At 42.8% G+C, this 131941-nt stretch overlaps 2 protein-coding genes across 10 annotated transcripts; both read left to right on the forward strand.

The window, feature by feature from the left end:
- The first annotated feature begins 11911 nt into the window (after positions 1 to 11911).
- On the forward strand, positions 11912 to 19611 carry BAC2 (Mitochondrial substrate carrier family protein). Of its 7 annotated transcripts, XM_087399317.1 has the most exons (5): positions 12694 to 12930; positions 15167 to 15306; positions 15412 to 15494; positions 16227 to 16588; positions 18774 to 19611. In XM_087399317.1, exons 4-5 carry the CDS (start codon positions 16337 to 16339, stop codon positions 19458 to 19460), a joined length of 939 nt encoding a protein of 312 aa, XP_087255443.1. In that variant the 5' UTR covers positions 12694 to 12930; positions 15167 to 15306; positions 15412 to 15494; positions 16227 to 16336; the 3' UTR covers positions 19461 to 19611. The 7 variants fall into 7 exon arrangements, with proteins under 7 accessions (XP_087255474.1, XP_087255443.1, XP_087255483.1 ...); XM_087399309.1 differs by lacking the exon at positions 12694 to 12930 and having other exon boundaries at positions 12955 to 15306; XM_087399341.1 differs by lacking the exon at positions 12694 to 12930 and having other exon boundaries at positions 12955 to 15306; positions 15412 to 15490.
- Positions 19612 to 62700: 43089 nt separating this feature from the next.
- LOC147903494 (DNAJ heat shock N-terminal domain-containing protein) lies at positions 62701 to 110647 on the forward strand. 3 transcript variants are annotated; one of them, XM_087399369.1, is made up of 12 exons: positions 62701 to 62949; positions 63041 to 63624; positions 63833 to 64185; positions 66080 to 66157; positions 66249 to 66351; positions 66465 to 66553; positions 67385 to 67496; positions 67878 to 67931; positions 87270 to 87318; positions 90887 to 90978; positions 109689 to 109804; positions 110070 to 110647. In XM_087399369.1, exons 2-12 carry the CDS (start codon positions 63133 to 63135, stop codon positions 110419 to 110421), a joined length of 1890 nt encoding a protein of 629 aa, XP_087255495.1. In that variant the 5' UTR covers positions 62701 to 62949; positions 63041 to 63132; the 3' UTR covers positions 110422 to 110647. The 3 variants fall into 3 exon arrangements, with proteins under 3 accessions (XP_087255495.1, XP_087255510.1, XP_087255504.1); XM_087399384.1 differs by having other exon boundaries at positions 62710 to 62828; positions 63063 to 63624; XM_087399378.1 differs by lacking the exon at positions 62701 to 62949 and having other exon boundaries at positions 62958 to 63624.
- Positions 110648 to 131941: the final 21294 nt, after the last annotated feature.

Here is a 131941-nt window from a genome sequence, read left to right on the forward strand (position 1 = left end):
AGGTCAAATAGTACTCCAAGTCCATTAGCGTCATGTACCCTCTTTCATTTCAAAAGCACCTTGTCAACCATTACACCAATTAAAGCTCAAATAATCTTTTTAATTATTGTAGGAGACAAGGTCATTAGAGTGAAGCCTGCTCATGAGAAGGCTACATGAGGTTGTCACGATGGAGCCAAGTGCCCTTAACCCTACTCCACCACAACTGGTCCACTTGATGTAGAAAGGCAAGGAGAAAGCCAACAATACTCCCTCAACTCAAATTTAGCCATGATATAGTTTATGGCCTATGAACTCATAGCACTTGATCAAGAGTTGAAGTATATGTCCTAACCTACTCTCAAGTTAAAAGAGGAAGGGTAATTAGGTTTCATTTTATTCTACACCTACCATTATACCTAGTCAAGATGTAGAGTCCTTGATGAAAAATAAGCAGCTTGAATAAGGGCTCCCCTCCAAAGTCAACCAGTTGATCTAGCAATAGAGCCTTGAAGCCTTGGACCTAGTACTGGAACCAAGATCTAGACACTACCCTTTCAAGGTCTGGATTTGGTATTTATGCTTTGAATCTTGGACCCACATACAACTCTCCTAGCCTTGATTTCAAGAATGAAACTTCAAAGTGAATAGATAAAAAAGACAACCTTCTGGGCCCTATGCTCAAAGACATAAGCTGAAATGTTAAACTCAATAAGGGCTTCTCAAGTTTTGAATACAAGAAAATAGTAATCAAGGGTAGGCTCCCTTTATCTCAAAACCAAAATCTACTTATAAGGCACACTCAAGTATAGGTATGAGAGGAAAAATCTCCTAGATTTTCAACCATACAATGTTGTCAGACACTTGGCCCAAGTCCTAAGGTCCATGACTATGCTATAGGGCCACAATGTTGTCCTTGGACGCTAGTCAAGCTATGCAAAGCATATTTCAAGGCATGAAACAAAAGATTGGGACCCCTGTTCCTCCTCACCTTACCACTATTGCTTTCATGACAATTAAGCGAAATAGCCCATTGCTAGTGCAGACCATTACTGTGGGCTGAAACAATATGGTCCAATAGATATGTAGCTCAATGGAGACGTCTCCCAACATGAACAAATCTTGATTAAATCAAGACTAACTAGTCCCAAACTAGAAAACCTTGTGAACCTCTGTCATGGTGGATTAATTATAGTGTGCAACCCTTATTTTCATTATTCCTCGTCCTAGTTTTCATTTTATGTAACTTGACTTGTTTCATTTACAATTTTGGATGCATGAGTAAAGTGGGCTTGCATGAAGGATATGGCTATAATACAAAGTTCCCATTCAATATTGGCTTCATGATAAATAACACAAGGCCATCCCAATGTTCAGTGATCCTTCTTGAGGATCTCAGAAGAAAGGTTTGATAGGCAAAATTTTATCACAAAGAAGGGGAATATCATAGTTGTTCCCTGCCACTACTTAGGCCCATATTGCACTGACAATATCATAAAATGGAAGGCACTCATAGCTAAACTCTATCTCTAGCACTCAAGCCATGAGTTCAAGATTGAAAATACTAGGAGATTCCATGGTCTTCTGGTAGGTCTAAAATTAATATAAAAAATCAAAATAGATCATGAGGTATTACCACTTTCGACTTTAAATCTCAGTGTCAAGTATTGTTGTGTAGAGGTGGTGCAGATAAAAAAGTATAGTAGGATGGCATGCGCTATCATCTTGCATATAAGCATATCTAAGCCCCATTTTCAAAGGTGTTCAACTAGAAATCTTATATAATTTTAAAAGGCACAATGCAAGGCCTAGAGGAACAATATTTCTTTAGGTTAAGCATATGCGTGCTTCAACCAAAAAATCCAAATGCAAAACATAATCCAAAGTGCAAGAACAAAGGAATTATTTGAGGTCATCATGTCTATATAATTATTTCCTCACCAAATAACTATGGCTCTATAAATCATACATTATTATCCATGTTTTGTAGAAGAGAGATACATGTTGGGATATCTCAAGGTGTATGCCTCAGGCACACCTTATGTTTCTATGTGTGAGTGCTAGAGGCACAGTTAGGTGCCCACAAGCACAGTTAGGTGGTGGAGAGCCACATAGGATGATTGAGAGAATCTAGGAGCAGATTGAGGAGATGATTGTGGAACTCTGAGGTCATCAGTGATGTCAGTGACCTTGTATGAGGTGCCTACTTAAGGACCTCTTTCTTCTTCATTCTATAAGCAAGTATTCTGAGTTTGTGTCCACTCTACTCTTTCTTTTCAGTATTCCAACATGGTATCAGAGCCCTTTGATCCCCCTTGAGCCCATTTCTGCCACATCATCATCTTCTTCTTCATCTTCTTCTTCTCCATTTTCCTCTTTCTTCCCAAAATCTTTGAGAGCTTGGTTCTCCATCTACAAACAGCCATTGCCCAAACCCTCTGAGCTGGAAACTCCTCTAGTATGGGCGAACTTCCACCTGCAAGCAATTGAAGAAAAAACGTCTGTGGTGGCTGCCATTCTCTAAACAGCGAATTTCTTCTGTTGCTCAATACTCCCTGCATACTCCGCCATTGCCTGAGCCCTCTTAGGAGTAGATGGGCGACCTCAAGACGAAGATTTTGAGCCATTTTTCAGGTCATTTGGTTCAGTAACGAGGGAGAAATCGTCAAAACTCAGTTTCAGGCTGTAGCAACTCTCCCGGGCAAAAGTGCGCACCATTTCGTCCAACCTCTGTGCTGGACCTTCTCTGGTATATGAGCTTTCTTTTGCTTCAGAAAGCCCTCTTTTCCTTGCTTTGAAGAGTGAGCTACAAGCCCTCCAAGTTCAGCTTTTCAGTTTTGACAGTTTTGGACAAGTTTTTGAAGATGATGCTACATAAAATGCTACTCTAGCATTTCTGGTTTTTTGAAGCTTTCAATAACTTCAGTACAAGTGTGGATTAAGTTTTGTTTTGAATTACTAGACCTGGTTTTTGATTGGAAAGTTCTCATTTTAAGCCACCTCTGTGAAGCATGTAAGAAGAAGCATCATTGTTTGAAATTTGGTCACAAGACTTTGCTACATTAAATGCTTATATTTTGAAGCATTTCAGTTGTTATTCTAAGCCCTGTAAGAGAGAAGACACTCGCCAATACCTGGGTTAGAGCCTCTCATGGCTTGCTTATGCAAAATATGTGAAAAGCCAAAACATAAAGCAATGTCTTGTTATGCTACAAAGGATGAAAATGCCAACCTGACTTCCTTGTTGAAGATTGCCAAAACAATGGTTGCCAAAAAGGAAGCAACTACAGAGATCTACCCTCTCATGGTACCTAAGAAAAAGATGAAGGTCAGACACCTAAGATATGCTTCTCTACACAACTATGGAGATGACAAGATAATTGTTCTCATGAAGGATATGACTTTCAGATCCACTTGTTCTATCATAGTACCATCTTATAAGGCACTAGACACTGCCCATGTGGTAAGACCTTGCCTTGACATGGATATTTTGCCTCCACAAGATGAGGCATCCCATGAAGATTATGCATTTTAAACTCATCTCTATGTATGCTCCAGATCACTCTTTTTATGTCAAGGTACTCAGCCTGGATAGTCCTCCAAAATGAATGAAAATAAACTATTGTGTGGTGTGTGTTTTGTAAACACCTCTGGTCACCTTATGATGTAGGCCATGTGTATGGTTTGTTCCATGGTACCTCCTACAGACATTGTGTGCATGTACATGTAGGAGAGATAACCATTGGAAGGTCTGTTTGTATCCCTTTCTGTTTACCTTACACCCAAGGGAACCTTTGCTAGCATGAGAACCTAGCCATAGATTTATCCTTGACCACCATGAGATGGCATGAGAAACTATGAGACTAGATGTATCCTTGACATAGCCTGAGGCATTCCCTTGAGGGGGGGTTTGTTGGGATATCTCAAGGTGTATGCCTCAGGCACACCTTATGTTTCTATGTGTGAGTGCTAGAGGCACAGTTAGGTGCCCACAAGCACAGTTAGGTGGTGGAGAGCCACATAGGATGATTGAGAGAATCTAGGAGCAGATTGAGGAGATGATTGTGGAACTCTGAGGTCATCAGTGATGTCAGTGACCTTGTATGAGGTGCCTACTTAAGGACCTCTTTCTTCTTCATTCTATAAGCAAGTATTCTGAGTTTGTGTCCACTCTACTCTTTCTTTTCAGTATTCCAACAATACACCCACTATCCAATTGCAGACTCAATACTTCCATCTGAGTCACAATTCTCCTTTCACCGCACGAGACAGGTTGCACAATGAAGACAAATCTAGAACAGAGGATGCATATCACCAAAGGAACCACATTGTGTAGTTGCATCATAGCCCATTGAGGACATGTGGTAGTTTGTGATTTGGTTTACACGTGGTCACTTGATTACGTCACCACTAAGCACCATATACTAGCATGAGCATTCCTTTGAATGCTCTTTCTTGATATGATAGTCATGTCATGCCTTTCTCCTCCTTTGGATTATTATTTGTAAATAGGCTACCCTCAGGTATAGTTTGTCAATCTTGAACAATCTGTCCAATATTTCCTTAGGTCTTCTTCTTGGATTATATGCTAAATGGTGACCCTTAGACTAGCCATAAGAAATTCTATTGGTACCACTGATAGAATGCCAGCTGGGATGGAGTGTGCCTTATTCATGGCCGTGAAAGTTGTTTGATCTAACCAAATTGCCACACAGAGATTTTGGTCCCAATCATTTCTCTGTTTGTTCACAATTTTATGAAGAATCATTTTCAACATCTTATCCATGGCTTTGGTTGACCATTCACCATTGGGTGGTAAGTTGATGATTTTTTACACGAGATCAAGAAATCCATCATCATGATTATAATCATTGAATCAATGGAGTGAATTCTTTAGTACAACATGATCTCAATGGGGCCATCAAACCTAGAGATGATATTTTTATTGAGATAGCTTGCGACTCTTCTTGCTCTGTTGACCTCCAAGCCCTTTGTTTTACTCCATTTGGTGACATAATCAGCCACCACTACTATGTAGTTGTTGCCCCCTATATGTGTTGACACAAGCACCTAATGAAACCGATCCCCATTTTTGGAAAGGCTTTTGCCTTACTCCATTTGGGAACATAATTGGCCCCCACTACTATGCACTTGTTGACCTTGGATGTGTTGACATAATCACCTAATGAAATCCAATCCCCATTTTTGGAAAGGCTCACATGGAAATAGGCTTAAGTGGTACCTAGTCCTAACTCTTGAGCCTCCTTACCCATGGGATGCATCACACTTTTTGCAAGGCCTTGCAAGCTACATATATGCCCCATGTATGGTACTCCAACACAATTGTGTACTCAAAATTTTTCTTACTATGATGTTGATCTAAAAGTGACCCCTTGTCACTTTTTCATGGGCTTTGTCCATGAGGATTGCTTTCTCATATCAAATTATATATCTTTGGAGTATCATATCCCTCCTTTCCTATATCAGTGTCTAGCTATCTGTGTGTGTTTCTTGGATTTGAGCACAATTCTTTGTTGTTCATTTGTGGATACATCTCCGAGGAATATTGCTATTGAGAGGTACTACATGTCTTTTTTATGCTTGTCCTCGTACATCAACAAAGCAAACACTCCTACATCTGGGAGACTATAATGTACCCTTATGTGGATTTCTTATCTTTGGTGCAAGACAAGTAATCATCATTACAGTGAGATACAAGTTTGTGAATGAACCAAGATTTGAGCACAATTTTTTGGTTTTCATAAGTGGACATATCTTCCGGAATTGTTGCTATTGAGAGTTACTACGTGATTTATTTGTGCTTACCCTCATACATAAACAAAGCAAACCTCCCTGCATAGGAGAACCATCTCTATCCTTCTGTGGATTTCTTGTTTTTAGTGTAAGACAAGTAATTGGTGCTACAATAAGATGAACTATGGTTGTGAAATGATTTTGAAATTGACTTCTTGCAACCAATGCATCCCTTTGATCAACTTAGCTTCATAATTGTCTTAATAATGGCACAGAGTGAACATACTCCCGGATCCATTTTATTGCCCATCCTTCGGTTATGGCTTACTGTGATCACTGAGTTGGGATGCCATGCATGTAACCAAATGGATGTGGAACTTGTGGCATGCCAGTCGACCTTTCTATAATGCCTTTGCACCAAAAAATTTCTGCTTTGTTTCCACGAAGCCTGTATCCACCATTTGTTTGAGAAGAGATATGTGGTGTGCTTCTAAGAAGACGACTCTTTGATAGAGTCTGCTTGTAGTCTGAACATCGATCCATCCATTGGGATTGAAGCTAAGTGTAGGCACATGGCGGTCAATGTGGATGGGGACCTCCACAATGTATTCCAAGGTTTTGCAAAAGATGGTACTTTGGCGAAGGATGCGGTCAATGTTGCCGCATATTACTTTCTCATGCTATTGAAGTGCTACGATCAGTGTGCCTTGGATGTTCCATTCTACACCAAAGTATAGCTCAATCATTGGCCAATTAATGGTGGATCCGCACTCAAAGTTTGTATGTTGGCCTCCCATCTGTGCTGTTGTGGAACTGCATAGAACTTGGGATGGGTTCTGAGGCATGGAGGTATTCTTTCAAGAAGATTACATCAAAGAGCTTGGGGCGGCGCCAATCAGGTTGGGGATCCAACTTGATCCAAGCTTCACTAATTTGGTGCTGACAAAGGCTGGTAGGGAAGTTGTCCATGGTCCATCCACCTCGAGTTTTCATATTAGGATATTTGTTCCAAAAATTCTTGATGGGCTTACTGGGAAGTGGTATTACATCAAAATCATACCCATCATTGGAATTTGGCATGGGAGTGTGAATTGGATTATTTGGATCTTGATATTCAAAATCAAATATTGGGTCCATTTTTGTTGATTGCAACACAAATAGTGTCAGAGGTGATATGGAAGAGTGTTAGTTGTGGGAGGGGAATCGGAGGGGAGGGAGGGAAGAACTGGGAAAATGGTTTGAGAATCTTGTTAGTCCTCGAGGACCTAGGATTAGTAAGAGAAGGGAAGAAGTTAGGTGTGAGGGGCTGGTAAGTTTACGACTGTTGGGCTAGTTGCAAGTGGTGAGAGGCATGAGCAAAGAGACAAGGGAGTAGATATTTGGCTGGAGCTCATGGAAGGTTAAGAGGGTGGTAGCCAGCAAGGTTATGAGATTCACATAGAGAGTGGTTAGATATGATACGTTAGATCTGAGATAGGCCATGTCATCCTCCAACACTTCTTTTTGTTGGTGCGATGGGATCATCAGCGGCTACAAGGGTGGGATGTTGGTTATGTCATGCCATGTAGATAATAGTGATGGATTTTGTAGCAATGGCAACAAACCACCAATGACCCTCAGGAAGGACTATCCATGAGGCATATATATGCGATGAAATCATTTGTCTTGAGTGCAATAAAGCCAGCATGTGTAGATAGGCAAAAGATATTTTTTTCATCTTTGAACAATTCTTGGCAATTTTGCGGAGTTTTTGCCCCTATGAAACATTCCCATTTGATGTTTGGATGAGTGTATATGATCTTGAGTTGGAGTTGTTTCCATTGGATAAGGACCCGTGCCTTTAGGTGGCCTTCTGCTTGTAGAGCAGCCACAAGCTCTTGGTACACACCGTCATGCATTGTAGTGGGAATTCATTTGTGGTGGCTTCCATTGCCTCATTGGTTTGCACTAGGAATTGGAGTTCAAGCTTTGAGATGGCTATCTTTTGGGATTGCATCTCATCCATTTTTTCCTTATGGTAGATGGATGTATATGCATCCTTAAGCTTTTTCATTTGCAAGGTGACCTATGCTTGGTGAGAAATGACTTCACTGGTATTGGACCATGGGTCCAAGACTTGTGCTTGAGCAGTGCTTGCCTCTGTAGCGATGGCAAGTTGGTCCTTTAATATTTGGCATTCCCTTGTAAGCTCCTTAATGCTGAAAGCACGTGTTTCCAAAGATTGTTGCATGTCTTCAAGCTTTTCCTGGCAATCTTGGAGCTCTTCTTCTTTTTAAATTAGAGTGAGTCAATCTTGTGCAAGTTCCTCCACCTATTGAGCATGTGCTGAGGTCAAGTGGTCATAGGAGGTTTGTAGGATTGCCGTAGCTTATAGTGTTGCTGTCAGCTATATTTGACTCTGGTGGAGGTTGGAAGTCACATCCCGCACTGCCTTCTCTTGAGCTTGGAGAGGTTGGTTCATGTGCACTTATTCAACCTCTTTCTCATCTATTTGTGCTCAAAGTGCCGTGACCTCTGTGACGATTCCATGGAATTGGTCTTTGATGTCTGCTACAGTCTGTCTTTCCAATTCTCGGGCATGCTCCTCCTTAGCTAGTGAATAGTTCTGACATTTGAAGTATTTGGTTGGCTTGATGATGGAGGATGATAGATGGTGATGAGGATTGGCAAAACTGTTGATACAATTGGTGCCCATGTAGCCATCCGAATGATTCTATAGTACTTGATGGGGGTTGTTCCAATGGTAAGTCAGCCACTTGGGTACAGTAGTCATATTGTTGATTTGACACTAAATCTCCTTGTGGCTCATTGGCTGGCATGATGTTGACGGGCGGTGCTGGTGCTGGTGCTGATGTAGCCTCGGGCTCTGGCTGCTGGTGGTTGTTGATGGAGATATATTGGTTGCAACCGTGCATCGAGCTGTAGCATCTCGTGGGTCAATTCCTCATTTTCTACCTCCATAATAGGCATTTCTTTCAAGGTATCTGCATTTTCCAATGTGATAGTATGAGAAGGTGGTGATGGCTTCCATGCTGGTGATAAGGGAATATCCAGTTCCTCAATAGGTATTGGCGATTGGGGAAGGGTCGTTTCTTTTTCTTGTATCACCTTACTGATGATTACGGTCAATAAGTGAGGAATCTTGCATTTTTTGCCAGATGAACCATCAAGTTTCTTTGTGAAGAAGATGACCAAATGTTGGATCCAGTCTTGTTTTAGCTGCCTACTGAGCAAAACAAATGTGCAGAGTGGGAGGGATCGATTCTTGCCACGCTTGACCCCTAGATGCAAATGTATGAAGAAATTGGTGCTAATTCACATCCCTTCACAACCAACTAGCTAGCATACAATTAGTTAGAATACAAGAGATAAGCCCAATCCCTATTTAACCCCCCTTCTCTCAAATTATTGGAGGGGGATTACTCTATAGGACCTCAAACCCTACTCTCCTCTATCTTATACTTCCTTCTAAGCTTGAAGCCATGGCAAACCCTTTACCCCAATCACTACATCACTTTACACTTCATAATGGTAATAAGTAGAAGTGGTTACAACGCTTGCACACTCTTTGCCTACCCTTTCCAAGGATCACAAAACCTCAGACACTACAAAGACAACCACCAAAAGTATGGGGTTTAGACTTCACTGAACTAAACTTCAAAAAAGATCAAAGAATGTACAAAAGACGTAGTAACAAACAAGCTATAGATGGAAACAATTGCAGCCTTCTCAAGTGATTGCTTATGTTGCCTATTTATGTGGACCACTTTTGCATTTGCAACACATACTTGACATCGAGAGAGTAGTACTGAACTATTACATAGCAGTCAAATCTATGTAATGCAAACTTGCCAAAAGAATTTACATGTAATTTGAAAAATTTGTCACCTCCCAGTAGCATATAGCATTCATAAATAGTTTTCACCTTTCTAAACCACACTTCTCAGCATTAATATGGACAATGTTATCAATTTCATCATTCTTAGAGTTAAATTTCATAATGTTGGTCTACTAATGTGTGACTCTAGGACCTTTGAAGAAAGTTGAAGGTTATGGAAGATAGTCACATGTACATTGAAGAATTTCGACTATCATGGAGAATGGATATGGAACTTCACATTGTTAAATGCACATATAAGTTCAGTAACAATAGGGAAAACAATCAAAAAATGATGAGCTCTACTTTCTATATTTTAAGTCCTAATTTAAAGCTCTAAAATTTAAAACTTAGTAAAACTTTTGGAACCTTGTAGGTATTTTCATGAACCTAGAACAACGACGACTAAGTTTGTACCATGTCAAATAGGAATCACGTTGGTCAATTTGAAGTTTTTTTGGTAATTTTGCCAGTCAAAGGTGTTGTGTTAATAGTCTCACACCCAATTTCTTTTATGGAAGTATGGAAACGTGCTTTGCCAACATGAGGGCTAAGTTTGTGCCACGTCAAATGGGCATGGCTTTGGTTAATTTGAAGTTATGTTTGAAATTTTGCCACTCTGAGTTGTTATGTCCCATTAAGAGTCTCACACCCAATTTCTTTTATGGAATCATGGACATGTGCTTTGCCCTTTTGAAAATCAAAGATGACTCATATAATGGATAGCTAGGAGAGAAATTACATTTCACAAAGCATGATAATACAATGGCTATCCATTGCTAGTAGTCAAGCAATCACAAGCTAATTTCCAAGGTGTAGGTATTTGCTCATGGCTATGCTCCTCTTGGATGACCTGGAGTAAAATGGGTCCATGTGGTCTGACATGATACAAATATGGAATCAAGGGAGAGGCTAATTAGTTGATTAGAGAAAACATTCATAGTTCATGCATTTTTCAACTATTGTAGTTTTTAGCTTATTTTAAAGTGATGTTTAATAAATATGGAAGTCTTCAACTTAAAGTTGTCTTCAATTTAAAGTTGTCTTCAACTTAAAGTTGTCTTCAACTTAAAGTTGTAACGAATCTTTATAAATTGACATTCAATTTAGGCCATATGGAGAATTCTTGAGAGGATAATATCCTTGTTGCCCGATGCACGGAAGGCACTTGCCTTTTGGCGTGCTTATATCACATCATGACATTGATGGACCACTTGAGTGAAGATCATGCAACCGAAGATGCGGAGATACCTCATCAAAGCCATGGGAGAGAGGGAGTGAGCCACATATAAGGTAGATTCAGATCCCCTTCTAAGATTCAAATACCTCATCAACATGGGAGAAGGGGAGCGAGCCACATGTAAGGTAGATAGTTTGAATTGGAAGATACACTTACCCTTCCAAAATCCTCTCTATGAATACCTATGGCAAAGTGGGATAAAAAGTGAGGGCCCCAAGAGGCTAAGAGGTAGGTACTTGAGTATTTCTTTGTTTATTTATAAAGTTGGTGGTGCAAAGCAAAGGTAGAAGAAAGCACCTAGGCGTGGTGGGTTGAGCACTTTTTGGATTGTAGTGTGTGACACAGATGTTGTGTGAATGTTTGTGTCACCCACTCTTAAAGCATAGAGTACGTTCCCATGCATAACGTTTTTGTTGCTCTAGCTCCTCATAGCTTGCTCTCTCTTGCATGCTCAAGAATTTCATCCATGAAATCTTACCCGTATTTTGATCATTAGCATCTTAGTTTTGCGCAATGCTAGCCTCGAAACATGAGCATTGGATTGTTTGCAGTTTTTTTAAAAGTTTTTAATGCGCTCCCATCCTATTTGGGGTAGTTGATGCACAAATTAGTGTGAGATACGATTGTGTACAAAAAACAACAACAAGAGAGTTTGGATTTCCTTGCCATTGTAGTGGCACGCATGCCTTGGTACACTTGGGAATGCACTACAATACAATGACACTGACATGTAGTCTAGCTATAGAGACTAGCATCTATCAAGGTTGGGTTGACACCATCTAATGGAAGTGCAAGGGAAGGGCCGGGCCAGAGGGAGTTCTTTCCGAGGAGGAAGTCGGGAGGGTGTTCGATGAATCGGCGGGGAGCCGGGATTCGACCGGATGTCGGCGGGGAAAGAGTGGAGTTTTTTAAGGCGTGGAGGAGTGAAGGGCTGTGGTTGCGGAAAAAACAAAAAAACAAAAGAGGGCCGACATTCCTTCTTCTTCCCGATTGTCAAGGTCTCTTCTGCTGCTGCTTCATTTTAATTTTAATTATATTCCCGACGGTGCACTCAAAAACAAAACAAAAAATATGAACCTTTGCAAAATTCCATACCTCCATCCATTGCCTTCTCCAAGCTCCTCTTCCCTTCCTCTTCATCACCATTCCCCAACCGCCTTTCCTTCCCTCGCTTGCCTCTCCTTCGCCTTGCGTAATTTGGCCACCTCGCCATCGCCCTTCCTCTTTCAATCCCCGACATCCTTCACCCTCCTCTCACAAGCTCCCCCCTCCTTGCTCCCGCCGCACACCAGCTCCTTCTGCGAATTGGATCGACTTTATACGGAGCATCTTCCATTCCCCCATACGGGAAATGTTGTCCAGCTTTTGCACTTAGCCATTCGTCATTCGTATTAGTTTCGAGGACGCACCTTGCTCTCCTGCTCGCCGTCTTGGACTTCTGCAAATCACCCTTTCCCCAGCACATGCTATGTATGCTTTGGACTCGGTTTAAGGCTGTCCCGGAATCGAACCCGTCCCTTGGTTCAGACGCTTCATTTGCGGAACGGAGAGGTGAGTCGTCTTTGGTAGGTGGGAGAAACCGCGGCTGTTCGCCCGTTAAAGCGGTACGTGAGATGCTTGGCTTTGAGGACTTCAAATAAGTTCCGCTTCTACGGAAGGGATTTCTGGCTGTCATAGGCTCGTTGTCTTTCATTTCAACGTGAAGGGAATAAAATCTAGACGCGTTGGCACATTCGCTTCGGTGAACCTCCTATCATTTGGAATCGAAACATGCGGGAGATTTTAAAGAGTTATTGGATACTTAAGCTGATATGTTTTGTCCCAAGTCGCGGCAACAATCATCGATTTACTCTTTCAAAATGTCAGCAAGCCTCGCTTCGCAGCAGGAGGCCATAAAACACAAGGCTCCTTTCTGCCTATAAGCGTAGGCGAAATGCGACGGAACTTGGTAGCGAATTCTTCCGCGCACGAAAGCGCTCAACTTCTTTTGGCAAGAGGGTCCGTGTTTTGTAATTCTCAGAACGGGCAGCAAGGGAAGTGGGGATGAGACCGATGGCGCTGTTTTCAGTGGAAGAAATCGGTAAACTTGTTTTCTAGGACTGGGGCATGAAATGGCTCTAATACTTACTTCAAACGTGTTCTGGAGTCCACGCTTGTTAGTCACAGGAGTCGTGTCACAGGAGTCGTGCTCTCTCTCTGTAGTCTACGCTTTTACTTATAGGAGTCCTCTTTCGACACAAATAATCTGGATGTTTGTAGGTCGTTCCTCTGGCTATGGTTCTTTAGTCACCTAAAAGGAAGGTTAAGCGTGTTTTTGCACACCTTTCACAGTTAATATCTTTGACTTTAACTCTAAAATCAAAATTTACGAAGACACTCACCAATCTGATAATCTTAAAATTGCCAGCACAGTATTCAATTTTAGTGGAAACTGATTATGCGATGTGTTGAGGACAGCTAACAACCATGAGGGGAGCTAAGTCCATTTCTTGTTTGACTGAGTTTCCAGATTGCGCCAATCAGTGTGCATCTCATGTTGAGAACCCATCCTGAGAAAAATTTGTAAGAAAGTAGTAAAACTTCATCTAGCTTGCTAAGCCAACGACAGTACTTCGCATTTTTTCTGGGCTTGCTGATCACAGCAAGCGAGAGAGAACCAAATGGCATAAAAGTGTGCGAAAAAACATTTAGTTGCTTGTGATGCCTGCTCAGCTAAAAGACCAAGCAGAATCACTTTGAGTGCACCTGATCTTCTCCGATAGCAAGACAAAATCTCACACATTGAGCATAATACTGCAGTGATAATCTCCTCCAATAACAATACTACATACATACAAAAAAGGGTAATAGTTGCGATTGCCTCTTGGGAGCATATCTTGTAAGGGAATCAAAATATTCCAACCGTTCTGAAAGACATTTCAAGTTGGTTCTCTATGATGTTCTATGTGGGAGCTTTTGCCTCATAATATTTGGTCCCTAAAAGGTGACCTCCCGAGGTGTATTCAAAAAACACTCGATGCAAATTCCTATTCAAATAATTTTCACCATACAAAGTTAGTGATCTTGCTTCTAACTATCATCCCCTTGGTTTGGTCTTGAATAGGTTGGGGACCACCATGGTACTTGTCCGCGTCAGAAAGGGTTGGCCCAGCTAGCATGTTGTGGTGATTTCTTGGCTGGGAGAGGTCACATGAACCTCCATCTGCCATTTTCTTAAGCCACCCACTGAATATGAAGTTAATAACCCAACCCAACCAAATCTCAAGATCATCTTTGATGAGGTTGTGAAATAAGACTGTCTGGTTATCCTGTGTCTTGGCAATATGAGGTCAGTGATTCCAACTGAATCTGAAACTAGTGTTGGATTAAGTGGCAAAATGGGACTGCTGATCATCCATGTCATCCTGTGTCTATGCATTAATGAGCGTTTATCCATATTGTGCCCTAAGCTTATAGCCTTGTTCTACTCTAAGACAAACTTCAAAATGTTTATCACAAGCATAGGTGTGATCCCCCAATCTTCTTTTGGTCTGAGAGTAGGCGGATGACTGTAGAACATTTATCTTGTATGGTCTCTACAATCTGCTGGTTGCGTTTTGAGCAGAAATTTCCTAACATGTTAGAATTTTTGTCACCATCTTTTTGTAAATGCCAGATGGAGACGATTTTGATTGCTCCTGGCTTCTTCTGGAGTGTCGTGTACAGAACAGGTTCCATTTTCCGCCATTAGAGAAGTAGGATAATGCTATCGATTCCTTTGCTTATATTGTTTGACTTCCTTCTTCGTATCTATATCTGCCTACCATTTGCTGTAACAAGCTTGGTGTGTAATGTCTTTTGGAGACTAGGCGTAGCCGAATTGCAGCTCGTTTTGTCACCGCATTTTAATAGTTTTGTGGAGGTACATCTTAAGTTCATGCATTCCCAGGATTTTAAGGGAAGCGTCCTGTGTCTACCAAAGATGTGTGTTGTGGCATCTCAGCCCCAAAATTCTTGAGAGACTTTTGTGAAAAATTCTTGAGGTAGAAGAAACTGAAACTTACTCATCCAGCTCTATTAAATTAGCGTTGATGCTGCTGATTTGCTAATAGGCTTGCCAATGTGAGACTTTTTGCTCAAGAAATTCCATTCTGGTTGTAATCATCATTTTTTCCCTTCAAGTTTCTTGATATTGTCATGGTTCCTTGATTTGTGTAGCCTATCATCTTGATCAAATGCTATATTTTGTTGGTTGTCTTCGAGACCAGTAAGTTCATGACAAAAACATCTTATCTAAATGAAAATTCATGTTTCTTTTACCGTGAAACATTTGAGAGATCTATGATAAATGACAACAACCTAAGTTTGCTATGTTGATTATCATATGACTGCCTCACGTTAACTCAAGCATCTACGACATGGCTAGGTATGGGAGTGATTACTTCCCAATTCTATAGGCTCTCTCGTCTTTGCACAAGTAAGAGTTATCTCTCAATTTAGTAATTTAATCATGTTACTTCTCTGAAAGGGCTATAATACAAGATTAATAATGAAGAAACTGTGCTTTGTTCTATGTTATCAGCTTTGGGTATGTTTAGGATACTTGACTGCAGAATCAAAATCAAAATCCAAAGTGGAGAGCTTCAAAGCCCATTTGTTAGGTTGGTAGTATTTTCAGAGGTCATCTGATCTTAGGTATTGTTTTTGTTTGTTATATATCCTCCCTCCTCTCTGATTTTTATAAAAAGTAATTTAAAATAAAAGTAAAAAACCTTGTTTCCTTGTGTTTGGATTGGTGTCATGTTTCATTTTTTGTATTTGTGATGGTTTGTCGTTTATATCGTTGCGTTAGCATTGATGTGTCTTTTGTTTTTAATATATAACTTAACGTGACTCTCTCTTTCTCCTTTCACATTCCTTCTTCATCTTTTCTTCTTTTTTCTCTTCCTTAGTATTGTCATAGTTTTTGTTGTGTGGGTTGGGATTTTATAGCTCAGTAAGCACTAGGCAAGAGATTCCAGGAGCTTTTGAAATCCAGATGGCAGCTTATGCTTGGGTCTCGATGCTAACATTAGTTTAGCTTTGCTTACTAAGTTTTTGAAAATTTTCTCTTTTGCTCTTAGTTTTGTTTAATGTTTCTTATAAACTCTCTTATTCCCTTGTCCCTTTTCTTCTCTTTTCTTTGTTTTTTCACTCGTTTTCCAAATAGACAGTAGTTGTAATATTTTATACATTTGAGTATGCTAAGGTTTATGAAACACTTGTGAAATTGGCTCATGCTCATGCTTTTGTTGATCTGATGGTTGCATCACACCATAGCAATAGACTGGCTTAACTTGTTCAACTTGTATCTAGCACATGCTTAGAAAATGTTACTGAGTGTTTATATCTTTGCAGGTCATTATTTGCATATTTTTCCCTATCATGTAGTCCGGGTTTCAAACATCTTTTAAATGTGGGATATCAGATCGGCGCATTAAAGGAACTCAATCAAAGTTTATATTCAGATGGAGTTTTGGCCAGAGTTTCTTGCTAGCAGTTGGGGCCGGGAGTTCCTTGCTGGTGGTGTGGGTGGAATGGCAGGTGTCATAGCTGGGCATCCGCTTGATACTCTTAGGATACACTTGCAGCAACCACGTCTGGGATCAAGTGGGGTTCCTAACTCTGCTTTCAGTCTCATACGGCGGATCAATTCTACAGGGGGACCACTGGCCTTTTTCAAAGGCATGGGACCACCTCTTGCAACTGTATCAGTTCAGGTAGAGCCATACTTATACTTTGTGGAGAATTTCAATTGGTTCAACAAATTTCAAGATGCTGTTGGATTTGGGATCTGAAAGTTGGCCTTCTGGTCTTTGTCACCTTTTTCCATGCAGATTTTACACACTCTTAAATTTTTATATGTAAATCATATTACCTGTCCATTTCCCTTCACCCTTGAGTGTGGTTTAAGGACCGATCATGATTTCCACCCTGGTATCAAAGTACCAGATTGACCTTGATCTATGAAATTTGGGTTGAGCTCCACTCCTTTAGTAATCTCCCATATTCCCCTTGCCACCAGATGTCTCCGAAACTTTGTCTTTGACATCAAATAGTTGGTTCTAACCAACATTCTTGCCTCACCGACATTTTGATTAAGCATCTGGGACACCATAATACTAGTCACCTTCCTTTCTTTAGGCACGGACTGTGTCCTTCAAATGTCGGGGTAGATCCTTCTTGTAATTCCTCTGGGCTTTGATATCACGCCAGAATAGTAGAGCCTACCTTGCTACAACCAACTGTTATGGCAAAAGAATTAACCCAAGGATCACACTACGCTTAGATCAAACCTACACGTTTTTTCACACCGGTAATCTCACGGAGACACACACAGGCTTGGAGAATTACACAGCAGATAGACAGCAGAATGAAGTATATAAAAAGCTCCACAAGCATTAACTTTGAAGTACACAAGTGCCCTGCATGGTATTTCAGACCTGCAGCAATCTGTTGCTCCAGGACAAATACCCAAAAAGGGTCATCTATTACTTCTACATCTGTGAAGTAACCTCCTCCTGTGTGCCTCTTCCGGGGCTCCAGTTGCCTTGGAAGGCCTTGACTGACCTCTTGCTGAACTGCCAAACTAAGGGCTCTTGCTAGCCTAGTTGATGTTGAGCTAGCCGATTGCCAGCAGCCAGCCAACTTGCCTGTCCTAGCCGACTGGCCCTGGCTCCACCTCCAACTAGTTCTGTTGGCCCACCTGCCCCCCTCTCCCCGACTGATTGCTGGTCTATCTTCATCAAGAGTTATGCAGTAAAGAAAGGTTTGGTTTTTCCCACTGACCGATCGGTCAATAATCGTGGAAAAAAAAAAGAGAGTTATGCAGCAAGGACAGGTTTGGCTTTTCCCACCTAAGGCTATGGACCGCTCGGTCAACAATCGTGGAAAAACCTAAGTACTGTTTCTGCTAGGTCAATTTTGGCAGAGGTATAAGTCTTCTGTATATAATTACTTGCATAATCTCATAAACAAAGATGGAGGTTGCAGATCCGGTTCGATTACTGTGATTGCCATGAGTATGGAGTCTACATGCGACAGGAGAGTTGCTAACATATTGAAAGAGAGCACCAAACCTTGAAAGAGACGACACATGATTGCATTGCAACTGCTCCACCCCCTCTTTTGGAGGGTCCTCTTTCCCTTCCAGTCCCAGCCCAATGCAGTAGCCAACTCAGTCATCACCGCCGTGAGGTGGGACCCTAGCTCCCATGGTGCGCTTGGTCTCTCCAAAGGCTGCTATGGCTGCTGAATATGCTGCCGAAGGCTTCCTTTATCTGCATGCTTTTTTGGATGCCTTCTTGCTGCCTTGTGTTGTGCACCTCTGATGCCTGTCGCATTCTGCTTGTATGACATTTTAATGGCTGGCTTGTGCTGCTGCCTCTCCTATTTTTACAATGACATTGCTCCATGTTTGCTCCTAGTTTTTAATATTTGATTACTTAGCACTCTCATTGCTAGCATGGCATACTGAAGAGGGCTTTGTAGTGTCCAGAGTAATGTTACATGTGAGTTCAACAGAGAATGCAACTATGCTATTGTAAAAACCCCATGTTTTTTAGAAGCTTGCCGCAAACATGGTAAATTTATTAAACGATCCATTTTGGTCAGATAGCCAGATTTCTGAAATCTACTGTCTAAGAGGATGTTTCTTTTCACTTTCTTTTTCTTCATCAAGAAAGAATGTTTGTTATTTTACAGTCTCTCAGAATACCATTCATAAGATATATCATAGCAGCTTCTAATCTCTTGATTCTCCTTTTGTAGCATAATGAAAGCAGTAATAAGATAATATCAAAAAGCTTCTAACTTTTGATTCTGTTTTGTGATTATAATGAATACAGATATTGGAAGTGAAGGAAACTGCAAATAATTATCTTAACTCTATTTTGCTGTGGCCAGAATGCCGTGACTTTCCAAGCATATGCACTGTTCTCTAGGGCTCTGTCTGCTGGTTTTGAAGATGAGCCACCTCCTTATCAGAGTGTTGCTCTGGCTGGGTTAGGTGCTGGATTCATTCAAACAGCTATCCTTACACCAGTGGATCTCATCAAAATTCAGTTGCAGTTGGAATCAACAAAAACAGCAGCAAAGGGATTGAAGCATGGACCCCTCTCTGTCGCTCAGTCGATCATAGCAAAGGAGGGTGTCCGAGGACTCTATCGTGGGCTCACAATTACTATACTACGAGATGCTCCAGCTCATGCACTCTATTTTGGAACCTATGAGTACACTCGAGAGTGGTTGCATCCTGGGTGTCGTAAATCTGGTCAAGAGAGTCTTTTTACGATGCTTACTGCAGGTGGTATTGCAGGTGTAGCAAGCTGGATCTGTTGCTACCCGTTGGATGTTGTTAAGTCAAGGTTGCAAGCACAGGGAGTAGGAACCGCAAAATATGCAGGGGTACTTGACTGTTTAAAAAGAAGTGTTCAGGAGGAAGGATTCTCTGTTCTATGGAGGGGTCTGGGAACTGCGATTACGAGGGCTTACCTTGTGAATGGGGCTATTTTCACTGCATACGAACTAACTTTGCGATTAATGCCTAGTGAGAAACCTCCTGCTAACTTTCTTGGGGCCACAACACAATAGTTGTTCATCCCCAAAAGAAAATCGATTTGGTGTGTAACTTTGATTAAATTTGTTTGCTCCTCCCAGCATTTGTGGAGTAGAGAATTACTGAGCAGTGAAGCTATTCTTTCATTTGTGATGTAAGTACAGGTTTCGCTTGGGCCTTTTACAATACTTTCTTGCTATATCGATATTGTTATGAATTCAAACAGTAGTCTAAGTACTAGAATATGTTATGTCCTCTCTCTCTCTCTCTCTCTCTCTCTCTCTCTCTCTCTTCCTTTGTGCAAGGTTACTCTTGTATAGAGGTGAGTCGATACTTCACGCTTTGTATGCTCTCTTTAGTAAGTAGGAGAAGCATGTAAGATCACCCTCTGGTATCTCGTGCGTGCCTTGTAACACTCTGTGTGTTGGTCATCTAGGTCTTATGAAGACACGTGTGTGTGGGGGTGTTTTTTTCCTTTTGGGGTGTTCAAAGGGGGGGGGCAGGGGCATTATTTAAGACACACAATTTTGTTAAGACTTTCTAGATACTTGTAAATAGAAATGATTGTGGGTTTGCCTCAGGAGACCTTTGACTATGGAATCTATATAAGAGCATGCTATATGCTCTGAATGACTTTAATGTTAGCACGAGCAATATGCAGATAGAGATCTTGGGTTTTCACAAGAGTTCTCGCATCTAATCGTTTGGGGTGGGGGAGGGCACTTTATCTTTGTGTCCGGAGAGGGTGATCCCTCCTATATGCCGTTTGGCTAGTGATCATCGCCCTAATATATATTGCCAAGGTCACTTTATAAAAGGAAATAAATTCAAATAACTCTCTTACACGTTTATGATGTTTGTATCATCTCATTAATAGTCTTTCAAATTTTCATTCATGCATGGTTGTTCATACTTTGATTCATGTGCTCTTGTAGCTTATATCATCTCAGTCCTATAGTATTATGTCATTGTATCATCCACTATGTTTTAAAAAAATTTATGGTCTAAGAGGTCATAGCTTTTAATGTGTATGTTTTGTACGATTTTATGAGCATGCATGATCATTTTGAAGTGTCAGGCCTCTTGCTTCTATTGAAAAATATATAAAATACAAATGGTACGCCTTTAAAACTTAAGGCATTCAAGGCTCATACTATACCATGCCTAATAATTGGTATAACTATGTTCATAAGGATGACATATTGAAGTTGCACAGCATGAGAGGATTGTATAAAATGGTTTGTAGATATGGTAAATTTGTGAAATCAATGTTTGTTAGGTGCCGATCATTCATGTGCTATTTCAACTCCACTACTCCCACAATTGGCCTCTCGTCGTATTATCACCACAATTTCAACCACTTACTCTAGATCATACTATGCACCTCTTGGAGGACATACACAACCAATTGACCCTATATGCTAGAGCCCAACTCCTCACACAAGCCTAAGGTATCTAAGATTGCATGAGTCATTGTGTATGCATCACTAGCTCACTATTTAGGTGCTATTGGGTTTTCTATTTATGGGATCGTTTGCTCTCTTCCACCTCTATCTCTTGCATGAGTGGCCATCCTTGTTTCTTGAGACTGGGCTGTATCTCTTATGTACAATACAAAGTTTTGATGAAGCCAAGTAATTTTGAGTTTTCTCAAGTATCAACATCCCCAACTTTCTTATTAATGCACCAAATTTCATTGCAAATTTTTTCATAATCGTATACTCCTGAGCTAGTATACATGTATATTCACATGTATTTGCAATAGGGAGAGGTTTTGGTATTTGGTGGCTTTAATGCCATGATAAGGAACATGTAAACATAGATATTGGACTTTCAAGGGGATGTCATCTTGCTCACAAATGACGACTTGTGAGAGGTGAATGAAAACACGATATGTTATCGAGCTTGAAATCAAAGACTCTAAGTGAGACATACAAACTAAGTTTGGCTAAGCTCTAGGTAAAGAACACAAAAGATGACATATTAGGTAGCTTGGTGCATATCGAGTTAGGTATCTTGAACGATTGAAAATAATAACCCACGACCATGATCAATGCGACAAGTATAAAGGATATGGAAACAACCACCTAGTGGCTTAACTCACAAAGAAGGCAATTTTTTAAAAGATATGCTATTGGATAGGAATGGGTGAAATTAGCTCAACCAACTCACGTAGTTGAACCATCCATATGTCTTGAACCTAGTTGCAAGAGGAGATGGTTGGCATGTGAAACTATAGCTTGATAGCTGATCTGTGTGTTCATGGCTACTCAATGTGGAGCGGACAAGGTAAAATTAGCGAGTGGGTTGAAAATTGCTGCCCAAGCTTTTGCAGCCATGGTCTAATCTCACCAACAAGGTTCTAGCATCGAGACCACACATGCCCACCAGTGTTTGTCATGGTGAATAGTTCCATGATTGACCATATTCGAGTGTGTTTTGACCGTCTATCTTCTCTTCTCCATGTTTTGGCTTACAACTCTAGCCTCTATTTTGCATCTTTCACCTACATCCTTCACCTTTCCACATTTACCTTTATTTTGCAAACTCTAGCCTCTATTTTGCAACATTCACCTCACATCAAGTCCATCTTCTAGACATCTTGTAGCTCCATCCTTTGTCCTCTTTCCTATATTTAAGAGTCTCCATCTTTATCTTTCTCGATACATATTTTGACCCAAATCACGATCTTTTATATTTTTTGTATTCTTTATTGCTTGCCACCGACCTATTATACAACACAGAATAGCCAGCCTTTTTAATCAACCATTGGAAAAATTGATCTAGAATGAGTAAAATACTTTTATCCCTAGTCTTTCTTATCCCACCCAATTTGGTAATTCAAGAGCCTATAGATCCAATCCAGTAGCATTCACATCCAAGAAAGACTAGGGCTAGGGAATTAAGAAGATCAATGAGAAAATTCATGGCAAACAAAGCCTCCTTGGGAGTGCTATTCTAGCCAAGTTTACATTCAAACTCTTATTGATACTACTTCTAGTGGCACAGATGTTCGTAGATGATGTCGGTGAGACCTAATTGTGTGATACTACTTGAGTAGAAACAATGTAACATGAAGGCTCAATATTTGTGCAATCAATTTGCACATTGATGAAAGCATAAAATGTATATAATAATAGGCACACTCGTTTTTAGCCTCCTAGGACTTCTGCAACATGTGATTATAATAAGATATCCTCGCAAGTTAACCATCGTGCTACTTTTGGTTGTTTGGATAACAATCTTGCCTAGTTCATAATTTACACCTTAATACATTCAAATGAGCTTGAACTCAACCACGATATACTCCCATATGAGCTATGCTTAGCCACAAGTGATGCCTAGCTTTTTTTATGGCATGTTATTCATTAAATGCACCAAAAACACCCACCAAGCTCGACTAGTTTGCTGGTCTATATGTGGGTTGAATTCCCACCGAGCCATTCCTCAATTAGAGCTTCCACGAAGGAGTTGTTACTGCTTCAATATTTCAGACTACTTGTATTTTGACCTTTTGCTCTCTTCATTGGCTGATCATTTGGACCTTTAAACTTGAATCAAAGGCTACTTTAACAACCAAGAGCGCCCACTTTAATGAATTTGGAGAGACCTATCACCGTTTGAGAAAACCCACATGCTCGTTGCTCACTCTACATGATTGCAACCACTCACAAGTGAAGCTTCCTTTCTTCCACTCTTCTTCTACACAACAACTTGCACACATTTACTGAAGAGAAACACCCTCTCCATCATGAGTCCCTCTCTCTCTCTCTCTCTCTCTCTCTCTCTCTCTCTCTCTCTCTCTCTCTCTCTCTCTCTCTCACACATATATACCACATCGCTCAACATAGGAAAAGAGGAAGGAGAAGGACCTTCTTCTCAAGTATGCGCAATGATCACTCCATAACAAATATTTTAGAATGAGGAGCATGAATGAGATAAAGTTGGTGATGGGATTCTCTAGGTTTCCTTTGGAGTAGAATTCGACTATATCCACTTTCTGCTCAAGTCTGTACAATGATCTCTCCATAACAATCTTTTAAAATGAGGAGGATGGACAAAGGCGGGTAAAGGGGCCAATAAAGAGCCCAGTGCCTTTAAATTCTTAGCAGCCCCCCAAATAGGGGAGGCACCTAAGTAATACTCCTCATAGAAAAAGATGATGTGTTGGGATCTCCTTTCACCATTTTTTGGACGAATAGTGCCTTAGTATTGGCCCAAATGGCTCCTAAAAATAAAATCAATTCATTAGCTACTCTCCCATGCTCACGTCGAGAATTAGCATAGGTTAATTGCAAAAATTAACCTCCCACTCCATGCATCTCACCTCCCACTCCATGCCCTAGCATCTCACCTCTCACTTCTCGCCTCTTTGGTCCCTTTCCTCTCACTTGTAGCTCACAAGGATTGCATATTCACATAATCACGTGAATTTTCTTGTGATTACTTGTCGTGATGATGTATTTCACACATTCACAGATACAATCATGCCTTTATGCTATTAGGTGGACTTGACCTAGAAACTAGATACATATCGGCAATAGCAGGAACACTATCGGTAGTATCCTAGTACCGGCGGTAGTTCTCATACTATCGCCGATAGTTTTACACAATAATATGGGCGGTAGTATTAACCATACCGTCGGTATTTTTACTACCACTAGTAGAGTTAAAGGATTAGTGCTGGTAGTAGTAGTACTACCGATGGTATTGTGCTACTTATAGCCGCTGGTAGTAGTACTACTACTGGTGGTAATCCTTTAACTATCGGCGGTAGTACTACCGACCCAAAATATATGCCAACCGCCAATTTCATTTTCACTAACAGTGGATTGAGAAGAGGTAAAAATCCTCCACTCTCCAAGCCTTGGCCGAGGGGCCTGGTCCAGGAAGTGGTTCCTAGTACGGCGTCTTGAATAGGACGGGGGGCTAGTTGGAACCATGACCTAGAACTAGGTTTCCTTGGCCCTCCACATAAAGGGGGGGGTTGATCAAAAAATTTAAGAAATTACCTTGCATTTGTTGCATGCATGCATTGAAAGAAGCATGCGTGCAGTGAAATAATAATTTGTTGCATGCGTGCATTGAAAGAATGATTTGTTGCATGCGTGCATTGAAAGAATCATTTGTTGCATGCATGCATTGAAAAAATCCTTTGTTGCATTGAAAGTTATTAATCTTTAAACTTTTACATTAATGCAGGCAGCATGATAACTTGTTGGCATTTCATGTAATTAAAAAAAAAAAAGAATGCATAGGGTGGGAGTGATTGTCAGATGCCTGCCTACTCACTATTGTGTGGCAATTGGAGCTATTTGCTAGTGGTAAGCGAGAAAACTTTCCGCACACACACACAACAAGATCTAACCACAAGCATGGCCTCAACCGCTGGAACTAAGCGAAAAGTAGGGGAAGAGCTAAGTAAGGGCGAGCGCAAGAGAGTGATGAGAAGCATGCTCGCAAGAGAGTGATGAGAAGCATTCGGGATGCCTTTTTTACTAGGGTGTGCAACATAGAGGAGAGTGAGATGGAATCAACCCTATCTAGTTTAGAGGGAGTTAGCACTATGAAGAGGAGGATTCTTGATGATGCTAAGACTAGTTCGCAATCTGAAGGTCATGATGACCTTGCGAGCCGGGTGCAATGGGAGACAGATACCATGCTTTGGGTTGATAGCTTTATTGGGAATGCAGAGACCCGCTTCAACAAAGCATGCAATGTAGACCCTACTCTTGCACAAGAGTTTGATGTCTTCAAATTAACACAATGGACGGGTGTATGGGCCAAGCACAAGAGTAAGTCATAGTGGCTAAGAGCTGGGAAAAGAAGGCTACAGCAGCTTATGGGTGAGCTATGTCCTTGGCTATAGGTGAAGAGCAGCCAGCCTCTATACCCTCTCAACCATTGAGAGGTGATGAGGTTCAAAGGGCACAACACGTGGCTAGTAACATAGACAGAGTGTTAATCTTGGCCTATGTCATAGAGAGGGAGATCCAAGTTGGCGAGAAAATTGGCTCAAGATCCTATGGCACAGTTTTTAAAGTGTGGTTGGTAGGAGTTGTAGGGTTGCCATATCACGTGTAATATGCTAGAAAGAAGTACAAGGGAAATATTGGACGCGCACACGAGAAGCAAGGAGAGAACAACTCATGCGAATTTTACACCTAATCCTTGCACATGTGATCGCAACAACTTGAGAAGAGCCAGTGTGGACCATCATGCCATACTTTAATGGCGGTAGCTTGTTGCAGTTCCTTCAAATTATGCCAATGGACCAGGGCAAGTTCACACGCTACTTCCACCATGTTCTAAGACGAGGAGCAGATCTGACGGCCACAGTAAGCAGGGAAGTCCAAGCTACATTGGAGAAGGAAGATAATGCTCGAATCAATGTCTTTTGTGAGAATCTCTTCCATATCATCCATGCACTTGTGGATCGTTTGGGAAGGCTACACGTAGGAAGGTGGATGCACATGGACCTGCACCCAGGCAACATCTTATTGGATTTTGTTGTAAAGTCTAGATGCTGAGTAGGCATCATAGACAAGGGGATGGCCATGGACCTCTCAGAGAGTCAAAAGGCATTCAGCATCTATAGAAGCAGTCTTTGGAGGCAGATGCCGACTTTGCTAAGAGAGTTCGCAAGAAAGAGGAAGAGCATGGGTGAAAAAAGTGGCTTGCACTCGAGCTACAAGAAGTAGCCTTAAGAGGCAATTATACATGCCATGTAGATACCTATGCATTGGGATGGATCATTGTTGAGATGATTCAATTTTTTGAAGATGCTTGGGGTTATATTGAGAATGATCAAAAAATGCCTCCCTCTCATGTTATTAATGCCATTAAGTGTCATGCACATGAACAAATGATGCATCGCTTTGCCGATAAGAGAAAGCCACCTGCAGAGAATATATATCTTAAAGAGAGTAGAATGTGAGAGAGGATAATGGAAGAGATGACTCTTGCCCTTAGGCTTGCAACATAAGCCACATTTTTTCCCTTGTAATATTTTTGGGATGCCATGTGTCTGTCAAACTATCGTGATAAACTTCTTGTTCAAAAACAAAATTATTGGGCTTGAAAGCATTTATAATTCAAAAAGATGCCATTTATGTTGTGGATGTATGGCCATTTATATTATGGAAAGATTGCAACATTTGAAAGCATTTATTCAAGATTGCAGCATGTATATTTTGCATAGCATATGTAACATCTTCATCTTTCATCGAGCATATTGCATGTGACATTTGCATCTTGTGTCCTATCTCACACAAGATGAACTCACAAATGTTGAATTTGATGCATGCAGACTTTGCATAGTGTTGCACTCTGAGCATTTATATGTACTACACTATTCGACCTACACTATCCAAAAATGTCACAACAAGGAGAGGATACTCCTCCTCTGCACAGGGAAGAGGAAGTCTCCAGAAGAGCAGGCAAGCATCCATTGATGCAAGAGGAGGCTGAAGAGGAGGCTCGACGTGTTGAGCATCAACGATTACAGTTTGAGCGGCTATGTGTGCCAGAGACGGTTGCACATACATCCATGTATGCTCAGCTTGGAGCTCTGTATGTTTAATTATTCAATTTTTTTCTAAAGATATTGTCAATAAGTATAGATGACGAACTAGCAATCACAACACCATGGGCATCGGTTTTGCAGGCATGCAATGGAAAGAAGTAAACAAGTTGGTCTCCAAAAAAGAGCTCTTGGCAATCTAACACTTAGAGGCCAATGAAGAGGCAGCCTTAGGCAGCTAGGCGAGGAGACATAGAAGAACAGAGGGAGATGGAAGCACCCCAACCCAAGCTTTGGACCAGCATGGGAGGTGGAAGATAGCCAATTGCCGAGACAAACGGATTTGGAAAAATGCCAGGCAAATCTACATTGAGGTATATGGAAAGGCCCCACACCATAATGAAGTGGCGATGTACTTTGCCAAATTCTTGTACGCGCACTTCATTAAGGTTATACAGGTGGACTTCTCCTCTTACAAGGACAAGCGTATGCGTGGTCATACAGAAGTGACGATCACCCAGTCACACATGTCCAGGGCATTGGAGGGTGCACATGGCCCATTGGAGCAACAAGTTGTGCAACTCCGTAAAGAAAACATGATCTGGTTCGAGCAGGTCCAACGCCTAGAAATTGAAAGACTGTGAACCGAGCCAGAGCTGCAGAACAAGATTATTGCTCTGCGTGCCCAATTGAGCGTGGAGGACCTTAACACATGGTTGTGACAAGAGGCCCATGAAGCACGTGCAGCACGAATCAGAGATGCAAGCGTGGAGGCGTAGTTAGCTATTTGTCAGCATCCATCCTCACAACCATATGCCGTGCAACCCCTTCCCTCTGGAAGCCTAGAAAATTATTTGTACCTAATATGCCAGTGTTTGTTTGATAATTGTATTGGCTATTATTCTCTGCCTTGCAGCCATAAATTTCATCTTTATTATCTGGTAGATTACTTGCCAGCGAGATCAATTTGTCCACTTTGTAAAGCCCAACTATTAATGGCATTGTACATGGTGTTGGGTTTAGGATAGTTGTATCCATGACCATGACATTGAATGAAGTTATACATTCTCTTTATGATGGAAATATATGTATACATTCTCTATAATGGAAATACATGACTTTGTTTTAAGTTCATTAAAGTTCTATGATGGTGTACTATATGATCTAGTGGAATTCATTTATACATATGCTTAGAAGGATTAGGATGGATGCAAATGAATATGGCCATTGGATTATATTTGTTTAACTTGTTAAGTGCTAATTGACCATAGCCTTCCTTAAATTCTTTATTATGAAATAATCTATTGACACTATTCCTTAGTTAAACAAGCAACTGTTTCAATAGGGGAAGAACTAATTGATCATAAATTTCTCCAAATGGACCATTATGAAATATTATATTCACACATTAACAATGCAAAATGATTATGAACATTGGATGCTTAAATGATTAGACATTGGTAACATTATTTTTTAATTACTTTAGGATTTGATGTGATGGATTTAGGGATTGCATAGTGTTTTAAAATTCCAATTGATGCATGGGTTTAGGTTTTAAGTATTAGGGTGAATGCATGGGATTAGGTTTTGAGTATTAGGATAGATGCATGGGTTTAGGTTTTAAGTATTAGGATGGATGCATGGGTTTAGGTTTTAAGTATTAGGATGCATGCAAATGAATGTAGCCATTGGATTATATTTATTGAACATGTTAAGTGTTAATTGACCATAGCCTTTCTTAAATTCTTTATTATGAAATAATCTATTGACACTATTCCTTAGTTAAACAAGCAACTGTTTCAATCGAGGAAGAATTAATTGATCATAACTTTCCCCAAAGGACCATTATGAAATATTATATTCATACATTCAAAATGCAAATTGATTATGAACATTGGATGCTTAAATAATTAGACATTGGTAACATTCTTTTTTAAGACAGTTAGGATTTAATGTGATGGATGCATGTGACTTTAGGTTTGCATGTGATAGATTTAGGGATTGCATAGTGCAAAATGATTATGAACATTGGATGCTTAAATCATTTGATTCCATACAATGATTATGGCCTATGGTGCCAACAATCCAAGAATTCCACTAGATCATATAGTTGAAGTTTCTTTTTTCTTTGAAAAATAAAATTTAAGTTTCATGAGCAAGAACACAAAGTACAGAATTGCTAGGATAGCCATCCAATAGGAGAGAAAGAGATCCACTTAGAAATCAAGCATGAAAAAACAGAGAGGATCGAGCATCGACTAGTTAGCTGCTGTTGCAAATGCCCTCGCAAGAACAAAGAGCAAGTAATTGGCAGAAGGCACGATTTTATAAGTAGTGACAGCAGCTGTACTTAATATTTTTGAGGAATTTGTATTGTGAAGCACTTTGCCTTTTATCTAAGCAATAAGGGACTTCTACAAAGTTTCAGCACATATGTTGGAGATGGGTTCACATGTATAAGTTGTGCTAGAATGATACGCTTGACCATGGACGTTAAACACAGAGATGCCAACGTCTAGCCTAGAATGAGAATAACCAAAAGAAGCAAGAGTTGAAGATCGAACCAAATCACTTCATTTTCATTAGGCTGGTGGCAAGCCTATTTGGATTTCTCTCTACATCGTAGAGTCTCCAGCATCTCAAGATGGGGGCGTGCAAGGTACTGCGAGTGCATGTATCTTCTGCCAAGGTGAATTTCAGAGATGATGGATCAAGTGAGATATCTCGTGAAGGAAACTTGGAAGTTCCATTTTGATGGATTGTCATCCACCACGATTGGTGCTTTTAGAGAGGTTTGTAAGCTTTTTAGGCATGGCTTCTCTAGGTTTTGACCTTTGGGTGCTTCTTGCTGCCTTTTGTCCCAGCAGGTTTGCCGATTGGGGGTGGGATTAATTAGAGCACTTTAGATTTGTAATTTTGACCTTTGGGTGCTTCTTGCTTCCTTTTGTCCCAGCGGGTTTGCCGATTGGGGGTGGGATTAATTAGAGCACTTCAGATTTGTAAGCTTGTGCATTTGTGGATCGCTCCTTGGCAACGATTTTCTCTACAAACACTCGCACCTGTAGATGGGAAACCCACACCCAGTTTCCTTGACAGTGTTCTAGACGAAAAAGCAGATGTCAAAAAAGCTCCAATTCGTTCTCACAATACCAATTCCCTATGTGTTTTTAGTGGCTATTGGAGCAATCATCAAGCTCAAACTATGGGAATTTGGAAGAGCGTAAAAGCTGACGAGGGGAGAGGATACTTGGGAGCAGCCCTGAAATTTGAAGCCTTCAACGGGCTTCAAAACCCTATAGACATTCGGCCAACGAAAAAATTCATGTTGCAAATGAAGGCCAACAATTGAACAAGGTTTCAGATTTTTGCATATAAATATATGTATTTACGCCTATTTTCTTACTTTTGAAGGCCTGGGCACCCATGGGCAATTAAAAGCGAAGCGTTACAAGTTTCTTTTCTTCTCAGTGGGAGGTTAACTAGAGTGCTTGTCCAGCTGGGCTCTTGATGAATACTTCTCTCTTTTGCTATCTTGTTGAGGTTCACATGAGTCACGTTGTCAGAAATGATGCAGAAGATTGATGTTCAATTGCATGCAACCTTTTTTAGAGATGTTGTTCATGTCGACAGTAAAACGTAGTTTTTCTTTTCGGAGAAAGACAAATTCCTATTCTTTGCATTGTAAGCAAATCTATTGTCATTCCACTTCGAGCGAACGACGAGGAGATGTATTTCAGAAATGTATAAATAATAAATCTAAACGAAATTGAGCCAGAAGCATGCAAGTGTGACAGGAAAAATCCAAACCCAAAGCTGCATTGCATGTACGACAAAAGTTCCAAGACCATTTGCAACTTCATTGGTTCCCTTTTTTCGAAGGCACAAATGTTTATTTTTTGGGTCAAATTATGTTCCTACGCTTTAGGAAATAGTACTTCCGCGCTCTGGCCGGATGGCCCTCGAGCGTGTTGTAACCTAATGGACCTACTGTGTTGTGGCTCCTTATGTAGTACTGCTCTAAAGTTCGTGCTTTGTCTACGGTGTCTGTTGTTTCCAAAACTTTGATTTCGAAATTTTCTTCAAAGGGCTTGTAACGTTGCAAGTCCTCTTTCATTTTCGCCGGTGGTTTTTTATTGTGCTGTTTGATCCTCTGCGGCAGGTCCGTCGTGCTCCCTATGTACTTTCTGTTGTTGGGCTTGCACGTGATGCAGTAGACGATGAGGCTCGCGCGATTCCCTTGCGCGGGCGCTTCAGTGGAGGCTCCTCCTTCATCTCGAGGCTCGCGTCTTTCAATGTCGTACCTGCGTAAACATTGACAATTACGTTAGTCATCGAGGTTTTCGGTCTTTTTTTTTCATTTGACGTCCATGATAGAATGCATTTATTTACTTGCCCTGGTTTTTCTCTGTTGCCGTGAAAGGATCGTTTCCAATACCGAAACGCTCCTCGTATAAGTCCCTGTCGAAAATATACGTTAGCTTCTCCATTGTCGTCACCGGGTGCGTCGCGTCGTGCGTCCCTCCAAATTGTTCCATGAATTGTTCGAGTATAGCCGTTGCTTGATCGCGCGTCGTGTCCCTCAGCAACTCCAAGGATACGTTGTACCCGTAATGCAGCAGCTCGCATGTATACGCTGTGATCCCTTTCGTCTTCGTGTCTAGTAGCTTCTGCCCCTCCAAACTTTCCATCATCCTATCGGTCTCATCGAACTCAATGTCAAGCTCGACAAGGATCTCTTTGAGGAGTCCTGCAGGAGAAGTGCAATCGATGATGAGTTTTGTTGTTCTTGCAACTCGTTAATTCTTTTTCTCAATTGTTGTGTTTTTTTTAAATTTTCGGAAGCATTACGCACCATTTGCGAATCTCAAGCCTCCCGGCTCTCTTTTAGCTGGCAAACGCCTATTGCAGTTGTCAATGAAGTCGCGTAGTTCTGCATACGTGTTGAAGCCGTTGATGTAAGCTCCCGGACGTTCTCCTGCATTGTTTGCTAGCCGGAATTGCTTTGTGGTTAGGAAGAACCTCCTCTTTGCTGGTGGAGGTTTTGTTGCCTTCGCGTTGCTTTTGTATAGCGCAAATAGCTGCTTGCAGGCATGACTTATTACACCGTCTTTTCAAACGAGCCGTCTTTTTAAATCTTCAAGAAAAAAAGATTCTTTCACGCTGGTGGAATTTACCTTGTCTGCGTCCATGTCTTATGCTGCAATGTCCCGAGCTTTATGATTCTCTGCACCTGTTCTTGACAACAGACAAGATATTAAAACCATTTTCCTTGCACGCATGTTTGACGCAACATATTCATGACTTGCCTCTGCCTTTTTCAATCTCTGGTAGTGAATACCTTTATGCGCGTGGTTGTGTTGTCGGCTGTGAGAACTCTCGTGGAATTGGTCTAAATATGTCTGGATGTGGGCAATGTAGTATGTGCAGCCTCGTTCTCTCAGTCACTCTGGACAACATCACGTATGCCAGGCCAGGGGCAAACACTCCTCGGAATATGAGCAGCGCTTTGTTGGATATGGTTGCGCCTTGGGATTTGTGTCCCGTGATAGCGTATGCTAGGGTCAGTGGAAATGTGGACTTGTGGAACCATTTTCCATTTATTGCCTTTCGCTGATGCTTCGAGCGTCGTAATGTGAGCACGGCCGCTGTTGTGTCCACGACGACAGTGATACCGTTGATTTCCCCCCTGCTAGTTGCATTGATGCTCTTGATTTTGCACATTGCTCCATTTGCGGCACCTATTGCGAGGTCGATGTTTTCCGTTATCATTGCCTTCGCCCCCACGCAAATTTTTCCTATCTCGTTGAAGCTTTTGTCCTCCAACCATTCTTTGAGAGCTGGTTCGCTCGCGGCGTTACTGTGTATTTGAACATGCACAATCGTCTCGGGAGTGTTGAATTTCTCCACAAGCTCATCGTTGAAGGTAGCGACATCGACTCTGTGTGTGCAAATGATGGTTGTTTCGGCATCGATGAAGTGGCATGCACCTTCCTTGTCGACAATGCACTGTCCCAAACAGTCGGAAATCTCGTCAGTTGTGGGCATCCTGAGTCTTATGGTATGCAAGAATGCCAAGAACGGCATGTCTCGTGCATGTCGCACCGAGAATTGCATGTGGTACATTTTCGCTGCAGGCCAGTGCGCGGAGGACGTGATGTGGCACGGCTCGCAGAGATCCTCGCGGTGTTTGCAGACTGGCGGTAATTGTGCCAGGTCTCCAAAAATTATCAGCATTTTGTGTCTGAATGGCTCATGCAATGTGCCATTCGTGACATTGACGATTTGTCTTACCACGAGATCGAAAGTCATCCTTGTTAGCATGGACATCTCGTCAATGATGATCGCGTTGGCTTCCTTGATTGCGAGGTGTCGTTCATCCGTCTCATGGATGTTCAGTGGGTATTGACTGCTGCGCACAGGGATCTTGAATTGGTAGTGTACAGTGGTTGCAATCCCGCTCAGCCGCGTCGCAGCCGCCCCTGTTGATGCACAGAGTATTGCCGTTTTGTTTTGCGCTACCAGATGCGAAACATAGTATCGTATCAAGAAGCTTTTGCCGCTACCTGGTGTTCCACAGACAACGTGTAGCCCCAAGCTTGTTGAAGCCAAGCTTTCGAAGACTCTTTGTTGTTCTACTGTCAATGCGGCATTGGCGACGGTGCGAAACTCGGCCATTTTTTGCAACATCCTCGTGCGTGTTGGCCCTTCGACGGTTTGCTGGTCGATGTTAGGCGCTTCCATCGGGCAGTCTCGGATGATCGCAACCTTTTGCAATATCATATTGATCAACTGGTCCGTGTGGTCAGTCGCTAGCAAGTTCCTTTGCGTGTATTCGGTCACATACATCTCGAGGTCCTCGTTGCTCAATATGAGGCCGCGCATTTGGCATTCGACAAAGTAGGATCCAGCTGTGTTGGCAGGTGATATGAGCTCCGTTTCATTCCTGAAGCTGAGTTTTCGCAAGAGCACGTTGTAAAAGTACCCCTCTGGTTGATGTCCAGGGTGGTAGTCAGTGAATCTGACTACTCGCTCACATTTTGCGATCCTGTTGCCGAAGAGGTCAAGACCGACCGTTCCACGTTGCGTTTCCTTGGGCTTTCGTATCACATATTGCCTATGGTAATCGTAGAACGTGCTCTCCTCGATGACGCTCGGTCTCCCGCAGTATATGTCGATCGGGTGCAGGGTGACGTTGTTGTTTCGCGAGACGATGCGTTGTCTTAGAGATGGTGGCGAGGAGTCGACATAGTGAACGGTCTCGCTCCTTGTGATTATTGGTATCTGCATGCAGTTTAGCGCGGCCTCTATTGGAGAGGTTGGTTTTGATAGGAGGCTCGCGGCGATGAGTTTCAGCTTTACTTCGTCGAGATGTTGCAATCCCAAACGTGAGACGTCTTCTGAACGGATGTTCAGTTTGCCCATTGGTTCAGATTTCATCGCGTACTTGAGGAGGTAGTGAGAGATTGAAGAGTTTGTCACCCGCTGTATGTTCATGTGCGCACCCCACAACAGTAACACGGAAGGGTGGTAGGGGACGACGTTTCGGTGCGCATGTCCCGGCCGGTAATACAACCAACGTTGTGTCAGAGGGTCGAGGATGGGTTCATATTCTGGCTGTGTTGCGAAAGGGAAGCCGTGCTTGCAACTGTGACATGGGCGTGTAGGGAGCCCCTGTTTTGTATCTCATAACGAACGACATGGTGTTGTATTCGGCCAAGCAGACCGTCGGATGAAAGCAAATGCTTGCGCATGAACATGTGGAAGCGTGCGTGGAAAAGTGCCACGCATTCAACAGGACAGTCCTTCCAAGTGAATTGCGCATTATAATGCGTTGCGATGCTCTCGATCACATTAATTTCTTGCCACCGTGTATCGGTGACCTCGTCTGCAGTGAATGTCAGAAAGAAATCTGGGAGGCCCCAAGCATCGACCATCGTTATGAGGTCCTTCAGTTGCCGTCGATGCCACGATGGGGACCCCGGCATTGTTGATGGCATGCTGTAGCGAAGCACGTGTCTCATTGCGTCTTCATCGGTCGTGGCAGGGTTGGCTTTCCTATATTGGTCGATGTCTCGTTGCAAGCATGTAGAGTTGCTTGAATTGGCAATCATCACTGCCTGTTTTAACTGGAACATGATCAACAGGTACGGCTTGTAGAGCGTGTAGATAGAGAATAAGGTGCATATTCTCATTTTCACATAGTTGCTGAACTGTATGCAGCCATCATAGTAGCCCCGTCCGAAAGGGAACAGGAATGGGAACACTGCTGACTCCATGGTTATGTCAACGCACGCACTGCCAGCTGCTGGTACTCCGTCGACGTGGAATAAAGCGACCCTCTCTGAAAGCATTTCTGTACCCCGTAGCTGTATGGAGGCAAACTCATGCTTGTCCCTTGCATCAAAGGCGCGACGGTTCGCGGGGTCCACCATGTTTTGCAAAAGCAGGAGCTCAGGCTGAGATTCCGCTATTGACATTAACTCGAAGGGAGGTGTCTCATCGTGTAGTTCCAAGATACCTGCAATGGTTTGAGGACTCAAGATGCACATACCCATCTTGATGTCCGCACGCTCTGCTAAAGAATTGTACTTGCGCAATATTGGATTGTTCTCGATGTTGTATGCGAGCACACCTGACAGCTCGTTCGTCACGATTTCTTGAGCCGAGCTTAGTGGGACGTTTCGCCAAGATATCAGAGGATTGTCTAGAAGTGACCTTCGATCGAGTGTGCCACGAGCAATCGCATTTGCAGTCGTGGTAACTGAAATGGATACATCTATGATGCTTAGCAGTTGCGTGTGGAGGTGGTTTGTTTTAAGCAACTGCCGAGAGTACTGTGGCATCAACCGCACAATGTATCTGCTCCGCTGGGCATCTCGTGTGCAGCTTTGGCATTTCCAGTAAGTCACTTGCATGCCCATATTCTCGCAGGCATCCAAAAGTATCATGTTTCCGAGTGCGGCGGTGTGGCTTGAGATCCCTATGCCTTGCGAAGAAACGATCCTTTGGTTTGCAGACACTAGCGTGGTTATGCCACAGACACCGCAGATTTGAAGGCTAGAGAAAATAGCTGCGCAATTACTAACCCATTGCTTGTATCTATCTGCGATGGTCAACCACGATGACGTAGCTGGCCTCAAGGACATCTTTCTTGATGTTATATCAACTTGAATAGCTCGATCTCTGGCTGCTCTGAGCGTTGACGAATGGTCATGTTCGAAGGAGTTTCCGGTGGTCATTTCTACATCATGACATGAATCGATGTCTTATGTTCGGGTTTAAACACCTACATGGATTAATAATAAAAACCATCCGAAACTTTGCTACAATTTCACTCACGTGGTTTTGTCTAAACGCAACAGGAAAAACAAAATGGACTGAACCTCTATCTTTAGAATGTGAAAGAATTGATAAAATAAATTGAATCAAGCATGCTACAATTTTACTCACGTGGTTTTGTCTAAACGCAACAGGAAAAACAAAATGGACTGAACCTCTATCTTTAGAAGGTGAAAGAATTGATAAAATAAATTGAATCAAGCAAATACATTTTGTTGTGCGTACCTTTAGGAGAAGACACTCGTTTGGAGGCTGCAAACATCTCGAAAACAGAAGTGTTGCAGACATGATTAGTATGTTGGTCGAACCAAGCAAATGTAATGTTCCCTTGCGGAAACAGAATGTGCGAAGAAGTTTGCGTGCTCAAGATGAGGAGTTAAAAAAAAAAAAACCATACGTAATGTATGGTGGAGAGCCGGCACATGTCTCTCCAAAAATTATATATCATAGGGGAACGTGCCATCCCCCCGTTTCGAATAGTCACCTCCAGTGTTGGAGGTGTAGCGCATTAATGCGGACCAGAGCAGCAGACGGTGCAGAAACATTTCAGAATTGAAATGACCGTACATTGTACTTACGTGGAGTATCCTTTCTGACGTCCACAGCTCGACGACAAGTGGCCTATTTCTTTGCTGGAGTGTTGGAATCTGAAAAACAATCATGATTAGTCAATATGCATTCCTCGTGTTCAGCATGTCTGGATATGTTTGTTAGCATATGTGCAATTGGTCATTCAAATCCTACCACGAAAAACATTCTAGGTGAGCTTTTGCAGATTTCTATCTCGCCTAGAAAGCCAGGCGACTGTCTGGTTGTGGAGTCCCTAACATGCAATCCGTCGTCTTGCAGGTATATACGGGTTGGATACAAAAGGATTGGATTTAACACGATACATGAACGACATTTCATTGCAAGCTTTGACGTGTGGAGGTTTCAAGGAGGCTCCTTGCAAAGAGCTTTCGTACAAACTCCCGTATAGTTTCCACATTTGCTTCATACAATTGCAAGCCTCGCCTTACGTCCCACAGCCACTACTCTCAACCCTGTCTCTTCTCTTCTCTTCTTAGTTCGCAACACTCCCTTATCTCGTAAGAGCAGCAACAATCTTCGCTTAGCCCCTAGCATTCATTCAGATTCAAACACCGTCACCACAGGGATATTGAACCTCTGCTGCATTCACATTCAAACTCGATCACTCAGGAATATTGAGATTGTCTATCTAACAATTCTATGCTTTTCGTGATGACTCTGGCTTTGAATTTGAGCTGTAATTCATGATATTGAAGCTTTTCGTAATGACTCTGGCTTTGAATTTGAGCTGTAATTCATCCAATCAAATACTCCATCAGCTTGGATGAGCTTGTTAAGGAAAGGCCAGATTACGCAACTGTTATGAAGAAGAACTACGTACAAATACCCATCATCTTGCTCAACACTCGGGCAAGTCTTCGTGTTCACAATTCGGCACAAGGAAAATCTAGTCGCCTATCTTCCTGGAGGGATTTTGATTGGATCTTACTGCCCAAGAGATGCTTTTTAGCCCATGCTTCTTGCTACAGTAGGAGCAACACTCGGGCAAGTCTTCGTGTTCACAATTCGGCACAAGGAAAATCTAGTCACCTATCTTCCTGGAGGGATTTTGATTGGATCTTGCTGCCCAGGAGATGCTTTTCAGCCCATGCTTCTTGCTACAGCAGGAGCGCTCATGGCCGCTCAGCCTTGGTGCCTGCTTTGGAGCTGTAGGCGCAAGTTGCCCAGTCTTTGGAGGAATCGCCTTGCTGTCTACAATACTTTCCTCTCAACCGCTTAGCTGCCTATTGCCTACAGGAATACGTTTATGCTATATATCCTCTGCTCGGGTCTGCCATAGTAGCTGCCTACCTTGTGGGTGCCTCAATTAAGCAAAATGCCTCTTGCTTCTTGCTACAGTAGGAGCGCTCAATTTTTATGCATCGTTCGCTGCCCAGAAGGTCCAAGAAGTGGCTGCTCAGCCTTGGTGCCTGCTTTGGAGCTGTAGGCGCAAGTTGCCCAGCCTTTGGAGGAATCGCCTTGCTGTCTACAATACTTTCCTCTCAACCGCTTAGCTACCTATTGCCTACAGGAGTACGTTTATGCTATATATCCTCTGCTCGAGTCTGCCATACAGCTGCCTACCTTGTGGGTGCCTCAATTAAGCAAAATGCCTCTTACTCCTTCGAATCCAAGTGCACAAGTAAGGGTAGAGAGCTGAAGGCAGTCGGCCGAAATGCGCAGAGGCAAGTTATATACTGAAATTCAAACGTGCTCCAGATGAAGGGGATACGCGTAGGTTCAGACAAACAATGACTTAGGGGAGGACGCATGATGTTCATCGTAAAAGATTGAGACAGTACCCAGTAACAGTTACTTGTAACCATCGTAACAATCCGATGGATGACGCTATCATTCAAGTAGCAGCAAGAATCCGAGAGCTGGCTATCAGTCCAGGGAGAGCAAGGGTGGAGGTTGGCAACAGTGAGCGACAATAAGCAAAAAAGCCAAGAGTGTTGCCAGAGATAAGTGGACGCTATTCGCTATTTCCATGCTTGACGGGAGGGAGATGAGCATTAGAGTACTGCAGCACAAAATCATGCTTAAGTCTCGCATAAGCTGCCAGAGTACGCCGAAGAAAGGCATGCACAGTCGAGATGATCGTATCAAGTGGGGGGAGAGGGTGTAGAGAGCTATGCCTTTGTGTGGTTGGCTTCCATGAGACCGAGATGGAGAAAGATAGTGAGTGCCGACGTGAGAGCTCCCTAGAGGAAGAAGCAGGGAGAGACAGAGCGGCTAAGGCGCAGAATCAATCATGCAGTGCCCGAAATCCATGGCTGCCCAAAATCGGAACAGATTTGAGGTCGTCACCTTGCTCGAGATTGAATCGAGACTGGCCATGCTCTAAGGTTCATTCTCAACGTCTCTACTTTGTTCTTCTTTTCTGCTACACTATTCATCGTCTTCAATACTTGAACTGCACCTACCATTTTCGCGTTCCTTCTTATCAGCAGCTATCTCACAATCTTCTCCTTATCCCTTCCTTCCTGCTTTCCAATCTCCTCCTATAACCATTTCTTGCCTTATTCTTCATTGCCAGCAAATTCTTGATGCGTTATTCTTCTGGGAGCTTGCCGTGCTCATTAGCCTTTTTAGCGGGAGCAATCGTGAGCATGTAAACTAACTAATGAACGCTTGTTAAACTAACTACCTAAAGACCACAGATCCCTCTCCATCGCGTAACTCCTCTCCATCCCTATAGTGCTACGAACTAACTATTGCTAAAACTTCTGCTGCTACTCAATGCGTCTCCCACATGTTGCAAATTCCCACTGTTTATTAGTTGTGAACCCTATCTCTCCAGCATATCATTCCCTGCTCATAGGAAAATCTCGTCAAAAGTGTTCCGAATCTCAGGGGGGTCACATAATATAGTGCATCGTCGTGGCAATTTTGGGATACATAAGTCTCGCAGACTTATGTGCACCGAATCTGCGACACCGAGAATCGGGTGTCGCACCATCAGAATCGAAAGCTCATATTCGGAGTTGTTGCGGCAGCGATCGTGACCTTGGGCGGAATGCTCTTGTTTGGCATGCGGATTTGAAGCTTCCTCTTGAGCGTCTACTCACGCCTGCACATCGATATATTCGTAGCTCCGCAAACTCATTTCGTAGCGGCGGTCGTTGTGAGCACTCACTCCTTTCCCACTCACTGGAAGGTTTAGCCATGGCGGACAATTTCTTTGGGAACTTTGGAGCGGTCACGTTCAGGTAACAAAGAGGGAAGGTGGAAAAAAACTGCAAAATCAGAAATTTCTATAGCAAGATTCCCAATTCGCTGCGGAATGGTTGTCTACCAAACAGCAAGTAAGGAAGTAGAAGCAAACCTGATGGTGATGATGAATGATGAAGAAACAGCAACACACTTGAAATTACAATGTTTCGCCTATATTTAAAGGTTTTGCCATGGCTTTTTATGCAGCTTTTCAAAAGCTTTCAAAGCAAAGCTTTTGGGCTTTCAGCAAAAAAGCTTTTGGGCTTTTGGGCTTTCAGAATTAGAAAAATCTAAGGGTGTATATTGTGCCATGTGGAAGCACAGGATTTCAGAATTTGAAAAAACGTCCTAGTGCTGGCCAAGTAAAGAAAATTCTGATAAACGGACCGGGCGAGTCGTGCACCTCGAACCTCCCCAGAGCTTCTCCCCCCCAGAAGGCCCTGGAGTTCCCATGCAGTCTGTGATACGGTGCTGGCATCGCCCTCACCTTTCAACGATGGGTCTTTGTAGCTGTCGCAACTCTCACCCCGTCCTCCATCTGCTTCTTTGTTGTTCCACTGCGACTCCACCAGCCAATTCGCTCCTCGCGAGATCTCCCCCTCATGGATTTTGAGGAAGCTGCCAAGGACGTACTGCGGGAGCTTGCGAGGAAGGGAGTGGAGCCCAGCCCGAAGCAAGCGCTTGATGCACAACCTAGTAGATGCCACATCTTCTCTTTTAACCCGGTCCAGCAGCTTGCTCAGTCACCTACATCATTTGGAGCATAAACACAGAGGATATTAAAGGTGAAATCCTCCAATTATAACCTTGACACTATAAACCATCCTTCATCATGCCGGAACAATTCTCTAGCCACAACCTTCGGGCTAATCGGTATTGCACATCCACCCTTACCCCTTCTTGGACAGTTGATGAGGAGTTCAAATCCAAGGTTCTTAAGAGCGAACCAGAATTGATCTGATGGGCCACACTTCAACTCCTGGAGGAGACAAACATCCAAGTTGGCTTTCCTGATTGTTACCAAGATGCATGCCTTCCTTTTTGTCGGACTGTAGACTCCACGTACATTCCATGAAAAAATGGAAATAGGTCACGCCCGATCGCTCCCTCTTCCCAAACGGGCCAAGCTAGTTTGCCAAAGCTTTGTAGGGATCACGGAGGAAGTGGAATCTGTTCTCTTTGCCCTCGCTGGACGCCCTCACTACATCTTTGATTTTTTTCGACAGTGAGCGAGGTGTAAAGAGGTTGTCTCGCTTCTATGGCTGCTTCGCTTCCGTCTCATCCAGAGTTTGCTTCTTGTGGTAGACATCAGGAATGTCTTCTTCTGTCTACATCGGAATGCCCAAATTCTTAGTCTGTCTTACTGCTGAAAGCTCCTAAAGGGATGGACGGTTACCACCCTGATCCTTTGCATACATCGTAGCTTGGTTCCTAGAGTTATCTTTATGCTCGGGGGCTAGGTTAGGGGGGTTTGGTTGGGGGGAGAGCTCGCCGAGTTGGGAGCTTTTAGCTTTGCCTTTGCGGTCGACCACTATGACATGAAGTTGGAGAGGTAATAAACTTCACTCACCTCTTCACTTCCCAGACTATCAAACACAGAGAATCATAACTTTTTGCTATAGTATTTGATTCAAGGTCTAATCACATAGAGAAATGCGCCTTGAAGAGATCTTTGTGCTGATATAAATTTCATCAAAATCGGACTATTGAGCGAAAAGTTACGAGCAAAATACTAACAGGGGGTCAAACTGTCATAAAAACTGCCCTCCACCCATGCTAATTTTGCCTGAGCAAGATGCTCCCTCAAGACTCCACCTCCATCAACGATCCACCACTCATAAATTTCACCTAGAAGAGGGTAAGTAACTCCCTTAATGGCTTGGGAAATGGATGGACCATGTGTGTGCAATGAGCGGCCGAATAGAAACAACTTTTAAGGCTTTGAAAGAAAGAAAAGGGAAGAGAGACTCAAGAGAGGGAATATGAAGTGATCTTCATTGTCAATAGAGTGAGACTCCACTCCAATGCAACTCAAAATACTATAAACACAAGGGAGAAGAAGAGGTTTCATACGTACAAGAGGGAGCGAAAGCTCCAAGACTACTCATAGAGAGAGAAAGAACTAGAGAGAGATGGACTCAAGAGTCTACATAAGAGAATATCTACAAGAAGGAGAGAAGGCTCATGGAAGAGGCTTGAGGAGACTAGAGCTACATCAACATGATGCCTAATGGTGGAAGAGATGTTGAACAAGGGAGAGGAGGGCTCCTTTTACAGAGATTTTATCACCCTCCTTCACCCATTTACAATTGCTGCCTGTAGATTCTTTTCCCCCTCAATCACATAAGCCCGTATGTCACCGTCCATGTCCTTTTTGGCTACTCTTGGCATGTGTCCCATCAAAAGATGCTCAAGACTCTTAAAATATTGAGAAAGTCAAGAGTCTCCCCACATGGAGCCCATAGGGACCCTCTCTTTTCCATATCTTCACATCCTTCTTATTCCACATAGGAATTCTAGAAGGATTTCTCTTGACTCCACACTCCTCCACATGCCTTCCACACGCTTGGCATGTGGCCTCTCTTATATCATTGGAACACATGGACATGAGCCCACCTCTTTATATGACTCACTCTTTCTTTTTTCTAAAAGCCCCATAATATCCCATACACAAATAACTCTCACCCCATACCAAGGTATTTATCATTCATACACATGGTATTTACAATGATCCATTCCACTCATCCTCTCAATCCCATAAATATCTTAGAAAATAGAAATAAGTGAGAGCCGCTAGGCTATCACTTGATACTCAAACTCTTATCAAACATAGACAAAAATAATACCAATGCCAAATTAAAAAATATCAATTTTTGGCATCACATATTTCCCCCCCCAGCAGATCCTCTCTAGTGTGACAGAGAGGGTCTGCTGGCCCTCAAGGTGGCCGAGCATAGAAGAATTTAAGGCGATACTCATTGGTGCATCCGGGTATTACCATGATGTCAACATCCTCAAGCTGATTGGTTCCATTGGTGAACTTCTTCTTGACTCGATATGGTCCCTCCCATCGATCGATAAACTTTTTTTCTAGCCGCTTGTCCAGACGGCTATCAAAACTCATGACCAAATCTCCTTCAGCAATATCTTTCTTCTTGTGTAATTTGGTGTCAAAATGGGCCTTGCGCCTTTTTTGAGAAGCTTCCAAGTTTTGTGAGGCTTGTAATCTGCATTCATCCAAGGCTTCTAGCTATACCAAGCATTGAGCATAGGCATCCTCCTATCCTTCTATTCTTGCAAATTGCAGTGTGAAGACTATGTATCTCCAATTCAATGGGCAAAATGGCTTGTGTTCCATACACTAGTTGGAATGGTGTAAACCCAATAGCTAGCTTGTGTGTGGTTCTGTAAGCCCATAAAACTTCTACCAAGTGCCTATCCTAATGCCTTTTCTTGGTGTCTACAAGCTTTCCCATTGAATTGCATAATAATCCATTTGTTTTCTCAGCCAAGCCATTACATTGGGGATAGTATGGCGTGGACATGCTATGATTTATCTTTAGCTTATGCACCACATCTTCAATTAGTTCATTTCTAAAAGAGGTTCCACCATTAGTGAGAATTTCCAAAGGACAACTAAAGTGTGAACAAATTTGATCAAAGAGAAATCTTGTAACTGTGCTTACCTTGCTATTGACTGTGGCCTTGGCCTCTGCCCACCGAGTCGTGGAGCTAACCCTCGAGAAAATATGCCTTCTTCCACATATTGCTGAACATCTTGCAGTTTTGGCCATCCAGTGTCTACCAAAGAAACCACCCCCCGGTCTTGTACTACAATGGCTTGAGTAGCTAACTCATCTGCCCTTTGATTTTCTTTTTTGTTTATATGAACAAACTTGCAAAAATCAAACTGACTACATAGTGCCATAGCCTTTTGATTAAGCTCCTTCAAATGAGGACTTCTTGTCTTGTAATGCCCTTGTATTTGCTTTATAATAAGCTGAGAATCTCCTCTTACTTCCAATTCTTTAACTTGACTTTGAAGACAACCCTCCAAACCAAGAATCAAAGCATTATACTCAGCTACATTGTTAGTTGTGATACCTCGAAGCTCTTGTCCTCTAGCCCATACTTCTTGACCTTCAAAATTCATCAAGACCATCCCCCTAATTCCTTGTTGGCGTGAAGGACTAAAAGCCCCATCAAAATACAAGACAAAAGCTGTTGGTGGTGTCTCCCTTTCATCATTAATGTCCTCCTTATATTTCTTTTCTTCTTCTCTTAGATCCTGCTGTCCTGTGAGCAAATCTGCCATAGTGGACCTAGTGGTATTTTCAGTGATAAAAGAGAGAGAGAGAACTATTAAAGCTTTGACAACCATTTTGCAAATCTCCTTCCAGGATTAGGCTTGTGAACTAGATATGCTAATATAGACTGAGAGGTAAGGAAGAAAAATGGTCGAGGTAATAAATAGGAGCGAAACTTTCTGACTGAAAACACCAAAGAGAGGGTTTGCTGCTCCATTTCTTCATACCTTATTTCCACCTCTGTAAGCTATCGGCTGGCATAATAGATGGGTTGCATTCTACCTGCCTCTCCTTTTTGTAGCAATACATTACCAATTGATTGCAAAGATACACTTGGATTTACATAAAAGTCTTGAGACCAATCAGGGGGCTTCAATATTGGGCCCTTACTCATGGCCTCCTTAAGTTGCTGAAAAGACTCTTGTTGCTCCACACCCCATTGGAAAGGAACTCCTTTTCTTGTCAACAAGTTCATGGGATGCACTATCTCTGAGAAATCATCACAAAAGCGTTGATAATACTTGCTCTTTCCTAGAATTCTATGAACACTAGTGACACTCTCAGGACTTGGCAATGCCATGATTGCTTGAACCTTGTTAGGATCCATTTGCAAGCCTCCTTCAGACACAATATGCCCCAACAAGAGTACTTTTGTTTGAGCCAAATGACACTTGCTAGGATTTAGACACCCTTTTGCTTCATCAATCCTAGCTAAGGCCATCTTTAACTTCTCCATGTGATCTATGTGTCGAGAATAAATGCAAAAATCATCCAAAAACACCCTTATGAACTTTCCTAAGTAAGGATCGAGCACTTGACTCATGAACCTTTGAAATGTAGTTGGTGCATTGGTCAACCCAAAAGGCATCACTCTGTAAGCAGAAACTCCCCAAGGTGTGACAAATGATGTTTTCTTTTGATCTTCCTCCCGAATACGAATTCGAAAGTACCCACCAGAATACCCATCACATACAGAATACATCTCATGCCTTGCTACTTGGTCTAGTATTTCATCTTGGAATGGCAAAGGAAAATGATCCCTCAGTGTGCATGCATTCAAAGGACGAAAGTCCACACAAACCCACCACTTATTTCCTTTCTTTGGTGTGACAACTATAGGAGATATCCATTCTGAATCATCAACAGGAAAGATGAATCCCACCTCAAGTAGTTGTGTTACCTCTTTCTTTAGTGCCTCAGCTTGGATCACCCCCAATTGCCTTAGTGTTGCACAACTGGCTTGCTTTCTAGCTTCAACTCAATCTTGTGCTCCACAAGAGAGACTGGTCAAACCTGTGAATAGCTTGTTGCAAAGAGATATGGAAAATCATCTAACATATCCAAGTACTGGAGCTTCTTACTACCTGATAGAGAATCACCAAGAAGCTCTTCATTGCGTTAGCGTCGTTTAGTGTGCTCCACATTCTCCCCATGAAGTGTCTCTATAGGATTCTCTTGTACCACCACCTTGTTCCCTCTTGACTCATCCCGATCAGCACCAAGACAAAGACCAAAGGCCACTCCTTCCACCTTACCCTCTGAGCTGGTCTCCTCAAAGCTACACCCTGTCTCTTCTTCTTCATCGGTTAAGTCAGAGCTTGAACTCTTTGATGTTGAAGACTCCTCCTTGACAACTTCCTTTTTGTGACTTATAATGTTCTAGCACACCTTCTTATCATTTCCCTACAAAATCAATTCTCCAATATCCCACTTTTGAACAGCCTTCACCTTGTGTAGCCAGGGCCTTCCCAAAATTAATGGATAGGCCCGTGCATCTGGCTTGGTAGGGATCACCCAAAAAGTAGTCGGCATAGAAATTCCACATACATCCACTTCTATATTCTTCACAACTTCCAAGATCTTTAACCTAGTGTTGTCAGCAGCCAATTTGATGCGATAAGGAGAGGTAGTACTAGAGTATTTTAAATCAGCATCTATCATGGTCTTCTCACTCATGACATTAATCGATGCACCTCCATCAATGTACACATTAGAAATCACTTGACCATCAATGATCACATCAACCACAGGTACGTATCACCAACATCTATATCTACATTTTGAACAACAAGAATGGCACTTTTCTTCTTTTTCTTCTTTGATACTCTTGTGCTTGCTAGCTTTCCCCATTCCTTCCATAGTTTTGGAGACAAAGCAAGTAATTGACCAAAGATCATATGAGCTTCCTTTTCTTTAAGGTCAGACAACAAGTCATAGCTTCCAATGCCTCGTCCTAAAGGAAATTCTGACTAGCTAATTCTCCTTCTAGATGCCTTCTTTTTCTTACTACGCCATTTCTCTTCATGATGTTTCTCATCTACTTCTTCCTTACTTTCTTCTTATTTTGCTTTACCACGCCCCCATTTAGCCATCATTACCTCTCTTTCCTCATCCCCTGAGGAAAACAGTGCTCCCCCAGAGAGCTCGATTCACACAAAGTCAAGTATCTCTTGGCTCCTATCACCTTGAGGCTAATAGAATATCTCTAGTGACTAACTCTCACCGATTAGATTTTTTCCTTTAAAATTTTGATAAAATCCTAGGATTCAAGTTCAATTTTGAGTTAGTAGTTATGTGTGCGATGAAATGGAAAGGCTACCTGCCACCACTGCAACCTAGTTTGGAGCATTTAATCTAAATTTTGGTAGCCATAGAAAAAGTGATGGAAGAGGAAAACGTTTTTGGAGAAGATGGATAGGTGATTGAATAGTGGAGGATAAGGCACCAATAAGGAATGTTTTTGTTTTGTAGATCACAAGAAAAGGATTTTGGTCTTTCCACCATCCTCATCATGACCTAGTTGTAAGTTCAAGTTTTGGGATTCAAGGCCTTCTCTAGTGGTTCGACTGCAACCTCAAGAACAAGGACCTAGTAGAGGGAGATTTGGCACTCCTATACAGCATTCATAATACCAAACGCAAGCTAAAGTACCAAGGTATGGGTCCCTACCGCATGGTTGAGATCACTTCCCAAGGGTCATGCCAAATAGCCACCCTTGATGGGACAGAAATGGATGGCTACCTTAATGGGATCAAATTAAAAAGATACTATGGCCCACTCACTCTCTCCACCCTTCAAGCCATGCATAGAGGAAAAGAACTCAAGGCCGAGGTGGCCAAAATGAAACGCCAGGCCATCGAGGAAGCCAGAACCCATAACGCTAAGCTCCGATAGGGTAAGCAAATGACACTACTGAAGGTAACAACTAAACAGATGCAACTAACGGATGAGCTAATAGTAGAGCCAGCTAGGTTGCTTGTTCAACTGTAGGTTCCGCACATGCGCATCAAAGCACTCGTAGATCTAGGAGCGAGCCACAACAACATCTCTCGTGAGGCTTGGGAAAAGCTACAGGTACCCCTAACCCTCATCGTCGCTTCAGTAAGAGCTATAAACGGCCAACTCCTACAAACCTTGGGTTTTGTGAATTTAAGTCTAATGGTTGTTTGCCAAGTAGTGGATATATGCTTTTATGTTCTCCCCATAGAAGCAACCGACGAACAGATTATATTGGGAAGAACCTAGTGCTACACCGTGAACTGTCAAATCGACTGGTGTGCTCGGACTGCATCACTCATAGATAGTGGACGGCAGTAGTCCCACAGTGTGGCTGCTCCTTTAGTTCCACCCTTGTCGGCCCACAACAACAAAGCTATACAAGAGGGCGGACCAAAAGCCCCACTCACCTCCAACACCCCAACAAAAGTCCCACCCCGAAGGGAGAAGAAAGCCAGCTGCAGTGGTAAATCGGTGCCATTGCTCGCTCCACCGCCACTAACGTCCCCCACTTAGAAAATGCATGAACATCAAGTACAAGAGGCTATCCTTTATGCCCAATGTCACTTCAATCGGACCCGATGCCTAGAGGAAGTCCAAACAGCACAGAAGACCCTAGTCGCCTCAAGGACATCTCTTCCAAAACCATTTGTTACAAGAAGAAGACCACACCGTCAGCTGGCACTTCGAGCCTCAAGCTCTACTCCACCTCCTCCACTGCCACATTCCCCCAATAGCTCTGTTAGCACCAATCTACAAGCCAGTTGCTTGCACAATATGAGGACCGCCAAATGTAAGAATTCATGAGCCGACAACTATGACTCCAGCAGGCAGATTCTTAGAACAAGGGCAAACGGGTTCAGGAGGAGCCCATCCTCATCGAAGACCTCCATGGTGACGAAACAATCACCATTGGCCTCCATCTAGGAGCCAAAGCCATGCCAACCACTCCCGTTGTGCCCTATGTCTTGGTCTCCACAACCCCCAGGAGACCACATCCTTCGCCATTGGCACCTCTTCCTCTTCATGGGCAAACCTAGCAAAGGCCTTACAGTTTTGCAGTGCGCCCCAATATAGGCACCAGGTGGCTATAGCCACATATCAGCCGAGCAATTATCGAGTGTGGACGTGATGGAACGATGCTTATTTGAAGCCATGGCACAGCTCCCACAGGTCACACGCACAATTTTGCATAGGAGGTAGGAACAAGCCTCACAGCTCTCAGCTAGTCTCCTTCAGGCATAGCTCTCTGCGCACGACAACCAATCTGTAATGGTTGCCGCCCAAGCCACGGGTCAAGTAGCTGTACAGAGAGCAGAGGAGTACCATGAGAAAGCTAAAGAGCTTGAGCTAGCCCTTACAAAGCTCAAAAATGACCTTGCCACAAGCAAATCCTTGGTCCAAACTCTCATGGACTAGGTTGACAAGGCAGAATCTAGCCTGCAAACCACATCAGGAATGAAAATCCAAATTCTGCAGGATCTCCTAGCATAAGAACGGGAACTTACAGTGTCCCTCCAAGCAGAGAACAAATGACAGCGTGCCCCCGACCAATCAAAGGAGTCAGGTTTGGAAGACCGGGAGCAATAGGAGTTCTGGATGTATAGGGAGGTCTCTGCACAGTTCACCACATACACACTTGCACCACACACCATCCCCCAAACCCTCGAAATGCACTCCGACACACTCCGTACACAAAACCTCATCTTCCACTTAGACCTCACAGCTCCACTTCCTCCTAACGCCCTCCAAACCATCCTCTGTCGCCATAACCCCGACCATTGTTGCCCCATCCTAGCCATGTCATACTTCTCCTTAGATCTCCAACCCACTTCTCTCTCTCTCTCCTCCGCCCCTCCGACCTCCAGACTCTAGCCGCCCATCCCATCCTCCTCAATTTTCACGCATGGTGCCGCATCATCATGGAGTCCCTTAATTATCTTATGGACAATGAAGTGATGCAAATCGCAAAGCCCGAGGAACTCACGTCGTGGGTTTGCACCCCCAAAAATATGCAAGCATACATTAATTGGATGTAGACCTATGGCCGAGCCTCTGCAATCCAATCTCAAGGGCACCTTGCGACATTCCAGTCCACCACCTACAACCCCCTCGGCATAATAATCCTCTTCAATAGGGTGCTACAAGCTCTCCAAGACTCACTTGAGTCCTTGGTGAGCAAGTTTGAAATAATTCATGTAGCATAACCCAAGGAAGTCACTGAGGAAGATGGCCAAGAAGCCATCACCCTCTTTAATGCTATTGTTCCTTCTGCCAAAATTCCACCACCACCTCCTCTGGATTCCGCCCAACCCACCCAACAAGCCACCCAACCTCCCCTCCCTTGGACAACATTGCCTGAGATAAGGGTAGCTTTTTCATCATATGATTACAAGCCTTGATCATGTAGTGTTTGATACTACAAAAGACTTCAAACAATTATATTCAAAAGGCTTCAAGGGCTCCTATTGAATGGTTTTGGAGAGCTAATTCAAGTCGAGGTGAAGCTGTGTTAGGGCCAAGCACTTTTCCCCAGTGCTCATTAGTTCAAAAGTGACACATACTTTTCATTTGTTATAAGCACTATTTTATTAGCTAATATTGTGCACACAAACAAAGACACAAAGCCCTAGGGTAGGGGAACAAGAGCGATACAAACACCCAAATGCAAATATGCACATACAACCGCACACAATACAAATGCACATACTCCCTCGGGGAAGAGATAAATGTTTTATAGCTCAAGGGTGTAGGGGGGGATCTAGGAGAGAGGGAAGCACAAGGTTGGGAAGAGAATGGGGAAAGGGAGGTGCGCACGTGCACGCACATGCGCACGCACACACACATACTGATCCAACTTTAAAATTCCTTTAGAAGCATTTAGATATTGAGATTTATAAACAAAATCATAATTTTTTTAATAGCAGGTAGCCTAGAGAGAAGTTTCCCTTTTGTAAGCCCCCATAAAGCCATGTGTACAATTGTAAGCCCTTGATCTGAGACCTAGAAGATTAAGCACTCACTTTTCTCATTAGTTGTAAAGCAATCCTTCCAAATTTAAAAGAAAAGCATACTAGATTGAGTTCCTGAAGCTCGATTCTTTGATAATTCCAAACGTTGTTTCTATATATGAGCAACTCCATCCCACTCAGATAATCTTGAAATAAACATTGGCTCTTCTTGATTCAACAAAATAGCTTAGAGGAAGAGAAAGGGATGGCAGGCCAAAGCAGTAGTGTTTGTGGGATTGAAAGTAGTTGTGATGAGGTGATCATAGCATTGGTTTGCATTGTCTATAGTTGTGATGAGACGATCATAGCATTACTATCTACAGTGATAGGACCTTAGCACTTTGCTTTGAGTTGTAGAGGGGAAGCCTACCTAGGCTCTACCATCAAAATTGTTGTAATTACCATGCCTGCCTACTTCAACAGTTATCAATGGCAAAAAACTAAGGATGTTGGAGCTATTTCAAGCCTTAATGTGATCAGAATCATCAAGCTGACTGCAACTACTATTGCCTACAACTTGCACAAGAAGTCTACTCACACTGGTGAACAAAATATCCTTATCTCCAATTGGGAGGTGGAAGTCAAGGCCACGGCCAGAGATACACCGCAACGGCGGTGAAGACTTTGACAATAGGATGGTATTGAGGCCAACCTCCCTAGACTTCCCATTTCTTCGTCAACAGCTAAATTTGAAGAGGTAATCCCCAATAGTTTCTGGAATTCAAAATTGAAGGCAGAATAGAGCTTGTGTTCTATCTTTGAGCATTGATCAGAGACACTGTCTACGCGATTGTCAGCTAAAATCAGCATAGCCTCTAATGGATTGACAGTGTATAATCATCTAGCTTGAATTTCTTCTTTGTTTTGATAAAAGAATGTAGGCTGGTCAATTGTCATCGAGTCTACGATATGTCATTGCTAGTTTTCTCATATAAGAATAAATCCCGTTGATGATAGAACGTACAAGAGTTGAAGCAATTGTTGATGTGCACAATGATGAAGCTAGAATCTACCTGAGCTACTACTAGAGCTCAAGCAAAGGTCTATAAAGGGAAGATGCACCATTTGGAGGAGATATTGAGATGCACTCGATAGGAGATAGATGCAGTGTGCGAGGAATGCGTGAAGGTGCGGGAAATGTTCTTGCAATCCGGATCTGCAAGTCTGCTTTCCAATGTTGTAGAAGGTTTCTCTACACACAAAAAGGATAGTCCAATGAGTGGCTCTCCCAAGACGAGAAGGACTACCTTACAACTACATGCAATCATCCATGGCATCTTCATCTTCACGCTACCTGCAAGTGGATCATGTCTCAAGCTCTATGGCGCTCAAATCATCACGCACCCATCTGTCTAAGCTTCATTGGAATCTACATGACGCCCAAGCTGAAACCCATGGAGGAAAACATTGCAGATATCCAGAGCAAGAACCATAATAATTGAGCATTATATGCCGCGGATCATCCAACACAGCCAGCTTGGGAGCATCAGTCACGTACCCATCTATTTGAATCACTTCGTCCAAGAGTTTAAGAGAAAATACAAGAAGGATATAGGTGGGAATGCTAGAGTCCTTAGTCGGCTGAGGACTTCTTGCAAGAGAGCTAAGAGGACTCTCTCTTCTACAGCATACAACCCTTGAGATAGGCTCCCTCTATAAAGGTATTGATTTCTACTCCACAATCATGGCGAGCTAGGTTTAAAGTAATGAACATGAATTTGTTCAGAAAGTGCATGGAACCTGTTCAGAAATGTTTGCGAGATGCCAAGATCGATAAAGACTAGATTCACAAAGCCATTCTAGTGGTAGGATCAACTTAAATTCCCAAAGTGCAACAACTATTGTAGAATTTCTTCAATGGCAAGGAGCTCTCCAAGAGTATCAATCCAAAAGAGGTGGTAGCTTATGGTGCCACAGTACAAGCAGAGAAGGTGATGAGAACGTGAAGAGCTCGCTACTTCTAGACATGACACCACTTAACTTGGGGCTGGAGTTTGCCAATGGAGTTATGATCGTGCTTATTCCCAGAACATTCCTACTAGAAAAGAGCAAATCTTTTACAGCAGGTAGCTTAGGGGAAAGTTTGAGTTTTTTGAGCTCTCCTTGAGCCACTTGTCACAATTGTGGGCATTGATTTCAAGAAAATCTAATGGTGTGAAAAGTAAGGTGCAAAAGCATAGTTAAGCTTTTTATCAAAAGGATGGGAGAAAAGCATAGAAGTGCTTTTGCCATAAATCTATATAATTCGTACATGATTGTCAGCATTATTTTTGTGTCTTCAAACAACACAGGAGAGGCCTAGTTGCTTATGTGTCTTCAACCAAGATTCTGAGGTAAGATTCTCTCCCAGCCGATGTGCATTCGGTATTTTTTGTTTATAGATTTGAGGTTGCAAGACAACTGAATGATTAGAGCTCTATGGGAATGATGCTGATCAATCTATATATCTATCTATCACTCCGCAGTTCACATTAGCTACAATGGAGACACTGCGGTGAGGTTGTTGGAAGCCCACCACCAGCAGCCTCCAAGATTTGGTGTTAAGCAGCTGCTAGCATATAAGCGTAGCAAGGGCCTTGAAGAGATGAAGGCACTTGTGGCATAGCCTTGGCAGGTGAAGCTTTGGAGAGCCTTGCGACGACCTTATGCTCTACTCTCACAAGCCTAAAAGCTCGACTTACTCCCATTTTCCTGAGGTTGGAGAGGCACGTAACATTGGATAAGTGGAGAGTGAGAATGTTACGTGGTCTACTTTGTACTTCCTCTAATCATAGCTATCTTTTTGTGCTGTCCAAAGTCTACTAAACGATCTAAGAATGTTGGAATCATCCCGCTCAAGGAACACGTAGATCCTCTTAGACTCACATTGGCAAGTTTTTGGGATATTGTCTCTAAGATCAAAGAAATCGCCAAAAGATGATGAGAATTTGAATTTTTCCTATCATGCAGCTCATAGTGATTTTTATTTTTATTTTTGAGAAAAGAAGTTTATAATATAAGCAGTTCAGAAGATATACATTCATGATCACAAAATTACAGCTATATCAATGGTTCTGCACAACCCGAAGTATCCAACTTATTATCATTAACAAGATAGTCTCATAGTATATGGATCCCTTGAAATGGCATTCTTGGTTGAAGGACTTGAGGTGCTCTTGTTCATGACACTTGATCTCTACGAAGAAAAGTTCGAGGTCACTATCATAGATCTGGGATGCCTGCTAACCATCCAAAAAACAAAAATTATGTGTCTGTAACATTCGGATTGAATTGAAATTCATTTTTGGAAACCCAAACAAACCACAATGCATGTGCCCGTATGAGTGCCCATCATGTGTGCTTGACTTTTGATGCATCCCCAAGAAGTATTGCTTTCCAATTGACTAGCTCTCCTAACTGTAACTGCACTCTTTTCCAGACTTCCTTAGCTGAAGGGCATGCCACAAATAAGTGAAAAACATCTTTTTGAGATCCCGGACAACGTTGACACTTGCCATCACCTTTTCCTATCCTCACCCCCCTTGCATTTGTCCAAACCGCCTTATGCATGACGAGCAAGGTTGACATCTTCTCCGGAATGGCTTTTGACCAAATATAGTGGAATCTCCGCTTCTAACATTGCGCAGAGTCAGAGGAGTTCCAACAAGAATTTAGAATGGGGATCATGTCTTCAATATAATCGTAGGGGTAGGCACAAGAAGCAAGTGGGGGGAGAGTATCTAGCTAAACTCTAAGGCGTAGTTAAGCACTGAGCCCCCCTTCCATTGTATGTCTCCTTCCCAAAGTGCTAGTCTAGTCGAGACAAAGAGTGTATCCTGATTGATAAGTCTGAATTCCCTCCTGATTTCAAGCATAGTTTTTCATCTGAATTGGTCCCTTTGCCACAATTAACCCCAAGATTGGAGGCCCTTGTTGAAAAGGAAGTAGGTTTTGAGAAAATCATTGTTGCTTAGTAAAGCATTTCTATGTATTACGGAAGCCTAGATGGAGTCCAGCCTCATAAAGGAGCCTTTTCCGGAGAAACACAATTGGGCTTTGGTTGATTCAAGTGCCTTCCAAAGAGATTTCCATAAGTCACTTCCCTTTGTTGAGCAAGGTTCATGACAAAAAAAAGCAGACAAGATTGGGTATTTTTTCCACCTCTTAGCAATGACAAGTTGAATATGCTTGGAATTCTATGCTAGCAGTGTAGCCCAATCAAGCTCAGGGCTTAGGAGGACTTTGAGAATCCATGTAGCAGCCAACTTTGCAGCCACCTGTTTGATGTCTACTACCCCCAGTCCTCCTTCACTCTTGGGTCGAGTGCAAAAGTTTCATCTAACTTAGGCGATCCTGTTAGATCCTACCCACAGAAAAGATTTGCATTTGGAGAAAAACTTGTCCAGACCCGCCTGACTTGGATGCCAACAAGACAAGTAGAAAATGGTAATGGGGTAAAGTAAATGGTTGAGAACCATTCGTCTTCACACCAGATTGGCTTGAAATCCTCTCCACTTTTCCAACTTAGCACTGAATCTGTTTAGCACCTAGTCGCAACCCATGGGTATGTCGAACAGTCTGAAACAGAGTGCCTTTCTGGATCAGTTGGACAGCCCATGCAATTTAGCTCAACTTGAGGCTTTCCACTATGGGTGAAATATCTCGTTTTGTTGTGGTTGATGAGTGAGCCTGAGGCTAAACAATAGCTTTCCAGGCATTCCATAACCTCACTCATGTCACGAGGTGCACAAGATTAGTGTTTGTGAATTGTTGCATAACCAGCTGCTTTCCAGAAGGAAATTCAATGCCTTTGACTATTCCCTCAGAAGTTTTATCAATGAGCAACCAGCCTAAAGCGTTAGCTGCTATGGCATAAAGGAGAGGGGCAATGGGGCAACCTTGTCTGATGGATCTTCTCAACGGGAAAGGTGAGGACATCTCACCATTAGTGCACACCTTGGCTGAGATATTTGAGAGCAAAAGTTTGACTGCAGAGATGAAATTCGGCCCAAGTCCCATGTCTTTCATGGATTGCGTTAGGAATTCCCAACCAAGCTTGTCATAAGCTTTATCAAAATCTATTTTGATGAAGCAAATATCTTGACTCAACTCCCTAGCATGTTCACAGCCTTTCCAAATATCTACAATAGCCTCTAGGAGGTGCCTCCCTTTTATGAAACCCTTATGTTCCTGTAAAATCCATCTGTCCATCTTGTGTTGAATTCTTAGGGCTAAAGCTTTGGCAAAATTTTTGTAACTACAATTAAGCATAGTCAGCGGTCTCCAGTTTTTAATCAAATCCTTTCTTCCTTCTTTAGGAATCAGCTTGATTATTCCTCTGTTCAGGTGTTCAGGAAGACAAGAAGTAGAAATGCTTTCCTGCCACACCTCCAGGAGTCTAGGGCCTATCCAATCCTAGAAGACCTTGTAAAACTCAATAGGTAGACTGTCCTCTCTCGGGGTTTTGTCGTCTTTCATGACTAGCATTGCTTCCTTGAGTTCTCCTAGCGTAAGAGGGGCCTCCAAACTTTGATGATCCAGACCTGTGATGACTACTCCTTGTCGTGCTATAGACTGGCATCTATTTCTTGCATGAACTACTCCATCATCTAATTGGATAGTATTTGAAAGCAGGTTCTTAAAATGTTCACATATGAAGTCTCTGTTTTTAGTGTCGGAATGTGCCCAACTGTTTGTACTGACTTCGAGGAAAGGAATTTCCTCTAAAGTTATCTTCTTGTAAATGAGCTTGAACGTTTCTTTGGTGGGTTTGTGAAGTTTTCCTGCCCACCATCTTCTGGTGTATAATCTAGCTGAAGAATATCTTATGGTTTCAAGTCTGGATAGTTCACTTTTAGCAAGGCGAAGGTCAATCTGCACTTGAGTATCTCCATTGTGCGCCTGAGCTTCAAGAGTATCGAGTCTCTTTTGGACAGCATCCAATCTCTTACAGTGGGCTTTGCCCTTGAGCTTTTTGGCTTTCTTTAGTATTTCTTGTGTTTTAAGGACGTTTCGTAGCCAAAAGTCGTTGTTGATACATCTTTGCATCTAGGGGCAGTCAGCCCATAGCTCCTTCACTTTGGATCGTTTAGTACCTACCTGGAAAAGGCTTGGGTCCAGCCTTAAACCAAGATGAGGCTCTAGTTCGTACCAAGTCGCATTGAATTAAAAGTGGTTTGTTATCAAAGAGTGAAAACATGGAATAGAAAGTACTTTTGTAGCTAGAGGTGGTTTGGAGGAGAGTTTGAGAAAGATAGGCTTTGTCAAGACTTGCTTCTCTCCTTGACTCCCCTATTTGCCTATTGGACCAAGTGAAGTCCCCTGCACAGATCATGTCAACCAACTGAAGATAATCTTTAAGGTCGCTTCATGAATGAAGCTTGGAACCTCTTAATGTGGTGCCTTTACCCAACCATCTATCAGAGCTTCTTTCAACCATGTCAAAGTCTCCCATCAACACAACCTCATCCCCTAGATTTAATAAGGACTGCCAAGTAGTACATCTCTCACGACAGCTTGTAGGTGCATACACTGCCACCAATGAGAACTTGATTCCTTTGAGAAGGCATTTCAACAAAATCCATCTGTTGTCTGTGTCAACAACAACATCTAGGATGCTTTGGGAATAGTGTGACGAAATTCCAAAAGCACACCCTCCTCTACCTTATTCATGAGAGGTGGCAAACCAAGTCCTCCTCTTATCAATACACTTGAGTCGAGCGTCTAGAATTTCTCCTGTAGTTTTAACCTCTTGTAGAGCAAAAAGGTTGAAGAAAGAGAATTATCTTTCTGCCAAGTGGCCAAGATACCTGCCCTGTTGGGGTCAATGAGACCACGAACGTTCAGGGAAAGGAAAGAAATTGGTTTACTTACCATGCTTTTTCTGCCCCTTTTTGGCCGTGGGGTTTGGGCTACTTGTATGCACAATAGGACCTTTGGTTGTAGAAAGTCTCCTCTTGCTGTGAATCGTGGCTGTAGGTTTACCTTTGACCACTATATCTTTATTCGGTTGAGGGGGTAGAGGAAGATCTTCCTCCGATTCACAAGATCCTATGTCAGCATATCATCACTCTTAATGACTTCATCTTCAAAGTCCTTGGCCAACTCTTCTCCCTGTTCAAGCTTGGGAATGAGCTAGAGGTTGGGTTCAGGGACCATCTTTGATAATGCCTCGAAAGTGTTCTTCATTGGGATGTCATGAGTAAGCCTGGGTTCAGGTAGCTGAGTGCCGTTCTTTTTTGGTTTAACCAGGCTCATTGGTCGAATAGGAGCTTTCGACTGTTTGGGAGCTTCAAGCTATTTGGGAGTCCATTTTTCCTTAGGAACCTGAGGAGGATCAGTGTTCCCTTTGGTCTTGGATAGCTTCAAGGGACAGCTTTTAACTGTGTGGTCAGACAGACCACACAAAAACCATGAATAAGCAAGTTCTTATACATAACTTTTTGTTCTTTGATCACTCCACCCCTACGATTGGGGATGACAATGGTTTCATGTAACTCTTCGGCTAAATCTAAATGTACGCAGACCTGAGGATTGTCCTTGGGATTAACGAACTACTCTCTTCCAACACTAACTACCTCTCCTAGGCTGCTGCAAATTGAAGCAGCTTGATTACCAGTGAGAAAGGCAAGTCAAGAAGTTCTACCTAGAGTGGGAGAATAGTGGAACGTGGGTTATCTGGGTTGAAGAACGGAGACCACTTATCTAGATACAGAGGCTGGTTGCGCACGGCTGAGAGACCATGAAGAAGTACTCTCAAAGCATGCTCGGCTTTTTCAAAGAGAAAAATGAAGTATCCTCGTCTTAGGAAGCGAACATTGGTGACTAAGTTGCCTCTCCTACTCCAGTTGGTTCTAAACCAGTTCTCAAGAAATGTAGCTGGGGGACGTGGACCATGCAGATACCCGACGAGTGCATGCGATTCAAGCCATTCGACAGATTCTTCAAGTAGATCTTCATCAACCTGTGCAAAGACAACTTTACCTAGTTTAGTAGATGTCGTCTCTCTTCGAAGGCCTGAGCTTGACTTTTGAAAGTCTTGTGGACCTTCAGGTGCTCGGTTTCCTGACTCTATGCCATCATCGGAGGGGGCGTCATCTTTGTCTCTGTGGAAGTTCTTGGAGGACGACGGACCATCTTCTTGAGACGGTTTCGTAGCCGTGGTCTGGGTCCCATGCCTCGCTTCTTGTACTCTCGCTTGTCCGGGGGCTCCCAAAAGATTTTGTCTTTCTCTGAAGGGAGCTAAGAAGAAGCCCCTTCTACTTTGCGAGAGAGCCCTCGCGTGTACGAGGAGCTGGGTGTTGTAGCTTGTCTAGTGAGTGCCTCAAGATCTATGGAGCTTTCTAAGGTGGATGGAACTTGTGTGGAAACATGATGAAGAGAGTGCTCATGACATGTACCTCAAGTCAATTAGGTTCCAAGATGGATTAGCTTGGACTCATAAACAAAATCTTGAGTGAATGTGCATTTCTCTTTTTCTACTCAACAATACATGATAGGCCTCTTATATAGAGAGTGCCCTTAGAATAGTCAACAATTGTGGGATCCTTTGATCCACATCTCTCCTTGTGGATATCCTTGATCCACATCTTCACATCATGTAGTCCACATCTTAGGGTGGCTACTTTAATTCTTTCCTATACCATACCTTAGCCTTTAATCTATGTGCTCATGGCACCATATCCCAACACCTCCCCTTGGTGCCATGAACCATTGGCTATCGCAAGGTGGTCAGATGTGAGTTTACATTCCATCACCTCTCCTTAGTGTATAGCTTGCTACATAAGGTGGTCAAGTGTGGCTTTTACATGTCAATACCTCCTCTGAGTGCTTACATGGCTACTTGCACGTGGTCAGGCTTGATTTACAAACATGTGGGCTAAAGGTGGCAAGGTTTTTACTTCTCAATGCTTGATGTCGATGGCGTTCGCTTCTTTGCTTGATGCATGGTGCTTTGTTCTTCCATGTGCCTCAATGCTTTATGTGTGGATGCCATGTTCTGTGCTATGGTCATCTCATGCACTTGTGCTTTTGGCATGCGTTGTGCATTCATGCATTGATTTGTCATTTGTTGCAAAGGTCTTACCAATTGAATTCTTTCAATATTGGTAGTGTCTAATTGCTAACAATGATTTTGATCCAATAGGCATGTAGAGCTCAAAAAGACGATCACTTTTCCTTTTTGGAGCATGTGCAAATTCCTCCTGGATTGCAAGTTACGCCTTGTCGAAGTTTTTGTGAAGAAAGAGTGGGCATGATGGGGTGGCATAGAGAGTCACATGCTGCTTACAAACCAGTGCTTAGCAAGGTACTATGTGCTTAGATGACACTGTGGTGACCTTTTAACCCAGCTTAGTTAACCAAAGGTAGTAAATTTAACCATGGTAATCTTTGATCTAACCATAGAGCTAACCCAAGGTCAATCTTGACCTAAGCTTAAGTGGCTTGTTTGCCACGTGGCCTAAGGTTGGTACCTTAGAGTTGTTTGGCTATGGTGAAAAGGAAGATCAGCGCGCTCCATGGCAGGTTGTTGATGAAGATCCTTAGGCTGCGTGATGGAGCTTAGAGGAGCATGCGCCTCAGAGCCTTAGAGCTCTGCTATTGGCTGGAGAGGTGTAGCCAAGGCTATTGGAAGAGCTGTAGCATTGCGCGCCGTTGGAGAAGCTTTATTGCAGAGGCCACAGTTTGGCGCAGGCATTCGTGTGCAGCAGGTAGAGTCGCAGTTGGTTGAGGCATTGGTGTCTTGTGTTAATGGAGCCTTATATGCTATGTGTGGCTGTAGATAGATAGGCGTCGCTGTGACGTGCCAGCAGTAGAGGTCACTGGAGTTGTGACTTAGAGCCTTAAAGCCGCTTTGGCATCTAGATATTAGACGTCTGTTGTGGAGGATCTCGTTGCCTGCATTGAGGCTATTGGTTGGAGCTTGGAAGGCCTTGCAGTATGGCAGAGCCTTCAATGGAGCCACCGGGAGCTGTTGTTTCACAACAGAAGTCACGTAGGTGCCTTAAAAGATAAGGTTGCTGGGCGTGGAGGCATTAAAGTTTTGGAGCTCAATGGAGTAGTTGGATATTGCCAGCTGGAGAGGTTATGTCTTGTGTATGTGCTTGTAGGTAGAGCTTCGGGCTCTCTCCCTCTCAAAAGCTTTTCTGTCAAAACCAGTAGAGCTTCAGGGTCTCTCTCTCAAACAATAGAGCAAACTCAAGGATATCTCAACAAATCTCAACGAGGCTTCTCTCACAATCTCTCACAAAGGGAAACTCACTCTCTCTCTCTCATGAAGAAACTCTCAAGAAGGACGAATGGAAATCCTCACAAAGAACTCAAGCAATGAACGGAAATATGGACGGGAATTCCTCTCACATGAATGGAACTTTCCTTCTCTTAACGGAAGTGAACTTGAATGAAGAACACTCAAGAGAACCTCAATCTCTCAATCAATCACACTCTCTCATACGGATCGCAATGCCTCAGCGGAAGGCAAGGGAGCTTTGATACCATGAGAAAACATGTGTGCCTCAGGATCTATGGAGCATTCTAAGGTGGATGGAACCTGTGTGGAAAGAGTGCCCTTAGAATAGTCAACACTTATGGGACCCTTTGATCCACATCTCTCCTTGTGGATATCCTTGATCCACATCTCCACATCATGTAGTCCACATCCTAGGGTGGCTACTTTAATTCTTTCCTATACCATACCTTAGCCTTTAATCTATGTGCTCATGGCACCATATCTCAACATCGAGAGTGGCCAGGAGCCAGTGCTTTGGAGTTGAAAGCACCACGACTTGCTGACTTTCCCAGCCTGCTTCCTCCTTGACCTAAGAAGGTAACAGTTTTCCCTCATTCAACGGTTTCTCTTTGGGTTCCTTCTTGGGAATCAGCATGAGAAGCCCAGATTTCTTTGCTTCCGTTTCCAATATTCTGCTGAGGTGGAGCATGAAAGTTGTCGACTAGTGGAGGGAAGGATGTGAGATCAGTGAAGTCACGACCGAAGTATTCCCTTCCAAAAGAAGGTCGAAGAGGTGCAACCCACTGTCACATCATGCATGAGGAACGAGGGGTTCTCGATGAGTGTCGCATGTGGCGAAGTGAGCATTGAGTGAGACAAAAAGGTTGAAGGAAGCGATCCGTACTCAGGTCTGAGAAGAAGGAGAGGGAGCCTAGATTGCGAAGGACACAAGTCACCATCGCCGTCTCCATCACCGTCCTCCATTGCTCGAGATCGGCTAAGGGATTTTTAGCTCGTAGTGATTTTATTGGCATTTGACCACGATTACGACTATTGACGTATAGGTAATATGCCAGTTTCGTATCCATTCGCGAGACTTATCCTCTAATATTCTCGACGTTATCTCGACACCCAGGGAAGGGCTAGTTCCCTCGGATTATAACCCTTTGGGGAAGGAAATGTGCCGCCTCCCCATCCACACACTGTGTGGTTATAATAATTATGTATTATATATTATCATATAAATGTTTTCAACTACTCGTCCATTCAAAATTTCTTGTTTTCAATCTGAATTCTTACAACATTTCTCTCATTTATTGCATGTAATCGATGCGAGGAAGCAAGGAAATCCAGGATGGATGTAAGATTGAAGGATGACTACACCTTCATTCATATGGTTGTAGTCCATGTGACAATATTGTATAAACTGCAACGAGGATTAGTTATTATATCACCTTAGTCATGCATTTGTTGGACTTTAACTTCCAAAATATGGACATCACAAAATCAATAATAAATCACCACCCGACATTTGTAGGGAGGATCGGGTTCTAACGGATCTTATGTCGTGTCTAATGTCCACTATTTTACTCATTCCCTTTTTTTCTTAAAAATTTGGTTAAAATACTAATTTTAAGTTACTAGTTTCTTGAAATGATAAGGGAACCTAACCTTGAGACCCGAGGGATCGGGTCTCTAACCCATGGTAGAGGGGTTGTGCTACCTTTCCACGAGGTCGAATAAAGATTGATGGTTCTCAAGAGTTAAGAATCATAAATCCAGCTTCAAATGCACAGCTTCAAACAACAAAGAACAATGACGAAGAACTCAAAAAACAGCAGAAAAAAGCCATATTTTCTGTGAGTATCCCCTCGATTTGGCGTAGTTGAACAGGAAGGGGGGCTACATAATTCACTTTGACAGTCAAAGCGAACCATCCGCGCTTCGCTCACAAGGTTATTTTATAAAGTTTGTACAAGCTGAGAGCTTTATAAAGTTTAATTTGTGGTAGAAGGTGAGAAATTGAGGTGGGCGAGCTTTATAAAGTTTAATTTGTGGTAGAAGGTGAGAAATTGGCGATCTTATGTTGGATTAGTGGTGGGCTGCCTTATTAGGATACTGACACGGATGTTTCTGCTAGCCTTACTTTTTATTGCATAATGACAAATCTATCGGGAAGAATTTATCAGGATCAATAGAAAGGACAGAGTGAAACTGCCGGTATCGAGGATGATGTGGGAAAACTAGGGTGAGGAGAAAATGCCAAAAATCAAAAGAGAAGACGGTGGGGAAAGCTCTGATGAGGATCTTAGAAGTTTTGATAGTAGAGGCAAGAAGAGAAGGCGAGGTGGCAGGAAATCATCCAAGGCTACAGAACAGTCCAATTCTGAAGAGGAGTCTTCTTTAGATAGCGGATCTTCCAGCGAATATGAACGACGCCACAAAAAACATAGAAGGGATATGCGAAAAGATAACAAAAAGGAGAAACATGGCAGAAAAGGAGAAAAGAGGGAGAGAAAGAAGAAAGACAAATTCGAGAGGGAGAAAAAGAAGAAAGATAAACTGGACAGGCGACATGGCAGGCATAAAAAAGAAAGTTTCCACAGGGAATCACATGCGACCAGGCACAAGGGTTCAACTCCTTTGTCCAATTCCGATACAGAATCATCTGAAAATATTTTGCCTAGCTCAGCCGACGTTGTGTCTGGCATCTTAAAGAAATTTCCAGAAGTTGCTAATGATTTGGAAAAGGTACGACGCTGGATATATTTACTAATGATCAGTCTAAGCTTACTTGAGCACCGCACAAACGATATTCATAATGTTAGCTATAGTTTTGGTTTTAATGCCCTTGTTCAGCGTAGATCATTTTTTCTCAGAGTCTTGAAAATGTTCTGTGCAATCGAATAAAAGGTCCTGCGGTTATTGCAGAATTTCTGACTTAGTAGTTTTTTTGCAGTTGTTGCAGATGATTGATGATGGCCAGGCCGTGGACATAAGTGGGCTCACCAACAAGCACTTGGCAGCTTTTTTAAAGGAATTGTTTAGATCTCTTCATCTACATCAGACTTCGAATGGACTATTTTTACTTCCGAAGGGTGCCTCCAAGAAAACAATGGATATTCTTGGCAAAACTCTTCTTGATCATTCCATTGCTGCAGTAAATGAACCTTTTGCTGACAATGTGAAGAAAGAAGAGGCGGCAAGTGAGTCTGACGGTTCCAAACAAGGTGCTGTTTCTCAGAATTTTGGAGGAGAAAGAGAAAATCATATTAATCAGGAAACCTATGGCCCAAGTGAGCCAAGGCGGAGGTAAATGTTTTGTGCTTTTTGCATACGCATGCTTGCCTGTGCCTCAGATGACTCGATTGATTGATTATCCTCTGTGGACAGTAACACAGTTTATGAGACCCAAGAACTTGAGTACAAACCTGAGTGAGAGGAGCCTTCCGGTGAAATTAAAAGTATGGAGAGAGAGAGAGAGAGAGAGAGAGAGAGAGAGAGAGAGAGAGAGAGTGCAAAAAGGCCAAAGGAGTCTATGATATGAAGAAGTGATACACCATGTGATCAAACTCCCCTGTATTGGAACTAGAGTTTTCTAGTACACCTTTAAGAAAGTAATAAAAACTGGAACTAAAACAGAAGCTGAAAATACAAGGTGCCTGGATGTGTTGGCTAATATTCGGTCAAGTTCGAAAAGCGCAATGAGCACTGTGTGGGCAGTACTGAGTATCCTGATGTCTCTGAAATATGTCGGAAGTCTGTTGCTGGCATGCTCTACTCTGCTTGACAAGTCCTGGTGTCTTGATGCCGCTATGACGGATGGAACAAGAGCTACACATCCTATGTCCAGCCGCTTGTGAGTCTAGCATCTTTGAAGAATGGCCTCCTCCTGTCAGGCCCTACGATGTCCACTATAATCATACTTTTGAGCTTAGTTGAGGTAGGTGACAATCTGAAAAGAGGGGTTTCATTGCAATCCCTGTGACTATGATGCTGTGTCGAGTGCATGGATTAGCTTGGATGAGGTGTGAGCACATGATGACCTTAGCAACATTGGTCATGAGCAAGATTACAAAGAGAGAAAGAGAGAGAGAGATGATATTATTGACATCGTAGAGACCCAACAAGATCTTTAGGATATGATATGATATGCTATGATATTATTGACGTCGTCCTAGAGGCTCAACAAGATCTTTAGGACAAGACACAAAATTCAGCAATATTTATTACATGTTGCTGCTCTATATATAAATGGTGTCCATGAGTTAACACTTGAATTGTCCTTAGTGTACAAAAGGTACCACATCCGCTTGGTATACTCAGTCCTGGGTTAGCAATAATAATAGATCAGAGAACCTGTGGAGGGTGGGGTCCCAGTTGGAATCCGGATGCTGTCCTCTCAGTAGCTCCTCCTCTATGAAGATGAAGTCTGTGATCCATTGCTGTCTATGCTCCTAGCTAGGTGCTTATGAGCATACACCTGAGGCATGAGACCTCGAAAAATAGTCGCACAACTTTGGTCTGGGTCTGCTTATATTCTGAAATTCCTGCTCAAAGAGACAGTAATATCTCCCCTGGATTTGTGTGTGTGTGTGAGAGAGAGAGAGAGAGAGAGAGAGAGAGAGATGATACGATTGTATTAGAGTCTGCTTGAGATCTTTCAGGATCTATGGGACTAATAGTGGTTCTTTTACATCCGAAAATCGAAAAGAAATTTTTACAAAACTTGCTGTGTTGTGATTGTTTGCTTAGCTACCTTCTGAAAATAAAAAATAAATCTTTACAAAACTTGCGGTGTTTTGATTGTTTGCTTAGCTACCTTGTGTGCTAGCCCGAGGACTTTGCTGTAGTGTTCCAAGATGTCCATTAGGTAGGCCCCCAGATTTTTGCCTGGCTGTTCCAAAAGGGTTTTTAGGCTGTCAGTGCTGTCGCTATTTTCCCCCCTGATGTGTGCATAGGCTCGACACTGTACGAGTACGTTTTGCCCATTTTCTATCTCCTCTATAGTTTCTTGGGATCCTGGGTCTTGCCCACCTGGCCCTTTCCACCTGAGAGAGAGAGAGAGAGAGAGAGAGAACGATCAATGCTTATGAAAGATGCAAAAGAAAAGTGATTTTGTTTTGCTGGATTTGGAGATTTTAAATGTAAAATGATTGGGCCCCCAGAGCTTTTGTTGTGTTTGATTTGCCACTTTTAAATGTAGAGTGATTGGTCCCCAGATGCCATCTTCAGAGATGCTAGCTGCTGCAGCCAGGCTTACAGAGGCAGGTTCAGCCTTGAGGTGGGTGAATAGTATCACTGTTACAGTTGCTTGTATTTGTAGGCGCATGTTGATTGATTCAAAAGCTGTGTCTTTGCTTTGTGATTCCTAGAGAAGCTGAAGTGGAGCTTGAACTCACTCCATTGGTTGGCCCCCCACCTCCAGCTGTTGTTGCAGAGGCAGAGTCTGCTAATGAGGCCGAGCGTTTTGAAGAAGTGAGCCTGTTCCACTTATGAATGGAGTCTTTTTACTGCAGGCTTTTATCTTACAGCTCATGAACATTTTTGACAAACTTTTTGACCTGAACATTTCTATCTACTGTCCGTAGGTGACAAGGATACTGGCACCAGATGTTGGAAATGCTTATGATTTGCTTGGTCTGAGGGGCGGTGCCACACCTGAAATGATTAAGAAACGGTTTGCCTTTCTTCTGTATAGTTCCAATAATTGCCAAAGTTGTATCTGCTGTACAAAATGGTTGGTTTAGTTTTTGGTAGTTTTGATAGTTAAAAACTGTTATTTACTTTTGTTATGTTTTATTTGGCACCATATATACCTTTGCTAAACAGACATCTTTTGGCTCACAATAAAAAGCAACAGCCATGACTTTAATTAATTCATTCCTCTCATAAAGCATGGAAGAAATCAAGAACAGATGATTATGGGCATATTTAGCAGGAAATGCTGTTTACTATCCTGGGTCAACCCAAGCAAGTCCTAGACTCTAGCTCCATTCCCAGAACTCTCCCACTGGGTTTGATCCCACTTTCTCCAGCTCCGACCAGGTAGCTGTTGCCAATTTGAGCAACCAGAGGTAGGTGAGTGCTTCAAAAATCAAGTGCTTGAAATAATCGCCACCAGAAGCGTCTTCTTTCTAAGGCAATAATGATGTCAAGTAGGCTACCTTTTTCCAGCTCTACAGGCTTTGCAAGGATAATAATCCACCAGCTCTGTTTTCGGCCTTTTCTTAGCCAAGTAAATATTTTCTCCTACGAGTTTGGTTTGTGTTGATGGAAATGTCCATTTTATGTGGAGCCTCAATTGTATGCAACAATCTCCATCGTATGGATACAATTGTAGGAACCAGCCTCCATCGTAAATGGAATTTTTTTTGTATGCAACAAGGTTGGTCCTATTACTAATGCCACTCTTGAAAAACCATGCAGCTTTATTGAAATCTTTTGAGCAATTAGTTTTTTGCTGCATTTGAATTGTCAAGGTAAACTTGTGTTAGTGGTGGCCATGCAGGTATTGGAAGTTATCATTGCTGGTGCATCCGGACAAGTGTGCACATCCTCAGGCACACCAAGCATTTACAGCACTGAATCAAGCTTTCAAAGACCTCCAAGACCCCACAAAAGTGAGAAATTGTAATGGTGTTTGTAGCAATGACTGGGGGGAAAACGCAGCTCCAAAGGAATAACCAAACCAGTAAATTACATTTAAAATGCAACTCCAAAGGAATAACCAAATGAATAAACCATTTTAATTCTAACCATGTAAAATGGAAGTCCAAGCGCTGGATGTACCAAAATTAGGTATTGAAATGTGTAGTTTCTCAGCGGCAATTCTTCATCTTGCATTGCCCTTCACATATGAACCAATCTTTGTTTCCTCTGTTTGGTGGCAATAAGAATCTTGCAATAAGTCTCTTATGGGATTGTAAAATTTTTCCTTTATTGATTGAAATTTTGCAAGGCTGTAATCAGTGCATGGTTATAAAATCTTCTTCTTGATGCAGCGAGCTATAATTGACCGTAAGATCGAGGAAAAAGAAGCAAGGGAGGAATTTGAGGTACAAGTAACAGTTTGAACATATAATCTTTAGAGCAACAAAATTCTGAATTCGTACGATTGGTATATTTTTCTATCACCTTAGCGAACATGCAAATTCTTTGAATTTTCGTCTAAGTGGTGATCAGCTGTTCAACTCTCTGGAAATATCTTATGCGGGTGCATAAGCAATAGTGTGTGTGTGTTTTGACTTTAGAACAACGAAAATCTGAATTTGTACGATTGGATTTATTCTAGTCTTACAAAGGTATATTTTTCTATCACCTTAGTGGACATGCAAATTCTTTGAATTTTCGTCCAAATGGTGATCAGCTGTTCAACTTCATCAAAATGTCTTACGCGGGTGTGGAAGCCCCAACAGCTAAAAATTCTCAATAGTGTGTGTGTTTTGAACTTAGAACAACAAAAATCTGAATTTGTATGATTGGATTTATTCTAGTATTACAGAAGTATATATACATGTTACAGTTTGAACATATAATCTTTTCAAAAGGGTTTTATCTGTTATACCTGATACGGGCCAGTTAAACTTTTTCTCCAAAACTGCATTGTTTTTTGCTTTTGTGCGGTCAGATTATAAGCTGAGAAAGATGCATGGTCCCAGCCAGATTTATGAAAATTTAAAGAGTACCAAAGGGTATTAGGTAGTACCAGCATATCATTGCATCCAAATGGTGCTGGGGATGGGTACCGGTTTCTTCTGAACTATGATAAGACACCTGTGGTATTCGATCAGAGGGTTGCAAGATGATTTGCTTGGTCTCTTTGCAGAATTCTAGTTGGTTGAGGGGAATCTAAACATAAATGGTTCCTTAAAGACCAATCCAAATGGTGGACATGTTGGGATATCTCAAGGTGTATGCCTCAGGCACACCTTATGTTTCTATGTGTGAGTGCTAGAGGCACAGTTAGGTGCCCACAAGCACAGTTAGGTGGTGGAAAGCCACATAGGATGATTGAGAGAATCTAGGAGCAAATTGAGGAGATGATTGTGGAGCTCTGAAGTCATCAGTGATGTCAGTGAGCATGTATGAGGTGCCTACTTAAGGACCTCACTCTTCTTCATTCTACAACCAAGTAATGCAAGTATTTTGAGTTTGTGTCCACTCTTTGCTTTCCTTTCAGTTTTCCAACATGGTATCAGAGCCCTTTGATCCCCCTTGAGCCCATTTCTACCACATCATCATCTTCTTCCTCTTCTTCTTCTTCACCATCTCTCCCTCTTCTTCCCAAAATTTGCTTAAGCCTGTTCTCCTCCGGTTCTCAGCCATTTCCCACGCCCTTCCAGCTGGAGATCCATCTTGTTGGGGCGAATTTCTGGCTGCAAGGAATTGACGTATTTCCACCTCTGCTGGTCGCCATTGTACGATTTTCGTCGTTTTTTCTTACTGCGTTTTCTCTGCGCCTGCTCCTTCTTTCTCTAATTCCTTTCAGGGCAAGCTTCTCCATACCTTGGGCTACCTTGTGCTGAAATCTGAGCAGCAATGGCTGCACATTGAAGGAGAAAACAGAGAAAAACCAGTCGACTTTGTTGAAGGAAGAGAAGGCGACCTGACGCGTTTTTTCGCCTCTTCTTCCCAGAGGATCTACTGTGGTATACCAGCTTTCTTTTGCCTCAGAAAGCCCCCTTTCTTTTGCTTTGAAGAGTTAGCTATAAGCCCTCCAAGTTCAGCTCTCTAGTTTTGACAGTTTTGACAAGCTTTTGAAAATGATGCTACATAAAATGCTACTCTAGCATTTCTGGTCTTTTGAAGTTTTCAATAACTTCAGTACAAGTGTTGCTTCAGTTTTGTTTTGAATTGCTAGACCTGGTTTTGATTGGAAAGTATTCATTTTAGCCACTTCTATGAAGCATGTAAGTGAAAGCATCATTGTTTGAAATTTGGTCACAAGACTTTGCTACATTAAATGCTTATATTTTGAAGCATTTCAGTTGTTATTCTAAGCCCTGTAAGAGAGAAGACACTACCCAATACTTGGGTTAGAGCCTCTCATGGCTTGCTTATGCAAAATATGTGAAAAGCCAAAACATAAAGCAATGTCTTGTTATGCTACAAAGGATGAAAATGCCAACCTGACTTCCTTGTTGAAGATTGCCAAAACAATGGTTGCCAAAAAGGAAGCAACTACAGAGATCTACCCTCTCATGGCACTTTTATTTGACTCCAAGTACAAGAAAAAGATGAAGGTCAGATACCTAAGATATGCTTCTCTACACAACTATGGAGATGACAAAATAATTGTTCTCTTGAAGGATATGACTTTCAGATCCACTTGTTCTATCATAGTACCATCTTATAAGGCACTAGACACTGCCCATGTGGTAAGACCTTGCCTTGACATGGATATTTTGCCTCCACAAGATGAGGCATCCCATGAAGATTATGCATTTTAAACACATCTCTATGTATGCTCCAGATCTCTCTTTTTATGTCAAGGTACTCAGCCTGGATAGTCCTCCAAAATGAATGAAATAAACTATTGTGTTTTGTAAACACCTCTGGTCACCTTATGATGTAGGCCATGTGTATGTTTTGTTCCATGGTACCTCGTGCAGACATTGTGTGCATGTACATGCAGGGGAGATAACCATTGGAAGGTCTTTCTGTATCCCTTTTTTTGTTTACCTTACACCCAAGGGAACCCTTGCTAGCATGAGAACCTAGCCATAGATTTATCCTTGACCACCATGAGATGGCATGAGAAACTATGAGACTAGATGTATCCTTGACATAGCCTGAGGCATTCCCTTGAGGGGGGTTTGTTGGGATATCTCAAGGTGTATGCCTCAGGCACACCTTATGTTTCTATGTGTGAGTGCTAGAGGGGATATCTCAAGGTGTATGCCTCAGGCACACCTTATGTTTCTATGTGTGAGTTAGGTGCCCACAAGCACAGTTAGGTGCCCACAAGCACAGTTAGGTGGTGGAAAGCCACATAGGATGATTGAGAGAATCTAGGAGCAGATTGAGGAGATGATTGTGGAGCTCTGAAGTCATCAGTGATGTTAGTGAGCATGTATGAGGTGCCTACTTAAGGACCTCACTCTTCTTCATTCTACAACCAAGTAATGCAAGTATTCTGAGTTTGTGTCCACTCTTTGCTTTCCTTTCAGTTTTCCAATAGGACAAGCTATTCACATATATGAATAACACTTCAGTCTGGTGCATGACCTAGCTACATGACCAATCTGAAGCTACATGATTCCTCGCATTTGATGGAACCTCAGTTTAAGCTGGTAGGTATATTTCCGACAACCTCTTCCCTGATTTCAACCTTGGCCACCTCTATGGACAGGCACCTTATAGGTGACTATCAGTTTGTGCCCTCTGGAGACCAAATTCAACTTCTTTTTTGCTGACTTTGGAGCGTTGTACCTGTTTCTTCAATAGTCGACTACTATAGCCTCATTTTGGGCCTGTTTCAAAGTAGTTTTGAGCTGTTGGAACAGCATTTGTTGCTGTTTTGGCACTGGTTCACCAGCCACTATCGGTGCAGATTTAAAACAATCAATTCCAGGCCTGTTAGAAGCTGTCGCAGGACCTACTGCTGATTTTTTGGCTCTTTACCAACTAGCTGCAGCAAAAATCGTCATTTTTGGAGGAATATTGATCCTGTTTCTGCCCCTACAGAGGTTGGAAAATCTCATTTTTTGTTCCGGCTGAGAAGACCATTGTCTGGAATGCTACTATTCGGTCACATTTGTGGAGCATTTGTTGTTTTTCATTGGAGGACTGATCAAACGGTCGACTTTTGCTGTCCAAATTGGTAAGCATTTTGTTTGCTTTGAACCTGTATTTAATGCAATTTCAGCTTATCGTGATTTGGGGCTTTTGGAGTAAGACCCCATTTGGGTTTTGATAGTTTGGGACGAATTTTTGAGGTGCATCCTCAAGCCAAGCATTGGCTTTTATGGGGCAAATTTGTTTTTTTCTGGAACTGTTCAAAAAGCCCATTTGCAGGATACATTTGGTTAGCCAAGTATTGGCTCGTGGGACAGTGTTCTATTGTGGTTGCAGTATAATTCACAGCATGTGAATGTTTGAGCCTGTTTGTATTCATCTTTGAAGCTGTCACAGAATCAGAAGCAGAATCCTAGAGATGTTTTTGGAGTTTTGGCCTAGGAGGACAAATTGGATGGCACCAAGGATCATTTGGATAGCCAGGGTGCATTATGCTCGACCTACTTTTGGCTTTCAGCCTTTCAGGCCGTTTCACTTTGAGCAGTCTGTTCCGAATATGGGGGTTATCTTGGCATTGAGGACACATTCTCTGCACCTTCTCTGCACCTTGGAGCACCTTCTTGTCAGACTTGAGGCCACTTCTCTGCACCCTTGCAAATGGAGCCATCTGTTTTGGGCTGACCCATGGGTGTACATCTGATGAGTGCTCCCACAAACACCCTTGGTCCTTTAAAATTCATTTACCATACCAACAAGTATATAGGAATTGCTTTGGATTCGCATAGCAGGCCACACCATTGGGATAGAGGTCAATCCTCTTCTCAGTGTTTTGGTATATGACACCCGCTTCAACATGCATTTGAGTTCATGCTCCTATTTTTCCACTGGTGAGCTCATATAGCCTTACATAGCGTGTGCATCAGACAAGAGGCTCCACATTTTAGTACGGTGTTGATTATGGACAGCAGCCTGTTATTGACAGTACGCTGTCCAAGGCTTTGCACTCATACGGTGCCTTTAAATATCCATGATAAGATGCCATTCCATCATTATGTGAACCTTAAGCTTGACGATGCATGCCCATTGGGGGTTGTCCAAGTGAAGGGTGTACAAATGGTTAGAGGAACACCCGGGGCATTTTTGCCATGACACCCGGAGGTCATGGGATAAGTGGCTTGCACTTGCTGGATTTTGCCACAACAATACTAAAAGCATCTCTCTACCGGAATGAGCTCCTTTAAGGCTGCAAAGTGGGAATGCCTTCCTCAGTTGCAAACATGGCTGTGAGAAATTTGCAAGCAGAAGATGACTTGGAGAGGATGGAGGCTCCTCTACAGTTGGCAAAAAAGAATATGCAAGATGCCCAAGCCAAGCAGAAGAAGTATGCGGATGAGCATAGAAGATACTTGGTTTTCAAGGAAGGGGGTTATGTGCACAAAAATCCTTATGCCTTATTGAAGGGTAATACCAACACCAAGCATGCTCATCGGTGTTATGACCCTTAAAGGATCATCTGCAAGGCTGGGGAAGTAGCATATAAAGGAGCTATTGCCATCTTTAAGCTCCACGATGTGTTTCATATGTCTTCATGTGGGCCAGCATGTGCACATTCTCCCAAAGTTGCCACCTGTAGATGAGGAGGGCCATATCCTCTCTGTCCCAAAGCACATTGTGGGGTTCAGAGATAGATTACTTCACAATAAGTTATACATTGAGTACCTTACCAGATGGAAGGGACTACAAGAGGAAGAACAATCATGGCAGCTAGATAGTGTTGTCCAAGAGTATCCCCATATTTTACCAAGCTGATCAGCATCACTCCGCAGTCTCAACACCCTTGTGTGGTGATAGCCACAACATGTAATTTTGAGGGGAAAACTCTATGGAAAGGGATGGCCGTAATGAAGGCGAGAAAAAGGGACTAATGCAGTAGTACCCTAGTGAGACCTAGAGGTGATTGTGGAGGGTACTATACCAACCCACCCACTTTTTGGATGTGACATCTTATCTTATTTCTTTCCTGTTCTTTCTCCTCCCATGCTCGTACACTTCTTCTACCCATCTCCATCTCCATCTCCATCTCCATCTTAATCTCCATCTCCGTCTTCCTTGCTCCCGTGTGCTTAGACGCTTCACACGTGACTGAGGGTCAATGTGTTGGAATGGTCACCTCCCCATCTGTAAGCCCCCATATGAGGAGAGCGTGGGGGAGGGAGACCTAGGGCAGAATAAGTCCAGAGAAGAGAGAGAGGGGGGGCTGCCACATGGCAGCACATAGGCTGTCATGTGGGCAGCCAGCTAAGGGAACACACCTGTAGTCAAGGTGGCTGCAACAGATGGCGCCAACAACAGGAGCAGATGGCGAGGCATTCAGCATCAGGATCTGGCCTGGAAGAGGTGAATCTGGAACAGCAGACATGGCGGGGTGTCCCGGGTAAAAGGCACGATGACATCAGCAATCGTACGGACGTGTACGGGAAGGACAAGGCGCCGGCAAAGGGCTGCAGCAAGGCGCAGTATAGTGGGGGTCTATGGGCAGGTCTATGGCTTGCAAGCAGGGCTGGCAGGTGGCAGGACAGCAGCAAAGGAGCTGGACCCTGCATGGAACAAAGGGCCAGCAAAGGGCCCTTATATAGGGCTGGTTGGGCTGAGCCAACCAGGTCGGTTGGGCCAGCCAACCTAGTCTGTCCAGTCGGCCCAGTCAGGGCAGACTGGTCGGTTTTCTACAGCAGGCCTCAGGGCCTATAAAAGGAGAGGCTCAGGCCTCATTTCATCATCCAGCCTAGCAGCACTTCAGGGAGCAGGAAGGAGCAGCAGAGCAGCAGCAGTTGGGCCTATGACCAGGAGGTGAACTGTGCTGAGGTGCTGCAGACTTAGCTCAGGGAGAGGCTGAACCTAGACTGTCTTCTAGGGCAGAAGGTTGCTGAGATCATCACTTGCAGCAGCAGATCCAGAGCAGAAAGAAGCAGCAGGTAGCCACCCTCTGGACCTACATTCAGGAGGATAGAGAGGTGCTAGCAGGGCTGCAGACTTAGCTTGCAGGAAGCTGCCCACCTAGGCTGGTTTCCAGACAGCAAGGTGGAGAGGATCATTCTAGACGGAAAGTCTACTCACGCTCGAGGTGGAGCACGCGGACTCTAGTCTAGAGATAGCCAGCAGATAGGAGGAGGACTTTTGTGGTAAGATCAGAGGACCACACCATTGGTGGGACTCTGGATCTGTCTCTTTTGTATTGTGTCCATAGTTGTGGACGGAAATATATTATTTGGTGGTTTCTCTATCTGATTGGTTCATTGTCTATTAATGAGTTTGCACACCTATTGAATGCACATAAGTAAAGAAGTCTGTGATTCCACACCCACACCGCACACTGTGTGAGCTCCTGGGCATTACTATAAGTCTTCCGCTACGTGTACCCTCTGTTGGGTATTTTTCTAACACAATGTGCACTGCTGGGGGCCTGGACATAGGATAGGTGCGAGGGTAGAGCTCGCCCTCTTCCAAGGACAGCGGGTATGGTCGTTCTGACCCTCTTGGTTTCCATTTGCTATTTTTGAAGCCCATTGTTGCTCTTTTGTTGTTGGAACTCCCTCTTGGCCATTCAGGCTGTGGACAGACACCCAGCTACAAAGGGTGTGCCTAGATTGAAGCTAGAGGGGCAGTGTTGTAGATTTCTTCCTGTTTTGAGATCTGTGCTATTATAATGTCGCCCTGAGAGGATGGACATTGGCTTGTGGGACTGCCAAACCCTTTGCAGCAAGCTGGATGCCTTGTGGAATGCCTGGGCAGCTTTGCAGTGGACACAAACAATGGAAAATGCCTTAGCCTGGCCTTGGCAGATGGGTTCTAGTGTGTGTTGGGATCAGATGCAGTTTGAAGCCAGGAATTGGCTTGGATAGTGGATTTTCTAGTGAAGTAGAGTGTAAGGGAGTGAGCCCTTGTTGCAAAAGCATTTTCCATTGTCAGAAGAATTAAATAAATACTGGAAAGGGGCACCATAGCATTTGGGGCGAATCTGCGTCTCTTGCATTTAGTTCTTGAGCAGGGGCACTCTAGCTTCCCTTTCAGTGTGTTTTAAAGTTGTTTTCTCAGTGATATTTAACTATTAGAAGTGGCTGGAAATGATGCATTGTGGCTGTGAGTAGTGTGGTTGTCAAGTTAGTTACGATTTACTACCCTTTAGCACGTTTCAGTGGTTCCGATTGTCACCACAATGTAAATATCCTAAGTCAAAGTACAGTTGACCATTTATCTAATCATAATTAAAGAGTTTTCATTTGTGTTAATTAGAGTTCTTTTAATGGTCTCAAAGATACTTGACTCTAGTCAAGCCAGCCTGATTTCAGTTGGGGAGACTTGGTTTATTACCAAGAGGGTTAATTGCGGTTAACCAGAGAACCACAGAGCTGACTACAGTCAGAGAGTGTTGACTTCGGTCAATGAGACTTGGCATGTTCCAAGAGGGTTAACTACAGTTAACCAAGTTGTGCCCACTTCGGTTGGAGAGATGTGCTAGCTTCGGTTGGAGAGACTTGGCCATAATTAAGGCGCCACGACCATTGGTCAAAGCCCCTTAATTACGATCAAGAGGGTTGACTTAAGTCGACTAAGAATTGTGTTCTATGTTTTGTTCACATGTTTGTTTAGTGGGGACGCCCACTTGTGACTAGGATTCGTCCACAGTTTATTATTTTCATGCAAAGCGCTAACAATTAAGGGGTGCCATGGGGTGCGCTTTAATTAATTGTTGCAAGTACTATGAGGGGCTAAAGACCCAAGCAATTTGGAGCATAGCAAGTATTTCAGAGGCCACCCGTGTGACCAAGTGCTATGAAGACCCCATAAATTGCCCTTAGAGGCATGTAATAGGATTTAGTCTAGTTTTTTGACAAGTGGCAGGTTGCCATTTTGGAATGAGCTTGAAGCTCTTGTAAAATGGATTCACGTTTGAAATTTTTAACAGACAGCTCTACGATGAACTATGTACTCAAATTCTCTCTTCTTGAAGAAAAACCTTCGGGGGAGTCCAGCCCGACGATTGTCTTGGGTCCTAGTGTATTTGGAGAAAGAAAGAAAGAAAGAAAGTTTATTAAAGTCTTCGGGAGACCGTGAAGGTCTATGAGACTAAAGATAACTGATACAATGAGCGTAACGGTGGCGGTCTCAAAACGGGCCAGCCAACCGTTTTTACAAAAAAGAGGTTATGAAGGACGGTGTGTCTAGTCCTGATACAAAAAATATGTGTCTACCTGTAGATGATACAAAAAAGAAGGGGGGGGGGCACCAAAAATGGGGCAGAGGGGGGAGATACAATATATATGTGCAAGTGGTGATCGTCAGAGACCAATCATAGAGAGAGAGAGAGAGAGAGAGAGCAGAGGAGAGAATGTTTGCATAATGTTTTTGTGATGAAGATTGCATTGGTATTAGAGCTTGGCTCGCCTTCTTTTTGAAGGGGGTGACGATCTAAAGCTATGAAGGCCGTAAGAACCGCATGTTGGTAAAACTTAGGCCTGAATTACAAGAGTGGGCGTGAGCGTAGCGTGTAGCACATGCGGCACTTCTCCTTCTCGGACGATTCGCCTACTTGCAGACCTTGCACCAAGCGATGACGAAGATTGAAGGCATCAACGCTTTTGTTCGTGGGCTGAATGTCTTCCGATGAGCGTTCGTCTAATCCCTGCTAGAGGAGTCACAGTCTCCATGGGTGTTTGTATGGTGAAATCTACACGTAGGGTAGTCCGTGAGGCAACGCACCCGTTGTCATACGAATTGCGTATGCTTGGCGCCATCGTGGAAATTGCTTCTGCAAGTCTCGTGAAACAACGCACATATGACGGAATAAAATAAGCGTTATATATTTCGGAAGGGGCTAGCAGAAAGAATTACAGGAAGAAGGTCACCGTCCACTTCGCCATTTCCTCCTCCCACGAAGTGTGCACACGGAAGTTGACGACGCGCCTCACGTGCAGATTCAGCAGCTGCTGATGTGGCCAGGGTACCAGCTAGGAGTACACGTGGCTTGCATAGGTATTGACGTAGTGACACGTGGCCACACGTGTGTGATGACGTGTCACATGTGGCAGATGAGCCGCATGAAAGTGACGTGGCAATAGACGTGTGAAGTCTGATGTGGCACACGGGTGACGTGTGGCAGGCTGACATGGCACAAGCATGTGCAGAGCTGACGTGGCAACCAGTTGGCAAACTCGTGGTTAGTATAACTGTGGTTAGTTGACCCTGTTAAGAGGTCAGCTAGTTGGTCTAACCAAACCAAACTGGTTAGATAGACCAGGTCTGACCAACTAACCCTGGTTCTAGCTAACCAGACCATAGCTGGTTAACTAGACTACAGTGGGTTGAGTTCAGTTGGGAGCCAACCAAACCATACCAGAACTAGTCTCGTTAGTATAACCAGCCAGTTACCCATCCAGTTACTTTTCAAAAAAAAAAAAGTTGCAGAGACACTTCTGGCCATCAATTTTGACTTATCTGTTAGACTTTTTCCTGTCAGAAAAAAAAGCAGAAAAGCAGAGAAATCAGAGATTTGCACAAGTAAAGAAATGCATGCCTTTGAGTAGTGAAAAAGGGGAAAAACAGATGCTTTTTGAATGTCATTTGCAATAGCCAGAAAAGGGGCACATAGCTTTGAGTTTATGCCTTGAGTTGACAGCCCGGCACTGGCACAAGTTGTGAATGCAAGACACCTCTTGTTGAGGTATTTTTCTATTTGAAAAGCAAAGGCTAATTGCATCAGTTGCATACACAGTGTCTGTGAGAGTTGCAGATCTCATACAAGTTGCAAAGATGGCTTTACAGCAGCATGCCCAATCATCCCATGAGGGAATGGCAGAGTCTAACCAGGTCTAGCAGGCTGAGGCTATACAGATAAATAAAGAGAATGCCTACAGAGAGTTGATTACTTAGTTGGGAGAGGCAACAAGTGATCCCTTGTTTCGCAGGATGGTACAACCTCTTTTTTAGGGAAAGCGAGAGAAGCCTCCCTCTGGAGCAGATCAGGAAGAAGTGGCGGGCAAAAAGAGGAAAAGAGCAGGTCCTCTTCCCAAGAAGAAAAAGGCGAAGCATCATCAGAGTTCATCCAGTTCGTCTTCATCTTCTAGCTCTACCTCTTCATCCTCAACATCATGTCCTTCTTTTGGATCTTCAGAGCCAAAGAAGAAAAAGAAGAAGAAGAAGAAGTTCAGCAGGAAGGCAGAGACTAAGGAATTCAAGGACGGTGGGAAGTCAATAAGATTTGCCACTTACAATGGCCAGTATGGCCAAGCTGAAAAGGCTATGCAGTTCATAAGGCAGTTTGATGTTGCTTTGAGCTTGGAAAATTTCAGTGAGTCCTCAAAGCTTTGTATGGTTGGTTTACACTTTGACTGGTACAGCTAGTGCATGGTGGATAGCTAAAACAACCAACTATGTAGCCCCCAGGAAATGGAAGGACTTCAAGAAAGCTTTCTATAAACAGTTTATTCCCAAACAATTTCGGGATCATGTCCTTCTTGGTTGGGAGAGCATTCATATGGAAGCACAAGATACAATGGAGTCTTACAATCAGAAATTTTGGGATGCATACTTGCAAGTTTTGCCTTTCAAGAATATTTTTGACAAGACTCAACTCAGGAAGTACCGGGCCGGACTCACTCCAAAGATATAGGCCCAAGTGAACACTAAAGATATTAAAGAAATATCAGATCTTATGCATTCAGCGAATGTGGCTGGTCTCATGTGCATGCAGGATCCTACCAGTGTGCCTTTACTAAAGGCAGGGTTTACCCGGGGATAAAAAACCAGCGACCCCCAAGTTTGAAACAAGAGAGTTTCCCAAGGCTCAGAAGAGGGGATTTCAGCCTCAGAAGCTGAGGGGAAACCAGGTACAAAAGCCCTATAAGGGAAGACCACAGTTTACCCTTGAACGGATTGAAACTTTCAGGAAAGAGGGTAAATTATTCAGATGTAGCAAAGAGGGCCATGTGGCTGCCCAGTGCCCAGAAAAGCCTTCGACTTCGAAGGGAAAAGAGGCAGAGAAGCCACGGGGACCGTACAAGCCAGTGGCAGGAGGAATTCCTAACATACTGGGTCATGCTTCAAACCCAAAGGAACAAGAATTGCTGCTATCATGGGGCAAAGTCAGAGACCAGCAAGCGCTGATTTTATTTGATCCAGGGGCTACTGATAACTTTATATCAGAGGATCTAGCCTTGAGGCTGGGAGTAAAGACGAAGGAGGACCTGCCAGTTTTGCGGGAACCTTGTGCTAGTCACTCCCTTGATAGGAAAGCTTCGTCTTCATGTACAGCGTTATGTGGATCATGAAGACTTCTTCATTTCTCCACTGAAACATCATGATGTAGTCTTGGGTATGCCTTGGTTTTATTGCAAGGCAGTGAAGTTGACTCTTCCTGAGAGAGTGCTCGAGTTTGTACATAGGGGCAAAGTACATTATGTGGTTGCTAGGAATAGAGGGGAAACTATTCCCATTGTATCAAATAGTTTTGTTGGAAAAGAAATAAAGTCTGCAGTTTCAGCTTACATGGTTTTTGTAAAAGAAAGAGATATGGAAATGCATGCTGAAATAAGTGAGGCAGATTAGATAAATTTCAGTCCCTTGAAAATTTTAAAGATTGTTTTTCTGACGCTTTGCCAGGGGAATTACCCCCTGAGAGACCTGAGGATCATGGCATAGAACTTATTCTTGGCAGTGAGCCACCCAATAGGCCCCCATACTGCAACAGGACTGCTTCTAACTAACAATAAACACTACTAAGTTTAGTATTGCAGGAAAGTTAAAGTAGTGAAGTACCTTATGTTTTAGGAAAAAGGTAGGAGTGGAAGGTCATGGGCTGGACCTACAACAGAGACTTGTGAGGGGCTGCACAAGGACAGGAGGAAGTCAATCCTTAGAATTCAGCTGAGTATTGAACTCTTCCTGTAATTTCTATTTCAGTAATGAAGTACAAGTCATGAATGAATTGCCAAGTACAACTAGAGCCCTTATATAGGTATGGCCCAGGGCAGTACAAAGCAGTATTGCTTATGGGATTACCTCCTAGGATGCCGCGTGGCAACTTATGGTATCCCCTAAAAAAAGAAAAAAACACTCACAAGCCAATAAAGGCCTTTCTACTAACTTCTAGCCTAAGTTTAGCCTAAGTAAAAAGTAACCCTCTGTTACAATCCTCCCTCCTCAAATAGAAATTTGTCCTCAAATTTGAAAAGGCTGTAACCTGGACATACAATGCTCCTTGTAAACCTGAACAGCTCAATTCTGGTCATATCAGCTGAACAATGAAGTTTCTCAGTCAAATACCTCCTTGTAGGCATGTTGATCTGTAAATGGATCATATAATATTCCCAAGAAATCAAGCAATCGGGTGGAAGAGCTATGCTGTCCAATATAACAGATCTGATCATATAATCCAGTGAGAGACATGCTGATCTGAGAAAGGATAGTGAATGCTGGCTGCAGCATGTCCATATATGCCATATAGCAAGAGAAAATCAAGTCTGCTCATAAAGACTCAATTTTGGCCATAGAATTCAGCTAAGCAATTGAGGGTACTGCTTCATTATTGTAGATGGCTGCCAAGAAGACTCCTCATCAGGTAGACCTCTCCATTTGATAAGATATTCCATGTAGGACTTGTTCCTCAACACATGATCTCTAAATCCAAGGATCTTCTCAGGTATATACTCAATTTGGCCCTCTTCATCCATAGGAGGTAGCTCTTCCATAACTTGCTCGTTGGGCCCCAAATACTTCTTGAGCAGTGATACATGGAATACTTTGTGTATTCTAGAGGATGGTGGAAGCTCCAATTCATAAGCCACTTCCCCAACTTTCCTCAAAACCTTGTAATGTCCATAATACCTATGAGCAAGTTTAACATTGGTATTACCTTTCAAAGAAGCATGCCTAGACTTACGTAATGTGAGCAATACATAATCCCCTTCTTCAAAATGAAGATCTCTCCTATGCTCATCAGCATAATCCTTCATCCTTGCTTGGGCCCTTACCATATTATCTTTACATTGCTGTAATAGAGCAGTCATGTGAGCCAAATCATCCTTGGCTTGCTGGCTTGTCAATGCTTGATCAATAATGGTTGATGGGACATGAGCTTTACAGCCAAACATGGCTTCAAAAGGGCTCATACCAATTGAAGTATGCTTGGTGGTATTATAACAAAATTCAGCTAGATGCAACCATTGATCGGGTCTCAAAGCAAAAATGCCTTAGATACTCTTCCAACCAGCGGTTAACCCTCTCTGTTTGCCTATCAGTTTGAGGGTGATCTGCTGTACTTGGGGTAAGAAGTGTTCCCATAGAACTGAAAAGCTCTTGCCAAAAATGCCCCATGACCTTAGCATCACGATCACTCACAATCTCCTGAGGAAGTCCATGTAATTTAAACACATTCTCCATGAATTGCTTAGCCACCTTGGAAGCTGTAAATTGGGTCTTAGTAGGAATGAAGTGGGCAGCTTTAGTAAGTCTATCAAAAACCACAAAGATACTGTTCCAACCCTTAGAGGTCACTGGTAGACCTATAATAAAGTCCATGCTGATATGTGTCCATTTACCTTGAGGTATAGGTAGAGGTTGTAGTAGACCAGTTGGCCTCAAATTCAACTCCCTGTTTTGTTGACAGGGCTTACAGCTTTAAACACAAGCAAGAACATCCTTCCAAATCCCCTTCTAGTAAAAACTCTGTTTTACCTTCTCATACGTCTTGTTGAGGTCTATATGCCCAGCCATAGGAGATAGAATATTTCTTACTGAAAATGAGTGAAATTTCTATCATTATACCACAAGAGCCCATTGTGCAACTTGAAATTGGGATATTGCTGACAGTCAGGATCTTGCAAGTCTTGGAACATAGCAGTTGCTTGAGGATCATTGAGAGGTGCAGACCATGGATGAACTTGAGCATTCTAACTCTTTCATCAATACCATGAACAAACAGAGCTAATTTCCAAAACTGTTTGATATAATTTTTCACTGATCCTTGCTGAGTAAGATCATACCACTTACAAATATATTGATCCCTAGTAAAAGGAGATATAAAAGTTTTAAGCATTTCAGCCTTGAATTCATCCCAAGCATTAAAAGTTAACCCTTCTTACTGTAGATGCCTCCACCAAGAGTGGGCATAATCTTCCAGATGAAGAACAACAAATCTGATTTTACCTTGATCACCCTTTGGATATAGAAGGAAGTAGTCATCCATCTTGCTGAGCCATTCCTCCCATTCCTCAGGAGAGGTAGAATCACCTTTGAACTTAGGAAGTATAATCTTGTCTTTCATATCTCTGTCTTGATGAACAGGTCCTTTTGGTTCAATAGATTTAACTGTTTGTATATATTGCTGGAATGTCATTGCTGCCCTAAGGTCTGCTGGTAGCAACTTATATTCATGGAAATTTTGACACAACTCTTCAGTTGCTGAACTGTTATTATTAGGAGTCTTACCATGTGCTGAATCCTTATCCATATGAGCTGTAACTCCACTGGAGTGGTAGGTCCTTCAGGCAGAAGCCATAAAACCAACCTGTTCAGTTACATGTATATGATGATCATTATCATCATCTGAACCTGAGTCTCCATCAATTTGGGGATCCATAGGTCTCTTCCCATCATAAATTTGGTTTCTCTTGAACTTGTCAAACCTTTTATTAAAAGTGGCAGACATGTTCTGCATCCTTTGGTCAATCTTCTAATTATTGGTCTTAATCTCATTGGTTAACTCCTTGAATACCTGCAGCATTAGGTCCATACAACTCCTTATAATTTGCTCCTAGTTAAGGGATGTTTGTACTTGAGGAGTTGCTGCCAAATCCCCTTGAATATTGCCAACATGAGGATCATTGGGCTCATAAACTTCAGCCTGATTATCAATTGCTTCCTTCTCTGAGATAGAATCAAGGATACTCATTGGTTGCTTACTAGCTTAACCAGTAGATCTCTTTACAGGCATCTTTAATGACTTGAATCTAGAGTAAATGCACTGTCTTAAGCCCTGATCAAAAACCAGTACCAAAAGCCCCAAATGCTAGTTTTGCCCTAATTTTGCAAGTCAAATTTTTGAGAGAAAACTTGAAATTTCCCACTTGTTTAGGCGATCCTTATGCTAAGACTGAACCAAAGGGCCAATCAAGAGTTAGAATTTCATAACATTACACCTGGATGGCTAGAAATTGCTAGAACCTTTGGCAAATAGCATTTTTGTGCTAGCTGTTGCACTGAATTTTTGAAATTATCAGTCACAAAAAACCAGATTACTATCAAACTTTATCAGTTGCATCCATGGAGCTGAGCGACCATATGCACTAAAGCTGACCCAAAAAGGAGTTATAAATCTGAATTTCCGCAGCATAATTCTTCCTTATTCTTGGCACATAGAGGACATCTCGAAGGCACAAATCAGTATCAACTGATGAGAACAAACTCTTTTCACCAGATATGCAATTAAATACTTCTTGGAAGTAATGTGCTTGGAAGCACCACTATCAAAGTACCATACAGCATTTGAGGCATCACTCAAACTGAGTGAGGCGACCTTATGGTTGGTTTTGCACCTGGTTTGATAATTGCAAACCAAAAAAGACCAATCTTCAATAACAAGGTTAGCTGAGGCACTACCCTTGTTTGCATTTGATGCATGTGAGTTTGAAACTGTCATGTTAAAGTGAGTTTTTCCTTTAGCCAACAAGGCTTGGTCATCATCATGCACTTCAACAAACATTTTTCCTAAGTCCGTTCTTCCTGCAACAACAGATGCCCCACAAGCTCTTGAAAAGTGAGTGGAACTGTACTCCCCCTCATGTTTAAATTCAGAGGACCATGAAAAATCAAATACTTTTTCGACAAAGAATCCATAATCATAGATATAAGTTGACTATCGGGTATGACTTCATCAATGTTCAATAGTTGTTCTCTAAGATCCTAGACCTTAGCCAATTGATTTGACATTGAATCCCCCTTCAACATCGTGACATTATTAAGTTCTCTTGGCAAGAAAGAGAACCCAAGTTGTTGCACATGCACTTTCAGACAAAGGCAAGCAGCCTATACCCATTAGTCTCTATGGAGCTTTATGGTTAAGAATCTTTTGGTTGCAAAGAACCTGTGGGGTTATGCTACACATGAAGATACCCAACCAGGAGCTACTGTCATTGCTATGTGGCACACCTCAACAAGGAGGTGGACAACAGGCTCAGGCGAGGCCAGTTGTAGCAGTTGTAGCTGCTATCCCACCTACACAAGATCAGAGGACATGGGATGCCGAAGATGCCCAAGCTTTGTCTCTGATTGCCTTGTCTATAAAGAGGGTTCCTCATACCTCATATCTGCTCCTCTAGGACTTCCAAGCAAGCTTGGGATAACTTGGAGAATATGTATCAAGCAAGGCTAACCCTACACTAGCCTAATTGAGTTACTTAACCTAAGCCAAGTGACTAAACCTAGAACCTAGATTATCCACAGCTGCAAGGCGATGACGATTGATGGACGAAATCTAGTTTTCCAGCTCAAGAACACGTCAATTGTCATGGTCATGGATCTACTCCGCCAACTAATCTTCCTTTATGTTTTTGAGAGCCTCGCTCAACATAACATAGGAAAGTGGCTTGATTACCATATTGAGAATGGAGTTTTGTAATTTTTGTACAAGCTGAACAAACTTTGTGTTCCTCAAGGTCCTTGGAGAATGCAACTAATCAAAGAGCATCATACCAATGTGACTGTTGGTCATTTGGAGTCAAGAAGACTGTCCTACGTCTTCAAAGTAATTGCATTGGCATGACAAGAAGCATGATGTTAATACTTTATGATTAGATGTGGAGCATGCCAACAAAACAAGTCTTTCAAAAAGCAAATTGGGTCCCGATCTATGCTACCGGCTTCAACCATTTTGGTGATGATTCTTTAGAGAGCTTTGTTGGGAGCTTTAGCTTGTTCCTTCCCTTCCTTTCCCTTGGGGGTAGTAGCTTGTAGGATGTGCAATCATGGTGGATTACCATAGTTCTAAGAGAAAAGGGCAAATGACTTCATTTACAAAGGGTGGACCATGATTACTATCTTCAATTGCATCCGGATCCCACAATGATGCTTTCATATACTAACTTTGTAGTTATGCATCTAGATCCTTCACTGCCTTGGCTTCTGCCCATTTTGACATCTGGTTGGTTGCTACTATGAAATTCTTGGCCTAAGTTCTCTTTGCTACAAGATGAATGAATCCTACATAGTCAAGACCCCATTTTTTGAAAAATTTGTTGTGAGAATAGCCCGTAACACAAACAATTGTAGCCAAAAAAACAAAATTTCCCGGAAAACCAATTTCGATTGCGATTTCTATACTAGAGTAACTTAAATTTACAAAAGAGTGTTTCTCAAGTTTGTATCCCATGCTGGGGATGAAGGTTTTTGGACAGTAGGAGATAACCCTAGAGCAAATCGTCACCGGGAAGGAAAAATTCAGTAGCTGGTCACTCCAAGGATGTTTTGGTAAGGGCAAGCAGGAGAGATATATTCCTAGCTGCATATGCAGAGCAGCAAGTAGGCTGGCATTTTCAACTCTAGATGGTGAACTTGTGGCTGCCAGCATTATCAGGCTGATTGGACAATAATTTCAGTCTTTAAAGAGAGTTAAGTAGAAAAGTGTAAGATGGTCAGATGAGGATGCAGATATGAGCTTCTACCAGGTGTCAAACAAGAAAAATGGTCAAATGGAGGTGAAGAAGAGGTTTTGGAGCACATGCACATTGCACAACATGACGAATAGTAGATGGCATGCTGGCGAAGCTCTCTGGCAAATCACAGTCCACAATCGAGCATGAGAAAGATGGTTGCAAGGGTTTTGGTGCCATGTATCTAAATAGCATGCTTTTTTGACCAAATTTACATTGTGGTTCATGTTGCTTTTAATAGGTTAGAAAATTGGTTTTAATTACATTGACGTGCAACATCGCATCAATTGCAATTGATTTAAAAATTAATTTTTAATAGGTCATCCTACTAATAATCTACTACAACATATCAGGGCTTTAGTTATCTACACGTGCACTTATCAAAATCAATTCTTATGTACATCTAGACAAAATCTATGATTTGACACAAAGACTTCAGGGTGGTTGTTTATAAGCTCCTTCTAATCGTAGCCCTTGTATTTATTTAGTTTGCTGTCTAATTCTTTGTAATTTTCAAATTTGACTTTCAATTAGTCCAGACTCGACATAGCCGATAGAGTCATTTTATAGTTTATGTGCATAGCGAGCCCAAATTGGGATTGAGGTGGGTTGTGTTTGTTTAGACAACAAGGATATCAACTGGACTTTCTCTTCGAGAGAGCAATATCTAAACATCCCCTCAAAAGGGTACTATCTGAATCACGTCAGAATGGAGGTTGATATGTGCACGCTGTTTTCAAATATGTTCTACTCACTGTACATGTTCTAAATGTAAGGCCCAAAAGCAGCAAATATTTTGCCCAAAACACTCGTCAATTGCTCAAATGAAACTTTTCTTGTGATCCTGCTTTTAGGTGTGTCACGTGTAAGACTCTTTGGGACTGCATTTTTTCCTTTTAAAATAGAGAATTGTTTCCTACGCTCTTCTCTTAGACTAACTAAAAATTGAATGTGTAGGCTGAAATGAAAGCCAGGCGGGAGGCAGCTCAATGGCGTAAACTAAGAGGTATTTTGTACTTGTGCCCAAATTGGAGAATCTTGGTTTGCAGAAGTATGCGCATAAGGAAATGCTTTTGCATATTGATTTGTGATGGAAAGAAATAGCTCAATTTTGTGTACAAACAATACATAGACCCACATCCACACAAGTGCGTGCACACCTAGACCAATACTAGGCATCCACACATCCATGCACGCACACTCGTCATTAGCAGCCGCAAAGCAATAGCACTGGTGGGGCTGCTAGTAGCTGGCCTTGTTTTGTGACAAAGGCATAGGATGCCTTTGTGGCTTTGAGGTAGGCGACTTGTCAACAAAAATTTTCTCATGATACGAGACTATCGATATGTAGCCTTCTTTGTTAGCAAGGCATTTGATGCCCTTGTAACTATGAGGCAGGTGACTTATCAATAACATGTTATCTAGTTGTCTTGCTATTGGGATCAGAGGAGCTTTTGGTCATCATGGCATAGTCTTGTATATGTTGGGGTGGCAAACCTTGATAACTATATTTTAGGTCTGGTGGTTAAGTTATGGAAGCTTGGAGGGACGGGGTTAGTTGACATGTGACGAGGTGATTGTGCATTTTAGTTCTGGCGCCTTTTCCTGTTTGGTGTCCGACAATTATGGCAATTTCTTCTTTGGAGATTCACAACCCACGGTGATGTACCAGCTTATGTAGTATATCCATGTAATGAGCTTCCACTCAGTGTGGGTGAGCTTAGTTCTTTTTATGAAGCTATGTGAGCTCGAACAAGACCCGTAGTTTGAGGAGACAGAGATGGTATTCTGTTTATCGTGAGATATATATCTTCTTTATTGCATAGTTGATTCTCTCCTTCAGTTCCGTTACTCGTCATTTTCTAGAATAGTTCTTCACATGCACATGAATCTACCTTGTTCTTACCATTGGTAAGAGTGCCATGATTGCAAATACGATCATGGAGTCTAGGCTTGAAGGTTCCACTTCGTTAGAAAAATTCAACGGCTTGAATTTTCTTGCGTGGATACTTGGAGTTTTGCTCTACCTAATGGACCGCTTGTGTTGGGTATTGAGAAGAAGCCCAGTAACAATCAAGGTACTGAGAGGATTCAGCTCTGGGAGACAAAGAACAGATGTGTGTTAGAGATACGCAGGAGAGCACTTGGCAGTGGTTACTATCTCCACTCGACTTCTGAAACCATGCAGCAGCATATTGGGTGACCATAGAGACAGTATACGGTTTGACCATGAAGAATTCAAAGATCATGCTGAAGCAAAACTTCTTTGGGCTATTCATGTCTAATGAAGGAACATTGGGTGAGCATCTGAACAGGAGGCGTCCTATTATGAAGCAATTGATAGACTTAGGAGTGAGAGTGGAGGAAGATGATTCCAAGGCTGTCCTTTGTCAAGCCTCCTTTGCAATATGGAGATACGTGCATAAGTCAAGATGTCAGCTTGGACGAGTTTCCACGCTGTTTGATGAAGAGTGACGACATCTGCATGCCATTCAAAGGTCAAGAGAGAGCATATCTCATTAAAAAGACTACCATTAGGAAGGCTAGAGGATCAAAGAAAGAAGAACGAGATATTTACAAGTGTCAGTATTGTGGGAAGATTGGGCACAAGGAGTAATACTGTTTTAAGAAGAAGAGTGATGCAGAGAAGGTCATCCATGCAAATTGTGTGTTAGAAGAATTTGCAGGGGTTTGTATTGCGGTAGAAGGGCCTGCAACCATGGATGATGACTATGCTTTCTAGAAGTGTGTTTGCATAGTAGCTTATTTGGTAGTGTGTTGCTCTTCTTTGGCTGTAGCTTTGGTGTTTGGTAATACATTTTGTTCGACCTCTATCAATGGCAAGTTGGTGGTTGTGAGGGAACTTTTTGCGTGAGTGCTCATACTCTTGATGGGCTTTATTTCGATTGTTTTGGGTGAAACTCTATTGGTGAGAGGCATACTCTATTTTTGCTGAGTGTTCACCATTGTTTTGAGAATAAGCCAGATAGACAGAGTGTCATCTTTTGTTTACCCCTATCTTCAGTTTGAGGGGGATTTGTTGGGGTGGCAAACCTTGATAACTATGTTTTAGGACTTGTCGTTATGTCATGGAAGCTCGAAGGACACATGGTTAGAGATTTGAGGAGGTGATTGCGCATTTTAGATCTGGCATCTGTTTCTATTTGGTGTCCAATGTTTATGGCAATTCACAGCCCACAGTGATCTACCAGCTTATGGTGGGGCTTGTGGTCGTGTATTTCCATGTAATGAGATTTTACTCAGTGTGTGTCTGTTTAGGTCTTTTTATGAAGCTATTGAGCTCCTACAAGACCTGTAGGTTTGAGGACATGGAGATGGTGTTCCGTTTATCTTGAAATATATATTTGCTTTAGTGCTTTAGTTGAGTCTTTCCTTCAGCTCATGTTGCTCGTCATTTTTTAGAGTAGTTATGTACATGCACATAAATCTTACAGTGTATCCTCTTCAAGCAAGGCGAGATCTTTCCTTCCCACTTGTGGTAGCTGAGACAAAGGAGGCATACTAGGAATTGACAACAGTAGGGTCTCCCATTGCTCCTAGCAAGTTCTTGCTAAGGCTAATGTCTCTTGTCTTTGCCTTGAGACCAACAGAGTAATTGACCTTGTTAGCAGTTATCAGATGACATATCTGGACTAACAAATAGTCACTTTAAAATTTTGATAGTACTTGAGCTTTGCTAGGGCAGCTTGTCTATGTATTGGAGCTTTTTGGCCATCCACATGGCACCATCACGTCTTGTAGGGTTGTGGAAACCTTGATTTTTCTCTACAAAGGTCTAGGAAACATGGTGATGCATGGTTATATGATTGGCAAATGTACTTGATAGCATCACTTCTAAGAGGATGGGCGCTTAACACTTGGTGCAGTTTGACTTGAGGAAAAGCCTTCACATGGGTGGCTGATGTCTTCAACAAAGCCATTGGAGGAGAAGAAGATGCATGGACATCTTTGGGCTGCAGATTGTAGAAGTAAGCATAAGGGATAGTGATTGCTTGGTTTTATGTACTCCTAATGCCATTTTTGGACCACTTGGTGGTTATTCTTATATCTTAACATGAGCTAAACTCAGCTAGACTAGCTTGTTTATGTATTGGGCCAAGAAAATATTTTGGTCTATCGCGTGGCATTGCCACATCATCTAGTGTTGTACTGCTTTGGCTTAAACTTGTTGTGTCCCGTACATTAAAAAAGGTGCTCTGTTCTATTAGTTTGGATTAGTATTTGGCTACAAGATTTCTGGTATGAGCTCCTTACTTGTGCTTGAAGTTCTGGTCTCCAGCCTCTTCAGTGATTGCATCACTTAAGAGGTCCTTAGTCTTTTTTCCAAAAAAAAAGAGCTCCTTAGAGTTGTCTTTGTGATGGTAAAAAATCAGATTCTAAGAGAGACTTGTTTAGCAAAAAGTATGTATATGTACATGGAAGCTGAGTTCATCTGCTTCTTTTAAATCTTGATGCCACATCTATTTCCTTTTCAAACTCTTACTTCATGTGATTTCAAACTTTTGCACTTAACCAACTGTTAGACCTTCACATTGGGTTTGTATTTTCTACAGGAGAACCTTTGCCAGGTGATGACTTATTACTTGAGGCTCCAAAAGTACCTGCTCGAGATGAATGGATGACTGCACTCCCTCCTGAAAGACAGGTAGAGATTGCTTTTTCTTTCTTCTCTTCTTGCTCGAATGAGTCCAAAAGCATAGGATTAGGTTGAAAACTGTTTTGAAACTCTCCTACCTACTCTCTCCTATAATAGCTGTTGAGAAAACATAGGAATAAGTTGAAAATATGTTTTGGAATTCTCCTAGCTAGTGTCTCCTTCTAGCTTTTTACAAATGTCAAAGTATTACCATTTAGATTGACATCCATTTGATCGATTACGTCTATTTGTTTTTAAGGTCCTGTGGAGTATACTTAGAAGCTTGAGTTAAGGCAGTAATTGAAAACTTTGATTGAATCTATTGTAGTTTATGCTGAACTATGTTATGGTTTGGTTTTCCCTTAGAATTTGATAATTATACAAACTCTGCCTGCCTTTGGATTGACAAAGTAGACATATTCATGCACTTAAATCTTTGCTTAGGTGACTTGCACATTACTATGTCTACTAAGATGTGCTATTGTGTATAGCAACTGAACAGCCTTTTAAGTGTTAGCACCTAGCCCTGGGATGGCCTTGTAGGCCAGTTAGGATTCAGTCAACCCTCATGTCGACTTCATTAGTCAACTCTTGTGGTTGACTTTGGGGCCTATATTGCATAGTTACCAGGGAATGGCGTTCGGTCTTCCTGGAATGTGGGAACGCCGTTCCCAGGTGTATGGTAGTGCGGGAACGATTGGAATGCTTGGGAATGTTCCGAGAAGTGGAAATGCTTGGGAAACGTTCCCAAACATTCCGGGAATGTGGCAAGAATGTCCGGGCTGGGTCTCTAGCGTTCCGGGTTTAGGGCTGTGTGGGAACGCCGTTTTGGCGCCGACAGGGGGCTTTAAGCCCTCTGCAATCACTCTCCACCCCCTTCCACTCAGCCACTGAGCCCCCTCTCTAAGCTCTCGGGCCTCAAGGCTCAGCCCCTTCCACTCCCTTCTAAGCTCTCTCCTCACCCACTCAGCCCCTTCCTCTCCTCTCAGCCCCTGCTGAGTGCTCTCCATCTCCTTTCTCAGCCCGTTCTCTCCATCTCCTCACCCACTCAGCCCCTTCCTACCCTCTCAATGGCTCCTCCAAGAGGCATTGACCCGGATTAGAAATCTGAGTGTGGAATGAGGTGGATGACATCGCCAAGTACCCCAATGCGAAAGGAGGAGCATACAAGTGGTTTTGCGTTGATGTATATTTCAGTTTTCTAAGTATATTGTGTCTATAAAAGTCTAAAGCTGAAATGGAAAGCTTAGAGCTGCTACATCTAGTTATTCTTAGCATATTTTGGTATGTTTCCATGTGATTTGATGACATGCCACATGACGTGGCGTTCCCGTTCCCATTCTCCCGTTCCCTCTTCCCGATACGTTCCCGTTCTAACCCCCCATGTTCCCGAAATGTTCCCGTTCCCTGGCCACCACTTGTACTTTCTCATTATCCATGTGCAAGTACTTCATTTTCCTCAGCTAGTTCTTGCTCCTTTGCATGCCACTAGCATTCCATTGCTCCCTGCACCCAACAGTGGTAATCAGTCATACCTGCCACCCCCGTGCATTTGCTGCCCATTGCTGCAATTCCAGATTCGGCTTGGGAGCTGTGGTCCAGTGCAAGTCTTTGTTGCTCCAGGCTGCACTTGCGCCTACATATCAGCGTGGAAGGTCTGTTGTACAAGTTTGAGGACTTCTCCGTCAGATTGGTCACCTCATCCATGCATTTGTCATACACACCGTACGGATCAACGCCGTAAACATCGTACAAATCTATGTTGCATCAGTGTTCCGTACAGATTTGCATACGCACAAGCATTGACAGCACCGTCGGTACATCAATCGCACAACTTTCAAAAATTGTTCATACATGCATCGTATAGTTTGCAAATAGTCTGCACAGTGTGCAGAACTCATATGTACAGCATTAGCAATTAGCCGTACAATTCGTCCACACAACCCCGAATTTCATTAGTACAGATTGTGCCCGTATGTCTTGCCAATTGTTCGTACACCGTACATATGTCAGTTGCGCTTGCATACTCAGATTTGCAGGCTTGCATCAGAATTCGGGCCTTTTGTTACATTTGAGTGACATTTGCTACTTCGGTTACATTTTGGGGTTCTGGTAGGTATTTGCCCTTTTTTGGCTCAATTTCATCTCTCCGAAATTGGTGCTTTTGGATCTATTGCAAGCAGATTGCAGGCTACTTTCAGATATGCAGGTTATTTTATCACATTTGGTTGCTTTGATATGAAATTGAAGGTTTTTCAGTGACATTGGCAAGAAATTGCAGCAGATTTGGTCACATTTGCAATATTGCAGCTTTTCCGACATTTGCTCTCTATTTCTAATTTTTCCCTTTCAGACAATTCAATGAGCTGGCTGCTCAAGAGTAGATTGCAAAGATGCAAATGTCAAGTCCAAAAAATAATAACAATGCTCTGCAAGTGTAATGCTCTCAAACATTGAGCAAAAATACAAAAGGCTGATCCCAATGTTGTCAATGAGCTGTCTTGCAAAATCCTGTCCAAGAGAACACTAGCCTACAAAAGTGACCAGCCCAATCAAAGGGCAAATGCCTGCAAATCTGTCCAATGCAAATCTAAGCACAATGTACCCACAAATAGTGGTTAAATGTCTTTGCAAAGCAAATTCTGGGGCACAAAAGCCAAGTGGAGTGCACAGTTGGCAAAAGCCCCAAAATGTGAAGGCAAAGTATCCAAATCAAAGGGCAAATGCAAATAAAGGCCAATTTGAGCAAAGATCACTGCAAATATCAGCAAATCTTGCAAAAGCTTCATTGTAGCCTTGAGGCTTTGACATTTGTAGGGCACTTTTTTCTTGGGGAATTTTCATTTGCAATGGCAAACCATGAGTCATTTGGAATTCTTGCCGCTGAGGGAAGACTCGATAATACCAACTGTCCCATGTGGTCATACTTGGTGCACCACCTGTTATCTAGGAACTGTTGGGGAATTGTATATGGACCAGTCTCTCTACAGAGGCACGTGCTGCCACCGTAGCCACTATAAGTGGTGCTATGGCTACCACGCCAGTTTTGGTTCATCTACCTCAGTGCCATACACGAAATGGGCAGGTGCATGCTAAGGGGAAGTGTCGCCCAATAAATTTTGGTTGGATGTTGTTATGTGTGCCAACTATATCCTCAACCGAGCATCCACACGAGCATTGAAAACCATGACCCCTTATGAAGCATGGACAGGCCGGAAGCTTGTAATTTCTCACATGCGGGTGATTGGATCTCTCGCATATGCACATGTATCCCCTCAGCTGAGGCATACGCTTGATGATAAGGCCATCAAATACATTTTCATTCATACAACTCACAAAGCAAAGGATACAGGTTGTTTCAGCCTAGCACAGGCAAGGTCATTGTCAGTTGAGACATGTTTTTTTCTTAGCATGTCCCTTTACCTTAGCTGGACTGTAAAAGCCACTCTTTATGTCTGCTCATCATTGGGCCAGACACGCAAAAGTTGCAGATTTCAAGGCAGATTTGCAGAAATCATTTGCAATGTGAGATATGGGTAGGTTGCACTACTATTTGGGCATCTAGTTTGCCAATGTTGAGGGGGTCATAATGATGAGTCAATTCAAATGTATTGGACAACTCTTGTAGTGCTTCCAATCTGCTGATTGCAAGCCGGATTCTACTCCACTGGAACCTGTCTTCCGTTTCTCTCGAAGATGGGAATGCCCCATCTGATGCCACTCTATCAACAGGTTGTGGGCTGCCTTATTTACTTAGTCATACCCGGCCTGATTTGCAGTATGCCATTTTCCATTTAAGCAGGTACATGCAAAAGCCCAGCATGCAGCATTGGCAGTCAGTGAAGAGAGCCTTCTGTTACTTGAAGGCCATGCAACATTCAGGACTGTTCTATAGTACTTAGTCTTCATTGGATTCGCATGCATTCACGGATAGTGATTGGGCAAGTTGTTACGACTCACAGTGGCAATTATTTCATGCTTAGCTCTTCATGTATTTCTTGGTCTAGCAAGAAGCAGCCTAGAGTTGCTACTTCGAGTTGTTAAGCTGAGTACATGGCAGCCTTCACAGCCATTTGTAGAGTATGTTTGGCTTCGTAAGTTACTTGCAGATCTTGATGTCCGCCAGCCCTTCTCTACCATGGTCTACACTGACAACTAGAGTGCTTTGGCCTTTGCACATAATCCTATCTTTCATGCGCATACCAAGCACTTTGAGGTGCACTATCATTATACTCGAGAGCGCCTGTCAGCTGGAGAATAACAGTTGTCCTATGTTCCCATAGAGGATAACTTGATCTCTTCACAAATACCCAAGTGTGAGGCTTTTTGACATGCCTTCACTTGGCACCATTTATTATGTGATGTTGGTCTCCGTGTACTCTCATAGGTTAGTATATCCATCTTGGACAAATTGATATAATTTCCAGGTATACCTAAGATATATCGAAGATACTTAAAGCATACCATGGAGGGGGGTTGTTAGCACCTAGCCTTGGTATGGCCTTGTGGTCAGTTAGGATCCAGTTAACTCTCAGGTTGACTTCATTGGTTAACTCTTGTGGTTGACTTTGGGGCCTATATTGGCCACCACTTGTACTTTCTCATTATCCATTTGCAAGTACTTCGTTTTTCTCAGCTGCTGCTTGCTTCTTTGCATTCCACTTGCATTGTATTGCTTCCGCGCTCAACAGTAAGCTCATATGCACATGAATTCACTATATGGAACAGGCTGAAGAGCCCTAGAATTCAATCTTTAAAAAAAAAAAAGAACCGTCTATTAGAAGCTTTGAGAAAACACAATTTCAGCAATCTATTAGGTGATGAAATGAAATGACGAATGCTAGTCGTCCTATAGCTTGCCTCTCAAGGTACCAGCTCACTGCCAGAGTACCTTGGAAGCGGGCGCTAACAACAAAGGGGGAGGGATATACAATTAGCGGTTAACTTGATCTCTGAAAATATGATGCAGGCCAAGCCTTGCAAAAGCACACACACCCTTCGCTAGTCTAAGATTCTTTAAGTCTTTGTACCTTGCTCCCATATGGCATGCAAAGTATAGATGATAACGTACCAAATACCGATGCGTGTGGCCATAGGTCAGGTTTGCTGCACTCCCATGACAAGGTTGCATTGGGCTACCTAGATGTGCCAGGCTGTGATGCTAGAAATCGTCTCCCAAACGATGACCTCCGGCGAAGGGCTTCAGGCACCAATGAGTCAGAGAGAACGTTTCAAGGTTGCCTGAATAACGGCGAAGGCATCTCGGTGAAGAAAGTGCGTCTTTGCAAAGTCACCATCCCCTAGCTAAGATCATAAGAGAGCCAGACCAGATCCTCTTGGTAGAAGGATAGCCCCACAAGCAGTGTGCTATCAACAACAACGGCTCTCTGCATCTATACTAGCCATGGGGCATTGGGAAGGCCAACAACTAGAAAAATTAGAAATCTTCATTAGTTGGGTCCAGAATCTAGTAATGACATCAGTGGGGATTTGCTATTCCACCTAGTGGCGCTTTGTGGATGGGCTTCAAGCTGAGGCCTCTAACTGTAGTCGTTTGCCAATTTGAGTGGTGAACGAAAACAACACTACTTTCGCTATCTTGTTTGAGCTTCCTATATGGCCAAAACTGAGAGGGAAAGAATGATGGAGAAGTACAACGGGGAGAGAGTGAGAGAGAGGTGACACAAAAGATGCGGGTGTGAAGTGATGAGCCACACCACAAACTCATAAGTTTTATTAGGATTAGGTTTTTCACCCTATGACTGTCGTCTTAAGACAGTCATAGGTGTCATATCTTTAATAAAGGGGTGGCAATGTGCCTTTACCCCAACAACCTCCCACCTAAAGGCCAATGTGCCTAAAGGGGAGAAAAGAATAAAAATTACAGCAATATACAGTTACTGTATACAAGACCATAAAATAAGAATGGTCTCATTCTAATCCCATGATGTGGCGGCAATGTGCAAACCGCTTTGTAGGCAAGCTCTTAGTGAGCAAATCTGCAGGATTATCATCAGTATGCACCTTCACAAGCTCAAGTCGCTTGTCTTCCAGTACCTCCCTGATGAAATGATATTTCACATCTATGTGCTTGGTCTTTTGATGAAAGACCGGATTCTTTGCCAACATGATAGCACTCTGACTATCACAATGCAAAACTGGCATATCTCCTGTAATGCCCAAATCTCCCACCAGCCGAGTAAGCCATAGTGCTTCCTTGCAAGCCTCAGTGGCTGCAACATATTCAGCTTCAGTAGTTGACAGTGCAACGCATTTCTGCGACCGAGACACCCATGATATAGCACCTCTTGCAAATGTGAAAATATAACCGGTAGTAGAGTTCCGGTTATCTGCATTCCCTGCATAGTCTGAATCTGTAAAACCATGCACCAATGCATCTTGCCTACCATAGCATATGCACAAGTCTTTGGTACCTTTGAGATACCTCAAGACACCTTTCACTGCTTCCCAGTGCCGCTTGCCTGGATTTGCCATATACCTGCTGATGACTCCCACCGCAAAAGCAATATCCGGACGAGTGGTAACCATGGCATACATCAAAGAACCAACTGCAGATGCATACGGAACCTTGGCCATTTCAGCCTTATCATCATCTGATCTGGGGCTGTCCTTACTGCTGAGTTTTAAATGTGGAGGCAACGGGGTACTAATAGACTTCCCCCCCTCCATTTTAAACCTCTGCAGTACTTTGTCAATGTACTCCTTCTGTGACAGAAACAAAAGTCCCTGGGACCTGTCACGAGTAATCCGCATGCCAAGAATATGGTTTGCATCACCCAAGTCTTTCATGTCAAAAGACTTATGCAGTTGTTTCTTCAAAGCACTAATCTCATGCTGAGATTTACTGGCAATTAGCATGTCATCCACATATAGAATGAGTAGCATCAAACTGCCATCCTTTGCCCGTTTGGTGTACAAGCAATGATCGGTCTCACACCTATGATACCCTTGGGACTGCATGAAGGCATCAAACTTCTTGTACCATTCTCTTGGTGCCTGCTTGAGTCCATACAAGCTCCTCTTGAGCTTACACACAAGCTGCTCTTTCCCTTTAACAGCATATCCCTCTGGCTGACTCATATAGATCTCATCATGGAGATCTCCGTGAAGAAAAGCAGTCTTCACATCCATCTGACATAAATCCATGTCCTCATGAGCAACAAGAGCTAACACTGCTCTCAAAGTAGTCATCTTGACTACAGGGGAAAAGATCTCATCAAAGTCAATGCCTTTCTCCTGCTTAAATCCCTTGGCAACCAATCTGGGCTTATACCTCGGTAAAGCATTTGAATCCACTTTGACTTTGTAAACCCACTTGCATGGCAAAACCTTTCTGCCTGCAGGTAGCTGCACCAAGTCCCATGTGTCATTTTGAAGTAGGGAGTGCATTTCTGACTGCATGGCTTTCTCCCACTTCCTTTTCTCTGTTCTTCCCATAGCTTCCTTGCAGCTGGAAGGCTCACCACAATCTGTCAGCATAATAAAATCAGCCACATTATTGGCTCCTGGAACAAACCTGTCAGGAGGCCGTTGTACACGGGTGCTCCTCCTAACAAAATGATCCGGATTAGGCTGCTGTCTAGCCTGTTCGTCATGCATGACGGGTGGCTGTACCACCATATCTGGCTGTTCTACAGCCCCATTTGCTGGCATATTCAGTGGTGCATCATTGGCAAAATTATCTGGCTGATTTTCAGCCTGTATACCCTCTTGAACAGGGTTATCTGCAGCAGCCTGCTGCTGCATATAAATGGGCATTCTTTGCTGTCCGACATCATCATAAATAACCCTCTTGTATTCCACAGGTTGCACGGGTTCTTTGTGTACACTATCCTCTTTAAAGATGACATCATTGCTGCGTATAATCTTCCGTTTAACGGGATCCCATAACCTGTACCCCATTTCACCTTCGTCACCATAACCCATAAATATGCATCTGGAAGACTTTGGCTCCAGTTTGGTGCGCAGTTCTTTGCGTATATGAGCAAAGCACTCGCAGCCAAACACACGTAAGTGCTTATATGAAGGTGGCTTGCCAGACCACACCTCCTCTGGCACTTTCAACTCCAAAGCCTTGTTCGGCGACCTGTTAATTATGTGAACTGCTGTTTGCACGGCTTCTGCCCAAAAGCCATGGGGCAATGCAGCATAAGACAACATACATCGAACCTTCTCCTGAATAGTTCGATTCATCCGCTCACTTACACCATTTTGAGATGCATTATGAGGGGCTGTGAGTTCCTGTTTATTGCCCTTAGCTTCGCAAAACTGTACAAAAGCATTTGACACATACTCACCCCCATTATCGGATCTGAGGCATTTCAGCCTGCGACCTGTCCGATTCTCAACCTGAGCGACAAACTTCTTGAAAGCATCTAAGGCATCGCTCTTATGCTTCAAGAAATAGACCCACACTTTGCGTGTGGCATCATCAATAAAAGTAATGAAATACTTTGCACCCCCTAGTGATAGCTGTGGCATCTCACACAAATCAGTGTGCACTAGATCAAGCGGTGCTCTATTTTGGGGAGTTCTCCTCTTATGAGGAGTCATAGAATGCTTGCCAAATATGCAATGATCACAAGTAGGCAAATCTGAAAATGAAAGAGACGGCAGATAACCCAAACGTGACAGTTCTTGCATTCCTTTAACGGACATGTGTCCCAACCGGGTATGCCACAATGAAATCTTTGGCAGCTCGGTTATGGCAACAACATGCTTACCTACACTGGAAACATAAAGAGGGTACAAGGTATCACTCTTATAACCCTCAGCCACTACAACCTGGCCATCAGTAATCACCCATTTGGAATCCCCAAATGTGGTGTGGTAACCACTGTCATCCAACAAGCCAGTGCTAATCAGATTTTTCTTGATTTGCGGCACATGGCGAACACCATCAAGCATAAATATGCGTCCATCAGGGAATACTATCTGTATACTGCCAATCCCTGCAATCTGACATGCATAGTTGTTCCCAAGGTGAACAACTCCATGAGTACCTTTGTAGGAAGTAAACCACTCCCTATGAGGAGTAACATGAAAAGAAGCACCTGAATCCAAGAGCCAGGTGTGCATGTCATGGCCATCAATAATCAATGTATGTGCAATTACAGCAGAAGAGCATAAAACATCATGTCTGTCACTGTCACTGTCCTCTGCTGCAACATTCACTGCATCCAGGTCATCTACCTTGGCCTTGCCTTTGCCTTTGCTTCCACTGCCTGCATCCTTTGCCTCAGCCTTCTTGGCTTTCTGATCCCGTATAAACTTGAAGCACTTAGACTTCACATGTCCCTTCTTGCCACAATAAAAGCATTCAATATCCTTTTTGCCACGGGACTGACTGCGGGATTTGGACTTACCAGCAGATCTCCCCTTCTGCTGAGTCCTGCCTCTTTCCTGTACCTGCAAAGCATTTGAAGACTTGCTGCCCGCATTATTTTTTCTGCTCATCTCCTCCATAAGGAGAGAGCTCTCTACATCAGCATATATAAGAGTGACATTTGAATTAGACAGGGTGGTCTTGAAAGTGTCCCAACTCTCAGGGAGGGTACACAACAAGAAAGTAGCCTTGAACTCCTCATCAAGGTTCAACCCCTGTGCAATCAGCTGTGTAAAGATGGCATTGAACTCACTCAAGTGTGAGGTCATAGCTGTACCTTCCTTCATGCGAAGATCAACCAGCTTCTTCAACCAATAAACCTTACTGGCTGAACTCTTTTGGGCATACAACTCTGCTAGCCTCTGCCATAGGCCATAAGAGGTCTTTTCAGCCTGAACATTGAACACAAGAGAATCACTGAGAGTAAGCATGATAGCAGCCCTCGCGGACAAATCTAGCTCCTCCCACTCATCATTTGACATCCCAGATGGCTTGACACCCTTCACCCTTATGGGCTTAGAAATCTTCTTTAGCAGAAGTACATTCAAACACTGTTCTGCCCATAATGCATAATTGTGTCCCCTTCCAATTTCTTTACGTTCAGAATTGATGATTCACTTCCCCCTGATGCCATATCAGATAAGGAAAGTACCTGACTCCCTGTAAGTCAAAAAGGACTGAATAAAATTCTGATTTCTCAGAAAAAACCTGCTCTATCAAGAGCCAGGAGCACTCACAATAGTGCTGTTTTTACTGTCAAAAAAAAATCTGCAGCAAAACAGAAAAAATTTCCCTCCAGTTACTGTACCTTCTGACACACTGTACCGTGCTCAAATAGGCATAAAACAGTAATTTCAGAATGCTGCAGCTGTTCCACAAGTGCTTTAACAGTGCATCATCAGCTGACGAAGCACAAAACACTGCTGTCTTGATCACTTCTCCCACCTCAGATGAGGTATTGCACTGATTTCATATGCATAAACCACTTGTCATACACTGTTTTGTTCACTGAAAAGAGGCTCCAGACACTTCAGCCTGTCACAAACCTGCAACAGAAAATGGGACAAATCCCAAGCAATCACCCTTCTGCCAAGGGGATAAAAGGCATCTGAAGGTCTCAAACAGTAACCCAAGTGCTCTCAAGCAAAATCTGGGTAAAAGCCCCTTGATTTGACACCTGTACCAAGTGAAAAACACCTCAACACTGAGGTAGCATACAAAATACAGCGCTCTCCTGGCACTTTCACCTAACAATGCAATGCATAAACAGCCCTGTACACAATAACAGCACAGATCCCAATGTACAAGCACTGAAGAGAAAATCTTTTGAGCACTATCAACGATGGACAGTTAGGGACCGAGTAAACTCGATGCGCCCTGGCCAAGCGTGGCTCAACTGAGATTTTCCAAGGTGTCGTACACAAAATGTGACCTGCAGAAATGTCACTGAATACACTGCGGAAACAAGACCAATGTGGGCTCCCTGGCTCCACACTGCCTCAAGGCATACACTGCATAAGCTTCCAGGCAAAAGCCCTTTGAAAATGTCACCCAAAAGCTGAGATTTGCACTCAGCAAAAGCATAAAAGCCCTCTGCAAAATCAAGGCATTACCTTCCCAAAAACAAGATAACTGTGCAACCACCACACACTGTGGTACTAGTCACCTCAAGCACGAGGGACAGGAGGGTACTTGCTGTACCTTCAACACACAGTTTTAAGAACTGAACAGCCGGGAATGTGAAGAGCAGAGTGCTCTCTCTTTTTCTTCTTTCCCCAAAGAAAAACTGATGTACCTGCTGTACTTTCTGTCCCTGTGTACTTGTGCAGGGTACCACTGTACCTGCTGTACCTGTGCAGGGTACAGATCCAACAGAAATTTCGAAATGCACTTCCCTGACGCAGCTCCCTGAGGCAGCTCCGTGACTCAGTTTGTACGGTGGCGTCCGTACAGTACGGACGCTTGTACGGTGTCCGCACGGCGGTACGGATGGCCGTACGTTCGTACACAAGCTCCCTACGCGCGCGCCTGCTCGCCGCCCTGTTCGAGGCCCTGAGGCTGCATGGGTGCGCGCCGGTGCTGCACACTGGCTGCGCCCGCTTGGTAGCGGGTAGCAGCTAGCAGCAGCTAGCTGCTGCTGTTGCAGCTGCTGGCTTTGCTCCGCGCCGCCCTGTTCTGCCCGCACGCACGTTGTCTCGTGCTGTTGCCCCGCACTGCCGCCCGCGCTACCCCGCTGTAGCCCGCGCTGCCTGCGCAATGCCCAGCTCCGCCCACGACGCTGCCTGCACGCTGTTGAGGGCACGAGTCCCGAGGGGATAAGGAGGGGTAGAGGGAGAGGTAGGCAGGAGTGGGAAGGGAGAGATGAAGGCTCTGATACCAGTTGAGAGGGAAAGAATGAGGGAGAAGTACAACGGGGAGAGAGTGAGAGAGAGGTGACACAAAAGATGCGGGTGTGAAGTGATGAGCCACACCACAAACTCATAAGTTTTATTAGGATTAGGTTTTTCACCCTATGACTGTCTTAAGACAGTCATAGGTGTCATATCTTTAATAAAGGGGTGGCAATGTGCCTTTACCCCAACACAAAACCACTCCCTAGGGTCCCATTGAATCTTTCTAAGCAGGTGGCCCTTCTAGAGCCACAAGCGCTACTAAGATAACTGGTCTCTATAGAGTCGAGGATTGATGGTCCATTTTGCAACCACTTTGATTCTTTGCCACTCCATACAGGCCGAAGCACTGTTGTCCTAAGGATCAGGGTTTGTCGGACCGGACTCTAGCAATATCAGACCTCGCTAGGCATATGTTGTACAATACCGGGTTAGTATCAATAGGCTCAGCCTTGAAGAGAATTCTAAGTGACACCCTTATCCTATAGAATTGGCCGAACCATGGAGGGGGGCGCTTTGGATGTGTGTTCGCCTTGAGCCCCTCACGCTATGATGCCTAGATGGCTATGTCACTCTCATGAAGCTTTCCTTGAGCACCTCTCAGATTTGCCACTGCCAAAAGCTACCCCTTCGTTGTGCACAATTGATGTGCATGTGATGGCCCACCATGTGCCCTTCTTTGTCACTGACATCAAGATGCTAGATCAAGGGCTGGTGCTCAAACTCCTCCCGACAATGCAGACTAGTGCGAATGAGGCCGGTGGAGAGGTGTCGCCACACCACACCTCATCAAGCTCCGCATAAAACGATGACCCCTTCCTCATAAAAGAGGCCACTGTGAAGATCCACCAGTATCTGTGTTGGGTCAAGCATTTCTTGATGTGCCATGTGTAGATCATGAGTGAGGGCCTTTGTTGTGAGTGTGCCCAGCCCATGTGAGGACAGTGTAGTGGAGGGTTGGATGCATACCTGGGCATAGTTGTCTGCCAGGGGGTTGTGCTGGATCCAGCCACCTTTGGGGCAGATCTGGCTGCCTGGAGGGGAGCAGATCTGTGTGGATGAGGGTGGCGCAGTTCAGACCATGGCTTAGGGCCCTATGGGAATGTTGGCAGGCCGCCTTGGAGTCGTGCTGGTTGCGGGTATTTCCAAGAGGGTTGCGGGTCAGATCCATGCTGTTTAGGGCTCATATGGGCCTTCTTGCTGTCGCGATAGCAGCCCCTTTGCTGCGCATTGTATGGGCCAGTATGGGGGGCCACTCCCTGGACATCAGACCCAACCTGATTGGTCAGATATCCAGAGCGCATGACCCAAGATAGAAGCAGGGTGGTTCGGGTGTCCATGAAGGTGTGTAGTGTTTGAAGGGTGTTTTCAGATCTGAAAGGTGTTTCAAGGGACGGGACAACAAAGGCGTGAAGGTATCTTAGGCTTCAAGCCTCTTCATTGTCTTCTCCAGCCCTCTCCTATCTTTCTCCTTCTATCCCCTTCTCCACCTTCCCGTCCACCCTGCTTTCTTAGTTCTACTCTCTCTTCGCTCCGACATGGCTACTCTGGTTGAGAACAAGGTGAAAATTCATGTGTTACCCACCTTCCTAGTGGGATCGTCAATTGGATGGGCTCAATTACGGTGTGTGGCAAGTCATGATGGAGTCCATCTTGCAGTCATATGATTTAGCAGATTCATTTTGGTGGGGGTTACTATGCTTGATCCCCTTGTAGCAAACGTATGGATGCTGGAGCAGGAGGCTGAGACCATGTCTCAGCTCTAGGACTGGGTCAATGCGAGGGTACATTCATTCATTTATCTGAACTGTACTCCTCAAGTTATTAATCATGTAAAGCACATGACAGTGGCCAAAAGTATATGGGGAGCACATCAACAAGCTCCAGGAGCTTCAACAAGGAATTCTCCAGGCGGGATAGGAGATGTCATATGAGGACATGGCTATTACATTGTTGTCCACTTGCCTTCCCAGTACTCCGCCTTTTATTCGTCTCCTTGATTACTAGTGGAAGGATGAATACGTTGACCTAGGAGGAATTGGTACACATGGTGCTTGACCAGGAGGAGAGATTGCAGAGTCCTTCCCAGGTTAGTAGCTCGGAGGTCTCGGCAACTGAGTAGAAGGGAAGGAATAAGATGATAGATGCAAAAAGAGAAGCACTAAAGGCTTCACGTACGTGTAACTGTTGTGGCCAAAAAGGTCACTATTGGTGACAGTGTCCTCAAAGAAAAAGTCCGAGGACTAGTGAGTGGATAGAAGCAGATTCTATTGCCGTCACCTCGATTGTTCCTGCCTTCTAGTAGCACGAGGCAGGATGTGCTGCTGGTAGGCATTCTAGTTCTAGATGGAGGATTGCTTGCTTGTATGTGGCAGCGGTACTTGCCAGATGGTGCAGTAGTGAAGGAGTTTTCATTCGAGGAAGGCTTTCAGGCAGGACCTCGAGCCACAACCGCTGACTCAGATGGCCATATCTAAACCACTATGTATGTTTGGATGCTATGACCTGGCAGACCTAGAGGGGGTCTCCTGTTGTTTTGCTGCAGCTATTGTCTGATTAGCTGATGCAGATCTCGATGGGTCAAATGATTGCCACTGCGGGATTCCAGACACTGTAGTTTTATCCTAGTGAGCAGTTGGATGCCCGCTTTTTCTAGAGTACAGTGGTTTATTGATCTTGAAGTCAGTCTACCAGTTTGGACCTGAGAGGGGGGCTGTATAGCTCAGCGATGCAATGACCATGCAGGAGCAGATCTCGCAGCTGTGGCAGCAATAGTTGGATTGTTGTACCAGTACAATACCAGACCAAAGGAGTTTGCCTTGCACCTGTGACTTGGGAGCAGCGGTACATCATACATGTTTCCAGAGATCATGTTGAGATGGTTCGTGCCAAGAGGGGGCTTCTTCTGATAGTACTTGTGGCGGTCTTCAACGATGGTGGTTCATGCAATGGATTCCTTCAGTTGCTCCAGCGGCACACCCAGCTCCCCGGAGATGATGCTACATCCAGGAGGTGAGAGGGGGTGTTGGAGTTGTGCATTTCTTGATGTACCATGTGTAGATAATGAGTGAGGGCCTTTGTTGTGGGTGTGCCTGCCCCATGTGAGGACAATGAAGGGGAGAAGGGGAGCAGATCTGGCTTCTTCTGATAGTACTTGGCGGTCTTCAGTGATGGTGGTTCACGCAATGGATTCCTTCAGTTGCTCCAGCGGCACACCTAGCTCCCTAGAGATGATGCTACATCCAGGAGGTGAGAGGGGGTGTTGGAGTTGTGCATTTCTTGATGTACATGTGTAGATCATGAGTGAGGGCCTTTGTTCTGGGGGGTGTGCCTGCCCCATGCGAGGACAATGTAGGGGAGGGTTGGATGCATAGCTGGGCATGGTTGTCTGCCAGGGTCTTGTGCTAGGTCTAGCTACCTTTTGGGGCAGATCTGGCTGCCTGGAGGGGAGCAGATCTGTGCAGACCAGTACGGCACAGGTCAGGCCATGGCTTGTGGCCCTGCGGGCATCTTGCTTGGAGTTGCGCTGGCTGTGGGTGTTTCCAGGAGGGGTGCGGGTCAGATCTGGGCTGTTCAGGGCTCGTATGGGCCTGCTTGTTGCTGCGATAGCAGCCCCTTTGCTGTGCATTGTATGGGCCAGCATGGGGGGCTTGTGTAGCCACCCCTTGGACAAAAGACCCGACCTGATTGGTCGGGTTTCCAAGGCGCAGGACCTGGGACAGAGGCAGGGTGGACCTCCCTGCTGGTCAGCCACTTTTTGTTGCCTGGTCGGCCCCCTTGGGGCAGGCTGGTATGCCCACTACAGCAGGCCGACTACAGGGAGTGAGGCTATATATAGGCCCCCCCTCCCATTGTTATTCATCTCTTCTAGTGGAGGCCTGAGATCCCTTGCACTCTCTCTCTCTTCCTCCCCCCCTTTTTTTAAAGTTTCATCTGCACTCTTACAGCGTCTACTTCCAATAATCCTCGGTGCGAGGAATGTTCCTTAGAATCCCCTACTAAAGTAGGAGCTTCCAAGGCTGAATGATGCTCAATTCTTTCCCCCTTCGAGTGCCATTTGAACTCACCCATAGAGAGTTCCGACCCAGCCTCCTAAGCAATCCCATACAACCTCTATGGAAGCACCAACGTGATGCTATGTACTAGACTATGGATAAAAGAACGTGGTACACCATTGTTGCTTTGCATGTGGGGGGCCTAGCGGAGCTCTAGTAAAAGAGCTTGCACCGAGGCTATTTGTTGATCTGCTCAGATAACCAAACCGATTGAGCAAGCCCAGCAACGCACCGTTTGGCCTTGAGGAATCCGATTGAAGCCAAGATCAACTCCACATCCTCTAATGCTGTGAGGAAATCTACTGATTTATTCCAATTGATGGTGGCTCTTGAAGCCATGCAATAGACCTCTAGGAGGTGTCTCACCCTCTCTAGGCTATTGGTGGTGCCCTCCACATAAAGGGCCGTAGACAATCTGCTAGATTTTACCAAAGGTGCCCCCTTTGTTGTTGGCATGCTGATGCGTACACATTGACGACCCCAATATGGAGAACCCCAGCAAGATGCTGTCAAAGACATCCCAGGTCAAGGCTTGCCCAATATAAACACAAACTCCCCCACTACGGCCTATGGTTGGGGACCAAACCTTGGGATCTTGACTTGGAGCAAACGTTTGCATCTCCTAACATCCGTTGCTGAGAATATATGCTCCTAAAGCATAAATCGATCTTTCGAATGCCTAGTAAGGACTCCTTGCAACAATAGAGCCATCTTGGAGCTGTTGGAAGCATGCAATGAAAGCTCTGAGCGGCTCGCCTTGGCGGGTAGTTCTAGGGTGAATAGTCCCAGTTCGTCTGCCACCTTGAAAGAGGCATCACAAACGTCACACCAAACCTATAGGCCGAAGTTAGCAAATCCTTGTCATCTGTGATCCCAAGGCAAAAATCCACCGCTTGTAGAGGCCAAAAAGTGCCATCCGAAGAGGCTTGGGAGGAGGCGCCATCCACTTTGAGGGCAATCGGCAAACTACCCTTACTAGGCATGTCAGAAGAAAAGGTCAGCTCGCACGTGGCCTTGGTCCTACACATAACGTTCATGATGTGCCCCGCCGTTCCTAACCAGTGTCTCATGAGAGAAAGCATCTGGTCTCTAAAAATGCGATCGAAAGTCCATGGTGGAGACCCACACCTCATCACGTAGGGGAGTGATTGGACATTGCCGTTCCCTCCACGAGTACTTTACTTGTCTAGTCTTTGTGTCTTGAAGGGTCAAGCGAGCATACTCATATCTATCTACCAGCCAAAGGGAGTCCGGCTTCTACTCTCTATGGATGGCAAATCTCGCTTGAGCCTCTCTCTAATCTAGAGAGCTTGCCTGCCCTCAAGGCCTAGGGCTACAGCTCTACATTGCTCCTCTGGATGGCCTTTGTTGGCCAAAGATGACAATCCCGCCCTTCTGCCCCACTCCCCTTTCCTCCCTCCTCTTTTAACCTCCAAAGTTGTGCTCTGAAGGAGCATGGATTTGTAGTGTGAAAAAACTTTCTTGTCATCCTATTTCCATTGAGCCTGCGAGGAATGGTAAGTACACTACCTGTATGGCCTTTGTGTCTCGAAGGGTCAAGCGAGTGCAATCGTATATGTATGCCAGCTAAAGGGAGTCCTGCTCCTACTTTCTTAGCGTCTTTATGGATGGCAAATATTGCGTGAGGGTTCGGCTGCTCTGTGAAGAGGAAACCTCAGACAAGGTGGACCTTGTTGCCCCCCCCTCCCCCCCCGCCCCCCCCCCTCCTCTCGTCTCCTCTCCTTCTTGATGCGACCAAAAATGACAGAAACCTGTAGACCATGGGAGTAGTTGGGGGGAACGTTCGTGTAGTTTTAGGGCCCAACCCTCTAGAACTCCTCATATATAAGGGCTGTCTACGATAGGACTGCGTGCTAATAGAAGGAAGCCAAAGAAGAGCAGGTTATTGGGAGTGGCCGTAGCCTACCTCCCTCTGGCAACAGGTGGAGGAGATCATGGGAGGGTTATAAGGGTGAAGGAGGAGGGGGGGGGGAGTTTGTGACTGGTGGGTCTGAGGGGGGAGGAGGGGGAACAAGCTGAAAGGGCATGCTAGGAGGGAGGGGGTGAAGGCTGGAGCACGGGTTGGAAGGAGATCTTCTCAGCAAGGCCTCCAAGGAGGATCAGTGTTGGAGCCAACCCTGGATTCAGTAGGAGGACCAATGCTGGAGCTAACCCTGGATTCAGTAGGAGGACCAATGTTGGAGCTAACCCTGTGTTCAGTAGGGTGGGAAAGATGCCGTTGGAGGAAGGGGTGCTTGGGGAGGGGGGGATGGAGTTGATAATGGCTTCCTCAAGGGAGCTGGAGAGGGTGGGAGGGGATGCAAACACCCTTGGAGGCATTGAAAGAGGAGGGGAGGTGAGGAGGAACTGCTGTGATTAAAGGGCTTGCCTATGCTGCCAAGGGAGGGGGGAGTAAAGCCATCTTCCAATGACGGCTTTGAGGAGGCGTCCGTACCGTCACAAAGATTTGTACCTTTGGACCTCACTTACTTCTCAAAAATATTAAAATTGAAGATATGAGAAAGTTTTATGGAAATATTATGATAGAACTGGAGTTCCATCATTCTTAAAATAATATAATATTCAGAGTGAGCTTTGTATGCATTAGCACAAGCTTGTTATTTTGAAAACGCTTTGTTTGTAGCTACATAAAATGGTATATTGGCATGAATCATGCCACAAAAAGGTCAAATGCAGACTTCAACTATTGTGAAGTTTCAAATGTAGGTTTCAGAGCTTTTTGAAGAAGTATTAGGCCATTAACATTGCGCTGGGAAAACTTTGACTTATATCTAACAAATTTTCTTTTAGATCTCTTTGAATTTAATCACTTTGTACCCTCATGGCTTTTAAATATGGTTTTTCCAGGCGGGTCCCCCATCCATGCACTCTACCTTTTTCAGCAAATCTGAGAAGAGTGGCAGAGGTGATACTAGCATATGGACTGACACCCCTCTAGAGAAGGCTCAAAAAGCAAAGATGCAGTAAGATATCCAAGGGCCCATGGTTATAACTTTGCAAATTTAATCTCAGGAATTTTGGCTGATTCCGAATGTATCTTTTGTTTTTTCCCCTTAGAAAAGACCTCTATTACCGAATGTGTCTTTTGTTGAATGTAGTATTGTATGTATAGTTTTTGTGGTCAAGTATGTCAACATTCTGTATATTGCTATGGAGTGTTCTTGGAGAGGATTGTAAGGCATCTAAGTGGTACCTTCAAACCTCATTTTCATTATCATTTTACAACAGGTATCTGGAAGCATACAAACAGGCAGCCCTAACAGCTGCAAAAGATGAGGATACTTCCACTAGAAGAGATCCTGCATCTCACACAGCAGAAATGATCGACCAATTTAATAAGGCAAAACGCTCAACCTCGCTAGTTGAGAAGCATCGGATTGTACATTCTAAGAAGTCAAAAGAAAAGAAGTTGAACAATGAGGAAACACCGAAGTGGTCTGGCAACCATCCATGGAAGCCGTGGGACCGAGAGAGTGACTTGGTGTCGGGTAGGCAAAGCGTGAAACTTGACAGGAGCAACATGGCTCAAGGTCTATCTTCAAGGTTCTCTTCATCCCATGAGGAACGGAGTTTTCTTTAAGTTGAATGCTTGATTGCTGTGAGAGTAATGTGACAGCACTAGTGCCACTGGATTCTGACTAAATAAGTTGGAGACCTCTCTACACTCCTGCTCGTTTTCTTCTATATCATAAAATGTATTCTTGTTCTGATTTGTTTATATAGTTTTGTGGAAACCTCAAGCACTCTTGATCGATGCAATCAAATAGAAATTATTCCATTTGCAGGCGATTTATTATAGAGTTTTGTGAAAACCTCTAGTACACTCTTGATCGGTGCAATCAAATAGAAATTAATCCATTTGCACCTTACAAAATCTTTGCTACAATGTCTAGATCAGACTAGAAGTTAAAACAATCCAAAGTTCTCTGTTACCGTCATCCTAGTTCCATTCTATCTCATGGATTACACATCTTTTATTTTGTTTACATAGTTTTGGATTCAACTTAACTTGTTTTGTTGACTTATTTTCCTATTAACATTATGCAAGGTGATTCTCTTCTTGATCGAGGAGAACCTGGTCCCTGTGCATTGACTCTACCAAACTTCTTTTCTCTGCTGTAAGATTTGAATTGAGTATTCATGACACACTTTAAAGAAAGGAGCGTACCTGAGTTCTGCTTGTGTTGTATTCCTATTCTTTAAGTTCAAAATAAAGAAATTTATTTGGAGAAAATGGAAAAACAATAATAGAAGGAACCAATGACGAGTGAGCATCCTTTACAGACTTCCAAGTCACTGGGGAGGTTTCCTAATCAACGTAACCCTTGCTTTAAAAAAAGAAGAGCTTAATCTTGAAGGGAGCGCAAAAATAACAAACAGTCAACCTTAAAGAGGTCCTTAGACATAGCATCAAGAGAAACTTGCCCAAGCTCGTGGTTAGGAAGAGCTTAAAGGAGAGAGAGTAAAATTCCATCATAACTGCCTAATAGATGCCTTGATAAAGAAAGAAACTGCAGCTTTGATTCAATCGAGCCCAAGACTTGCAAGCCATAGCTTAACATTGCTTGCCATTTTGGGAGGCACATACTAACAAAGGATCAACAAGCACAAGTTTAGGGTTGGGACAAGGATGCTTATAGGATCAACAAAATTGACTTGTAGCTAGCCATTGAAATTGAACTAAGGGCTAGCATGGGGAAAGTTAGCATTGATATGCTAAGGCCAATGAAAACACTAGGGTTGGTAGCTCATACTTTGCTTGGTGCACCATGCATTATACACCTCCCCTCCTTCGAAAATCCCTTGGGAATAGGAAAGTCACTCTTTTCTTGTCTTTAATTCATAGAGGGATTGTAGTAAATTTGTGGATGAATAATTTTGGAGAAATCCTACTTGTCCACGATGCTTTACTATTGATGAGTCTATTTAGCACTACCTCTAGGATTGTAGATAGGCCAAGATCATTTGGGCTTGGATTGTAGGAAATATGGGACAAGTTTTGTTCCCCTATCGTGTGGTTCAGCGACCTGGCTCTCTTTGTTGGAGCCTCGGGTATTTTATGAGTCAAGTATCTTCTTGGGCTATCATGGTTTGACATCAGCTTGTAGAGTTTTGTCTACTTAATATTGTTCCTACCTCTCAATATCGACGAGGAACATGCATCGGTGAACATGAGTTGGGAGATTTTTGTGATGCTCATTACTTTGCACATTTTGAGTTTCAGAGGTTTAGAGGTTGGCACCCGAGGTACACCCAACTCATACCATGTCTAGCATTTGGATAGACATAATGATGGCCATTTGGTCGAGGATGTAGAGGATTTCTAGGTCTGCATCGGCCAAAAGGACGATTTTTCTCAGAAAGTGGGGAGGTAATCCTTGTCTGCATCTCTTATTGTCATGTGTGGCACTTCTAGTCATAGTCTTGGTTTCTTGCAAGATTTGCATATGCTCAAATGTTTTGAGTAATACTTAATGCTATGTACAATGTATTTGTGGCTTGAGTTCTTTGCTCTTGGTTGTTTCTTTCATGGTTAATAAAAGTCTATTTCATGAAAAGAAAAGAAAAGAACTTCAACAAAAAGCTTGGGATAAGAATTGATGAATTGAAAAAGTTATCAGGTTCAAAGGGAGTTGAGACTTATCGATTTTGCCGATAGAAGTTGAGGAGTGGAAACATACTCATTATGATGGAATAGCTAGCCAACCAATGGTCTTAATATACTTGTTCCATGTTGGTGCGAGTAGGCTTATTGCAAGGGGCACCCACATGTGAGGTAGCCATAGCTACCACTTAAAGTTCAAGAAAGGAATTTTATGTTTCTTGATTTTTATGAATATACTGCAATCCATAAGTGGTAGTTTCTCCTACCATGCAAGGCTAGAAGGTTGGAGTTGAAACATGCCCACCTTTCCTATCCATGAGAAAATGGACAACAATTTATGTCGCCTTTCTTAGATTTGGACAAATTACTTTTTTCCCCAAACGTTAAAAACCATGAATATGTGGCCAAAAGAGAGAACTTTAGAGCTCATTTGTGACAGTGGAACTGGTCATGCCCATGATGTTTAGTGCTTAAAGCTTTGCTACAATAAGAGGTTGAACCAAAAGTTCCCTTCCACATTCAAGTTAAAGCAACCTCATTGATGAGTTATTTGAGTCAACTTGAAAGAGGACATGGAGAGAGAGTCCCCAAGTGTTGAAAAATCTTAAACTTTCCTACAAAATCTACCATGGGGAGGCAAATTGACTATCATTTAACAGAAAGAAAAGCAATAGTTGAAGCCCCTTACATGAGAGGTCAGGGAAAAGGTGTTAGACTATATTTGAGTGGGATTTACTGCTTTGGGTGTAGAGGGGTCAAGCATGGTATTGGCATGAAAGCTGTTGGTATTTACTATGCTATGCATTTATTATGACATTAAATTTGATGCACTAACATTGTAGGTGTCTTAAAGGGCATATAATGCTCATGCCAAATCTTGTAGCCCAGTGGCCATTATCCAATCACATTCATTGAAATGGATCCTTACAAATGACCATGACCTCATTAGTAAGGATCAATTTAAAAAAAGAATCCCATGGAAGTCTAAGGCCTTCATTACGACCACATGGTTGTTAGTAAGAATTTAATGCAAAAAGAAGCCCATGTAAGTCTAAGGGCTTCATCTCACAACCGTGGTAATTACTAAGGATTTGTTAATAAGGAAGGTTCATTAGCTTTGTTGGGATTACATGTTGTAATGCATCCCTTGGGCCACCATGGGCCAGAAGCCCAACTCAACATGACTAATGCTAGTAGCCATATAGGTATATGGTATCGATTGGCTAAGAGCTAAGCCCAAAATGATGTTGTTGTTCCTTGTTAGTGGATGTTTGTATGCATGCATGCACGCGCATGCGCGCACACGCATACACACAGGGGTGTGTGTGTGTGCATGCATGTGCATGCACGCACACGCATACACACGTGTGTGTGTGTGTGTGTGTGTGTGTGTGTATGTGCACACGCATACACACACACACACACACACACACATACACGTGTGTATGCATGTGCACGCATGCGCGTGCATGCATGCATACAAACATACATTTATTATTTATTTATTTATTTATATATATATATATATATATATATATATATAGAGAGAGAGAGAGAGAGAGAGAGAGAGAGAGAAGCTAATGATGATGATGGTGATGATCACTGTATTGATGCCTAGTGGAGGCAGAATATGATAGGGAAAGAAAATGCTACAAAGATATAAAAAATATAGTGCAAACATCTCTTGCCCTAACTAACAGAGGCCTATACACAAATTCTCCTATGCACCTAGCTCTCTTGATACATTGCTCATAGACTAACAATCTTTTAATCTCTTTGCCTTGAATGCCTTGATGACCTCTTCCTTCTCTATAGATCAACCTTTTTCTTTCTTTCTTTTCTTCTCTCCTCTTTAGCTAAAGTGTGGGCTCTTCATTTATTCACATATTTTTTCCCTTCCATTTGAAAAAGGACAAGAAGAAAACAAAGAAGAAGACCAATGAAATGGAGAAATTACTGGGAAAGACGCTGAAAAGTTTGGAGCAGCGACCAAGGAAATGCCCCAGCTAAGGTGTGTGATTTGCACAAAGAACCACCCAATCGAGGTGTGCTGGTATAATCTGAATGTGCAAATGGATCCGGTGCAGCAAGTACCCCGCACACTAGCAACAAGAGCCAATCAAGTGACGATTGATCCAGTGGCCATAGCACAAAATTCTGACATAGATTCAACAGAGAAACAATTGGAATCAATGAACCAAGTGGAATTAGAGAGGTAGTTGGAATCCGCAAATAGCGTGGGGCCAGAATTTCGACGTGGACAAAGACTATAAGTATTGTTTGAAAAATGGTCACCGTCAATGCCTGGTTTACCATTGTGGTGCAAACACATAATAGAGCAAGGATTGGAGATTACACACTAGCCATCGAGACGCGGACCACCTCAATAGGAGCAACCACCAACACAAATGAATGCAATGCTGATTGAAGAATGGGGAGACACATCTGTTTGTTGGACAAGGTCAACAACTCACTTGCATGAGTTGTAGCTATGCGATTACTCGACACATCTGTATGTTGGACAAGGTCAATAGCTCACTTGTATGAGTTGTAGGAATGCGATTTCTTGACATACACTATGCAGGAAGAGGTGCAGTATACCCAGCTTGAGAAGATAATGTATGTGCAATAATGTAGTCTAAAGGTCCGGTCCGAGACGTTGTAGTGGGGACACTACCGAATAAAGAAAAGTGCTTGAAGTGGAAGGACCAAAAAGAAGTTCGTATGACATATCTAAAGAAGATTGAGAAGATGCAAACATCTGACAAACAACAGGAGGAAAGACAACTTGTTACACATGAGCCATGAGAAGCCAGACCAAGTTCTCCTAGAACTAGCAACACCACAAACAAATATGGAGGTAAGCCCCGTAATGCATGCTAATGATAAAAGTCCTGAATCGGAATTTTAATAAGAGATCTGATGTGGCCTCATGAACAATCAAGATCTCGAGAGTTTATACCACCAAGTAACCTATATGAAGACACACCAATCGCATGTCGGGCTGAACCCGTGGTCCATATGGTCCGCCCAATATCTAATCCATACAAAGAACAAGTCGAACTCCAGTCATTGCAAATGGATCCCAAAGAGCCAAAAAAGCTTTCCAAATGTAGCAAAAGGAAAGCGTGCACGAAGACATTGCTGAATCAACAAAAAGAAATCCCGAGTGACAAGACAAGTCTAGAAAAGATGAGGCAAAGATTCCCTGAGTCATGCATGAGCTAAGTGGGTCAATTCCTAGTTCCTAAATCCATGGGCCAAAGTAAAGTAGTTCGGGTCACCAGTGTCCACCTAGCAGCAAGTTCGGTAGAGAGGAATATCACGTGCACTAGCTCCAAGCATAGGTGGCAATGACACCTAGCAACATAGTCAGCATCTCACAGCATCTTGACACAGCATATCTGCAAGGCTTTTAGGCCATTCTATGTCGATTATATGGTATTGGCAGTGAAGGTGTAGTACCATGGCCAGAGTTTGGTGGAGGTTTTGCTATACGGAGGTTCTAGAGTAAACATCCTACCTCAATACATGTTCAAAAGATTGGGAGTTTCTGGTTTGGAGCCTACCACATTTCAAGTCCACATGGCGGATCGAAGAAGAATTCAGCCAATCAACATTATACATAACCAAGTGAATCACATGCAAGGAATGGTGTTTTGAATTAATTTTGTGGTTCCTTAGATGGAGGAATAAGATGTGCGCTACCCTATGTTATTGGGTAGGCCATGGTTTAAATCTACTGAAGTAAAGTAGGACGGGGGTCCCTCAATGATTGCAATACAGAGCGGCAAAAAGAAGCTCAAGATGTAGATGATTCCAAGTATAGTCCTGAAGAAGAGAGAAGGTGAACATGGGCATAGAACTTAATGATGATGAGGAATAGGAGTTCCTAGATGCTAATCCATTCATGGTTCTAGCTTTTGAGATAGATGTGGTGGAACTATTCCAACAGTAGATTCAGAGGAAATAGCCCACTACTGGTGTGCATACAATGATGATAGTGGAAGATCCTACACTGAATGAGGCAACTGATCTAGAGGACTTCCAACCCACCATGCCGGATCCAAATTTGAATGAGGGGGAAATTCTGATATATCAAAAATATAGAGAAGAGTTAATTTTGAATTGTGCTATATAAAAAATACAGAGAAGAAATAATTTGAATGAGGGGGAAATCGTGCTATATCAGAAATATAGAAAAGAGTTAATTTTGAAGGCTGAATTGGCATATGAGGAGCAAATGCGGAGGACATTCTACGTTAAAGAACGTGATTTAGAGAATTCAATCTGGGAACAAAGGACGATCCAAAACTAGAGAAGATTAATGTATTTGCTACAGGAAAGTTTTGACTAGAGCTAGTAGAGCTACTGAGGGAATAGAGAGATATTTTTGCATGGAAGTACACGGATATGAAAGTAGTGGATCTGACTTTGTCTGTTCATTGGATAAATCTGAAGAAAGCCTGCCAAGCTTGTGATTTAGAAATGTTACTTAATGAATCCAATTTTTGAGAAGTAGGTCAAGAAGGAAATTGACAAAGTTGTTGACAGTGGTATTCATCTATCCAACACATAAAGTGACTTGGCTGTCCCCGATAATCATCATTTCGAAGTAGAATGGTGATTTAAGAATCTATGTGGACTACCGAAAGCTAAATGCGGTAACAATCACAAACCCACTTCCTTTTCCATTCTATGACACTTTGTTGGATGTTGTTGTTGGCGAGGCGCAAGATGTGTAGTTTTCTAGGTGGTTTTAGTGGATACAATTAGATCCAAATGGGGCTAAGGAAGATAAGGATAAAATAACATTTGTTACAGGATGAGGGATTTATGCTTGCAGTGTGATGACGTTTGGATTGAAAAATGCACTGCCGACATTCTAGTCTTGGATACAAAAGGTGTTTGAACCTTATCTTACCAGCTTAAAAAGGCTGATCATTTGCATCAATTGCATCTGTGCTTTGACAAATGCCAAACAACTCATTTAAGTGTGCTTTTGCAGTGAAGAGGGAAACATCATCTCTGAAGAAGGAATGCTGATTGATCCTCATAAGGTTGAGGCCATCTAGAAGGCTAAAGTTCCCAGGAATGTTAAGGAGCTACAGAGGTTTGTGGGCCAAGTAATATGGCATGATCAGTTTCTGTGCTACTTATCATATGTCTGCCAATCCCTTACTGAGAGTGCTCTTAACGGAAGCAAGAACGGAAGAGGGAGAGAGAGAGAAACAGAGAGCCACACAAGTTTTGGTGGGTGCAGAACCACCCTAATCTTCTTTTTCATTCATTTATATATGTGTTTGAGTATTGTACATAACTGAGGTAAAGGCACAGTGATCTTTAACCCCCACAACCTCCCACTTAAAGGACAATGTGCCTTTAAGGGAGAACAACTAGTGAGCATACTATCCAATGCCCATCAATACACGACAATACTCAAACTGCTGACTAGGTAGACTCTTCGTCAGCATATCTGCAGGGTTATCATCTGTATGAACCTTGACAAGCTCTATGTGCTTGTCCTCAAGTACCTCCCTGATGAAATGGTACCTGACTTCAATGTGTTTGGTCTTTGCATGAAAGACCGGATTCCGTGCTAGCTGAATAGCACTCATGGAATCACTATGCAATGTCGGTACACCTATATGAATCCCCAAATCTCCCACTAGCCGATCAAGCCATATAGCCTCCTTGCAACCCTCTGTGGCTGCAACATACTCAGCCTCTGTGGTAGACAAAGCAACGCACTTCTGTGCGTGAGACATCCACGACACTGCACCACCTACAAAGGTGAACACATAACCAGAAGTGGATCTCCTACTATATCCACATGCCCTGCATAGTCTGAATCTGTGTACCCAAGTACACGCATGTCTCCTCTACCAAAGCAGATGCACATCTCCTTGGTACCCTTCATGTACCTCATGATGCACTTAACTGCCTCCCAATGCCTCTTTCCTGGATTAGCCATATACCGGCTAACAACTCCCACTACAAATGCAATGTCTGGTCTAGTAGCTATCATAGCATACATAAGACTCCCAACTGCTGATGCATAAGGAACCTTGGCCATCATGGCCCTTTCCTTATCTGATTTGGGACTATTTGTATGACTCAGTTTCACATATGGAGGCAATGGAGTACTCACTGCCTTCCCCCCCTCCATATTGAAACGTTGCAATACTTTTGTAACATACTCTTTTTGTGAAAGCCAAAGGAGTTTCCTACTCCGATCATGCGTGATGCGCATACCAAGAATATGACCTGCAAGTCCCAAATCCTTAATATCAAAGGCCTCATGCAACTTGGCCTTTAATGCATCTAGCTCATAAGTATTCTTGCTAGCCAATAGCATATCATCCACATATAGTTCCAAGATTATCAGGCTATTATCCTTAGCCCTTTTAGTGTAGAGGCAGTGATCAATTTCACTCCTTCTAAAACCTTGGGACCGAATGAAAGCATCAAACTTCTGATACCATTCTCTAGGCGCCTGCTTAAGACCATAAAGACTCTTCTTTAGCTTGCAAACTAAATGCTCTTTGCCCTTTTCTTCAAAGCCTTCCGGCTGCACCATGTAAATTTCCTCATGCAAATCCCCATGCAAGAAAGCTGTCTTGACATCCATTTGCATAAGCTCCATATCCTCTGATGCCACTAGTCCAAGCATGCATCTAAGTGTGGTCATCTTCACAACCGGAGAGAATATCTCATCAAAGTCCATACCCTTCTCTTGCTTGAACCCTTTAGCAACCAAACGGGCCTTGTATCTAGGCACATCATCACCTGTGACCTTCATTTTGTAGACCCATTTACATGGCAAGGCTTTCTTTCCATGTGGCAAAGAAACCAAGTCCCAAGTCTTATTCTTCATAAGTGAACTCATCTTTGATTGCATAGCATACTCCCACTTGCATTGATCCTCGCGCATCATAGCCTCTTGGTAGCTAGAAGGCTCCTCGCAATTAGTAAGCATCACATAGTCTACCCCTGGAACAAAGTTATTAGGCGGTCTAAACACTCTAGAAGATCTTCTCAAGGGCATTTCAACTTGCTGTCCCACCTGCATATCAGCCCCATTTGGCTCATCATTTCCACCAATAGATGATCCATCATCTACCCTTGATTGTATACCTGTGGGAGTGGTGGTACCATTTCTTGCACATTTGGTGCATGGACAGCTTGTTGTCTATCAACATATGCAGATGGAATCACATCCTGGAAAGTGATTCTCCTCATTTCCACATCCCTCATGGGTGCCTTATGCATCTTCTTCTCATTGAAGACTACATTATGGCTGCGTATGATCTTCTTTGCTTCTGGATCCCAGAGACGATAGCCCATCTCTCCACTTTCACCATAACCCAGAAAGATGCATTTCCTAGGCTTAGGATCTAGCTTCTTTCGAAGCTCTTTTGGCACATGTGCATATGCCTCACACCCAAATATACACAAATGAGAGTAAGAGGGCTTCTTGCCACTCCATGCCTCTTTAGGAATACCACCATCCAAACTCTTACTAGGTGATCTATTGATCACATGCACTACAGTCTTCATTGTCTCAGCCCAAAAACCACCAGAAAGACTTGCATTGGAAAGCATGCATTGCAACCTTTCTTGAATGGTACGATTCATCTTTTCTGCAACTGGATTTTGCTCTGGAGTATGAGGGGATGTGAGCTCCCTCTTAATCCCACGTGTATCACAGAAATGCTGAAAGTCATGAGAGAGATACTCTCCAGCATTGTCAGTCCGTAGGCATTTAAGCGTTCTACCTGGCTGATTCTCAACCAAGGCCAGCCATTTCTGAAATACCTGGAACACATCACTCTTCCGAGCTATAGCATAAGCCCACACTTTCCTAGTTGCATCATCAATGAATGCCACATAGTATTCAGCCCCGCCTAATGACCGTGTAGGCATGGGACCACATACGTCTGAATGCACCAAATCAAGCTTTTCTAACTCTTTCTTTCCCCTTCTTTTATGGGCTGATTTAGTCTGCTTCCCAAAGAGACAATGCTCACAAAATTCAAAATCAGAGAAACTCAAATGCGGTACATAACCCAAACGGCATAAGAGTTTCATTCCATTCTGGCTCATGTGCCCCAACCTGCAATGCCACAAAGAAGTGCTTGGCTGCTCGGTTATTGCAACAACATGATCAAATACCCCTGATACATGTAAGGGATACAAAGTCCCACACTTGGCACCCCTGGCCAAAAGCATAGAGCCCTTTTGAATTTTCCAACTCTGAAAGCCAAAAGTGGTGTGAAAACCAGCATCATCTAGCTGACCCACCGAAATAAGACTCTTGGTCAGCTGAGGCACATGTCTCACATGTATCAAAACAAATGCAGACCCATTTGCAAAAGAAAACTTTATGTCACCTGCTCCCACTATGTCACATGCATAGTCATTTCCAAGATGCACACAACCTGTCTTTCCACTGTCATAAGTGGAGAACCATTCCCTATGGGGAGTAACATGGAATGAAGCACCAGAATCCAAAATCCAATCCTGGGAATATGCATCATCTGAAGTGATAAGCAACTTTGCAGATAAACTAGACATGAAGAGAACGCCATTGTCACTATCATGTGTGACTGCATTTATCTCCTCGATCTTCACTTTTTCTTTGTCCTCCCTTGGACTCTCTTCCTTTTGATTTGCACCCCAATTTGCATTCTTTTTCTTATCCTTTTGCTCTCTTTTTAGCTTGTAGCAATCCTTTTTCATATGGCCCTTCTTACCACAATGGTAACACTCAATGTTCCGTGCCCTGGATTTGCTACGAGACTTCCCTCTTTCTTGGGACTTCCCCCTCAACTATGATCTGCCCCTTTGCACATTTAAGGCTGCATCCTGTGTGTTGCCATCCATAGACTTCCGTCTAATCTCCTCAGCCAACAAGCTACCCACAACATCATCAACTTTCAGTACTCCACCAGGTGCAGAGTTACTGACAGCTGTACGGAAGGTATCCCATGAGGATGGCAATGAACATAAGAGAAATATTGCCTTAGTCTCCACATCAAAATTCATCTTCTGAGCCTGAAGCTGGCTGAAAATAATATTGAATTCATTCAAGTGAGAAGCAACGGAGACCCCTTCCTTCATCTGCAGCTCAAACAACCTCTTCATGAGGTAAACTTTATTAGAGGCAGTTTCCTTCTCATAAGTGGCACACAGTTTCTTTCACAAATCTTCCGTAGTCTGCTCATTTACTACTGTGAAATAAACTGACTCTGCAAGATGAAGTCTAATAGTAGACTTTGCTAATGCATCCAACTCATTCCAATCATCCTCAGACATATTTGCAGGCTTAGCTTCAATCCCTGCCAAGGGTTTAATCTGCTTCTTTTGAATAAGCACATCCCTTATTTGTTCTTTCCACAAAGAAAAGTTTGTCCCATCAAACTGAATCACACCAAATACCAGGTGTACCCAAATGTGTATGCCACAATAGAGTGAAATATCACCAAAACTCAAAGCTCAAAGCATCAAAAGATGCATCTGACTCATGTGCATACACTATGCATCCATATGAGCAAATCTGGCCCAAAAGAAAATGCCAACTGCAATGGCAATCCAAAATGCCAATAAGTGCCAAATGACTCAAGCATAAACACCGTCCACTGGCATATGCATCAATAATATCTCATCCAAGAGAGCATAGCACTATCAGTGCTTCACCTGCAATGTGTCAAAGCTGTCCCTCAGCATAAAATAGCATCCATGTGCAAAGCATCCATAAAAATAGCATCCCACAAGGCAATTTGGGCCTATTAGCGCATCCAATAAGGACCGCAATGCATCCAAATGGCCTATAAATCATCCATTGCAACCAAATGCACACCACGAATGAGAGCACACTGCTCAAACTGCAACCAGAGTGATCTGCATAAGGTATGCTCAAGAAATCATGGTCCTACAGTAATGACCGCTACTGAAAATAGAACCTGAGATGCCTCAAAACATGGGCGCCATTGCATAATCGGACTCAGCAAGAAAATTTGCAAATATCTCTCTTCTGCCAGAACTCCAAAATCCCAACCGATGAGTGAGAAATGGGAGTCAACATTTATCCACTGCCATGTGGCATATATCTAAGGTTTCAAAACCTTAGAATGAAAAATGCATAACAAAGAGACGAAATCGAATACATAGAGATCTATAACTCTGAAAATCCTCCACTGAATTGTGCAAGAACTAATAGGTAGGGGTTTTTGGGCGTTTAGAACGCAATGGGACAGACGGTTTTGGAAACCGTGGTCTCAATCACTGGGTCCAACACACGGAACTGGGTCCAACACACGGACGGAAAAAAGTTTTTGGAAACAGAGCTGTTTGTAAACTCCACCGGAGTGCGAATGATGAGCAACATAGAAGTTTTAGGACCTCCTGAGTCCACCGGAACTGACAGATCTGCAAATGGTTGCTCCAAACTTGAGTTCCAACTCCTGGGCAAAAAACGCAGAAACTGACACAGTGAGTCAGAAATCCAATGAAATGATCCCAGATTCAAGAATGAAGATGTTTCCAAGCTCCTAAAGTGAAGTGGACACCAAAGGCAAGCAATAGTTGCCTCTACAAGTCAATATGGAGTCTCTATCATTGAACAGAAGAGGGAAAAGCTCAAAAAACGACTTTTTCTTTAAAAACATTTAACAGGCTCTCAAAACCACTTCGCAAAGCTAAAGTGGCTTTTCCAAAGGTTCCTCCAAGGTCTCTGCACACTCGGATGCAAGTAAAGTCACCCACAAAGCTTCCCACAAGCTTCTCCTTCCTCCCACAGAGCTGCTGAGCTTCAAGCATTCACGCACGCTCAGCTAGATCACCCGGGCTCTGATACCAGTTGAGAGTGCTCTCAACGGAAGCAAGAACGGAAGAGGGAGAGAGAGAGAAACAGAGAGCCACACAAGTTTTGGTGGGTGCAGAACCACCCTAATCTTCTTTTTCATTCATTTATATATGTGTTTGAGTATTGTACATAACCGGGGTAAAGGCACAGTGACCTTTAACCCCCATACCTTACAACATTGATGAAGAAGGATGTTCCAATCATTTGCCAGAGGAATAGGAAAAAGCATTCTGGCTACTCAAAAATATTTTGGTGGTTGTGCCAGTATTATAGCCGCCAAATTGGAGCCTAGATTTTCATGTTTTTGTTGATGCATTGGATATTGCCATTGGTGCAACATTGATGCAAAAGAGGTGGAAGGGTTGGTATCAACTAGTCTATTACACAAGCCGTATGCTCACCATTACAGAACGAATTTACTCGGTGGTGGAAATGCAAGGTTTAGGCATGGTCTATTCATATGTCCGCCAATCCCTTACAACATAGATGAAGAAAGATGTTCCATTCATTTGGGAGGAGGAAGAGGAAAAAGCATTCTGGCTACTCAAAAATATTTTGGTGGTTGTGCCACTATTATAGCTGTCAGATTGGAGCCTAGATTTTCATGTTTTTATTGATGCATTGGATATTGCCATTGGTGCAGTGTTGATGCAAAAAAGGTGGAAGGGCTAGTATCACAACTAGTCTATTACACAAGCTGTATGCTCACCATCATAGAATGGAATTACTCGGTGATGGAAATGGAACATTCAGGCATGATCCATTCCTTGGGTAAATTTCGGCATTACTTATTGGGAAACAAAATTGTATTTCATGTGGATCACCAACCATTGCTATATTTGGTGCAACCGCCATGACAGGAAGATTGGCTAGATGGATTCTCCTTGCACGAGTTTGATTATATAGTGCTACACATGCCGAGAAACCAGCATTTGGTAGTAGATTGTTTGAGCCAGTTGGATTCAGGGGAAGAACCCTCGAAAGGCATTCTGGATGATTCACCGGATGCATATCTATATGAAGTAGAACCCATTTGGGGCATGTATTAGTACAATCTCATGATTTAGCTCCTGATGGATGGTTTTTTCTTGAAAGAGATGTCAATGGATCAAAGAAAACACATGGCATTGAAGAGTAAACCTTTTATGGTGGTGATTGCCAAAATGTTATATCACAAAGGGGTTGATCAGGTGTTAGATGATGTGTACTAGAGCATGAGTAATGTATGAAATTTTTTACTTTTTGAATTAAAAAAACCCTTATGTATGCATATTTTTTGTAACTCCATAAAAATATTAAACCCCTTCTATTGATCGCACGTGCTATCTTTAATATTTCTTAGTGACCCCTTGGGGCTTAATGTAACCCTAGTTCTAGCACAAGTTAGTTCGTGTAATAGAGGCTCGTTCTATGCGTGATAACATACGTGATTTATGTAAGGATCTGGGGATCAAGTGGCAAATAGATTAAGAAACAAGATGAATTTTACATTAATAAGGCCTACCCTATTATATGATGTTGGTGTACATTAGGGAGTGGTTAGAATAAAAATGTACTTTGTACCGAAATGTGTATGGTCATTGAAATGGTTTGTCCAAATGTGGTTAATAGTTGAGCCATGAGTATTTGTTGGTTCTTCTATCAATTGTTTGAAGTTGTTTTGTGTCACCTTTGAAGACGGGTTGCGACCGTGATCAAAGATGTGCATGAATTTGCAAAGTGTTTTTGGTACTATCAAAGACGTGGTCACCAGTGAATGCATATATGAACCCCATTATTCTATTAGATCCATTCTAGAAATGGGGCCTTGATTTCATGGGTCCATGTAAGCCGGTAGCACAGTACATGGGCATCAAGTATGTGGTGATGGCCACATATTATTCAACCAAATGGGTTGAAGCACAGGAGCTAAGGGATAGTACACCAACTACTAGTACAACAACTTTTTTATACTAGAATATCATCACATGGTTTGGATGCTCGATTGATTTGGTCTTGAATCAGGGGACTCATTTTCTAAATGATATGGTGAAGCAATTAACAAATGTGCATATGGTGGTGTATAAGATGGCTACGATGTATCATCTACAAGGAAACGGAGAGGCAAAAAAGTAGCAAAAAGATGATGAATGTCCTTGCAAAGTGTAAGGTACATTGGATGCCGGATGTGACACTAGGGAACAAGAATGCCCATATTTTCAGGTGGATGCTATGTATGTGAAGGACAAAAGCACAATGGACATCTGCATCCGTATATCCCACCATCGGATCAGATCCAAAATTTTCAAGGGTCTTTTTAAAAAAAATTTTAATTTCCTTCCAAAGTATCACGTGGATCGGTTTTGTGCTGATCCGACGGTGTGGTATATGGATCTCGGTGTCCGTTGCGCTTGTTTCGTTCACCTTTTCACCACTGCAGATTCCGACACCACCGCCCAAACCCGAATATCATCACCCTAGCCGCATACATACCCCACTCACTGGCGAAAGCCATCTTGTGGGGTGATAGACACTTGGTTGTAACCCGAAAGCTATAAGCTTCCTTTTCGGCTACCCTTTCTAGAACATGTTCCATGAATGGCAAGGGGTAGTGGTCACGTCTAGTGGTGGTAGCACTAACTTTTTTCAAATCCACGCATACTCTAGTTGTTCCATGTTTCTTTAGGACTATCATGATGGGTGATACCTAGTTTGTATTCTCAATCTCGTAATGAATCCGGCATCTATGAGTTTCTGGATTTCCTCCCTTAATAAGAGTGCGTATTTGGGATTCATAGGGTAGGGGTGTTGATGTACAGGCCTGGCATCATCTAGCATGGGGATTGTGTGCTGCACTACTTCGGCAAGTACCCCTTTCATGTCAGTGTACTTCCAGGCTATGTAGTCTTTGTACTCTTATAGGAGAGCATGGGGATTGTGTGCTGCACTACTTTGGCAGGTACCCCTTTCATGTTGGTGTACTTCCAGGCCTGGCATCATCTAGCATGGGGATTGTGTGCTGCACTACTTCGGCAGGTACCCCTTTCATGTCGGTGTACTTCTAGGCTATGTAGTCTTTGTACTCTTGTAGGAGAGCTATTATAGCATTCTCCTCATTGGGGGTGAGATCATCAGCGTGATGAACACAGGTTGGGGGTCCTGCCCTTTTGGGGCTAGGTTTACCTCCTTGACTAGGGCTGGCCCGTCGTACCCTTGGGAGCACCCATCTTCCTCAGACCTTTTGGCCTATTGGTATAAGATCTTGAGATTCTCAATCGTGTAGGCCTTGTAATGGACTGGTAAAAGTTACTTGTCCCAATTGTAAGTGACCATCCAATTTTAAGGCCAACTTTCTCCTAGTGAGGTGTTGATATCCTTTAATCAATTCAATTCTTTGTTTGCAACTTGAACTTAGCTTGAATCCAGCAAAATTCAGCCAATTTACTCTGGAGCGATTCCAAGCACTCACCTAATCTAGTGTTCTCTTCATTTGTAAGCTATGGGGTTGAGGGGGTTTACTCAATAGACACTTAACAAATTGCATTGTGTTTACCTATGGGGCTGTGCCAAAGATTCGCTCCTGCTCAAATACATTTGCGATATTCCAAAATTCAGTGATTAGCTGACCCTTAGCATCTTGAACCCATCAATGGTTTCTATTGCATACTCATTCTTGATTACTTGGAAGAAAGACTTGGGAAGGACAATCACCATGTTTTAGACACCTATGTCTATTTTGGACCCTCCATTTTTATTCCCTTTCCTTTGCATGGCATCTTCAACTTTTGCAGACAACTTGGAGAGAATTAGATCACGCATAGATTCCTTTATAGCTAATGCCAATGATTGGTGGCTTGACTAAGACCAATTATTTGCAACCTTTCTTATGCTCATGATCCCAATTATAGGCACAAAGGGTTAAGTTGTTTATTCTTAGATGAATGCAAACACTATGTCTCTCAACCAATCTATCATGGTAGGAAGTGCAATTAAACTTAAACGATGTGTCTCTCAACCTATCAAGCATTGTAGGAAGTGGAAACTCCCACTCTTCTAGAATATGATAAAAAAATAATGTGTTGAAAAGCACCTCCCCCTTGAGTAGAGCTTTCATCCATACTCAGAGATTCACAGAACATTTCTATATATGTAGTGTTGAAGTGCTCTCCTTTCATCCTTACTGCCCCCCCAATGCATAGAACCTAGCTATATGTGCAATCTTGAAATGCTCTCCTTTTTGCTTATTGCTATTAGTGAGCATATCTAAACCTTTTACACCAAGTTCAAGGCAAGACAATCATCCATTTACCCCCCCCCCCCCCGCCACCCCAAAATAAAATAAAATAAATAAAATAATAAAATAATAAAATAAAATTAAAATTAAAATGCATAGAACCTAGCTAGAATTGTAGCCTTGAAGTGCTCTCTTTTTGCTTGGTATGGATGATGCGGGGGTTATCGCTTAAATGAAAGTGGAGAGGAGTGTTTATGGGAGATACATAAGGGCTAACATTGGCATTGGTGACATGCTAGTCATTTTGTGGCTTTTGGTATTTTGGCTATTTTGGGGGGTGCAAAATAGTTTGGTATTTAAAACCACAATTAGTCAAGGAAGACAATGCAATTGTTGAAAGAGTTTATCCACACCTCTGCCATAATCACATTTTGGCCATTTTGAATGAAATATATTATTGTTTTTTGAGTAAGGAGTTGATCCAAGATTTCAATATTATCACTCGGGGAAAGGAATCACTAACAAGCTCTTACCTCACTAATGTCTACTGACCTCTATCTTGAAATAATCATATTGTGTAGGCTATGGTTGGGGTGCCCCATTGTTGTTAGCTATGGTTTTGCATTGAGGTCCCTTTTTCAGGGTTGACCACCTTTTTAATATACAACCAAATTTTTATTTTTTATTTTTAAAGCCTAAAATGTTAAGTGTGAAGTAAAGACAATTGATCATCCCAATAAGCACTCAATTTAAGACAAGTGAGTATCTCAATGAAAGCTTAGATTATCTTAAGATATCTTTAAAAATAGAAAGAAATGAAAGCAAGTAGGTCCTAGCTATTATCCCATATCAAAACTATTGATCTTCTCAAGTGAGAATGATTGGTTGTTTCCATAGATTTTTAAAGTTATTATCTTACATGAATACCTAAAGATAAATAGTGATTATCGTCCGAAGGAAAAACAAATAATGTTCTCTATTAAGAAATGATTGATTATTTCAAATGGCAATAAGGGATTATCTCAAAATATGTGAATGTCCCAAATGGAGATAAGTAAAGTAAAAGGGAGACAAGTGATTACCTTAATTAAATTTAAATTTAGAAACATCTTGCCTTTACTAAAGATACATTAAGAGTATTAATTGCCTCTAATCAAGACAAATAATTGTATTACTAAGTTAAAACATGTAATTGTCTTAATATTTTGTTTAACTAAACCCCAACAAAGACAAGTTGAAATTTGTAATTTCTCAAGTCATGGTCCCATTGGAAACATAAAAAGGCAAACAATTATCAAGATAACAATTCATAGAAAACATGAAAAGGAAAAGGATTATGAAACTAGTTATACATTCAGTGAGAAAAATTCATTCTTTCAATTGATGGTCTCACCAAAGACATGCAATTATTGAGGCTATAGGAATCAATAGGTAGGTAGAAAATGAATTATTAAGGCAATATGAAGAGAATATGAGTTACTAGGAAGGTGAATACAAGCTATTTTTCAACATCAATCTATCTCAATTGAAGAAAAGGCTTGTTACTCACTATAGTAAAAAGTGATTATTTGAACTATGAACAAATGAACATTAGAAGATAACTGAATTCCGTATAGCTAAATTGAAGAAAGGTGATAATTATCCTTGGTAAACATAAGTTAATAGGTAGAACATATGCTTTGGGTCGTGTATATGTGTGTGTGTGTGTATGGAAGACTCGATAAAACCCCGTTCCATAGTGAAATCAAAACAATTTTGATAATGGACATGAAAGAGAAAACTACATTATTTAATGAAAAAGTTCAACATGTAGGTGAAACACTAATAAAAAATTAACAAGAGGTGGGTAATTTGCAAAAACTTTGTAGAATGCATAATTGTACAAAGAGTTTAGCTTTGATAAGTCATAGCAAGCATCACTGTTTATTGAAAAGGGAAGTCTGCATACCTGCCACCATCCAACAAGAAAAACGTGGTGAGAACCTGCTGAAACCTTAGTTGGGACAAGTGTCCCTCCCTTGTTGTTGGGGTCACAATAAAAATAGAAGCTTCACCACAAACTTACCTAGCTCAATGTATGATTGAAAGAAGATGAGCTTCCAAGGAAAGAGTGTAGGATAGAAAGAGTTGATTTGGTGTTAGAAGAAATGTGCTTGGAATTTGGTGAGCAAATAGAGGTGCAATCCATATTTAGGGCACTTTTCGACCTGAAAATAACCATTTTTCCCACATTGAGGGGTTAAACAATCAACCCTTAGGGAAATTTTGAACCTTGGCCATTGTAAGATGGTTCAATTAAAGGTGATTGTGGTCGGGTTAGTTGTTCCTCTCTCTCTCTCTCTCTCTCTCTCTCTCTCTCTCCCCCCCCCCCTTGACCTCACTATTAGATAAATTTGATAATCATGATGAGCTACTCACAAAAGTTCATGCTCTCTTCTTCATATAATCATTCTTAGGTAGTGAATTCACTTGCAAACTAGCTACATATGACCATCAATAAGACCATCTATAGTTTTATTTCATTTTAACAAGATAGGAAGTGCGATTAAACTTAAACAGTGTGTCTCTCAACCTATCAAGCATTGTAGGCAGTGCAAACTGCCACTCTTCTAGCATATGATTAAAAAATAATGTTTTGAAAAGCACCGCCCCCTTGATTGGAGCATTCATCCATACTCACAGATGCATAGAACATTTCTATATGTGTAGTGTTGAAGTGCTCTCCTTTCATCGATACTGTCCCCCCAGATGCATAGGACCTAGCTATATGTGCAATCTTCAAATGCTCTCCTTTTTGCTTATTGCTATGAGTGAGCATATTTAAACCTTTTTACATCAAGTTCAAGGCAAGAAAATCATCCTTTACCCCCCCCTCCCTATATAAAAATAAAAATGCATAGAACCTAGGTATACATGCAACCTTGAAGTGCTCTCCTTTTGCTCATTGCTCTAAGTGACATATCTAAGAGCCTTGCCTTGTGTTCAAGGCAAGAAAATCAACTAGATCAAACTTACTAACAAATTAGCAAGGCATCAAGATCAACTTCACATTTATGTCTTTTGGGAAGAGATTTGTCATTTGGCAAACAATTCATATTCATTTATTTTACAAGAAATCACCTTTCTCTATCCTTGACAATATCCAATTGAGACCATCATCTGGATTGATCCCTTCAATTGGTGGGGACGTACAATAACAATCATTCCATTAACTTGTACTTTTATTGCTTGCATCTCGCCACGCTATCCCCTCATATTTTTAGGAATTGTAGGTGCTCATTAAAAATGGTTGCATCGGGCTCTCATCCCCCTTCTTGTTGGAACCTCTATTTGGGTGTAAATTATGGCAAAAAATATCACGTTTGAAATGACAACATTACATCAAAACAGCAACTAAGAGGAATCTTCTCAAAAGATTCCCAAAAATGTTTGAAAAACAAGTAGTTTTCTAAAATGTGGAATTTTTTACATACAAGGACTCCCTAAAAGAATTCAATTTGAGGGACACGTAGTTTTTTTATGTATAACAATTTGATAATCCCATTAAAACCTCACATTTTTAACATTAGTAATTTTCAAGAGACACTGAAAAACAATAATTTGAACAAGCCAATACAATATGAATTTTAATATGATTATAGCCAAAATGTCTCCTACTACAAATCAGCCTCCTTGCCACTCCACATCTCCATAAGTCTTTGCATCAACGTTCTTTTCCTAAGGTACATTTCCCTTTTCTCTTAATGAATGCTTTTATTACTTGTGGAAGGTAGTATAGAAATTACTTGTTATACATGAATGGTTCTACTACTTCTTGTCCACACTATGCCTTTGTAAGTACTTTGCAACACTAGTGATAGACTCAGGGATCTCTCTACAAAAGATTTCACTGTTACTTTTTTGGAGTAAAAAAACCCCTTACTAGGTATGAACTTCAAGAATGGGAGGGGTAGTCTTGTGGAACTAAATGAGTTACTTCCCCTCACAACAATACTTATCCATTTGTACCCTTTTTTGAAGCTCCAATGATCAAAGGTCTTTGAAAATGAATTACTTCCCCTTACAACAATACTTTTCCATTTGTACCCTTTTTTGAAGCTCCAATGAGTCAAAGGATTTTGAAAATGAAGGTAAAACATTGATAGCAATAATCCGACTGTCCATTAATGCTACCAAGCCATGATATGGTCTTCAATAAGAAGAAGATGCATACGACACCCATTAGGGATGTGGCACTGAATGTGCAAGAAATGGTGCCACCAAGTACTCCCACAGGTACACAATCAAGGGCATATGATGGATAGTCTATTGGTGGAAATGATGAGCCAAATGTGGCTAGTATGCATGTGGGACAAGCTGAAATGCCCTTGTGAAGATCAACTAGAGTGTCTAGACTAGCTGAGAGATTTGTTCCA

Source organism: Dipteris shenzhenensis, chromosome 3, assembly GCF_047967505.1.
Source record: "Dipteris shenzhenensis isolate YYH24624 ecotype China chromosome 3, Dip_SZ_1.0, whole genome shotgun sequence".
Taxonomy (NCBI): domain Eukaryota; kingdom Viridiplantae; phylum Streptophyta; class Polypodiopsida; order Gleicheniales; family Dipteridaceae; genus Dipteris; species Dipteris shenzhenensis.

Bases quoted from the DNA above. Each gene is read 5' to 3' on its own strand.
- LOC147903494 (XM_087399369.1), top strand. From the start codon at position 63,133: ATGCCAAAAATCAAAAGAGAAGACGGTGGGGAAAGCTCTGATGAGGAT. The intron at 64,186-66,079 runs GTAAATGTTTTG...TTTTAAATGTAG, and splicing joins CCAAGTGAGCCAAGGCGGAG to AGTGATTGGTCCCCAGATGC. The intron at 87,319-90,886 runs GTATTTTGTACT...TATTTTCTACAG, and splicing joins TCAATGGCGTAAACTAAGAG to GAGAACCTTTGCCAGGTGAT.
- BAC2 (XM_087399348.1), top strand. From the start codon at position 16,337: ATGGAGTTTTGGCCAGAGTTTCTTGCTAGCAGTTGGGGCCGGGAGTTC. The intron at 16,589-18,773 runs GTAGAGCCATAC...TGCTGTGGCCAG, and splicing joins TTGCAACTGTATCAGTTCAG to AATGCCGTGACTTTCCAAGC.